We start from the raw sequence: 143422 nt of genomic DNA, 5'->3' as shown, positions 1-143422 counted from the left end.
TATTATAAGAGATTCTGAAATACAGTAGATTTAAGCTTGTGTTGCTGCAAATAAACTGTTTATATGACAGTTTAAAAGACAAAAGGATACTCAAAAAGAAATTCCAACAAAAAGACAGACAAGAAATGCCAATAAGAGATGAAATAAAATGTAATTTCAGGCGGACTTAAAGCAGAAAGAAAGAAAGGAGGAAAAAAAAAGAAGAAATACAGCAGAAAAACAACAGTTCTTTAAGCAATCATGAGAAAAAAAGAATTGTTTATCAGAGTTAAAGTTAATTTATTGTTTAGAAGTGAAGGCAGGATCTCTATTTATACTGGCGAACCCAGTGTCATGACAGTGTCATGAGTGGATCAGAAGGAGTCTGAATTCAGACTCAATCATTGCAGTTTATTTACAAATAGAAAATTCTTTATGTTGTCAGGTGAAGACCTTATAATAACTGAGGGAAACTGTCAACATTTAGACAGCCACCTATGCGCAAGCACTTAGCAACAATGGAAAGAAAAAAACTCCTTTTTGACAGGAAGAAACCTCCAGCAGGCTCATGGAGCTCCATGCCTGTGGCCATTACAATTTGGGGTGAGGGGTGGGAGACGGGACAAAGATGAGATAATGAAGTGAGCCAGAGATTAATATTAAGTAATGATTAAATGCTGTCACGGCGGGGATCGCCAGTGCGGACCCAAAAGCAGACACGGGAGAAATGAACTGGTGTTTAAACAAAAAGGCCGCCTTCATTCCGGCTGATACAAAAAACAGAAAAACAAGGCAAGGCGAAACTAAACTGAAACCTAAAGTAACTGTGAAAACCATGACAAGAGACAAGAACATGAAACTAAACAGGAACAGAATAATGCAACTATGAAATAAGCCAAACCTGAGCATGAACAGTGGGAAGTGAAAACTCTGTAACTTGATGTAACCTGACATGAAGACAAACAGACGACCCAACAAAGATCAGAGGGAAGACAGAGAACATAAATACACAGAAGGGTAATCAGGAAACACCTGGGGAGATACAGGTGGCACAATGATCATGAAGCCAAAGGGGAAAGTACAACTAAACACACTGAACATGGAAGCACCAGACCTTTCAAAATAAAACAGGAAACATGGAGAGACATGAACTAACACGCAAGCCTGACACGAGAGACAGAGAGAGGGAGCGAGAGAGGGAGAGGGACAGAGGAGAGAGACACAAACAGAAAAGGACTCATAAACAAGGAGACATAGGTGAAACTGTCATGGTCCTGGGCCATGTGGGCCCAGTATTCTTAGTTTCTTGTATTTTTGTATTTCGTTCCTTATTTAGGTCATGTTTCCTGAGTTGTCCTGTTATGTTGTTCCTTATTTGACTTCCCCTTGTGACTTTTACCCCCTGTGTGCCCCTCTATGTATCTGTGAGCCCTCATCTCCCCTCCTTGTGTTTCATTCCATGTTTCCCCAGCCCACTATGCCCGTGCTCTCTCTCTCCTCCTGTTTGCACCTGTGTACTTCCTGTTTTACTTTGACAGTCTCCCGTCAGTGTTGTTTACTCCTGCCATGTCTTGTTATGTTTATCTGTGTCAGCTGTGTTCCCATGTGTGGCCACTTCCCCTGATCATCCCTCTTGTGTATTTAGTCTGTGTGTTTCATGTAGTCTGTGTCGCGTCGTCTGTGTTCTCACCCCCATGTTTTCACGATCAGTCTTTTTGTGATCATCTTCGTCTCAGAGTTCTCTTAGTTTGTCACAGTATTAGTTTTCCCAGTTTAGTTATAGTTTAGCCACGCTATCCCTGCTGTGTTTGTATTCCTGGTCTTCAGTCATATTAAAGGCTCGCTTTCTGTTAAACTCACTCCCGTCTACTCACTTGTGTACGCTCCTGGGTCCATTACACACACCACCGCACGGCCTGCCTCTGCAGAACGTGACAGAAACATAAACTAGACTAAAACTCAACTAAATCCTAACTAATAATAACAACACAAGAACTTAACATATTTCCAATATAATATAAGAAATCAAAAATACAAAATAAACTCAAAATGCTGGATCACAGAGCACCTAACACCTAATAAATGCAGAGTGGTGTATGAACACATAAAGCGTTATTGTTACGTTCATTCACCTTTTTGATTTAAGTGTTTCTTCATCACTGCGGGAGTCATTTGAATTTCTTGGTTTGGTTACAGGAATTCTGCAGAGGGAGAAAAAATGGGTAAGTGAGGGTCTGGAAGGATTTGGAACAAGTCTAACAGTGAGTGAAGAGAATGCTTACTTGGCAGCAAGGAAGATAGAAGTTTGGGGAGGGTATCTTCACAGGTAGGCAGGTTCAGAGTGTGAGTGAGCAATGGTGGAGAGTGGGTGGGCAGGTGACTAGTACACTTATGAGTTACAGAAATCTTGGAAACAGGACTGGCAGCAGCAGACATGAAACAGAGCAGGAATCCAAGCATTCAAAAGTGTACTCATTAGAATCCAGCCTTCAAACACTCTCAGCTTGATTATGTTAATTCACAGCAGGTGCAATAGAATAGGCCCACACAGTAATCCACCCAACGGCGGAGCCACAGGTCCACCTGAAACTTAGGTTTACTGAAAAAAGACATAAATCAATAGCAAACTACAACCCAGCCTGCCTCAGCCATGGCACCCAGGTATTGCAGGTAATGTGGCCTTTAAAGTAGGATAGCAATGCTAATGAAACAAATGAGCCAGCAGCACACAGGGGAGACTCAACAGATGCTATGACAATGACAGAAGGGGAGGAGAGGAATATTTACAGATATCAGGGTAAAAGGAAACAAGGCAAACGAGACTACTGAGGACAGTGAAGACAAGAAGAAGACGGAAGTAAAACTAAGCATGAGACACAAGAGACAAAAAAATCCATCCATCTATCCATCCATCCAGTTTTTCCCCTTCCAAAAAAAATCTACAAAACGAAAAACAGGAAGAAAGAAAAGACCCCTAAACAGGGAACTGAAGTTGATTGGATGGGAAAGACATATTGGAAAGAGACAAAAAACACTGAGGGAATAAATAAACACTGATGTGAAACTGAAATTAGAACTAAGAATTAACAGCTCAAATGACTAAGGAACTGTATGAAAATCACAACATAAATATAGAAGACGAACAATAACGCTCCAGAACCTCAAAACCTTGGACCCAAGACCCAGGACCATGACGAGAAGCAATGTGGGTTTGCTGTTGGCAAAATGAAGAGTGTTTTGGCGGTTTAATGTTGAGTGAGTATGTATGGTAGAACTGAAAACAACAGCATTCATGTGGTGATTTCACTGCGCTTCAGTTGAATTACATTTATCCAGGTTACTCGTACAGTTTTACTGACGTGTGTTTTTTGTCTTATAACAAACGGGTTTCTGGTAATCTGATAAAGAAGCTGTTTACATTTTAAAGTGTTTCCTTGTTAGTGGTGCAGAATAAATGCTGTTGGCTTACTGTTGCAGGGCTTGTAGCCACACCACTCCCTGACACACATATCATAATGTATTATATTGTATGATTAGAGTCCTGTATGGTTGTTAACCTGGTAACCAGTTTAATGCAATGTGTTTATTTGAAGCATTCTGGTGCTTTCTATCCATCCTCCAGGCACCTGTCATTTCTGAATCTGGTCACCTTTAACTAATCACATTTACTGCTGTTAGCTCTTTGCTTTTTATGTCACTTGCTGTTTTCATGCAGCTGTAGCACCAGTTTGTTAACTTTGATTCTCCTTCCCTTTGGTGTAACACCAGAACTCCGACAGCCCACCAGCTACTGTCAGTCAATCAGACATCCCACGTGCACATGTGACCTCTGGAGGACTCACACATTCACTGACTGACAGCTCAGTAATTTTACCAGTCAAGCTGCTTAGCTGCTTGCTTTTTTCCCCTATTTCCCTCAGCTGTTAGAATTAATAGGCAGTACATTTATATTTATACTTTATAATAAGAATCTTCTCTCTCCTGTAAGGGGCATTTTTTGAGAAGAGGTGCCCTCAAACGACTTTTTTTCTTTGTGCCAGAACATTTTAAGCAATTTGTGATTCATGCATCACAGGTTCTCCAGGATGTGCTTGAACCGTGTTCAACACAAGTATTTAAAATAATTTTCAAACTCCTGCAGCAGTGTGGAGGTCCTGAAAGCTTTGATTTTCCTCTGTTCAGACAAGCTTTTTAGTCTGAATAATGTTCAAACAGAGACTCGTCGGCTGTTGTTTCCTTTCAGCAGCTGTGAGCAGCGTTCAGCCGCAGGATGAAGAGCGGAAAATGAAGGTCAGACATCTAATTGATGTTTTAATTAACTTATTAACCATGCAGCTCTTTGTAATTCCAAAAGGACGACTTTGACTGCATGACAACAACGTTGGAGTGAACAGAAGCAGCAGCAGCAACAGCAGCCGGGGTGAGGCTGAACCACATACTGAGCAAAAACCATTTGTGATGCTTGGTAGTAACAGTGAAGTTAATAATGAAAAGGTGACACTTGCTTGTTGGGTTAGTAAAGGATATACTGTGTTCTATATGAAATGCATAAAATCTTCTTTGGCAACCCTTTTATTGTTAAATATAAACACACTACAAAGCTATGTTAATATACTGCACTGTTTATGTTGAGATGTCGAGGTCATTAAAGGTACAAGTGCTCTGCTGCATGCATAGTGCTGACTATATGTTTTTTAACACTTGCTTTAAAGTACCATGTCTGTATTTTGCTGCAATTTATTATGAAGTACATTAGTTAACCCAGAGGCTTCATTATGCCTCACTGGGAAGAAATGTAAGTGTTTCAACGCAACAAAATACTGACAGATGGGCAAAATAAGCCCTATAAGTGGCAAAAAATGACAAAAATAGTATGAAACTGAATCAAATTGTGCAGAAGTTACCATGTGCAGACAAATACAGAACTGTGGTGACAGTCTGTCCCTGACAGACTGTCACAGAGTAACTGTGTGGAGGGTCAAGTTCCAAAACCAAAAAGGGAGAGAAAAGAATCCCTTCATAAGTAGGCGTACACACAGTTTCTAAAGGCAGGTGGGGAACTAGACACAGCTGAACAGTTGAAAACAGTCACAGCAGAATAAAGACCAAAGGAAACACATACAGACATAAATATTGGCAATTAACTAACTTAAGTACTAAGTACAAGCGACCAAGACATAAACACAAAAACAAGCGAGAGAGGAACAGAGGGGACCGCACTGAGGGAACACAAATTACTCAAAGAAGGAAACAATGCTAAATACAAATCAATAATGAGGGCTCGGATGTTCATCTAAGCAGGCATCCAGAGCTCAATAAAAAACTACACATTAAAAAGAACAATAAAACCACTATAAAACTGAAGAATAACAGTGGAAACATGAACCAAAACACGGGTTTGCAAAACAGCTCATTAACAGGAAATCCAGGGGGGAAAAACTCACTTTGAGAATGATAAGCTCCAAATAGGAATCCAAAACTTATAAATATATATACTGGGACATGCCACTGGATGGAGCTGTTTCTTAGGGGGTACCCCTGAAAGCGCAAGGGATGATGGGGATCTACAGAGACATTCACGGAAGTGCTAGCTTGCATTGCTGTAACGTGGGCGTGCAATGCCATGTTTTCGCTGTGTGGTCTGTTTAAGCACGAAGTGTGGAACAGTTAAGACACCAGGTGTTGCTATGACCGACTTCGCTGTTCATCTTATAGGAATCTGTATTCCGTTTTTCTGCTGGATTAAGACACTGTATGTATTTGAGTTCACACCTGTATTATAATATCTCTGTGTGTAAGAAAAATTTACTGTTGTTAACTGTTTAATTTTGGCTCTGTATTTTAGCAGGAGAAGCCACTACAGTTATTTTTGCACTGCTAAGTTTGTTTGGTTTCTAGATGGGTTTACATCAGTCACGAATTGACACCCTGAAAAGTTGGGATAATAACCTGAAGTAGCAGTGGGTTACCAGTGCACAAAGCTGTTACTGGATGAGAACTGTCTGTACAACTTTTATTTCCTTATTTTTATAACCTTTTTATTTTCTTCTGAACACTTACTTTATAATTCAAATTAAAAGAACCCCAAAGATAATCTGTGTTCAACGTGGTTTGGTTTTAGGGAAAGGTTCAAGTTTGGCCTGATTAGCCTCTGAACAGCCATCAGGTCACAAAACTGTTTAGGAGTAGGGGTGAGGGTAGGTTAGATTAGCATCTACCACATTTCTATGTCATTTCTTATATTTGGGAATATCAAAGTGCAGTCTCCAAAATCTAATGTGATGATAGCTGCGGTTTGCCATTCTTGTTTAGCATTTGCCTGAAATGCAATCCTAACCGTAAGTGGGACACTGATGGATTCAAAGTCATTACGATTCTTCAAGGAATGAGTATTTCCTTCATCAAGTTGTTTCCCATAAATCTCTCTCCCTCACCTGTGGTAGGTTACTGCATAACTGGCATCACATTAGAAAAGTCCAATTAATCATTCAAATCAGTAGCATTTCTGGGCAGCAACGTTTAACCATCTAGTGGTCCCTAGCACCCGTGTAAACAAAAAATATCCACCCCAGCAACACCGTGCTCACCCTGATGCCGTCTGGCAAGTGGCACGTATCTATAACTGCTGTACCAACACACTTTGGAACAGTCAGGTTTGCCTCAGGTTGCAGGGCTACATATCTAATCCTCCACACTTCATGGAAAATACTTGTTATTCATGACTAAATTATACATTCTTTTTTAGCAGCATAGAGGGAACTATAGCTGCAGCACTGTTGGTCAAGCTTGTGTTGCATAATAATAAATTACCTTGAATGTTTGATGTTGTCCGGTAAGCTTGCTATATAAACCATAAGTGTTTAAAATCAGAGTGAGTGGGAAGTCTTTTCTATCTTTTCCAATGTAAGGAATCCACAGAGCTCTTTGAAAAAACATTTTTATCAACTCACTGAAAGTGATTTTTGAAAGAAAATAGCACTGGCATTTAGGATGATCTAGATATTACTAAAAGACCTCAAGCAAAAACTTCACCCATTGAACCCGTTGCCATAACAACCTTTATTACCTCATCCAAAACCCTAGAGAGTGGTAGCACGTGCGCACACACACACACACGCGCACGAAGCCTGTATGTGCACAATTTCATTATCATTCGCATGCTCACGCTCCATCAGTGACATCCGTCCCATTTCTCAGGCACCAGCACCACATCAGTGTTTGAATGTTGCAGAATCCATCATCCAATCAGCTCTGCTGGCCCAGGAAAGATCGGAGCAGCTCTACAGAGAGCCAAATGATGCCATCGCAATGAAAATGACTGCAGTTTATCTAGCGAGTGCTCATGAGATAGTCTTTAATGAATAGCTGTGAATGGAGTAAAACAGCCAACAGCTATGACCTCTGGTTTTACTTACAGTGAAGCTGATGTGGTCGATGACATAATAGCATTCTGCTTGTTTCTGCTAAATGTTAGCCATTTCTGAATACTAATAAAACAATAATTAAGAAGCAAAATTAACAATTAAAAAACAAACTAATAATTTCTGTTAGTTTAAAACAGAAATTGTGAAACATGCTACTTCAGCAGGTTGCGATGGTTAATGGCAACTGCTTGTTGGATTTCTGAGACGACAGTTTGTGCCTAAGGAGCTTATCCTTGTGATCAAATTCAGTGGTCACATAATGGGATAAAATGAGTGGATAGGTAGATTCAAAGTCAGAACAATCAACTCGGCCCTAAAAAGTCATCAAAAAGATAAACTTCTACTACACACAGAGTTTCACAATAGTCTCATTCATTCAAAAACTGTCAGTCCAGTGCAGGTTCAGGAATGATATATCTCCAGTCCATGCTAAATCACTGTTTTGTTTTGTTTTTTAAACAGTTAACCAATAAGTAGTAGTAATAAACCAATGTGACCCATAATAAAAGCCTAAAACATGGGTTTGAGGTGATCACGACAGTGGTATCAGCTTTCTCTGTTAAGCTGGGCTTTCTGCTTCTGGCTCTGTGCACGTTCACATAAAAGGGAAGGTGATGTTTAAAAGATGTTTAATTAACTCTGAGTTCATTGACTTTGGTTTGGCAGCTCTGAGTTTTCAGTTCTGGAACAGGTGATCAGAGTAAGTTTAATCAACTCTGAGTATGTTCCTCTTGATAACATGTGTGAGTAGCAAAAGAAAGTCATCATCAATTGAAGCCAATACCACAAATCAATATAATGCATAGCAACCACTTTATATGTGTGTAAACATATATGTATATATATATATATATATATATATATATATATATATATATATATATATATACACGGAATACTAGAAGAGCATATGGGAGAAGGACACAACCCATAACGGCAATGCTCAGTGGCTAGTGGATCTGAGGGCAGACCACAGCAACCTCCCTGAACATGGTCCAGTAACCATCACAGTGGCAGACATCCAAGAAAGGGTCTCCAGTATGAAGAGTTGGACAGCTCTAGGCCCCGACATGGTTCATGCCTACTGGCTGAAGAAGCTGACTGCACTCCATGAGTACCTGGCAGCACAAATGAACCAGCTGCTAGTTGATGAGAGACACCCAGAATGGCTAACCGAAGGCTGGACAGTCCTGATCCTCAAGGATCCCAAGAAGGGACCAGTCCCATCCAACTACCGGCCAATAACCTGCCTCAGTACCACATGGAAGCTCCTGTCAGGCATTATAGCAGCTAAGATGAACCCACACATGGGTCATGAGTGGGGCACAGAAAGGGATTGGGAAGAATACCAGAGGCGCAAAACACCAACTACTGGTAGACCAACCAGTCGCCCGAGACTGCAAGACTAGGCTGACCAGCCTGTGCACTGCCTGGATTGATTACAAGAAGGCCTATGACTCAATGCCCCACAGCTGGATACTGGAATGCTTAGAATTGTACAAGATCAATGGGACATTAAGAGCCTTCATCAGGAACTCAATGGGGATGTGGCGTACAACACTAGAGGCGAACTTCAAGCCCATAGCACAAGTCCCCATCAAGTGTGTCAAATCCCCACACCACCAGGCTATACAGCAATGACATCAGAATGTCGTTCGGACTGGAGAAGTGTAGTCAGATGATAACAAAGAGAGGGCAGAATGTCAGAACTGAGGGGATTGAACTACCAGAAAGCAACATTGCAGACATAGAGGACAGCTACAAGTACCTGGGGATCCCACAGGCAAATGGAAACCACAAAGAAGCCGCTAGGAAAGCTGCAACCACTAAGTACCTGCAGAGAGTCAGGTAAGTCCTGAGGAGTCAGCTGAACGGTAAGAACAAGATCCGGGCTATCAACACCTACGCCCTGCCCGGGATAATAAACTGGCCAAAGGGGAGATAAAAGCCACTGACATCAAGACCAGGAAGCTCCTGACCATGCATGAAGGGTTTCATCCATACAGCACCCTGAGGCTGTATGCTAAGTAGAAGGAAGGACTGGTGAGTGTCAGCACCACAGTCAAGGATGAGACAACAGACATCCACAAATGCATCAGGAAGATGGCCCCAACTGACAGCGTGCTCAGTAAATACCTCAGGCAGCAGAAACCCAAGAAAGAGGAGGAACCATCATGGAGGGACAGGCCCCTGCACGGTATGTACCACCGGCAGATAGAGGAGGTGGCTGACATCCAGAAATCCTACGAGTGGTTGGACAAAGTTGGACTGAAAGACAGCACAGAGGCACTAATCATGGCAGCACAGGAACAAGCTCTGAGCACAAGATCCATAGAGGCTGGAGTCTGGAGTAAGACCTCAGGTGCAGGCTGTGTAAAGATGCCCCTGAGACAATCCTGCACATAACAGCAGGGTGTAAGATGCTAGCTGGCAGGGCATGCATGGAACACCATAACCAAGTGGCCGGCATAGTGCACAGGAACATCTGTGCCGAGTATGGCCTGGAAGTCCCAAGGTCAAAATGGGAGATGCCCCCAAGGGTGGTGGAGAATGACCAAGCTAAGATGCTGTGGGACTTCCAGATACAGACGGACAAAATGGTGGTGGCCAACCAACCAGACATATTGGTGGTAGACAAGCAGAAGAAGACGGCCGTAGTGATCGATGTAGCGGTTCCGAATGACAGCAACATCAGGAAGAAGGAACACGAGAAATACCAACGGCTCAGAGAAGAGCTCAAGAATTTGTATTTCAGCTGTTTCACATTCAGCTGAAATACACAGCAGTCTTCTGAGTCTTTAATAAATGTGAAGTTTTATCAGTAATGGTAAATGTATTAAAAGAAAGGACTCAGGATTTATAGAGCTAGCTTATATATATTTGGCTTAATTTTATCTGGAAGAGTGAATTGTTTTGAATAAGGAAGACTCGCAGCAGTTGCTTTTAAAAAAGTGACTTTTAAATTGATCCAAATGTATGAGAGACACAAGTCTTTAAGTTATTTCAGCCTCATCATCCCATCATCTCCAAGATCCAGCTGTGACAAATATTTTCCATCAGTGTGATCGACAACAACGCAACACAACAAATGACTGATTAGTAATAGTGTGTTGTTGTCTAAAGCTTTATATAGTTTTATATAGATTACTTAACTCTATTTCTGGAACAGAAAATCTATGTTTCCTTCATCTCTGGCTTAACAAAATCTGAACTGTTAGCTAAACCTGCTTCCTGAAATAGGTCCCAGAAATTCAAAGTGCATGAAATGAAGTGACAAATTAAATTCATAATAGCCAACACACCAGCAGAGAACACAGATGAACAACAATAGATATTGAGATAAAGACCGAGGGGGAAACAGTGCTATTTATACACCGATGGGTAAATCAGGAAATTGGATGCAAGAAGGTAATGAGACACAGGTGAAGATATTCAACCATCATCATTTCCAAAAATGTCCTTTTCTCTACCTCCAGAATTTAGGGCTACAGTGATTGCATATGATGACCTGAGCTCAGAAGGTTAAAGCATCCATGGCTGTGCTCAGATGGTAGGAAATGTTCATGAGAGCTTCTCTTGACTTCATAAAAATAAACTTTTTGGCAATAAGAGTGAGCTGGTGGATGCAGGAAGCTAAAAGAGTTTGATCCGCAGGGTGCTGGGGTCAGCCTTAAGGACAGGGTATTAAGTTCAGATATCCTTATTGCCTTCTTCCACACCCTGAAATTGCCTGTTCAGTGACCCAAACCAGAAGGGCCCAGAGTTGTGCTCTTTGATGGCTGTGAAAACACAACGGACCCAATCAGAGGTTTGTAAGAATGAGCAATTTTTGTGCCACAGAGAGAAAAATAGGAAAGGAAAAATGTTCCATGGAAAGTATGAGATGGGGAAGCCACACAGGTTGCTGTATATCAGTTTATAGAAATAAGACCTCTGAAATCGATTAATTTTTTTATAAAGATGATTAATGTGAAGGTGACTCTGTTCCTAGAAACCACACACTGAGCAGGACTACCTGCCTCAGCTCACCACTACTGTTAAGAAACTGATTAGGTATGAATAATTGAGTGATAACCCCGTTACTTAAGTAGATTTGTGTCTTTTCACCACATTTTCATTCCCGAAGCATCAGACTCTGCTGTCTCACCCACAGGGTCCCCTTTGGCGTCTCTATAGCAGCGCACTGGGTTTGCAATCAAACCCGACATTAAACCACCTGCAGCAATATCAGACACTTTGAGCTCTGACATTCCCACTGGGAGGATTTGGTTTCTGGAACTGTAAATTCCACTTTCAGGGGTTTCCTTTGATTATGCCATCAATTCTACTCAAGACAAAAACACAGGCCTGTGACAGGGTTATACTACGGTCACCAGGTGCAAATATTTCAACTGAAATTATAATAGTTTAAAGAAATAAACAATATGTGGAGTCCCCAGTGTTACAGTGGCACCACTCGGCACTTTATTATAACATTAAACAACAACAATGTATTAAGAATCAATAAAAGTGTAAAATGTAGACTAAATCCAACAGGAAGCTCACCTGATATAAGATTATAAGATATAAGATTATCCTGGGACATATAAGGAAATATTTTTGGTTAATTCACCAGAGAGACCCTGCATTAGAAGGTCTCGTGTTTTATCATTCACATCCCGATTGTGCAATCATGCATTCAGACATCAATAACAGTGCAGCAGATAACTGAAAAAAAATCTTTCAAAAAGTGGATACAAGTGCCAAAATTTGCAACAGAATGAGTTAAAAAATAAATCTTATGCACCACCTCTGGTAGTTGTATCCACTTCTGAGAGACTTACTTGTAATGTTAACTCATCTGCTGCACAGTTCAGCTAAGGAAGAGTTATCGGTTAACATTTTAGACAGCTAAACAAATATCAGAAAGCACACAATATGTTCCTCTGCAGTTTGGATTAGAGTCATACTGAAAGCTAAAGGCACAGCTGTTGTATTTCTCATAATAAAAAAATAACATAGTGATAAAAATGTGTTACAGATTCACTCTTAGAAGTGAGAAAGCAGTAAGAAGGAGAGGCCTGAATGAAATGAATGAAATAATTTTTAAAGGTAAGCAGTGCTCATTTAAAGCTGACGTGTGTTGTCTAAATTCTTGGTAGATCTGTTAAAGCTCCACAAAAGAGCAGCACAGTGGTAAAAATTATCTAGTTATTTCATGTTTGTTTAGTTTTTATAAAGTTTTATCCAAATTTTATCTTAATACTGAACAATGCATGCAAGCTAAACTGCAGTTTTGTGGTAGAGTTTGCAGTGATGGACGATGTTAGAGTGCTGCAGGGCAGCCTGTGGTCTCCATGCAGCTGACTAATAAAATCCTAGCAGAGCAGAAACTCCTTGAACATGCTGTAGCACACAGCAAGCCAGAGTATTTGTCAGATAAATTCATTAAAAATACTCCAGAAGGCACCAACGGCACAAACACCATCCAGAGGTCCAGTTCAGGGACTCCAATTAGTTGAGGTGAAGCCTAGCAGACAGCTACAGCCGTGTCAGTCACAGAGGCTACACACCAGACTTTGTGCACTGACAAAATCCAAATGGGTGAATATAAAAAAACATCCCCCATACAGCTGTTATGAAGACCAACACCAGTTTTTGTATCAGGCTCTAAACTTGTTTATTTTGCTGTAAAGTTGGACTTTTCAACATGGAAGTCTGGGGACTGATTCACTGCCTCAAGTGGGCGTCAGAGGATCTGCAGATTTTTGGTTTTCAGCTCTTGAGGTTGTTCTTTGATCTCACCTACAACCAGTGTTGGGTAAGTTACTTTAAATTAGTAACTTAGTTACATTACTAGTTACTTCTATCAAAAGTAACTCAGTTACTTCAAGTTACTCGTTACTTTCAGAGTAACTAGTTACTAGGGAAAGTAACTGTTATATTTCCACTGTAGTGTCAATACACTATTAGAGCTTATGCCGAGTCAGACTGCACATACAACAGTTTGTTTACAAGTTGACTTCTTCTTTATTGGGATCACACAGAAGTAACACACACACATAACTGGGCGTGGTGCCCCCTACTGGCGATGGCTTGCATGGAACACAATAATTCTTGGTTCATACATAACATCTCCTCCCCACTAAGCTATGCGACCGTGGCACCACCCGCAGAAACATTTCCCATAACCAAAGTAGCACCTTTTTTTTTTTTATATTACAACATTCATGAAAACTGGAACTAATGTTGCTTTCTGTATGAATTTCTTTTTAGTTGAGAATAATGTCTCTGAACGCCAACACTCTCACTGAACTACTTAATACGCTCACCCATCACAATAACGAGCGGGTGGCTTGGTGACTCTCACTGGGTAACGTCTTACAGGCTCTGTAACCTGTGTACAGTCAGTCGGTGATGATTTAAGAGACTGGGGTGTATCTGGAGGTACGGTGGTCCCCATAACTTGTTCAACAGTCTCTTCCTGCAGAGTTGTACAAGGGTAAAGCATGGTGTCACTACCACTCTGGGCTGGTGACATCTGAGAGCTTGTCGGAGGATCCACTGTGACCTGCTGAGATACTGACTCAGGTCGTGTCAGCATCTGATCCACATGACGTTTCCACACCCCTTGGGCTCCCACATTCACCTTGTATGACACTGGCCCAGTCTTCTCCAGTACGACACCGTGCGTCCACTTGTCCTCTCCCTTCCTATAATCGCGCACCAGGACAGGCTCGCCAACAGTGAACCGTCTGTCCCTGGAGTGTTGCTGTCGGCATTGTTGTTGCGCATCCTGTGACCGACGCACAGCTCCGGCCACACTGGGCTTCAAAAAATCCAGTCGAGAGCGCAGCTTGCGTCCAATGAACAATATAGCTGGCGTTTCTCTAGTTGTTGCATGCGGAGTGTTGCGATATGTCAAGAGGAACGTGTCAAGGCGTTGTTGCACAGGTGCTGTACCCCTGGAGGCTTTCAGTGCATGCTTGAATGTCTGCACAAAACGCTCAGCCAAACCATTAGTGGCAGGATGGTACGGCGCGGAGCGGATGTGTTTGACTCATTAGCTTTCAGGAACACGCTGAATTCCTCAGAACAGAACTGCGGTCCGTTATCACTCACCAGGACGTGGGGAATGCCATGGCGACTAAAGAGACCCCGTAGCACTTGTATGGTTTTACCAGCTGTGGTGCTATCCATAATATGCACTGCAGGCCACTTGGAATGTGCATCTACCACCACCAGGTACATGTGACTTTCAAATGGACCCGCAAAATCCACATGGATCCGTTCCCATGGACAGGAAGGCCACAGCCAAGGGTGTAAAGGCGCTAACCCAGGCTCTTTTTGCACACGCTGACAAGAGTGGCAGGCTTTAGCTTGAAGCTCAATTTGAGAATCAATGCCAGGCCACCAAACATAGCTGCGAGCTAAGCTCTTCATCCTCACCATCCCTGGATGTGCAGTGTGGAGCTCTTTCAGTACATGAGAGCGCAGCTTAGGTGGCACAACCACCCTCAAGCCCCACATGAGGCATCCCTGCTGTATTGTGAGTTCATGTCTGCGCATCAGATAGGGTGACAGCTCTTGATCTGTGTCCTTTGTTGCTGGAAAACGTCCAGTTATTACCATTTCCAGCACACGAGACAAAGTGACATCAGACAAAGTGTCACGTCTGATCTCGGCGACACTGACTGGTAATGTGTCCAGCTGAGATGCGTAGAATACCTCAACTGCTCCCTGTTTCTCTTTCTGTGCAAGGGGCAGAGGTAAACGTGACAGACCGTCAGCATTGGCATGATGTGCCCCCTTCCGATACTGTAAGGTGAAATTATGTGCTGACAGAATGAGCGCCCAACGCTGCATTCGCGCAGCTGCCATTGATGGTGTACCTTTTACTGGACTCAGAATTGAGGTCAGTGGGCGATGATCAGTGAGCAAGGTGAACTTGTTACCATGGAGATACTGGTGAAACTTGCGCACTCCAAAAACAATTGCCAACGCCTCCCTCTCGATCTGAGCATAGTTTCGTTCAGCTTTGCTGAGGGTTCGTGAAGCATAAGCAATTGGCCGTTCTTGGCATGACATGTGAGAGCACGGCTCCAACGCCATATGGTGAAGCGTCACATGCCAAACGGAGAGGCAGTTCAGGATTGTAGTGGGTGAGTATTTTTGGTGAGGCCAGACGTTCTTTAGCTTTCTGGAAAGCTGACTCGCAGGCTGATGTCCACTGCCATTTCTTCTCTTTACTGAGTAGCTCATTCAGCGGTTTCAGGACTGTAGCTAAATCAGGTATGAAACGTCCATAATAGTTGAGCATTCCCAGAAAAGAACGTAACTGGCTGACATCAGCTGGTGCTGGAGCTTCCATAACGGCACGCACCTTTTCTGGTGATTTGTGTAACCCTGCCGCATCAATTATGTGGCCCAGGTATTCCACCGATTCTTGGAAAAACAGGCACTTCTCCTGTTTGAGACGCAGGCCATAGTCCTCCAGCCTGCCCAAAACTGCCTTAAGGGATCTCAGGTGTGTCTCTTTATCTGGACCACTGACGAGGATGTCATCCAGATAACAATGGGTGTATGGTAGGCCGAGAAGCACTTGATCCATAGCCTTCTGAAACAATGCAGGTGAAGACGCCACTCCAAAAGGCAAGCGATTGAAACGGAACAGCCCTTTTTGTGTCGAAATAGTCAGCAGCTTCTTAGACTCCTCTTCTACCTCCATCTGTAAGTAGGCATTTGCTAAGTCTAGCTTACTGAAATGCTGACCTCCTGCTAGAGAAGCAAACAGGTCCTCAATGCGTGGAAGTGGGTACTTATCCACACAGAGCTGCGAATTAAGAGTGACCTTGAAATCACCACAGAGTCTCACTGAGCCATCCTTCTTGTTGACAGGGACCACGGGCGTAGCCCAATCACTATGCTCCACTGGTGTGATCACCCCAAGCTCAGTCAGGCGTTTCAGTTCTGCCTCCACCCGAGGGCGGAGAGCATAAGGCACGTTACGTGATGGACAGAATTTGGGGACACTATCAGGCCTAAGAGTCAATCTGGCTTTAATTCCTTTCATTGTGCCCAGCTCCTTAGAGAAAACGGCAGAGTGTTTCTTTAGCACAGCCTCCAGATTGTCATTTCCGCTTTGCTCTCTGGCATGGACCATCTTTAAGTCTTTCCAGTTCAGCTTAATCACTCTCAGCCACTCCCTACCAAACAGTGGTGGAGCATCCACCTTTACCACGTACAAGGGTAGAGTTGCACGCTGCTTATTCAGTTCAACTTGCACCTTGATGACCCCTTCTGGTGCCAGCGGCTCCCCAGTGTACGTTTTCAGCATGATGTCAGTGGGTTGCAGCGGCAACTGACTCAGCATACTTTTATATTGTTCCCATGGGATCAAAGACACAGCAGCCCCTGTATCCAGCTCCATCTCCATTTTCTTCCCGTTAACTACAGGCATTAGGGAGATACGTGAATATTTCTCTTTTTGTGACAAAGAATACAGCTCCAACTCACTATCAGTGTCGGGTCTGGTTCCTTCACTTTCACTCTCCTCTGCAGCAACATGATGAATTCTCCTCTTTTTGTCCTTTGCTCTGTTTTTAACTGCATTGCCTTTCAGCTCAGGTTTCCCCTCTTTCCTGTTCCAATCTTGGCTGCTTCTGGCTCTACCTTTGCACATGCGTTTCGTGTGGCCCTTCCTTCCACACTGGTGACAGTCACTGTCTTTGTACCAGCAGTCATCATCAGTATGATTCATTTTCCCGCAGCGGCGGCATTTTTCACCTCTTTGTGACAGCACTGCATTCACTTTAAGGGAACCACTCAACTGCTGCACTTCACGTGTTGCTGTCTCTGCCGACACAGCATAATCAACTGCTTTGCGAAACGTGAGATCCTTTTCAGTCAAAAGACGCTTCTGCACAGTTTCACACTTTAATCCACACACAAATCTGTCTCGTAGAGCATCTTCCAGATACGCACCAAACTCGCAATGTTCTGACAGTCTTTTCAGCACCGCCACATACTGTGCGACCGTTTCTTCTTCCCCCTGATTCCTCTTGTGGAACCGGAACCTTTCAGCTATTACCAGCGGTTTGGGAGCAAAATGAGCTTGCAAAACACCCACAATATTGTCATACTGCATTGTCCCAGGCTTGCTTGGCGCCACTAGATTACGCAGCAGACTGTACGTCTTGGGACCCATCACACTCAGCAGCACCGGGACCCGTTTCTCAGGCTGAATGTCATTAGCAAGGGTGTAATGCTCAAAACGTTCAATATACGTCGCCCATTGCTCACCAGCATCATCAAAAGGGTCCATCTGTCCAATCATTCCAGCCATGATGTATCCGCTGTCCACAGCCAACACTGTCGTTTTTGACTCGTCGGCGAAAAGCAGCTAGCAGCTAGCTCCGATGCTAATTCACCACGCGATCGTCCGTTTTCCGTCCGAACTCGGCCACGCAGTCAGTTCATGCTCAGGGCCCTATTTCAGGAAGCCGGTTTAGAAAACTCAGAGTGAAAAACGATACTCAGGGTTGAGTAACCCCGAACTGTCCAACTCGGAATATTCGGTTTCAGAAAGGCTGATAACAATTAGTTCAGTCAACGCGGAGTTGCTTTAACCCCAAGTTAAACGCGCGCACGAGGATACATAAAGCCCTGATTAGTGGAGCACAGATTAAGCGAGTCACCATGGAGACGGAGGGAAAGAAGGCGCGGTCAATGTATTTTACAGCGCTTGAGGCCGAAATTCTGATGGCAGCATATGCCGATAACATACAAATTTTGCGGAAAAAAAGTAACACAGCCTCAGCTGCAAAAGAAAGGGTGCATGCATGGCAAAACATAGCCGACAGAGTCAATGCGTGAGTGTTAATTTAAACATTGATCTAGGGATTTCCACCCATTTAACACGTTATTTTATTATATTTTATTTTATATGTTATACATTTTATTTTGTGATGTGACGTGAGCGCAGGTGCAACCCAACAGGCCCCAAACGTTCCTGGCAGCAAGTAAAAATGAAATATAGAAATATAGTCCAAACAGGTAAGGTGTAATTGTATTATGAGCCATAGTGCTTGGTCTGTTTGTCCGATGTAAATCAATTGCAGTTAGAGGCTACATTAATTTCCCCTCTGTAAGCACTTATTGAAATTATCTGAGCACATTACAAGTACATATTTGCTTACTCTGTATGCTCAAATGTGACCCGTTATAGCCAACAGAAAAAAAGCGGAGGCCCGAAAAACAGGTGGGGGTCCTCCACCACCACCACTCACAGAGCCTGGCCACTTGGCTTCCACATTTGTGATAATGTTGGCAGCATCACATATGATCTTCACAGTGCAGAGAACACAAATTAGCATCCATTACTAATAATGAACTAATTTGTTAGTTTGAAATGCTACAGGGAACTATGTACCTGTACATTAATGCTGTGGAAAGACTTCCTGTTCACATAGTCTCCTTCATTTACTGAAGGAGCAATGATTGGAATGTGAGTGCCATCTATACAGCCAATCACGCCTGGGAACCGTGAAAATAAATGTAAAATTTAAGTAGTAGTTCAAGTATCACCACATCATGAATTAAGTTTCGTTCATCCTGATACCTGCAATTTTGTGGCATCCTTCTTTGATAAATCCTGTGGGTCTATGACCGGGGAACACCACAGACGAGTACAGGAGACGTTTCAGTGCAACTGTAACATTCCTGACTGCCCGACAGACGGTAGCCTTGGAAACGTGCTCAGCGTCACCAATATTATACAGAAAGCTCCCGTTTGCAAAAAACCGAAGTGCGATACAAATAATATGTACAGAACTGAGAGAATGTCGGCGATGTGTCACATGAGCAATATTAGGCCTGAGGATGTTATTCAAATAAATTATAGATTGTGCTGAAAAACGGTAACGTTCACACAGGAAATCATCAGGAAATGATAAAATGTCCAAACGCGCTCTAATCACTCTCTCCCGGCGGAGAGCTCTGCGGAGAATTTGGGCTTCAACATCTACTGGCTCTTCAAGGAAGGGACACGCCATGTCTGACACTTCCTACAGTCAGGTTTCCGACAAAGAGGCGGAGAACGTCAGGGTTAGTTGAAGTAAACCTGCTAGGGGGCAGGTTAGCTTCACGGAGTGTGTCGTCATAGTAACTCACTCAGAATTAATCTAAACTCGCTTTGTGAAACCGAAAACCCAGAGTTTTCGTTAACTCAGGGTATACTTACTCAGAGTTTGCACTAAACCGGCTTCCTGAAATAGGGCCCAGTAGACAGCCAAGTCTTCCAGACGTCACAACTCGTCGCCAATTTATGTTATATTTCCACTGTAGTGTCAATACACTATTAGAGCTTATGCCGAGTCAGACTGCACATACAACAGTTTGTTTACAAGTTGACTTCTTCTTTATTGGGATCACACAGAAGTAACACACACACATAACTGGGCGTGGTGCCCCCTACTGGCGACGGCTTGCATAGCACACAATAAATCTTGGTTCATACATAACAGTAACTTTGGTTTTACTCAGAATTCTCTTGTTAATGTGTTGCTTCCATAACTGGATACCCAGCAAGATTGCCAGTCTTCTAGCTTGCTTACTTGCCACAAGTGCACTGTGCCACCTACCAATAGAAAGGAAAAAAATAATGTGCATATTTCCCCGAGAGAAATCCCACGCCTGATTCTATCCTGGCCTGCTTTTTACATCCAACACAAAAACTGCAGTCGTGGTGCTTTCGATTGTACTCAGAACTCGGAAATTCTGCCTTCTGAATAGGAAGATGTAGGTAACACCAGACTGCAGATGAGCTGCATACAGGGCTGGACTGGGACAAAAAAATCGTCCCGGGCATTTTGACTAGAGACTGGCCCACCATTATAGGAAAGATCATAAAGCCTTTGAATGAAAATAAACACTGTTGTGACAGTGATGTACACTGTTCTGATGCGCCAGAATGTTCTGTTCTGATGTATCAATCTATCAATTGTTTGTTGTAAGACTCAGATAATTATTGTTTTAAAAGCTAGACATTTTAAATGAGAATAAGAAAGTATTTCCTTGTGCCCCCCTTTCCCTTTTAATTCCCTACATGGACCCCTGGCAACACTTTGCTAGACCCGCCCCTGCACAGTTACCAGCTGTCAGCTACTTAGAAAACGATCCTGGTGTTATTTTTCTCTCAGAAACAGTTCATAACTTCTCTTCAACTCATTCATGTTAACTAAAAGGTAAACCTGTTTCTCCATCACAGCTCTGATGATTCAGTAAGGACATCTCCTGGTTTCATCTTCATGTTTCCCTCTCACCACATATTCAAACCGATATCATGACCAGCAGGTTTACAGCTGTGGCTCCAGCAAACATCAGCTGATACTAGAAATTAATATTAAATAAATTCTAACAACAGCTGATCAAGCTTAAACGTGCTGCTGTTGTTTACCGCAACATCCGCTGGTTTCCTGTTTCTGGCGCAAAGTGGGCGATAAATAAACAAGAGAGAAAAGCTGATCAGCTGATCATTGATCAGTTTCATGATTGAAGTAGAAACTGGAGAGGCAGGGTGAGAGGATGAGAGAAGAAGAGGCAGCTGTGCAGCGTAAACACAGAATAACTCCAGCTTTGTGTCTTTTTCATTGTAGCTGAAGCCCGGGACAAACTGCATTCCTCTTCACCTCAATACGAAACGCGTAATATTTTCTCTGAATACCAGACGATTCTGTTTTTTATGGGACGGTTGGCAACTCTAATAATTAACCTTATGAACAAAATAAAGTTCAACATCAGTAACATAGCACCCACCCAGCTGTATAGAAACTCCGTCATGCTAGCTAGTGTAACCCAGTGTTAATTTGGTTATCTGATATTGTGTGATATTTAGTATATATCTATATATCTATATTGGGTGTTCAGTTATAAAATGTTTTTCAATGATTTTGAGGGTTTTTTTTATTGCTATTGGTTTGCGGCTGTTTTACGACAGTCGACTGTGGTAGTACATCCTAGCGGGAGGGGCTATGAGCTCACGTGGCTTGTAGCTGTGCCAGAGAACAAACTTGGGTGTAGTGATGTGTCGGTCGCGAACGAAATGGCTCTTAGAGCCGGCTCTTTGGCGTGAACGACGCGAGCCGGCTCAGTGTTTTTTTTTGTTTTTCTTTCTCTCACCCTCTCTCTTGCACTTTTTTCCGCTTCACTCTGCACGCGAGCCTTGTGCTTTGCGCTGGGCAGAGGGGGGAGGGGCGGTAGTTACACTGGCAGTAGCAGAGGAACAGAGCAGGAGGGAGAGAGAGAGAAAGAGAGGCAGGGACAACAATGTCACATTAGAAAGGTATAGTAATCATCCACAACTATATTCAGTTGCAGATGATAAAGGATTCAGGAAGTTTATTCATGCAGGTCCATATGACAGAGAATATGCATCTTCTTTTTATTTTCATATTTTAATTTATATTTAATTGTATTGTGGTTTGCGGTATTTTGTGTTGTTTCAGTTTAAATTTGTTTAAAAGGAAAAAGCTGAAAATTTAAATAGTTAAAAGTTGAAATGTGAATAGTTGGTTTTTGTATTATATGATTTATTTATTACATTTTATGTGGCGTGAATAAATAAAAGTATATTTATGGTGGCCCCTACAGACAAAGCACATAAAAACTCCAAAACACGTAAAAACTCAAAACACGCACAAAATACAACAGAAGTGCTCCAGGATGCTGGGCGCAGTGTTGAGCTTTTGTTACCTGGTGGCTACACAAGCCAGCAAGTACCAACGACCGGATTTGGTGTGTGGTAGTAACAGGTAAATGAACATTTTTTAAAATTATTTGAATATATATGAGTGCTTGTGTATAAATACACAAACAATACACACATGCTTTCAATTGTGTAATTTAAGTGATCTAGGTGATCTAGGTCAGCGGTCCACAACCTTTTTTGCGCCACGGACCGGTTTACGCCCGACAATATTTTCACGGACCGGCCTTTAAGGTGTCGCGGATAAATACAACAAAATTAAACTAGTACCGGTACCGAAAAAAGAAGATTTATTCATAACACACGTGAAAAGACCCAGGAAAACCGAGTTAATGATAAAAACGTAAACAAAATAACGCTGAAAACCGATAAAAACCCTGAAAACCATACATTTCACACCTGAGCCTCAACACTCACGGCCCGGTACCAAACGACTCACGGACCGATACCTTTCCGAGGCCCGGAGGTTGGGGACCGCTGATCTAGGTAGCTCTGTTTTGGAAGTTCAGTTCATGCTAGAAAAGTGTTTTGGAGTTTGTACGTGCTTTGTCTCTAGGGGCCACCGCATATATTTATATATAAACATATATAAATAAAACCACTTCTTTTTTTTTACATTAGTAATTCCTTTTGTGCATAATTTTATATTATTGTTAATAATAAAATAATTAAAGCAACAAAACAACCTGAAGAGCCGGTTCGGAGCCGAAAGAGCCGGCTCTTTTTAGTGAGCCGAGCTGAAAGAGCCGGTTCTCTAAAAAGAGCCGGAAATCCCATCACTACTTGGGTGAGCTAGCGGGGAATATCTCCTTCTGCAGTAGCCTAAAAAAAAGACTATTGTTCGTTCCCCTGCCAGGTAAAAATCTGTTTCGTATGTATATTATATTATTCCATGTGTTATCATGTGTTTGCTATGATGTGATGTGTAGTAATGGTTATTAAGGTGCTAATCGGGGATAAGCTATCAAGCTCGACAATTAGCCGCCATGCTAAGCGGACATTGGTAGCCAAGTTCGTATGTCACTGTGGGGTTATGAGCTCACGTGGCTTGTAGCTGGGCCAGAGAGCAAGCTTGGGTGAGCTAGCGGGGAATATCTCCTTCTGCAGTAGCCTAAAAAAAAGACTATTGTTCGTTCTCCTGCCAGACGCCTCGCTGCTGTGCTGCCTTACTGCTGTGCTGTCTCGCTGGTGCCATTAAAGGATCGGTGGCTGCCATCCATTCATCCATCCGGACCTTGATTATTTGGACCGAAGTACTCACACACACGCCCGCACTCAGTGCCATACACTCTCTTTATTTTGCTGGCCAGCTAACACCATTGTTTTTTTTTCTTTTTGCATTCACAAAGACTATCCAAAGACATTTTGGTTATTGTCAAATAGACACTCTCTGATTACTGACTGAGGAGGTTGTGGTGTTACAACTAGAGATGGCACGATACCACTTTTTTATGTCCGATACCGATATCATAAATTTGGATATCTGCCGATACCGATATGAATCCGATATAGTGTTTTTTAATCAACAAAACTGTTTTTTAAATATATTGCTGCATTTTGTATAAGTTCATACTCAAGTTTAAAACAACAACTACACTAAAGCTATTCTGTTATACCTGTATGCAAAAAAAAAAATATTTCATAGTTCAGCAATACTGATCAATCTAATAAACTTAAACCTAGGGCTGCTCGATTATGGCAAAAATGATAATCACGATTATTTTCACTGAAATTGAGATCACGATTATTTGACGATATTTATTTAACCCTTTAAGACCTACTATAGAACCAAGTCCACCAGAGCTTATATTATTTTTTTACATGCTGTAGTGCCATTTGTGGGAGCATTTCAAGTTGCTATACATCAATACAACTGTTATAGCCCATATTTTAATAATATGTATGCATTAAGTCCATAGTAATTACATAAATTGCAAAAAAGTGCAATAAACTACAAAAAAAATTGAAAATCGCTTTTGTTTTGTTTACATATGTTTCTACTTGGAGAAATTTAAGAGGTTTATCCCTCAAAACTTTAAATACAATAAAGTTGCAAAAAATAGTTTACAACAACAGGAAATTTATTTTGAGTGTCTTCATAGTTTTATTTTGGAGATACAGCAATTTTTATATACTGCAGGAAAAACAAAAAACAATCCTATGATGCAAATTTGCAAAGAAAACAGCATGTGCATCATTTCACTGTGGGAAGTGTTACGAACAGCTGATAGGAACGGCAAAACGTGTTTCTGGAATATTATGTTTTTGTTCCTGCAAGCGCTTTTTATGCAATTTTTGCAAAGCTATATGTGGAACGAAACCGTGACCGAGGACAAGCTGATGGCATCAGATGTAAGTACAACTCCTCCGGTTTCATATGCAAAACAAATTATTGCGCTAGCTTACACGGTTCAGGTTCTACAGGGATTTAACAATAGTTACGCAAAACGGAGCATGCAGCTCTGACCGGCTTTAAAGGGTTAACAATGACTTTAAAAAAATAATATAAAATAGTGTGCAACACCACAACTCTCTTTTCAACCAACGGCAGTCACTCTCCAAATAACTTCTGCTTAGCTTTCCGAGCTTCCCTCGGGTCCTCTTAATCAGCGGTCTCCAACCTTTTTTGCGCCACGGACCGGTTTATGCCCGACAATATTTTCACGGACCGGCCTTTAAGGTGTCGCGGATAAATGAGGGAGGGGCTAATAATCGGCTCAGTCATTTTTAATGATCGTTGAAAGCCCAGATCGTAATCGTGATTAAAATTCGATTAATTGAGCAGCCCTACTTAAACCTACACCATCCTCCCTATTCTGGTATTTTAAAGAGTACTTAGCATAAATATTAAGCAACCTAACTAATAGGGTTCCAACTCCCAGCAACAACAAAAATAAATAAATAAAAAATAGGGAACCACCCCTCACGCTCCACCTCATGATGCTTAATCGACGTACTCAACCTTAATTTGATGCAGTGTGAAAAAAAATGCACAGAAATCAATTATTTTTCAAGAAATATTAAATAGATTCAACATCTTTCTTCAACAAAATTGCAGACTGCACAGATGGTACCGTCCCAAAGGAAAAAGTACTATAGCTTACTAGAGTATATTAGACTTAATAGTTACTATATACAGTAATTGACTTCTATTTATTTTACATCAAATTAAAACTTTGGGTGTCAGATAATTATTTATTAAAAGCTAGACATTTTAAATGAGAATAAGAAAGAAAAGTATGTCTTTGTGCCCCCTTTTCCCTGTTAATGCCCTATCGGCCCCCCTGGCTAAACTTTGCTAGATCCGCCCCTGCACAGTTACCAGCGTCAGCTACGTAGAAAAGGATCCTGGAGTAGAAAGTAATATTAAATACATTCTAACAATAGCTGATCAAGCTTAAACGTGCTGCTGTTGTTCAGCCGCTGGTTTCCTCTTTCTGGTGCAAAGTGGGCCAAAAGCAAACTAGAGACACAGACTCACGACAGAAAAGCCGATCAGCTGATCGTTAAGCAGTTTCATGATTGAAGTAGCAGCAGGAGAGGCAGTCGCTTGTTAAGCTTAACGCAGGAATGCTTTACAAACATTCAGAGATGGACTTACACACTTGCTTTACTTCTCTCGGGATAACTTTGTCGGAGATGAAATGCCGGGTTGCTAGCGAAGCTCCAAATGCTATCCAGACCACCGACAGGTCCCGCATGCCACAGCTGCTCTATCATGTGATGCATACTGCTCCGACGTGCTAACGTTCTGAGGTGAGTTACGGCGTGTTGCAAGTTTTGTGAGGTGCTTTCGTGATATTTATCGGATCGGATTACATTTTTTATTTTTCTCCGATATCCGATCCAGTAATTTAGGTCAGTATCGGACCGATACCGATACGTAATATCGGATCGGTCCATCTCTAGTTACAACCCCAGGACTGAGAAAAAGACTCTTTACATAATATATTCACTTGTCTCCTGGTTAGGAGAAGTGGCTATTGATGGAAATATTTTTTTTCTTCTTCTTGTCTTTGTTTACATTGTATCCCATGGAAGTTTTAAGTTGTTCAGGTTGAAACATTTGCACTTAGAGTCGGTTAAGTTTCCTTTGATGTATCAGTGTCAAGCTGATGTTTAAGAGGGTAAGTTAAGGACAGATGTGCTCCAGTCCATCAATCCTTTAAAGTGCTGGACACCGATGGTAAATTGCCATCAGACCCTAAATAAATGGTCCTCTGCTGTTATCCATATTGCTTCACTCATTCTTTGGTGAGTAGACGTGTTGGTTACACTAGCACGCAGTACAAAAAAGTCAGCATAATGAAAATAAACTCCACCTAAACTTGGTTCATATCTGACCCAGATGGACTGCAGGTTATAACTTCTTACCTGAAGTTCAGTTCACCTGACACTCTCGGACCAGCGGCCGCTTCGGGTCTCTCCTCTTGCCTCCCTTTTCCTTCATCCACCTGCTGGCCTCCACCACTTGCTAATGTTATTGAATCTGTGGAAGCTCCGCGATAGCCACCACACGAAGTAACGAATAACGCGTTCCTGGTTTTGGCATAATAACTAGTTACCGTGCTCGTTACCACAATAATAACGTAGTTACTGTAACGCGTTACTTAATAACGCGTTAGTCCCAACACTGCCTACGACATTCATATTAAACACATTCAGGTCCTACGTGTATATTCTGATGTTGACAGTTTTTGAAATGTTTACCAAAAAAATGACACAAGAACACAAGGCTACACACAATTTTCCTACAAATGCTTTCCATCAGAGTGTTTTGAAAGATGCTGTAATCACAAGAAAAGTTACTATATAATTGCTAACATTTCCAGACGTCTGCAGACAGCCTTTTATCTACTGTCTGTGCACTGCCTTCTCCCAGAGAGCGGCTATCAGAAACCAAAAGTGAACTCGTCACTGTTTGATCGCAGTGACACTGATCATATGATAATTATTTGTGTACTCAGCTGGTCATGTCATTACGCAGCAGCACTACACTCTCCTGTGTGTCTTCTTTATGTATTCAGTTTGTTTCTTGGTTTTGATGTTTTCTCATTATTTTCAGGCTTGTTTTAAAGGTTGCGGTGTTTGTTAGAAAAATTCCTCCAACATTCATCCGCCGTCTGCTGTCTTTAGGAGCTGCATTTCTTCTCGGAAAGCTTTAATCATCTGTTTCACTGAACCAAACGCAGGTTAACCGAGTTCCTTTAACCCTTTAAGACCTACCATAGAACCAAGTCCGCCAGAGCTTATATTATATTTTTACATGCTGTGGAGCCATTTTTGGGAGCATTTCAAGTTGCTATACATCAATACAACCATTATAGCCCAGATTTTAATAATATGTATTCATTAAGTGCATAGTAATTACATAAATTGCAAAAAAGTGCAATAAACTACAAAAAAATTGAAAATCGTTTTTGATTTTTTAACATATATTTGTAGTTAGAGAAATTTAAAACTGTAAATACAAAAAAGTTGCACAAAATAGTTTCCTACCACAGGAAATTTATTTTGAGTGTCTTCATAGTTTTATTTTTGAAATACACCAATTTTTATACACTGCAGGAAAAACGAAAATAAATATTATACTGCAAATTTGCAAAAAAGCAGCATATGCATCAAAATAAACTATTTCCAGCAGTGCAATATGAGTCCTAAGCATCCCAGAAACGACACAGAAAGTCATAAAGTCAAAGATAACTTTTAAAAAGAGCAGTATAGGCCCTGAGGCCCTGATCGCAAAAAAGACTACATTTCCGCGAAAATGACGTCACTTCCGGTTTCGGGCAGGTAATGGCGGAAATGCAAAAGTTCGCGCTGACGTCTATTCCAACGTAGGAAGTGTTTTGAACAGCTGATCAGATCGGTAAAGCGTGTTTCTGGAATATTGTGTTTTTGTTCCTGCAAGCGCTTTTTATGCAGTTTTTGCAAAGCTTTATGTGGAAGGAAACCGTGACCTAGGACAAGCTGATGGCATCAGATGTAAGTACAACTCCTCCGGTTTCATATGCAAAAAAAATGTTTGCGCTAGCTTACGTGGTTGCAGTGCTACTGGGATTTAAAAATAGTTACACATAACAGAGCGTTCCCGCTCCGATCGGCTCTAAAGGGTTAAGTCAACTTACATGACATTAATGCACATCTCTTCTGCCACATTTTTTAAAGTGCTAAGTGTGATTTAGAAAGAGGAAAGAGGACCCAGCTTTAGGTGTAAATCAACTGTAGGTGGTGCAGGGGTGACAGAGGACACAGGAAACACCAGCTCAAAGAACTATATTTCCCAATGACAGATTGGGAAATGAGGAAGACTGCAGAGAGGATTCATCGATGTGGTGAAGGAGGGCATGCAGAGGGTCAGTGTGACGGAAGAGGATGCTAAGGACGGAGTGACATGGAGCAGCTGAAGGAAGAGGAGGATGGTTCTGAATCATCGTCACTGGCATTTTGCCCACCATTGTGTTGTCTTTTGGAGTGAAACCATATTCTGATAAGACACGAGGGTAGTTAGCGAGCTGCATCCATAAATCTGATGGATGCAAACATACAGATGTGTATGCTAATAACTGCTTAGTAACTGACTAATAAAATCCTGGAATTTTGCTCACTGAGATGGGAGGACAGATTATATCTGATTATTTTTATTCATATATATATTTTTACATTATTAAGCTGTGATTTGGTATTAAGTTCCTGGTGTTTTCTGTCACAATGCATCATGCACATTTTGCCGCTATGGAATACTTCACATTTTATGAATGCAAATATGATATTAAATTCATGCCAAAGCAGCCAGTCTGACTGGCTGAAGACAACAGCTTAAGCCCCCACTAACCTCCACTTCCTCCTCCTTCTGTATGTGTCCCAGGGTCAGGCTGTCTATTTCAGTATGAAAGTCCTGTTGGTGGCCTGCTGACCCTGGAGGTTCTGCTGCCTCAGAGATACCAACCCTGAAATTAACAACCTGCCCTCTTCCTCCCTCCCCTCCTCCTCTCTCACCCCTCACACTTGTTTTTAATCACTCCTTCTTTCTGTTCTTGCTCATTGTTCTTCCTCCTCCACTTCCTTCTCCTTTTAATTCTCTTTATTATTATATTTCTTTTCCTCTGTCTTGTCCAAACCTTCTCACTCCCTCTTTTTTCGTCCTTCATCACTTTTTCTCATCGACCTCCTGGCTTTTGTTCTCCTTTGCCCCTGCAGATGATTCATCCTTAAGCACAAACACGATTGAGTGTCTTTAAACATGGAGCTGTTTGTTGTCTGCAACTGCAAATTTAGCTTGAGATAAAGTGAAGAGTTTCTGTTTTTAATGTGCAAGTCACCAGGATCACAGCCGTGCTTTTCTTGAACCTCTGTAGTGTTGATGGTAATATAAGGAGGGATTTTTTTCACTCTTAGCTCTCAGCACCAAGGCAAACCTAAGTGTTGGCAAGCATGTCAAACACTGATCATGATGTTCATGGCAGGACACCACAGGGGAAGCAACTGCCAGCCCAGGCCGAAGTTTGCCAAAGAGCAGCCTGACACTTCACGGATTAATGAAGTTAAGGCTGAATTATCTGGAACAAACAAGCAGCACTTCTACATACATACACATTCAGAGAGCTGGAGCCCAGAAGCTTTCACAAATACAGACATAAAATAAGATATGCTAAGATGTACTTTAGTCCCAAACATTTGGAAATTAATGTGTCAAATCAACCAAAATACAAAAATAGCCTAAATAAAGTCAAATTGCTCAAAAAAATAAATTTAAATATTTCTGTAAGGTAAAACTAACAAAAAATGAACAAAAAATACAATTAAATGTATTTTTTTAATTATTGAAAGTAAAATAAAAATGATAAAATAATAATAATAAAACTTAAACATCACTGCAGATATTGTGGTGTGAGTTTCATTATGGGGATGTGCTGAAACAAATGTTAGAGAAATTCTGCAGCTGCATGTCCAGTAAGTGAAGCAGAGGGTGGTCAACAGCCATTAATAATCTGTAGCCAGTCACTACAGCCAGATGGAGAAAGCCAAACGGGGTGTTTATCAATCGAACTGGATACAAGCAGCAACAGCATGCGCAGAGTTCCCCTTACGAATCCACATGGATGCATTCCAGATCAACTCAATATTCAAGCCACAGAAACATTGCTTCATATTAACATGTCTGGGATTACACCACCTTTCAGTCACAGTGCAATCCACCCAAAAAGTCCGAAGCCTAGTACAGTCGTGCTGCAGTCCAGTCTCCGTTAGAGACATCAAATTGCACTCACTCTGGGATTTAATAAGCTCACAGAGCTCGTATCTTATTGTCCAAACACCTCACATTCCCCATGATGAGAGTTTAGATTTCCTCCACTTAGCTCCACCTCTAAAACTCCACTGTCTCTGTCTCCACTGTAGTTCCACCAGGATTTCAGGCCTCACTCATATCAGGTATCAGGTGCTGGGAAGAGGCTGTGAATTTGCCTGATAGCTTGGTTGAAGAAGTTTTTGCAGAATCTCAGAGTGCATTTGGCATTGTAATGCATCATGCACATTTATGCCGCTATGGCATACTTCACAGTATGCCATAGCGGCATTGCAAACAATCTGTGTGCAGGAAGGGTGTGGTACTGCATGGTGGCAGCATGTCTGTGCACAGGCAAAGAGAGACGTAGGTGCTCAGAAGGCTTCCACTTCCAGAGTTCCACTGGAGAAGGTGGTGAGGATTAGTGACAGAGGTCTAGCTTTCTTTAGTCTTTACAGGAAGTGGAGCCACAATTGTGACTCCTTCGCAACAGAGCTTGAGTTGGTGGACCAGGCGAGCTTGTTAGTGATGTGTACACCAAGGAATGCAGTGTTTCTGAATCTCTGCTGTTCACAGTATAACGAACACAAAAAAATGTTTACCTATAGATTTTGGTTTCAGGTTTCTCTCACGTGAACTTGAAGAAGTTTCAAAAGTCTGTCTCGGGCACAGCAGATCTCCTACACCTACATCACCCCATCCTTTCTGTCACACCAACCCTCTGCATATCCTCCTTCACTACATCCATGAATCTCCAGCCTGGCAGCTTCATCTACAACATCCTCTGTCTAAGATATCCACTCTCCCTCCTCTGCACATGTCCAAACCATCTCAGCCTCGCCAGTTTACATCACAAAAACAAAAAGCAGACCCATGCACATCACAAGGCATGGTGTTGTCTTGCCATTATGCATAAGCTGTCTTTTGCTTGAGTTCATTGATGTATTGGACACAGCAATATCAGCTGACAAATGTTATCAGTCCTGTTATAGAGACCCTACAAAGACCACCTTAAGAGGTCAGAAGAGTAGAGGTGCCCATTTATCAGCCTGGAGGCCCACGCTCATTCTCTTTTTGTCATGATGTCTTGGTTTTGTGTTGTTTTTTTGTTTAGTATACTATAATACCAAAAGTATTCACTCAACTATCCAAATCACTGAATTCAGCTCCATGGCCACAACTGTATAAAATCAATCAGACTGCTTCTACAAACGATGAATCAGACAGGAGACTGCGAGACAGACCTGCTCGTCCAACATCAGTGTCTGACCTCACAAACATGCTTCTGGAAAAATGGTCACATATTCCTATAAACACACTCCTTCCCAGAGGAATTGAAACTGTTACAGCGGCAAAGGGTGTGCTGACATCATAGTCAAGTCTGTGGGTTGAAAATGTTATGTCACTCGAATTCATTTGTGTGGAAATGCAGATGAACGTACTTTTGGAAATATTGTTTTATTGAGTCTTTTATTGTTACTGTAGTGATGACTTCCACGTTTAGTGAAAGTGGTTTTGCTTTATTGTGTTTTTATTTTGTTCTAGTCTCCACTGTGTTTCCCTGTCACTGCTTCCTTTTGTCTCGTTTCTGTGTTTCTGCCTCTGTTCCTCTGTCTCTGTGTCGTTACCAGTAAGAGTCGTCTTGTGTCTGATTGTTTCCATCTCTATCTCATCCCAAACCTGTTTCAAATCCACAGTTACTCCTCTAGTCCAACCACAGTTAGTCCTCTAGTCCAACCAACCCAACCAGATGGGGTTGGAAGGCAGAAAAGAGGAGACCATTAGCAACAAGCAGAACAAAACAAACCACAGGAGCCAGTAACTAAAGCATTCTGGTATTTAGTAGTGACAAAATGTGGGGAGTGAAAAAGAAGGGAGTGAAGATTCAAAAGATCTTATCACTTCAGGGGACTTTACATGACTTACCTTAGCGACCAAACTGACACAAACCTGACTCTAACCTCTAAATTAATCCTAAACCCAGTCTAAATCCCCTAAAATCAAATGATTTGCACTGACAGGTTTTGCATTTTCTCTGCATTATGACAGTTTCAGGTGACAGCCACTGCCCCCAACACCTCTAATACCCACAGAGAAGCTGTGGGAGTTGAATTGCACTTCACTTTTTTCAGCTCAGCCTAGTGGACCAAAACTCATCATCCCTGACATCATTCCTGTCTGGCCTCGCTCGCTCTCTGTCTTTCCACCTCCATCCGTTCTACTCCAACCAATCAGTGACACAGAGACAGAGGTCACTGTCTGTGTGCATGTGTGTGTGTGTGTGTGTGTGTGTGTGTGTGTGTGTGTGTGTGTGTGTGCCAAAAAGCCAGAGTCATTATTTAAACTGTTGGATCTGAACTGAAGTCTGAATTTCCTCACGCATCTGAAAATGAATCACATGTGTCCAGGTTAGAGTTCAGAGGTGTCCCCTCACACTTTCTGTGTCAGTCTTTAATAAATAATTGACTCATTTATCGATTCAGAAGATATTTCACTGTTATACATCCTGCTTGTTGCCGATGTCCTACCTCGCTGCGTTTCTACTTCTGCTTTCTCTTTAGTTAGACTCTCATTTTTTCACTTTCATTTTTTTTAACTATTTTTTCACCAAAACTCATTTAATCACAGAGGGTCTAATCTTTTGTGGATTCTCATAAATATATTTTATTAGTTTGTTATTTTTTATGCAAGGACCTTCATTGCTCTCTTGCTCAGGGTGACGCTTACCTTTCTGTAGAAAAGTCACAACGCATGACCTGAAGCTAAATGTGGACCTACAATCAAATCCAGCTTTAGCAGATTTACTGCTATATTGTGAGTTCATCATGCTTTTACTTTTCTTCAAGATCGAGTGTTAAAATAAGAATCCAAAGTTGTCTGATATTGATATTAAGCCACTGTACAGGCCCCATGTTAATACCAGCATCCATGTTTTAGACCTAATGTCTCCTCTACTGCCCAGTGGATTTATAGAAATCAGTTTAGACATTTACTGCATATCCTTGATTAAATTCATCTTTCATTTTTGGGGTGGTCTGAAAAGTGAACCTGTAACTCCTTGAAATGGTCAGCAGCGGGTGCTCGTCTGATTACAAAACAACAATAAATAAACAAGTAATGATATTTATTATCTTTTGGTTTCGGTTGCACTAATCAACCATCAAAAGTTAGGAGTTTAGTTTAACCAGTAGGTACGTTTAGTTTTAAGCCTGTTTGATGTTAGTCAGAATGTCATGGTCCAACGTTTGGAGTTTGTTGTGGACTCATGATTCTTTCTGCTGCATTTAAGAATTGAAAGAAAGTGTTAGCTCAGTATTGTTTAGATTTTCCCTGGTGCATCTGAGGTTATTTCTAGTTTCTGTTTTTTTGTTATTCCTAGTCTCATGTCTGTGTCTTGCCATCATTGTTTCCTTTGTAGGCAGCCTTGTATCTGTGTGTTTTGTCGTTCTTTCTGTCTCGCCTGTCTGTTTTCTCTTTCATGTCTCCCATCGCAAACTGGTCCAGACCAAATCATTATGCGTTCCCAGGCCTTGAAGTCCTGCGATTGCTCCTGACAGCAAACCTGACATGAAATGAAATACAGATGCTAATCAAACTAGTTTTGTAGCATTAACATTAGCTCACCTCAAATTTCTCATATAATTATGGCCATGTCCATGTGTTCACACAGTCTGCTTGATAATCATGCAAGAGCAGGAAGATAAAGGAGAAAGAGGTCAAAACTACAAAAACCAAGTAGGTTTTGCTTTTGAAATTTAAGTGCATTGGTTTTTTGTAATTTTCTAACAAATCTTATTATGATCTTGCCTGCCCTTGTTGTGAGTCATCATGAAACCAGGTAAAAATGTACAGAGTAAATCATGCCTAAAAGTGACTCCCCAGGGAATATTAAATAAAGCTGAGGATAATTATTTGAAAGTAATACAGAATGCCCAGAACCCCCACTGCATTATAATCCAGTATATCTGTGACTGCCACCTGGTGCCTCATTCTTCTATTTTCTTTACATTTTCACTATAATTCGATACTTAAAATTTAAGAGCTGTTACTGCTTTGCTTCTCTTACTATAAAAAAAAGAGCAGCATGACTTTGATGTTAACTTGAATCCATGGTAACTGTATTTCATAAACCACCAATATTTGGCACCCCAGAGGTGTGCCAAATATTGGCACACCTCTGGGGTTTCCATCTATCCAGAATAGATGGAAACACAGGTGTTTCCATCTATTCTGGATAATTAAGTCTGCCCTCAGTTTAAAGCAGAGTGAGCATGTGCAGAGACGTCAGGAACTAAAAGAAAAGACCCACCCTATTTATGGCCAAAGTTAGGAGAAAAAAAAACAAGGAGCCAGTCTATGGACCCCTACACGCTTCTAATTGGTTACATTAGGCAATGCAACTGGAGACTTCTGACTACATTTGTGTGTGGGTGCCTTTAGAAATGTCGTAACACAGTACGGGCGATGCTTCAATCAGTTAGAAGCATTAAGGTGTGAGAATATTTTCAAATAGTTTGCGAGTCTGATTACTCTCAAGTCTTATGAAACCAAGACAAACGATCAGTTTAAAGAATAGCTCAGATGTTCAGCAGGGACTCCCACACACTAAATCTCTCTCTGGATGAGGATTAAATACAAACACATGGACAGGTTTTAGTCGTAGCCAGTATTTGTTTTAGAAACTTTCAGTGTTTGCTTCATCTGTGATTAACAGGACTGTTGGCTCAGTAACCAATCGCAGTCCAGCCTGAAGTGATTGCTGGAAATGTCCTAATTCAGGAAGATAATGGATGAAGGTAAATCAGCTCCATTATTCTCTGTAACGCAATATCTCAGCGTGATTTATCGCTGTCTTTAACCAAGCTCAGAAATTACCATAGGACATCTGTTTTTTTTTTACATTTCTTTTAGTTAATGTGCCCAAATCCACACAAAAAGTTAACTGGAGATCAAACTGTCTTTGAATGCCATCCACGTTTCCATTCAGGATGGGTGTGCGAAGAATCGCACAACAAAAGGAGCCAGTTGAGGTGCTTTAGACATCTGACTAGTATACTTCCTGGGTGCCTCCAAGGTGAGGTGTTTTGACTTTGAATCTGGACCTTGATAAACAAAATGGATGGATTTTTACTTCCAAGCTAGAGTGCTAAGCAGTACATGGAAATCACCATTGTCTATGTTAATTAAATGGGACAGTCTTGTTAAAGTCATAAGAAAGGGGTAGGTAGTAACTGGACTGTTAAAACAAGCTGTTCTCAAGATTTTATCGGACACTTTTGGAAATTATAAAACAAGACCAGATGTTTTGCCACCACTGGTTGATCATTTTAATTAGATCAAAGTGGCAGACTGAACTGTCAACAGGCTTACACCCCCATTCATAGAGCAATCTGCTAGCAAGGCTAAAAATATACAGCTCATACACCTTTCAACAGCAACCTCATTACGTGTGACCTTAAGAGTTGATGAAGATTGTCTGGATGTGCTATTGAGTGAGTGAGTGCTCCAATTGATCCAGGGATATTGAGGACCTAATGACAGAGTGCTTTTCAATATATTTTACATTAAAAAAAGCTTCATCTCTTTGACCTTGTGAAACCGGATGGACGGCATCATATCATCATAATACTCTAATTGAACCACAAAAAGCAGAGTACAGAAAATTAGCAGCAAACTGATGACCCAGTTAAATAATAAGTACTTGAGTCTCTTTATTTTTATCCATCTATCCATCCATCCATTCCTTTTCCTTCCCTTATCAGTCCAAATTAAGTCTTATATATTAATTTTGGGATTACAGCCAAAAACTATAAAAAGAACTGGATTCATAACTTTAGTCAGGTCATCGGAGACTTGCTGGATCTTAAGAGAGATCATTATTGCAGTGAACAGCAATTCTAACTTTTTCCCCTTACCTTCTTCCACATTGGGGTATTTGGGATGATTACCTCTAAATTATGCATGCATACTGTGTTTTTAACTGACTATACTTGGTGTTGTGTGTACAGGCAAAAAATATGATGAGATTAATTAAATTAGAAAGAAATGTAATACATCAACAGCTTAACAGGAGAAGTGTTTTCTTCAGTGCAGTGCTGGGAAAAATTGTAGAACTTCACAGCTGTGTTAAGATCCCTCTAACATTGTTGTTTACACCTTTTTCAGCTGCTCCTGGGCTTCTCTCTAGCTCTCTCCCTCTCTTTCTCTCTTACTGATAGATCCATTCTCGTCTCTCTCCATGTGCAGATGAATTGATCCAACTGCTGTCACTTGGCCTGTTGATTAATTGCACTCTTTACCCGTGTTTCAGGTTTGAGATGAGACATTGAGAGAGGGGAGCAAGCGAGGGTGTTTTGATGAAGAACAGCCTGAAAACACTAAGTGCAGCGAGAGAATTGAGAAAGTTGGTGCGATAAATGGAGTTCAGGAACTCCATTATGACTGTGATTACAGCTCTGTATGATAAAATGCATCAGAATAGAGCTAGCACAGAGACAGGCAGCTGCTGTTCTTTCAGTAACACAGGGTCATTAGACACTCGAGAGAAAGAGCAACGCCACTCATGAAAAATACACAATAAAGAGAAATTGATGCAAGTGCAATTGTGATGACGAATTAGACATATTAAAGGTTCTCGTGTTTAGGTGCAGTACTTGCTCATAGTTAGTGTTCCTGCTGGCCCAGATCCTAAAAGTGAGACTGTATGTATGAGCCTGTCATGACTCATATGTCACATGTGTTGTACTTCAACTTGGGCCTCAGTGGCATGGGCCTTCACAAGCCACTGGCAGGTTATCGACTGCCAGGAGAAAAATGTCTTTCCCAACCATTTGGCTAGTGCTGGAGGTTTGCTGTGTCACCAGGTTAAATCAATTGCAAAGGGGTGCCAAACCACAAAAATCTTTGCAATTGCTCTGATTGCTAGCCGATTGGCATGGTTGTCCATAGTTTATATGATGTCTGCAAATACTTGTTAACTATTAGCTGGGCAGCAGTAAACCTTGAAAAATTGTGACAATGGAAACTAAAACTAATCACCTTCAAAGTCAAAGTTTTCTTACTGCTGCACCCAACCCATTTTAAAAAACATAACTATTATTTTGAAGGCAAACATTCTCTATATCCAGTTATTGTTGAACTTCAGACTCTCTGGATTGTGTAACCATGAACCCAGCCTTTTGTTTTATGTAACCCATTATTTGTTGCACATTTGGATCTTCATATCTGAACCTGGAGAGTCACAGCATTTTCAGCTGAGCTTTTTCAACAATAAGAAGGAGATTCAGCAGCAACTGTGAAAATTTTAGACCAGCACAGACATCATCATGAGGAGTGTGTTTGTTTTCTTGCTTTTAATGACTGTGGCAAGCGTTAAATCTTCGAGCGCTGTGACTGGGCCCATAAGCTGAAGGCAAGCAGGATGGACGGCTATTGTGGTGTCAGCCTGGCTGACTGTGAGTACCAGCCTTTTAATTTAAGAACAAGCAAGATGACATGACGCTTAATGTCTAAGTCACCAGTGACCCATATGGTAGAGTCCTTTCTACCAGTGGAATGGTATGGCTAATGTATGGTTCATATCTACCCATTTATATGGGTATTTGGCACAAGTAATTGGAGATTATAAGGCCAACCATGTAAGAGAGCTGGTTTAAAAGCAAAAATCTTTTTTGTTTTTGAAACTATGCTTGTTTAGGCGGGTAAATGCAACCATAGGTCTATCCCGGAGTGGTTCTCTGGTACCAGTAAGATCACAGTTCATGTCATCTGTGGTGCTGGTTGTCATGAAGTCAGCTTGAAAGAAAATACAACAGCAACTATTTCTAAGTTTCTGATAAGACCCTAAAGAGAAATGTCTCACTTTTGCAATCCAAGTTTGCTTATTTAGATTAAATGCTTCATCAATCCTTACATGCTTCTCACAGCTTTCTCCTCTCTTAACCATTAACTTTGATGCCAGCTCTTTCCTTTTTTTTATTCTCAGTTGAATTTCTATTCTACTGCTTTTCACAGAGTTAACATCAGAGTTATAGATATATATCAGAGCTCAGGTAGAGGCAGGAGTCATACAGAGGAAGGTTGCTTCATTACACATTACTCCACTCTGTAAACTTGCAGTCTGTGTTACAGCTGACCTGTATGGCGTGCAGAATAATACACAGTAAAGGTCAAATCCAGAGCCATCCACATACTGAACTTTCATAGTAACTGTGTCACTGTCACGACCTGCGGGGTCGGCAAGGCACTGATCAGCAATCTCTCTCCCCCTCCCCTGTTTTGCCGGGGCGGAACTCATGGCGGGTTCACGCCCTCGGCCCACGCCCTCCCGGATCATGCACACCTGGGCCTCATCAGACCAGCTGGTATATCAGAAGGAGGAGATCAGCTGTTCAACGCTGGATTGTTGTGAAGACTCCTGTCAGTACACGTCGAGCCCTAGTTTCCCACACTTCCGCCTCAGAAAGTAACACTTGTCTCTCTGTTCTAGATTCCCCGGACTCGTCCCCGTGTTTCCCCGTGTGGAGCGTGTAAGAGGTGGCTGGTCACTAGCGGAGAGAGGATGGCGTGAGCGTGTGTGTGATCCCTTTGTTTTCCCTGGAGCCCTGGAAACCGTCCTCGCACATCTTGTATATAGCACTGTCCTCGCACTGCCTGTAAATACACTTGGTGAAGATTTTTGTGAATAAACTGTCTCTGTTACAACACACTCCGGAGTCCTGCGAGTGGATCCTCAGAGCAACCCGTGACAGTCACGTACATAAATGCACAAATTGCTCTTTTTTTCCTGTATGCTATACATTGCTATGAGTGTGTGTGTGAGAGAGAGAGACCGAGTACGTGAGTTGGGGTGGCTGGTTCTTGCTTTTGGCATCTGTGTGATCTGAGATGGTGACCCTGACCCTTTATTTTGGAACAATGAATAGTTTTTGATAGGGCTGGGTATCGTCACTGATTTCTAGAATCGATTCGATTCCGATTCACAAGGTCCTGAATCGATTTGATCCACGATTCGATTCAATTCGATTTGAATCTGGGAAATTTTGCCTCAGACAGTCAGAAATATTATAATTCAGATCAGTACATTTACATATTTTTGTATCTATAAAAAGGAAGCTGACACTTTCCAGACTTTATCAAAGGTGTGAGCATCACAGCAGATGTCTTTGTGTCAAAGTAGCTGAAGATAAAACACAGAAAAGCATGAAGGTGGTTTTCCTGGCCTGGGATTTTATAAAAATATTCTGCAGCACATCAAAAACGAAAGAAAACCATTAATCAACATATGAACGTTAACTCTGAAGTTACAGAGGTTTTATTAGAGACACAGCTGAGCGTTTTGCATTTTGTATAATTTTAAAAAGTTTAAATTTGTTCAGAAGCCTATTGAATGGCAGAAATTAGGTTTTCTTTTTGGAAGTGAGTAAAAGGAAAAAAAAACATCGGCCGACAGCGCTGTAAACACCATAGGCTTGTGCGTAACAAGCAAGCGAATAATGCAGAAAACAGATTTCGGGGATAGACAGGAAACTGTTCTTGAAGTACACTGAGAAAGAGAGAGAGAGAGAGAGAGAGAGAGCTGTGCATGAAGTGTGATTTTATTGTGGTGGAAGCAAAACAGCAAAAGTCAGAGGGAGTCCATGACGATGTTTATGTGAAGCTTAGTTTGGATCTTCTTTTGCTGCTGGTTCGGTCAATATTGTTTGGAGAGAGATAAAACTAACAGCTTTATAATCAGCGCAAAAAGGGCGTAAACACAAAGCGTGGACCCGCCGAAACATCAGAATCAGCGAGCTGTCGGCTTTCAGCCCCGACCGTGTCCGTGCCGTCGGGTGAGAAAGCCACATCTCACCGATTCTGATCCGCGGTCCGTGCTTTGTGTTTACGTCTTTGTGCAGAAGCCGTGTACCTGCTCTCATTTACTGTTTAAAATGTTTGGTGGTTCTCAAAATTTTGAGACGTTTCACCTGAGATTCTGGAATTTTGGGCAAAATACATTTATATAAAAAAATCGATTCAGGATTTTAATGAATCAATATCACGTTATCCAAGCCAGAATCGATTTTAATCGATGAATCGATTATTAAAACCCACCCCTAGTTTTTGATGTATGTCAGCTAAGAATGTGTTTAAAACAAATGTTACATACTCTGATTGTCTATGCTTAGGGTTATTCACAGATGAAAAAAAAAGAAATCAGAGGGTTAAAATATGACAAGAAGGGACCCTAACCAAGTGTCAGTATTTGAAAAGTGGTTAGTTGAGGACAGTGTTGGGAAAGTTACTTTTAAAATGTATTTCATTACAGAATACAGAATACATGCCCCAAAATGTATTTTGTAACGTATTCCGTTGTGTTACTCAATGAGAGTAACGTATTCTGAACTCTTTGGATTACTTAATATATTATCATGCTTTTTACAACTACATGATTGTACTATTGCTGTGTGATTTATTACTATTACTGAAGATCCGCGACTCCGAACTGTAGTAAAGGGACCTCTGACTAATACGTCAGTTTTACTTTGTTGTCTGGGTCAACTTTGCTAGCGAGACACAGAGAGAGGTGTTGAAAGGCTGCTCCAACGTAAATTATTGTTTTGGAGGAAAACACGAACACAGCGTACAGTCGAGTCTTAATAGCTTAATAGCTTACTTACAAGCTATTACTGGGCTCGTCAGGCACTCTTCTTGGCTGCAGTGGTTATTATTATATTTACATGCTTCCAGCTCCCATTTCTGCTCGATGACAGCTCGTACTTTTCCACTCTCCTTTTTCTCCCTCCTCACGCTCACAGACACATAACGGGTATGGCGGTCCGTTCTCCCTGCAGCACGGACTACACTGCCCATGAGGTTACATTCTTTAGGGCGATGCCTGTAACACTCTGCCTATTAGCTCAGCACAACAACAACAACAAAAAGGCGCTCTCTCACCCAGGAAGCACAGTCGCAGAGAGAGTGCGTCATCTTGTAACCATGGCAACTGTAACGCTGCCGCCTGGAACAACAGAACATAGCTATCAAACAGAACCCAAACAGGCCTGACCCGTGACAATATGAAACAGGAAAATACCGCCGTGTAATCCATTTATTCCAACAAAGTAACTGTATTCTAAATACCACCTTTTTAAACGGTAACTGTAACAGAATACAGTTACTCATATTTTGTATTTTAAATACGTAACGGCGGTACATGTATTCCGTTACTCCCCAACACTGGTTGAGGATGTGTGGGTTGACACTTAAAATTTAGCTTTCGGGGATCTGCACGTCCATCTCTTCTTTTCAGTCTGCAAGGATTAGCCTGACCAGTCAAACTATAACACAAAGGCAACAACTGTAATTCTGATGGATCCACTGACTTCAGCATCTTTCATATAATTAGCCGCTAGTGGTGAAATGACCACAGCATTCATTCAGCAAATGGATGCAACATCGACGGCAACGGTCAGTGATGAAACTCGATTTATTCAGTTAAACAAACTGAGGTTTTCATTGGACTGAATTTTTGGTCTGGACTTAGGGTTGCCTGGCACAATCGCTGACAGAGCCAGGATCTCAGATCCTATTTGTCTGAATATGATGTTTGAGCAACACATACAAACAGGACACTATCATCTACAGGCACGTGCTGGGGGGGGGGGGGGGGGGGGGCAGTAGGGGCTTGAGCACCAGCCCCAAGTTTCCTTTTCTGGGGTTTGATCAACATATTCCATAAAAAATGCTGGCACCATGATACGTATGGAATGCCAGGACTGCCATAATGAATTAATTAAATACACCATTAAATAATTAATTAAATGTGTCAATAATTTATTAAAATTGGAATTAATTAATTAAATAAATAGTTATGACACATGTAATTAATTAATTATTGACACATTTAATTAATCATTTATGTATTTCACATTTTAATTAATTATTGACACATTTAATTAATTAATTATTGACACATTTAATTAATCATTTATGTATTTCACATTTTAATTAATTATTGACACATTTAATTAATTATTGACACATTTAATTAATTATTTAATGATATATTTATTTATTTCATTTTGGCAGTCCTGGCGCCTGGCTCTCATCATGAAATAATTTTATCTGTCAGCCTCACCCATCAAACTCAGGGGGCGGGGTTAACGCTGCCCATGCAGCTTCTCTAACATTTGATTGGTTGCCGTGCAAAGTAAGTCAAAACAGGTCGATCCTAGATAATCGATTGCTTGTGTAGACTTGGGGCAGCCAGGTATCCCAGAATGCAGATCAAATCACAGGCAGCAATGGTGGTGGTGTAGTTTTAAAATACCCCGTTTTTCTGTCACCAGCTACACTTTTAACAGTGTTTTAGCTGCAAATGTCGCGACGTATGTCTGGTCAGGTTGTCAACATAGAACATGTTTGCAAAAGTGCTCAGATGTTTTCAGAGATTTCACTAGCTCTGCTAACAATTAGCATGCAGAGTGCACCGAGGGGGTTACGTTAACCGGTTTGTTTACATATTCCACTCTCCGTGTTCCACATGTTGCATTCGCAGATTCTCATTTTCACCGAACGATCGTCTCTTTCCGCCTGGTCTTGTGTCTCTGTGCTTCTGTAACATAAAGAACGAGCTGACATTTTTCTCACGAAACCAGCGATCAGCTCAACAGACCCTCAGTTTACCAGCATGCATCCTCCTCCTCATCTGTCAGCTGTTTAACACCTGCTGCTAATTCAAGAAACACGCCTACGTTACCTGATGATAGTCACAGTTTAACTGGGCAGCCGGTGCTCGATATAAAGCAATGTCAGCGCAATTTTCTGCACAAGATAAGTAAATATAGTGTTTTCCCCGAGCGCAGAGCTGCTGGAGCTTGTTTCCTTACAGAGCACTTTATAGGCGAACCAGATTCATCAGCGGCTGATGTCCAATCACCTGCACACAGCTTTGAAACCTCAGCTGAGTTTTAGCTCTCAGTGGTTAAACGCTGGACTTCATTCACTCAGGTTCTGTCTGTCGGGTCACGTTTACTTCGCTGTTTTATTCACAACTGAGCAAATCGGTTTGGCTGAGGTTAAAGTTACGTTTCATAACTGCATAGTTTCACAGACGTTTAATGGTTCACTGGCACATGTGTTAGACTGAACTATTCGCTTTTCTTTATCTGGTGTGTTTTGGATTTAACTGTGAATTTTGAGATTAAACTGACTTTTAAAATGTTTTTATACAAAGAGGAAAGAGAAGGCGCATTTCCACCGAGAGGAGCAGAGTTTGCAAAAGCATGTTCATCATGAAGTCTGCAACCTGGACAGAAATATTATATCATCTGTTTTTTAATAGTTATTCAACTGTATTCTAAGCACCAGCTGTCTGTTAGAATGTGATTTTTTTTTCTCTCTGTTGGCAGAGGTATAAAAAATGCGCAGGAAAATCTGACGTGCATGGCGAACTTCACCGACGATATTTAGGGAGGAATAAACACACATCAAACATAAATGAACCATTTTTTTGCTTTTTCGGTCATGTTATGTTTACCTGTCAAAGGCTTGTTACAAACTATGAAACACATCGTGCAGACTTCTGGATGTTAGAAGAAAAGTAATACTGCTCATGAAGGAGACTAAAGGCAGGAAGGTGTCCTTTAAAACTAAACATGTTAATAGGACCTCCCTATTTATATCATAGTTTATGATATAGCACGTGTATTTCAGTAATAGCCTGCTGATTTCAGTGTAGTGGTGAACAGTCGCACAGCTCACGTAGGCGTTATCTGTGATACTCCTTAACTATAATTTATCCAAGTTAACTTCAGTTAACCATTCAGACAGTTCTTTTGCAATGAAAAACATAAACACCCATGCTGCCGGTAGGTTTTCTCAGTGCCAGCTGTTAACATTATAGCTGCTTATGCAGTAACCATGGTAACCACGGACTCTGAGCGGCTGGATCGACGGAGGTCAGACAACAATTTTACACGTATGATCTTAAAACAGGACACAGCCACTATACGTGCTGGCCTCATATCAAATGTGAAGGCAGACTGAGTCTATGTTTGACGTTTGTTTATATCTAATCTTCCTTTTCAAACATTTAAACAGCAGCGAGTCTGCAGCTGAGGGAATACAAACTCAAATTGTCGGAACAGGTTTGCTCGTTTCTTGGATTCATTTGATGATTTATTAAATGTATAACTGTTATTCTAATCTGCTGCTGAGTCTCTTACACTTTTCTTTATGCTGTATATTTTCACGTCTCTGGAATAGTTGGCAGTTAGATAGTCAGCTGGGAAACTTTGTGTTAACTCATGGAGCTGAGGATATCGTGGATATGCTGACCTCGCTGCGTGGTGTACAGGGCCGTTTACCCTCATGATTAATATTCACAATAAGAATATTAGCCGAACATCATGAAGTCTGTATGTGTTTCATAGTGTCGAACAACCTTTGTACAGTTAAAGCCAGCAGTTACTACATGACGGAAACACCAACGTTATCTCTTTTATGCGTTTATACACAGGTCACGCTGATTACTGAACAAAAACCCAAAGATCAGATGTTAAACAGATTTATTTGCTCTCTCCTCCTTAAACATGTTTTTAATGTTATAATTCAGAATTGGCGACTGAAACACGTAGGACACATAAGAACATCAGGAAATAAAACACCGATAAATATAACCTCAGTAAAAGAAGTCAGCGGGGGTTACTACAGCTGTGTACCGGGGCCTGCGCTTTGTCGGTGGGATTGCTTGCGAGGCGAGCGGGTCTATCCCACGCTTTGCCGTGAGACTGGGCAGACATCTCCAAAATCATCGAAGCACTTTTGCAAAGAGGCTGTATCTTGACAAACCGACCACACATATGAAGATTAAACCACTACATTCTCGGCTAAAAAAAATATTAAAACGGTATTTGGTGACACACAAACAGGGTTTTTCAAAGTTCAGTTCTGTTAGCTTCCACATGCCGGTTGTTGTGTGCTAGAAACAATGGCCACCAGGCCAAAGCAATGGTTTTGACTCGATCAGCGTTAACCCCGCCCCCTGAGTTTGATGGGTGAGGCTGACAGATAAAATTATTTCGAGATGAGAGCCAGGCGCCATGACTGCCAAAATGAAATAAATAAATATATCATTAAATAATTAATTAAATCTGTCAATAATTAATTAAAATGTGAAATACATAAATAATTAATTAAATGTGTCAATAATTAATTAATTACATGTGTCATAACTATTTATTTAATTAATTAATTCCAATTTTAATAAATTATTGCCACATTTAATTAATTCAATTTCAATTTCAATTTCTTTATTTATTTGTCACATGTAGTTATAGCTAGTACAACATACAGTCAAATGTTTTTTCTGGCTAAAAAATACTCCCCCCGACTGTGAGAAACATACTAGAAAAACTTTTACCTAAACTAAGAGAAAAAAAAAAAACAGGAGTAAGAATCATATATAAAAATGTAAAAGTGTATAATATTCTGTATAATATATATTAAAAAAGTGTAACAGGTGTAACAGCCATGTGTTTGTGCTTATAAGTATATCCATAATCGTGCAAAGTATTGCACTGTAATGATTTGAAAAACTATAAAAATATACATATTTACATAAGTACAAATGTATATAATATGATAAGATAAGATAAGGTTCAGGAAAGAAGAAAGTAAAGTGCGAATTATGTACTATGTGTGAGATTGTTCAGCCTATGTGCCCCTTCAAACATCTCTGCACGGCCCTGATCATCGACAAAATGTCCCCATCTTTCTCTGCAGCAGATGGAATCATTACAACTGTTTCTCCTTTTAAGGAAACACATTGAAATTAATAATGTTAAACTCAGTTAAAATCTCTACTTTCACTGTTTATTATTTCAAAGATTGAAGAGAGATTTTGATAATTTTCTGTTTTTGTGGTCATTTTAAGGAGCTGATAGATGAATTTAAAATCACTGGTTGAATGTTTAAGGCTACTTTAGGCTTATTGAATCAAACATGATGTTTGTTTGAGGAAAATGTGGTCTCATGTGTTGCAAAAACAAACGGAAAATCGTTCCACAACTCTGGAATCTATCTCAACTTGACCAATATGCTTTGTTTGTCCAGCTGTATTTTTTAAGAATAAATCCACCATTGCTTGCTTTTCCACTTTCACCTAACCGTTCCCTTGTGGGTATTTGGGTGCTCTTATCTAGTTAGACCTTTTTTTAAATACACTTTTCAGAGCTTTGGGATCCTTCTCAGCTGGATCGATATGCTTTGTTTGTCAAGCTCTATTTTTTAACCATATACCCACCATTGCTTGCTTTTCTACTTTGATGCAACCCTTCCCTTATGCTGTCCTTTGGGGACCTCTTATCTGAGCCTGGAAATCAACACCATTTGCAACTAAGCATTTTTGGCTATAAAAAGGGAAGCAGCAGCAGTTGTGGACACATTCGGACAAGGAAAAATACCATCATGAGGAGTCTGTTGGTTTTGCTCTTCTTGGCTGTGGCCAACGCCAAAATCTTCGAGCGCTGTGAATGGGCCCGCACGCTCAAGGCTAATGGCATGGACGGCTACTATGGAATCAGCCTTGCCGACTGTGAGTACCAGCATGTCAGCTTAGGAAAATGCAAGATCATTCTTAACTTGTACATTGTTACCAATGCCATGTTAAGGGTAAGGTCATGGTTACCCATATGTGGAATTTTCACCTACTTGCTTTTTAATAATATTGGTGCGCAGAGAGTCCAACTTACCGATCTATCTTCCAATTTGTGTAACCTTAGTTTTTAAAATCTGTCAAGAATGTGATTCTGACCAAGCATTGATATATGAAAAACAGGTCAATTTTAGTTTACCTGACACTTAGCTTTCAAGTTGTCTATACCTCCAGCTCTTTTTTTCTGTCTGCAGGGGTTTGCCTCACCCGATGGGAGTCAAACTATAACACCATGGCCAAAAACACCAACAATGACGGATCCACCGACTTTGGCATCTTTCAAATTAACAGCTACTGGTGGTGCAATGACTACATCATCAACTCGCATAACGGATGCAACATGAACTGCAGTGGTCAGTCATGAGCCTCAATAGGTTTTTAGCTCAGGTCCTCTTGCTGTCTGAGTGATGGCAATCTTTAACCTTGTGAGGTGTTAGTCATCATAGGTCCTAACACTTACCTTATACTTTAAAGAAAAGCTAAATAAATTATTTTGGGGGGAATCAGAATAGTTTCTGATGGGTGTTTCCTGACTGCCAAGGATTAGGAGAACTTGGGAAATTTAATAAAACAAATATTACATTTTCTGCTTGTCTGCATGAGTTAAAGTTGAAAGGGTTTAGGGTTGGGGACCCCATCAATGATGACTTAGACCTAGGGCTGGTCATCACTGATTTCTATAACTGATTAAATTCCAATTCGCAAGGTCCTGATTCGATTCAATCCCCAATTCGATTCAGTTTTGACTCAGTCAGAAATATTATAATTATGATCATTTATCAGTACATATCCATATTGTATATCTATGTATAAAAACAAAGCTGACACTTGTTAGACTTCATTAGAGGTGTAAGCATCACACCAGATGATATCTGAGCATAAAACACAGAAAAACATGAAGAAGATTTTCCTGGCCTGGCTTCTTATAGCAGATAAACCTTAAAAATATTCTGCAACTGATCAAAAACTAAAGAAAACCATGAATAAACATATGAACATTACCTGATGATGCCGAAATGAAGCAGAACAAAGTTACAGAGGTTTTATTAGAGACACAGCTAAGCATTTTGCAATTTGACATAGTTTGTAAAAGTTTAAATTTATTCTATATTGAACATCATACCGGTTTGTAATAAGCGACTCATGCAGAAAGTAGAGCTTTTTGATGGTAAATGGTTTCTGAGTACACTGAGAGAGAGAGATTTTTATCATGGTGGAAGCAAAACAGCCAAAGTAAGAGGGGATTAATGACAATGTTTTTCAAACATGAAGCGTAGTTTTGATCTTCTTTTGCTGTTGGTTCAGTGAATTTTGGTCAGAGAGTGACGAAACCTGAAGCTGCAGAATCTGTGAGATGTCAGCTTTCAGCACCCAATGGGGTGTCTGCGTACGTGCCATCGGGTGAACGATCCACACTTTGTGCTTACATCTTTGTGCGCAATCATTTTACCTGTTCTCATTGCCTGTTTTAGCCGTTTGGCAGCTGTTGAAACAGTTTGCTGAGCTTCAACCTAAGATTCTGACATTTCTGGAAAAATACATTTATATTTAAAAATCGATTCAGGATTTAATGAATCAATATTGCATTATTCGAACTAAAATAAACCCACCCCTACATAGACCTCAGTTTATAAGTTGCGTATCTGGTAGTTTTAAACATATTCTCCTTAAATGTGATGCTTTAAAGATCAGGAGGCAGTCAAGACCCAAACAGAACCAAAACTCCAATGGGATGCTCTGTGTATGCTGGCTACAGAAGTAGACACTTTTGTATACCCTCTATCCCTCCAAAAAAACGCTCTTACTTCTCAAATACTTACCTCTGTGCATGGGAAATTACTCTTAGTAAAAAGCAGCATGTTAAGTGCAACATTGGTACTGTCCATGATTGGTCCTTTCTGTCACTTGTATCTGCCTCTATCCTTATAGCAGCAGATACAGGTGGTTATAAACTGCTGCACAGGAGATAAAAAATGTTTACGTTAATACTCTATTGGTCTGCGAATACTGGTCTTAAGACCACTTTTGCTTTGTGTTAATTTTTATTTTAGATTTGAAGTTTACTACTGCTGTTGGAACAGCTGAGGGCTACAGGCTTTTGCCCTGATTTCTTCAACATTGCTTTTACAAGAACAATAACATCGCAATTAAATTAAAATGAGAAGAGTGTACACTTTTCAGAACAGTTTTGCATTCAAGCTAGTTCAACATTGGTTAATTCTTAAATTCTTGACACAGATTATTAGTTATTTAGGTTGAGAATGTAAATGAAACTGTACATGGACATTTCTAAGTTTGGGGTACTCTCCTTAATGGCAGACCAGTGCAGCATTCACAATACTGCAAGAAACTGCTTCAAACCACCTAAAATCCTGTCTCATTATGTCCTAAGTTGACTAAATTTTAATATTGTCATTTGACTCACTTTTTTCTCAGTTTCAGCAATGCCAGCTACAATTTTGATGTTTTACACTTTTGATTTTTACGTTGCTGTCCTTTTTTCCCCATTTTTGGTCACAGCGTTTTTGAGCGATAATGTCAATGCAGCAATCACCTGTGCCAAACGTGTCGTGCGGGATCCTCAAGGCATCAGTGCCTGGTAAGAACGAATCACATAACTGGCAAAAAGTTTCTGACTGACTGACCTCTTACTTGGTTAATCATACTTTTGTCTGGTTTCAGGTATGGCTGGCAATATAACTGTGAGGGTCGTGACCTCAGCTCCTATGTGAGTGGATGTGGTGTTTAGTCAGCCCACGGCAACAGGAGGGTCTCGTTCACATAATAAGATGTCCCCGTCTTCTTCTGTTTCAGTAATTTTTCAAATTAATAAACTGAATTAAAATCACAGCTTTCATTCTTTTCATCTACCTTTTTTAGGATTTAACCCTGAAAGTTATCATCAGTCATGACCCCAACCCTAAAGCATTCAATTGAAATATATAATAATCACGGCGGGATACGCCGGTGTGTTTTGCTGAACGGACCGAAGAGCAGACACTGAGAGAGAAGTTGCAGGTGAAACAAAAAGCGAGCCTTTATTCGGCTGGTGGCAGTTGATTAAGCATGAAAACTATGACACACTATCAAAACACTATGACAGACTATAGTGGGGATAACAGACGACCTGACAATGACATACAGAAAACAGAGGACATAAATCCACACAGGAGGTGATCAGGGGAAGTGGGAACACATGGGGAAACAGCTGGCTGACATGAACCTAATGACAGGACAGGGGAAGTGAAACTAAATACAATGAACAAAGAACACAAGATTCCTTCAAAATAAAACAGGAAACATGGAGAAAAATACAATCATCAATAAAATAAAACTAAAATACACACAACACTGGGCCGCAGACCCAGTACCATGACAATAATATTGTATTAGATTGTTCTTCCAAGTCCGAAAATCAGAGAAAAAGAAAATAACATAATTAGTATTATTATTATTATTATTACTGGAATAAATAAAAATGATTTAGATATTACAATTCTGCTTTCTCAGGTGGGTAGGATTATCACCAGTGATGACTCATTGATTTCTGTCCATGTTTTAGCTACAACTGGAGACCTGTTCATGACACTAACAAGTGAAGAGGTTTGATGGGTGTCTGTTACTTTCTTTGTTCTCTGACTTCCAGGCATGGGAGAGCTTGACAAATGTAATAATATTCTAATATTTAACCTCCTAGGACCTGGCGTCCACATATGTGGACATCACATTTTGGGTTATTTAGACCAAAATACTCAATTTTGCTCTACAAGGGCCTGATATCCTTTTACGAGGACATTATACTACTACAGTTCTATTGAAATTTTAAACGAATATCCTCACATGTGGCTCTTATTTTTCTTAAAAACAAAAATAAGGTAAAAAAAAGATCTGGTAATTCTTTGTTTTTACATTCATATGCCCCAATATGCCCAAATATCAAAGAGAAATTAAAAATGTATGCCGTGGAAGAGTTCGGGTCTTAGGAAGTTAAAGCACACAGTAGTGTTGGTGTCGATACCAATGACGACTAAGATCTCAAAGGGCTAAAGCTGTTATACTCTATGATTCTCTATTCAGAGCAACTTCTTATATACTGGTAGTTTTGACCCTTTTCTCCCTAACTGTGATGCTCTCAGCAGGTTTTGGAGACCCAAACAGAATGTAACCTATGTACAAGAGAATTTACTTTTAATTTATAATTGTATGTTTTAGTACAACATCTGCCACTTTTACCTGCAGTATGCTGCTTATATATGGATAAATATGGTGACATACTTGTGAGTGACAGCAGGATGGATAATTGCATTAATGATGCTGGGCACTGATTGGTGGGTAATTCCTGTGAATAGGGGTGTCAAAACTATGGTCTGACAGCCACAGCCTGATAGATGGTCTAACCTGGCAATCTAAAGGAGCTGGCAAGCTCATTTACACATACAGCCAAGCTAGACTTGGCTGCATGTGTAAATTGCAAAGAAGGATTTCAGGCTTCTAGACCTTGTTGATAGAACAATTGGAGATTATGTATCGGAATTTCAGGAGCAGGACCACGTGTCACGGGTTGCCAGGGCAAGCCGTGTGTGAATTATTTAGGACCCAAGAAGCGGCAGCTCTGGTGCAAGTGAGTTTATTAAACAAATGTAGATACAAACAGAAATGACGAGGGTGAACATGAAACTAAGAAAACCTAAACTGGGAAAAACTAACCAGAAATAGAGATGCAGGGAGGCGCAGGGAACTACACAGGATGACGGACAAAGATGCAGACAAACCAGCACCGAGGACAAGGGAACACACACTATAAATACACACACGAGCAATCAGGGGATGGGAAACAGGAGGGAAACACACCTGGGAGACATCACAGCTGACGAGGCAGGGGAAACGTAAACAGAACGCACTGACATCAGACACAGACCTTCAAAGTAAAACAGGAAACGCATGCACATAATGACACAGACTCAGAGACGCAGACTAAACACAGAGACCTTACTACACTAAAGGGGATACACAAGCAGGGATGACACCAAACAGAGGGAACACAACTAAACCCTGGGAAACCCAAAACAACAGTCATAATACATAAAACTATTAAAAGTAAAAGTACACAACCAAAAACACTGGGTCACAGACCCAGGACCATGACACCACGCCTCCAAACATGCTCCTTCCGGTTGTCATCTATATAGGTTCCCCCACTTCTGCAAGCTGTTCATTCTCTTTACGTGCCCCGCCCTCCCTCCCTCCTTGTTCTCAATTCTTTAACTTCTTCACTCCTATTTAGTACACGGGGATCTGCCAGGGAGCTGTTGCCAGTCCCCTTCGAGGCCTTCCCCAAACCACAGCTCAATTCATTCACCTTTACCTACTAAAACGCTGTCAAACCTAAAATGAGGACGAGGTGAAATTTTTCATCCTGAAAGTTTTGCCGATGACCTGGTTAAGACAGGATTGTGTCATTAACAGAGGTTGTTAAAATTTCACCCAAAAATAAAGCCTGAAGTGTAATCAGTATTAAAAGCATTTTTACTGATAGGTCTTAACTTATACTGATCCAATCCACTGGGGAATACAATAGGATTTATCTGGCCGATGAAGTAAAATTAATTTCATTTTTCTGCCATACAGAGTGTCTTAGCCGTCTAATCTTGGCTAGTTGAGCAGTGTTAACCCTGTGAACTCTGTGAAGCCATCACTGGTAATGACACCAATTCTATCTATCCATTCATTCATTCACTTCTGCTTATCCTTTTCAGGTTCGCGGGGGGTGCTGGAGCCTATACCAGCTGTCATAGGGCGAGAGGCGGGGTACACCCTGGACAGGTCGCCAGTCTGTCGTAGGGCTAACACACAGAGACAGACAACCATTCGCGCTCACATTCACTCCCGCATTCACACCTATGGGCAATTTGGATTAATCGATTAACCTATCCCCACAAACTGCATGTCTTTGGACAGTGGGAGGAAGCCGGAGTACCCGGAGGGAACCCACACAGAAAGACCCCGGCCTGGAAATTGAACTCAGGACCTTCTTGCTGTGCGGCAACAGTGATGACACCATTTCTAACCCTATGTTTTTGGAGAAATATGTAACTGGAGTTAGAGTTGGGATTTTTTGATAATAAAAAATGCAGGTCATGTGATCATTATTAGTTTCCCTCTGATTGCCAAGACTTCTCATAACAGAGAGAACAGAGGGTTATCACCACAGTTAACTGAGCTCATGTTTCCTGTTGTACTAGCTTAAGCTATGTAACTTCATTCTAATTATTAATTACTGAATGACTACTGTTTACCAAAACTTCATGTCCTGTACTGGGGACATAAATATGTGTGTTAGTGTTCTTGATTCATTTTATCTTATCTCAAATATCTTGGTTTCTGCATAAAAATGCAGATGTTGACCTCTGTTATTTCCCCAGTGTCCAGGTAAGGGTAGGAATATAGCTCAACCTGTAAATGGACAGTTATCAAATTAAGTTCAGCTCACCATTAGCAGTTTATATGGATTCATTTACAGCAGGGCTGCCCAATCCCGGTCCTCGAGAGCTACTATCCTGCAGCTTTTAGATGCATCCCTACTCCAACACAGCTGAATCAAATGGTTTGATCTCTTCAGCATGCCATCATGTTTGGCAAAGGCCTGATAACAAGCCATTCATTTGATTCAGGTGTGTGGGAACAAGGATGCATCTAAAAGCTGCAGGACGGTAGCTCTCGAGGACCGGGATTGGGCACCCCTGATTTACAGCATCTTCCCTTATTTTTATACTTGTTGTTCTCTCATCTGTACTTTTGAAATTCCTGTCACACTTAACTCTTCCCCAAAGCATCGACCACACATGATGTTCGATTTGGGCAGCAGCCCTTTTATTTGCCCCACACAAACACACTGAGGTTTTGCTTGTTCAGCCTGGGACACAGACACTACCCTGGTGGCTCGTTGCTCCCTTCTGTGTCTCTGCTCCTCACTGTCAACATCAAACACAACTCAACGCACTGCGTCACCCTTCCTCTGCAGCAGGCCACAGACCATGCCCCCGCCATAATTCCCTTCATTTTTTTCTTTGTTTGGACAAAGTGCTTTTGAGAGATGTCAACATGGCAATAAACTGTGCCAAGCAAGTTGTTAGGGATCCTCTAGGCATCAGAGCCTGGTAAGAATGGATCATATGATCATCTGATGTGATGTGATGGTGCTGCTTCACCAGACTGATGATCCTTGTGTCTGGTTCCAGGTTGGATGACGTGATAACTTTGAGGGTCATGATCTCACAAAGTATTTGGCTGGATGTGGTCTTTAACCAGCACATAGAAACAGGAGGGTGTCATCAACATAATAAAATGCCCCTGTCTTCCTCTGAAGCATTTGGGCTGTTTCTGTCATGAATCGCCGTGCGGCAGGCAGGAGTAGGACCCAAAATGCAGGACTCACAGGCACGAGGGAATGAACTCAAAACTCAGCTTTATTCGCTGGCAGAACAAATATACAAACTAAACTAAACTGGGAAACCACAAACTAAGAACTCACAGAGAGACACAGGGAGATCCACACACGGCATGAGGGACGACGTCACACTGAACAGAGGGAGACGCAGACAGAAATACACAGAGGGTTAACGAGGGAAGTGGGAACACACGGGGAACACAGGTGACACTGATAATCATAACGAGACAGGGCGGGGTGAACTGAACACTGACGGGAGAGGTGAAACAGGAAGTACAGGAGGAGAGAGAGCACGAGTAGAACACCAACGTAACAGGCAGGGGAGACATGGAATAAAACATAAGGAGAGACGAGGGCTCACAGATACACAGAGGGGCACACAGGGAGACATGAAGGGCAAGGGATCAAAACTAGAAGCCATAGAATAAATCACACACAAGTACAATAATACGAAAATCACAAAGAACTAAAAACGCTGGGTCAGGAGACCCAGGACCGTGACAGTACCCCCCCCTCAAGGGCTGGCTCCAGACAGCCCAAACACAGAAAAACAAAACCAAACAGAAAACAACCCAGGGCGGGCGGCGGGGGCCCAGGACGGAGGGCTCGGAACAGAAAACAAAAGAGCACAGCAAACACCGGAGCCCAAGAAAATAACTCAAACACAGAGCAGTTCAGGAGGCCGGCCGTGCGCAAGGCAACGGCGGAGACGTGGAAACAGTTCAGGAGGCCGGCCGTGCGCAAGGCAACGGCGGCGGTGAAGGAGACGACGGAGCAGTTCAGGAGGCCGACCGCGCGGGAGGCGGCGGCGACGATGACAGCGCTGGTCCGGGGGCCGACCGTGCGGAAGGCGACGGTGGCCACCCAGGAGAAGAGGGTCCGGGGGCCGGCCGTGCGGAAGGCGACGGCGGCCACTCAGGCGATGACGGTGCAGTTCAGGGGGCCGGCCGCGCGGAAGGCAGCGGCGGCGGCTCTCCAGCGTCAGGCGTACTGGCCGAGGCCCGGTGGGCACAGGACCAGTCAAGGCTGAGGAGGCTGCAGCAGACGAAGGCTCTGAGGAGGCTGCAGCAGGCGAGGTCGCAGAGGCTGAGGCCGGGCCAGGCGAGGTCACAGAGGCTGAGGCCGGGCCAGGCGAGGTCGCAGAGGCTGAGGCCGGGCCAGGCGAGGTCGCAGAGGCTGAGGCCGGGCCAGGCGAGGTTGCAGATGGCGGCTGGACGGGCCCCTCGGACCCTCCAGCGGAGACAGGAGGCTGAACGGGCCCCTCGGACCCTCCAGCGGAGACAGGAGGCTGAACGGGCCCCTCGGACCCTCCAGCGGAGACCAAAACAACGCCAACAGGCATGAAGTCCTTCGGCCGACATGAGGACAACTGGCGCTGCACTGAGCACTGACTCTGCCCAGGCAATGCGAACATGGTGCAGTTCTTAGGGGGCTGCTTAAACTTCAGGGGTCCAGAATCAGCTGGTGACTGAGACCTAGCCTCTGGGGAAGCCCTGGAGTGGCAAACTGTGCCAACGGCGGCTAAACCATGGAAAGTACCCTGAGTAGAAATCCAGTTACCTCTCTGCATGGAGTGAATGAGCAAAACTGGCGACACAGGAGACTGAGCGGAGAGTGGCTGCTGGGCAGCTAACTGAGTTACTGGAGACACGGGTGAGAGCGGGAGCTGAGCTGCTGGAGACACGGGGACCTGAGCTGCTGGACACACGGGGACCTGAGCTGCTGGACACACGGGGACCTGAGCTGCTGGACACACGGGGACCTGAGCTGCTGGACACACGGGGACCTGAGCTGCTAACGGTGGAGAAGTAAATGACTGCACAGGGGACTGAACTGATGTCTGTAGTAACGGTGGTGGTGAGAGTGGAGTAGGTGGTGGAGTTAATGACTTCACAGGGGAATGAACTAGAGGTAGTGACGGTTGTGGTGCTGGTGGTTGAGTGGGTGACTGTGCTAAAGGAGACTGCACTGGGGACACTGGAGACTGCACTGGGGACACTGGAGACTGCACTGGGGACACTGGAGACTGCACTGGGGAAAGCAGAGCTGCAGGTGACTGCGCTAGAGACCGCAGTGATGGTTGTGGTGGAAGAGAAACAGGTGGTAGTGTGGATGATGGAGCTAAGGGCGACTGAGTGGCAGACCGAACTGATGACTGAAGCGATGGTAGAGGTGAAAATGGAGCTTGTGGTGGAGTTAATGGCTGAGCTAGCGGGGACACAGGAGACTGAACTGAGGGTGGCGGCGAGGGAGCTAACTGAGCTGCGGGTGGCGGCGAGGGAGCTAACTGAGCTGCGGGTGGCGGCGAGGGAGCTAACTGAGCTGCGGGTGGCGGCGAGGGAGCTAACTGAGCTACGGGTGGCGGCGAGGGAGCTAACTGAGCTGGAAGTAGCAGCGAGGGAGCCGACGGAGCTTCTGACAGCACAGAAGGTGAATTAGAAGGCCGAATGTCCGGCTGTGGGGTGGCGCGTCGGCGGCGTGAATGCCGTTTCTTTTTTGATGATGGCTCTGACGGGCCGAGCGGCTCCACATCCGGCCCTTCAGGCAGGTGGGTAGTAGCAGCTGGGGGATGAAGGTGGAGCTCGTTGCGGATTAAATCCTGTTCGAGTGGGTGGAGCGCACTGAGTAGCCAGGGAAGCCCAGAGAACAAGCGCTGTAGTCTGGTTTCCACAGCACGGCGAAATTCCTTCCCCTCATGTTCGAGCCACAGATGCAGGAGTCTTTCCACGGAGTAGATTATGTCCAGACGCAGTTCTTCTGGTGGGTTGAGTGCTGCTGGGTCCATATCTGGTGACGTCGTACTGTCATGAATCGCCGTGCGGCAGGCAGGAGTAGGACCCAAAATGCAGGACTCACAGGCACGAGGGAATGAACTCAAAACTCAGCTTTATTCGCTGGCAGAACAAATATACAAACTAAACTAAACTGGGAAACCACAAACTAAGAACTCACAGAGAGACACAGGGAGATCCACACACGGCATGAGGGACGACGTCACACTGAACAGAGGGAGACGCAGACAGAAATACACAGAGGGTTAACGAGGGAAGTGGGAACACACGGGGAACACAGGTGACACTGATAATCATAACGAGACAGGGCGGGGTGAACTGAACACTGACGGGAGAGGTGAAACAGGAAGTACAGGAGGAGAGAGAGCACGAGTAGAACACCAACGTAACAGGCAGGGGAGACATGGAATAAAACATAAGGAGAGACGAGGGCTCACAGATACACAGAGGGGCACACAGGGAGACATGAAGGGCAAGGGATCAAAACTAGAAGCCATAGAATAAATCACACACAAGTACAATAATACGAAAATCACAAAGAACTAAAAACGCTGGGTCAGGAGACCCAGGACCGTGACAGTTTCTGTGTTTTTGAGCTAACTGGAGTGAAACACACTGAGATACTCAAACTAATAAACTGAATTAAAATCTTGATTTTCAGTTTGTGTTATTTATCGTTTCTAAAATATAACCCTCGATGTCATCATTAATTCATCATCAATTAAAATATGTCATTTTTCATCCCTCCATCTTTGACATTTATCCAGTTCAGGGTGACAGTGGGGCTGGGGTCTATCCCACCTCCCAAAGGGCAGAGTACACCTTGGACAGTTCTCCAATCTGTTGCAGTGCCAATACAGAGAGACCATTCACCTCTGTGGGTAAGAGAGAAGCCACACAGACACAGAGAGAGTATGCAAACTGCACAAAGAATAGCCACAGAGTGGATCTGAACCTAGAACTGTCTCGGTCATGGGTCGGTGACCTAGTGTTTTGAGTTTTGTACTTTTACATTTGATTTTATCATGGTTTATGACTGTTTGTGTTTTGGTTTCTGTCCTAGTATTTCTAGCTCCCTAGTTCTGTAGTACTTCCTGAGTTCTAGTTCTTAGGTTTTGTTATTTGGTTTCTCGGTGTTAACTCTGTGTCTTTCTGTCCCACATTTCAGGTCTCTATATTCTGTCTCCCGAGTCTCTGTTAAGTTTACATGTCTAGTGTTCAGTCTGTGTTTCCTGTTTTACTTTGAAGGTCTGTGTCTCATGTCAGTGTTTCTAGTTTGCTTCCTTTGTCTCATCCTGCCTAATTACTCCCAGCTGTGCTCTCCTTTTGTGTCTCATTGCCCTTGTTATCCCTCAGTGTATTTAAGCCCTGTGTTTCTCTTTGTCAGTGTTGTGTTCTCCCTCATGCTGTGTGTTCCCTTGTGTGCTGCTCTGTGATGTTTAATTTATATTTTCCCAGTCTAGTTTAGTTTTGTATCATTTCCTTGAGTCAGTAAATAAAGCTGTATTTTGAGTTTATTCCCGTGTGTTGTGAGTCCTGCATTTTAGGTCCAATCTCCTGCCTGCCACACAGCAATCCTTGACAAGAACCTTCTTGTTATGAGGTGACAGTGCTAACCACCCTGTGTATGTAATTTTTGTTGTATTAAATTATCCAAGTCTTTAGAGTCAGAGTTCCAAGAAAATAATCCTTCAACTGAATTTTTTTTCAAAAAGTTCATTTTCCTTTTCTCCAAACACTTTGGGTTATCACCAGTATGAAAGCCTGTTTCCACCACTTAAAAAAAAAAAAAAAGAATTTTGAAATTTCGAGTTAGCGCTGCCAATCAGTAATCTACGTGAATGACGACGTCATTTCCTTGTTACCCCGGAGCTGAAGCCCTCAGCTACAAATGCTACAGCTAAGCTACCGGTATTACAGCCAGTCATGAACGTACAAATTGCTGAATAATTTCAACATGGCTTCACCAATGCTGAAATCCTTGTGTTATTAGCTGAATCACATGGTGTTACTATCAGCAAACGTACTCTCGAAATCTCCAATTTGTTGCGATGCAGTTTACAGTGAGTGTTCCTCTGCGCCATATCCTTCCTAACAAGAAAATGATGTCATTCACATAGATTACTGATTGGCAGAGCTAACTCGAAATTTCGAGTTACTTTTCTCAAAATTTCGAGTTAATAAGTTGAAATTTTGAGTTATGGATACTTTTTTTCTAGTGGCTTAAACGGGCCTCCATACACCAATGATGACTTAATGATTTCTTTTTTAATTCTTTACATTATTTTTCACTGTTTGAGCTATAACTGGGTAACTACATAAATGCTTGTTATTTTTTGAGAAATATCTGGAAATTAGAATAAAATTTGACTTACATTTGGACTGAAATGTGGCAACTTCAAGTTGTATCCATTATTGTGTTCAATTTTAAAAGCATTTTATATTTTAGTCTTTTTTTAGTGCAATATTATATTCATGGTATGATTCATATGGTCCTGTGGTGTAAAATCAATAATAAAGCTTTGTATGCTTTGTTTCTGCCATTAATTAGAACTGCTTTAAAAAAAAAAAAACTTCCTCAAACATCAGTTTGTCTCACTCTGATTGATCTGCTTTGTTTGTCTGTCTGGAATTTGTAACCATGAACCCACCATTGCTTGCTATTTGCTTTTGCGTGACTCATGCTCAGGTCCTCTTATCTGAACCTAGACAGTTACAACTCAGAAAACTCAGCAACAGCTCTGGACAAATTCAGACCAGCAGAGACACCATGATGAAAAGTCTATTCTTTTTGCTCTTGGTGGCTGTAGCGAACGCTAAACGCTTCCAGCGCTGTGAATGGGCCCACAAGTTGAAGGATAGTGGAATGGACGGCTACCGCGATGTCAGTCTGGCTGACTGTGAGTATGACCTGTCAGATTGCCTGGTCTCACACACAAGAGCTAAATGACTTCACATGTGAATCCCATGCTAGGCACTTTACGATCAGCTTGTTATGATACACACACTATGTGTGTGTGAATGGGTGGATGACTGGATGTGTAAAGCGCTTTGGGGTCCTTAGGGACTAGTAAAGGGCTATACAAATACAGGCCATTTTTACCATACTTGTTACAGCTTGTTACTTTACGTTACGTTCAGTCTGTTGCAAAAACACATCATTTGTTCCCATTTCTTTGGTCGAATTTACAAAAATGCCAGAAATGACCCAATTAGACAGGCATAAAGAAGTGAAAACAAGTCTTATGGATCAGTGTTAATGTAGCTGACCATTAATTTCCATCACAGTTTTCCTCAACAAACTTTTTTCCTAAAAAAATAAATAAAACAATAACTAAATATAAACAAACGAAGGAGGACAAAAACTGTGATGAAATGTACTGACACTTTTGTCAATGAATGAAAATGAGATTAAAAAAAATCTTGGAGATGTTAAATCTTGGAGATATTAAGCAGAACTAATTAAGTTGCATAGAAGTGTGGGACAAGCTTGGAAGTGATCCAATCAGAAGCTATTTCCTTGTGCAGCAAGGTTAGACCAGTGACAGTTTAAAAGTATATTCGTTGGGTTAGACGTGAACGATTGAACTGCCCCTGGAAATGGAGCGGGTTTGGAACGGGCATCCGTAAAACATGGTAGAGGCTTTGTCATGTTTGATGGTACTTTTCTGCATTCATGATTCCATCCATGTTGACAAACTCTCCAACACCACTGAGTTTAATCTGCCATTAAATACCATCTGGAAGAACTCTGATTGGTAAGGCTTCAGTTTTCAGCATGATAATAATCCCAAAAAAACTGCCATTGCACTGAAAGTGTACCTAGTTAGAAAAAAACACAGTGGAACACTATTAGTTTGGTCTTCAAATATGATAAAAATGTGATTCTGATGAGAAAAGTGGATAAATGAGAAAGTGTTGGTTTTAATACCTGACGTTTAGATTTCAGGAGTCCATGTCTCCTGTTTTGTCTGCAGGGGTTTGCCTGACCAAATGGGAGTCAGACTACGACACCATGAAGACGCACCACAACAACGATGGATCCACTGATTTTGGCATCTTTCAGATTAATAATCGCTGGTGGTGCAATGACAAAATCATGTCTTTCAGAAATGGATGCCAAATCAATTGCAAGGGTCAGTGATGAGCCAGGTCTTGTTGTGATCTGAATGATACCAAGGTTTAGGATTGGTTCATGGCATGAGGGGTTGTTAGAACTTCATCCAAGCAAAGAACCTAAAGATCTGCATAAAAAGCATTATTACTGAGAAAATCACATCTTCTATCAGTTATTATGCAAAGGTTATACTGGTCCAGCCCACTAGAGATAAAATTTAAGTTTTTCTTTGTACGTCACTGTTTTCCAAGCTTATACAATAAAACGTGTGTCAAAGTGGATGGATTAATACCTTTTCTCCTGTGTTGTACTTGTTTTACCTCAATCACCACATCTTAATTGCCATCATGTATTTACTTTTTTTAATCACAGACCTTTTAAGTGATGATGTCACCGTGGCAATCAACTGCGCCAAACGTGTTGTTACAGACCCCCAAGGCATCGCAGCCTGGTAAGAATGAATGATGTGATTCTAAAAACTGATGGTCCTGCTTTTTCTGGATAGACAGTCATTTGTGAAAGGATTAACTGCGTGTCTGGTTTCAGGTATGGATGGCGTAATCACTGTCAAGGTCGTGATCTCACACCCTATTTGGATGGATGCGGTCTTTAATCAACACATAGAAACAGGAGGGTGTCATCGGCATAATAAAATGTCCCCATTATCTTCTAAAACATTCAAACTGTTTCCATATTTGATTTTAAAGAAGTAAAATCTACTTAGTTACTAAAACCAATAAATTCAGTTTAAATCTTGACTTTCAGTTTGTGTGGCTTACCATTAGAAGATTGGAACTATGTTTTGTTTTGTTTTTTACATTTCATTGTTCTCCTAACTCTTTACAATTAGGTTGTCTTATTCTAGGCTAGTAACACAGACTGGAAAATTAGCCTTATGAAAACTTAAGTACAGTAGCTTCAGTAGCTTGAATCATTAATCATTCTCTATCTGAGTCTCAGTCTCTCGCATTGTTGTGGAGAAATTTTGGCCCTCTCTTCTTCACAACAGTGCTTCAGTTTATTTAGTTTGTGGGTATTCGTTTATGCACTTAAGGTCCCGCCTTTGAATCAGGTTGGACTTTATCCTGGGCAGTGTAACATGTCAATTCTTTTCTTTTTCAGTCATTCTGTTATAGACTGGGTCAGAGGAGTTCCTGGTTAATTCCATGACTGTAAGTTGTCCTTGTACTGTGGCTGCAAAACAACCCCAAATCGTTACTCTTGTATCACCTTAATTCACGCTTTGTATTAAGTGTTTGCGCCGATGTGCTGTGTTTGGTTTTCATCAAATGTGGTATTATGCAATATGGCCAAACATCTCCACATCTAATCTGTCAAAAGAGCATTGTTCCAAAAGTCTCATAGATGGTTCACATGCAGCTTGGCAAGCCTAAGTAGTGCTGCCATGTTCTTTTTAGAGAGAATGGGCTTTTTGCACTGTCTGACCATGGGATGAATTTAGTGGGGTGTCTAGTACTGGGGATGCTACAGACCAGCAATGTGCAAAAACTTTTGCTTTGACAGAGGTGCTCACAAGAGTCTTGTTTAAGGCCACAAAGCATGTTGGGAAATTCTGTGAAATTTGTGTCCAGAAACACAAATCGTTAGATTAACTGTTGAGACTATTTCACACACTGTTGGGTGAGAAGCAGTTGCACCCTGGATGGGTTGGTGGACTGTAGCAGAGCATGTGCTTAAGCAGCACCTATCAGCTAAAATCTTTAATAAACAACAACAGTTTTTTAAAGATGTTTCCCATGGAAAAGATATATATAAATCTTGTAAAGTTTGTATCTGTCTTGTGTGAAACTTGTATGAAAAGCATACAAGAGTGAAAACAGATATAAGATCCCTAGAAAAATCATATAAATGAAACTTGTATGTTTTGGATACTTACTAAAACAATGTATGAAAGTGGGCACTTTCATGAGTAAATCATATAAGCCTTATATGATTCACTATATGAAGTAGGCCACATCTGATGCATCTGATAAGTTTTTTATATTTCTTTTCCATATGGGAAACAATTAGTGGATTTGATTATTTGGACCTTGCTCAATATGATGGTTCAAAATCAGATTTCACAAACCTATAGTGGAATACTTTCTTCTTTTCCGTCTACAGTCTGCAGATGCAGTCAGTAGCGATTTTTGATACGGGCGACACAGGCGGTTGCCCGGGGCGGCATCGTGGTGGGGGCGGCATCACGGGCATCGGCAGAAAAAAAAATTGCTCGTACTCATGCTGCCCCGACGTCATGCCAGCGCATACTAGGGATGGCATAGGCACCGATCAGTTTTCTATCGCTCATTTGCTGGGAGTAAGGGCGCCCTAGTTTGCGAGGTGCGCCTGCTGCTTGCGGCACAGAGAGGAGAGGGCGGGGCGGCGGGGGATTCTCTGGCTGGCTGGAGCAGCGTCTAATAACCAACTCGCAAAATAAAACAAAATAAAAACAAAACAACAAACACGAAAACACCAGACATTATGATACAGACTTATAATTTGTACCAATGTTTTTCCGAAATTTTATACGTGAAAAGTGAGCACGAGAGCCCTCGGTGCGCCTGCTTGCTGGTGAAGTCAAAGTAAACTTTATTCTCATCTATGCTACATACAGTCCAGTATAGGGCTTTGGAGCGTGATGTCACGGGAGGGAGGCCACGCCCCCTCTCGCCATGACAGTAGGCCAGACAAAACACACGGAAGCATCAGCTATGGTTCGTACGCACTGTGTTGTCGGTTGCAACGGTAGATCACACGATAGGGAAGGCAAGAAGCTGGAAAATGGGCTCTCTTTTCATTGTTTCCCCTCCTGGAGGCAACGGGAGGGATCTCATGTATCCGATAATACTAAACGAAGACGTCAGGCTTGGATTGCAGCGGTCAGACGAGCGGATATCAAGTTCTCTGCCATCCCCAAACGAGAGCAATTGCCCACCTGAGAATTCATGTTGAGCGAGTAATAGGTAGTTTGCGTAACAAATTCAAAATGCTACACACTACAATGCCAATCCGATTACTCACATCATGTGAGAGTGAAGACAGCACTGATTGATAAGATTGTTAAGGTGTGCTGTGTTTTGGTGAATATGTGCCCCAGTGTGGTTGTCAAACCAGGGCCAAATGAAACTTGCTCTTGTTGAATATTCATAAAACTGCTGTGTTGCATGTACAGTTCATTGTAAAGAATTGTACTTTCTATAAAGTGGTTTCAATGAAACAGAAAGAAAAGTATGTTTATTTTTTTTAAATTCAAGATCTATTCACATGTACTTAGCAAGTACATACACATGAAATGCAAACTATTTACATGGCAACACACAGCTGGCATCAATCATGAATCGTTCATCTAGAGCAAATTTTGGGGCAGCTGCTGAGGAGAAGTCAATGTTATGTGCAACCTCTGGCTGTATCTTGGTCATATGGTGAACGTACTCACAACGTGGAGGCTTAAAAACGGCCAAATCTTGTACCCAACAGTTTGTGAATCAGATGTGCGCCTCCAGGGATTTATAATTACGAAAATGATTTCCCCTATGCGCTGACTCCACAGACAAGGTACGCGAAGATATCGGGATAGGACAACGGTGGTAGGCTGTCTGGGTTTCTACTCCACTGCCTTATTTCATACGGGTCCACATTACCGATGCACGCTATTTTTTCCACGTACCGTCTCTTGGCGTCTGGGCGCAATCGGTCACGATACAGCCCTTTGTCTTTTGCGCTGACTTTAAGCATGGTTTTGGCAGTACAGCTTCCAACACTGTGTTTGTTTTGATTTGTTGCCTTCTGACATGGCACATCCCATCCCACAATGCACTACGGCATGACGTCAACTCCAAAGCCCTATATAGAGAGACGAGACGACGAGGCTCCAGTTACAGCAGTGCAAGTAAACAAACAATAAATATAAGAAGAGTAAGAAAATAAATATACACTTTAGGACCAGGGGTAAAGGGATCAGAGGGACTGTTCACCCAGGGCGCCAAACAGGCTAGGAAACTGCCACTGGATGCAGTCTTGCCATTTCAACCAATCTGCTTTTCAAAAGTTTTTTTAAAGTTGCAGTAAAAGTCATTGAAAAGATGAATCCCTAACAAGAAAATAGCAGTTTCACAGTGCTGAAGACTAAACCCAGAGTATTTTAAACATGTGACAGCCAGTTAGCATGTATTGAAAACACATTGGCTTCACTCATTTCAGAAATGCTTGGCTAACAAATACACATGACACTGAATTTATCATGTTGTTTATGTCAAAGCTCTGTAGCGGAAGGAGATTTAGGCACCTTGAGAAGACTAGTGTTGTGATTGGGCACTATGCAAACAAAACTGAATTGAACTGAATTGGAATGGATGGATAATTGAAAACCATAATAGGCCAAAAGACTTTTGAAATTGTTTTAATGCACTCTGCTGCTGCTCATTTGCTTTCCCATAAAGTACACTTAGGCTGTGTGTGTTGTGATGGAAACAATCAGATGTGACATCCAGAAATAACCAGAACAAACGCCGACTGCACAAACACGCACACACAAGCTTGTGTTTGTATTGATATAATGGATTCTCTAACCCCTAACCCTATATCCTTAAAGCCGCTCTCATGAATATTCATACATTAAAAACACAAACAATTAATTTGTGTATGTGAAAGGGGTCGCTCGTGGTGACAAATACCCTGATAATTATGCTCTGCAGCTCTCCTCGGCACTGGAGCCTTTTTCTTCTGCTTGTTATTAATTTTATCTTTTTGTTGCTTTAATTCCAGAGGAAACAGCTGGTTAAAGACTGAAAATGCTGATGAACCCACTGCACGCTCATAGATTCAGTTTTATGTTCAGATTCATGAAATATGCAACATGAAAGCTGCAACTTCTCTCCTGTTTATCTTACACTTCTGACTGTTAACATGCAAGAGGAGGAGGGTGACATTTTAAAAACAGGACACAATCGAGTACTTTTATCCGCAAACTGTGCAGAATGCTTTTTTTTCCATACATCCATCCATGTATTTTCTTCCACTTATCCGGGGCTGGGTCGCGGGAGCAGCAGCCTAACCAGGGAAGCCCAGACCTCTCTCTCCCCCAGCAACTTCCTCCAGCTTGTCTGGGAGAACAACAAGGCGTTCCCAGGCCGGCCGAGAGATATAATCTCTCCAGCATGTCCTGGATCTGCTCCGGGGTCTCCTCCCACCGGGACATGCCTGGAACACCTCACCCAGAGGCATCGTTATCAGATGCCTGAACCACCTCAACTGGCTCCTTTCGGTGTGGAGGAGCAGCAGCTCTTTTCTGGCCAAACTCCTCGTCCTTTGAAGGAAGCCCATTTCCGCCACTTGTATCCACAATCTCGTTCTTTCAGTCACTACCCACAGCTCATGACCACAGGTGAGGGTAGGGATGCAGAATGACCAATAAATTGAGAGCTTTGCTTATACACTCAGCTCTCTCTTCAACGCGATGGACCGGTATAGCGTCCGCATCACTGCAGCCGCAGCATCAATCTGTCGATTTCCCGCTCCCTTCTCCCATCACTCATAAACAAGACCCCGAGATAGTTGAACTTCTCCACTTGGGGCAGGAATTCGTTCCTGACCTGGAGTGTGCACTCCACCCTTTTTCCGGCTGAGGACCATGGCCTCAGATTTGGAAGTGCTAATTCTCATTCCTATCGCTTCACACTCGGCTGTAAACTGCTCCAGTGCAAGCTGGAGGCCATTACCTGATGAAGCCAACAGAACCACAACTTCCACAAAAAGATGAGATGAGATTCTGAGACAAGAAAGTGACAGCCTTCTGCCACCTGGCTACGCCTAGAAATTCTGTCCATAAAAATTACCAACAGAATCGATGACAAAGGTAACTCCAAACTCCTCCCACACCAGGGTTTTTCCGTCAGCCACTGCCTGAGCCGCGTTCCGCTTGGTCTGTCAGTACCTATCAGCTGCCTCCGAAGTCCCACAGGCTAACCAAGCCCGATAGGGCTCCTTCTTCAACCTGGTAGCTCCCTTCAACTTTGGTGTCCACCATTTGGTTCAGGGGTTATCACCACAACAGGCACCAACCACCTTGCGGCTGCAGCTCAGTGCAACGGCTTTGGCAATGGAGGTGCTGAACATGGTTCATTCAGACTCAATGGCCCCAGTCTCCCTCGGAATGGTGTTAAAGCTCTGCCGAGGGTCTGCATTGAAGATCTCGTGAACCAGGGCCTCTGCCAGGCGTTCCCAGTGCACAGTCACTTTCCAAGTCTGTCCTGCATCTTCCCCCGCTACCTGATCCTGACAGCTCAGTCGCTCTCTTTACACAAGTGTCCAGAAGATATGGCCGCAGGTCTGGCGATACGATTAGAAAATTGATCACTGACCTGCGGCCAGGAATGTCCTAGTGCCACGTGCACTTATGGACTCTCTTATGTTCAAACATGGTATTTGTTATGGACAAACTGTGGTTTGCACAGAAGTCCAACAACAAAACACTGTGGACTTCAGATCCTGGAGGACGTTCCTCCCAATCACGCCCCTCCAGGTCTCACTGTCGTTGCCCACATAAGCATAGAAGTCTCCCAGTAGGATAACAGAGTGTCCAGGTGGAGCACTCTCAAGCACTCCACCCAGGGACTCCAAGAAGACTGGGTACTCTGACCCACCACTTGATGCATAAGCGCAGACGACAGTCAGGACCCGTTCCCCAACCCAAAGGCGCAGGGAACAAAACTCTCGTCCACCAGGAAAAACCCCAACAGGCAGCAAGCCGAGGGAATACTAGGATACCCACTCCCGCCACCTCTCACCAAGGGCAAAGAGTTCATCATTAAGTATTTGCTCTACATTGATTCCATGTATTCAAAGTGAAGATTTTCCACTTTTAAAGAGTAAAAATTTCATATTTGTTATCTGGAAAGGTCAGTGATGGTTTGAATCATTTTGAGGCTCTCACCAGAGACCAGAGTACCTTTATGGAACAGATATTTATACTACTAGGATGTGCTGTAGGTATGAACATGAGACCGGACATTTACAGCACACAGCATTTCCCTCTCAAACATAAAAAAAGCTTAACACATCCTCTTTGGATGTGTTAAGCTTTTTCTATTTATGATATGAAGTTTTCATGCTCTCATATTCTTCAAGAGCCCCCTCAAAGACAGAGACTTTTCACAACCTCTCACTGTGCTGTAAGCATCTCTGACTGAAGTGTTCTTGTGCCTGAATAGAAGCAAAGGTCTGCAGCTAGCTTCCTACACATGTAGGAAGCTTTCACAGCAGCAGCACAGTAATGCTCATGGTTTTAAAGTGGCATGCTCACGGTTGTAAAGTTTGAGCATAAATCCAGATTTATCACCTGAAATCATCATTACTGGTGCTGCTTCCTGCCTCCAGTCAAACCTCAGCTGCTGTTTTCTCATGCGGAGCACGGACGGAGCTGCTGTTACAGGATGGAAGCAGGAATCCCTGAACGAGGCAGAGGGAGAGAGGAGCATCTGGCACAGAAGCAGGATTTTAAATGTGTGGTTGCAGTGATCAGAAACCGGCATCATGGAGCCATTAGCAGATGCAAATGAGGCCAGAACTGGCAGGCTGGTTTGTCTCACTCTGTCTTTAACACACAAACACCACGAACACCAATACAATCACACACAGACTCCAACATCTGGACTGGGAGCAGTTTGTGCCAAATGTCTGACAGAACAAACTACCCGCTGATTACTTAACTTTTCTTTGAGCTCCAACAATGACTTCTCATCCCAGGTTTTTCCTCATAATTTATTTGCAGGAGCCTCCTGGCGGCTGTACCTTGATTTATCTGCCACAGCAATAAGCACCAAGAGATAAAGGCCCCAGATCTGCTAACTCCTTACTGTGAAATTAGAGGGATGGCACTAAAATCTACTTGTATAGGTTTACGCCGTCGGTATACACTGAAAACCGCATACAGCTAAAGTGAAATAAAAAAATTTTAAAAATCAGATTCCACATTGTTAATTCAGTAGTTGATATAAATCCCTTTGGCAGCAATTACAGCTTTCAGTCTTCTTGGGAACGTCTCTGCTGGCTTTGCACAGCGGGATTTACAGAGGTTTATCCCATCCTTCTTTGCAGATCCTTTCAGAGAAGGAGATTTTCATGTGAGACCAGGTGTGTGACCATTCAGGCAAAACAAATGTTTAGATGCTAGGCGAAAATACCACTACATATCAAGAAGGGGGAGGTCTGCACAGTGTTATTAACTATAAACCTTCTTCAGCTCCCTTCAATTTCTGATATCTGACCTATTTAGCCTCATTTTGGGGAAACAGCCTCCATGCTCAGAGAAAAACAAAAAGACAAACATAACTCTGAATATAATTATTTATTCCAGTCCAGTCCAGAAAATGTACACATATGTTCTCAGAAGTATAAAATTTATCTTTAAATAAGTAATTGTTCTATTTCATATAATTGTAAATTCTCATTATTTCATTAAAACCCCTGAAGCTGACATATGACACCACAAAGGAACCAAAATCATAAAAGAGCAAAAAATGAAAGTTAGTAGAGTTAGCAAAAGCCATCCAGCAGTTTGCAACCTGACTTTGGGTCTTTATGAAGGACTTGCTCTTAAGTACATTCTGTTTTGTTTTTTGTTTTTTTTTATCTACTTTATATTAAAAAGAAAAACTGCAATAAAAGAAATGCTTGTTGTAAAGTTTGCACAGAGAGAGGATTAAAGGCTTTGGTTGCTTCAAGCTGGTTCAGGCTCCACTTATTGCTACTGTAGCCTCCGATGTCAGAGGCATTGTTGCTGGTATTGTGTCATTATTGCTGTGGTTGTTGCTCCCACTGTTGCTACTGTGACTCTGGAAAAAAAAATGTTTCCAGATGTTTAGAAATGTCAAGTGCAAAAAAGGCTCCACAACAGGAAGGTTGAAGCGATCATCCACGGAAACAATGGATCAGAACGGGTGACGTTTGGGCTGTGGGAGGTCTGGTTTTTGGTTTGTTGTCTGGATTAAGATGAAGGCGGTGATAACCCTGAGGCTGGTAAACAGAGGAACTCTAGAGAGACACAAAGAAAGAAGAGGAGTTACTATGACAGTTCACGTCTGAGTTTGAAAGATCTTTAAAAGATGGGCTGTTCTGTAAAACAACCTTCAAGTTCAGTTCCTATTTGCTTAAATTAAACTGTAAAAACAAAAAAAAATTAGCACTTCATAAATTCAAGAAGCATTTGGGTTCAAATTAACTCTACCCCAGCCCTACAGCATGCTTGACCTTAAGTGGGCCAGGCCCTTTCTGTTAGGTGCTTTTCTGCCTGAAATAGAGATGATTAGATCATTAGTCTATATGTCATGTTATATGTCTAATATCTTTCTTTTAAATCACACATTTTATAACCTGTAGTGAGCAATGCTCAATCAGTGAACTGACCGATGTGCCTCATTAAATGTTTATGTGAGAGTGACCAGAGACCAGAAGCCTGGATTACATGAAAAAAAGTTACCACTATTGTACTAGCCTGTTTCTGTGACTGGGGCTTTAATGTTTGTTCAGCTAACACAAAGAAAACCCAGCTTTGTTGAATGTGTTGATCAGCACACTCACTGATCCTGAGATTAAAACCTTTGGATCGTGTGTTTCTTAACCTACATTTTTACTTGTGGTTACATGAGATAAGCCTATTTTAGTTTCTATGATAATCAGGCCTCCTTTGTCCATCTTTTTGCATGACAAGACAATGCTCTTGGGAAAAGTGAAGATATTTTAAATCTTGGAATGAATGTTTGAGTTTGGTAGGGATTATTTAGAAAAACTGTCCTAAAAAATATTTACCGGTAAAAAGCTGCCACTTGTGTGTAGGCATTAATGAAGTGCAAGCAAGCACTGATATCTTCCCAACAAATAGATTGTGAGGCTCTGTGGAGACCTCTGAATAAAACTCTGCCTCCCACTTCCTTCTCTATAAACCCCAAATTGACTCATTAAGTTCATCTTAATAAAATCCCCCAAACTAACTGCCGTGTGTCTCCCTCCTCCTGCAGAATAATAAACATTCGCCTCTGTACACATTGAAATATCCAATTAATGCACTGAGCTTCCATGTTAATCATTAACTCCTCCATTAACCCCACCCCGCCTTCTCCTCCTCCTCCTTGGTACAATAACGAGGAGGGTGGAGCTACAATTAGGACAACTAGGACCCTTTTGCTTGTACAGAAAACATTTTAATAATATATCAAACATCAGAGTGAAGCGTTCGCTCAGCAGGAGAGAAGAGGTGATATCACACACATCATATGTTCTACTCCTGCTCCTCCTCCTCAGCCTCCCCGTCTTCCTCAGCCTAACAAAGACGTTTGACCACACTGCTGACCACTAAGTTTCCAATTTTCCCAATGTGCCATTGTGAATCCCCATTTTTTAAATACAGAACAAAATCCATTTTTATTCTCATCCTTGAGCTTTCAAATGTCTAATTAAGCCATTGTTAATCCATCATTGTGGCATTTTCAAATCCTTCCTCCTTCATTTCATTTCCATTTTCCATCATAAATCTCTTTTGAATCAATCATCCTGCCGCTTTGAACCCCTATTGATGCTTTCACTTTGCCACTTTGAGCTCTAACTTTAGTCATCCCTGTTAATTACCATCCTGAATTATTTATTTGCCATTGTAGTCGCCCTCTGTACCTTCTGTTTTAAATATTTAATTGTGCCATTTGATTCCCTCCTTCACGCAATTTGTCATTCATTGAGGCTTGTTTGAGTCCTCCCTTGTTTATATACGGAATCACCCCGTTCTTTCAGTTCTCAGCCCTATACTGGTCTCACTATTCCATTTAAGCTTACTTTTCCATTTAATTTAATTATTAATTTGATTACAGATGATTACATTTTTCTCTATTTGAACTCGTAATATGCCATTTGGAATCCCACCTTCTTCCCATTTTAGATGTTTCTATTGTATTGAATCCAATTTCTTTCTCCAGTTGGTATTTTCTTTTCACTGTGCAATTTACAATCTTTGTTTTTTAACGATTTTGAATCAGCTGTTTTATGACGAGCCTACTTAAAAAGGTTAATTGTGCCATTCAGAATCATTCCTTCATCTCACTTTGAGTCAATCCATCTGAAGTACTCAACCTCTGTATTTGTATTTTTATTGTGCTGTTTTGAATCCCTATTTTGTATTTCTTTTCAACACTAGTTTATATGTTGACGAATCCTTCATTAGCTTACTTTGAATGTCTCGTCATGACATTTATAATCCCCTCACCTCTTTTTTGATAGGTGTAGTACTGAATTTGCAAACTGTACTCTCTTGCTGCACTCGTTTTAACTCCTCAGTTTGACTCCTGTAACTGTAACTGAGTCTGTAGCCTGTAGTCTCTTACTGCATCTAATCTCCTCCTTTAAATGGTTTTAAATTTTAAACAATCCCATCTCTAATTTTATGTTTTTAATTTTTTGATTACACCATTTTTTTTATTCTTAACTATCCTTTTTTATCCTTCGTTAGCCTAATTTAAATTCAAACTGTACTATTAACCTATGCAGTCCAGTAGGCATTTTTATTTCTATTCATTTACTGAACCATACTTAATCCCAACATCTTTAAATTTTTAATAATTTTGTTATTTCACCTTCCCCTTTCTTCCATTTTTAAATCTTTCTTTCTGAATCACTAGCATCTAAATAGTTTTTGAATCGATGGGTATTCCAAGATGAAATTGGCTTGCTTTAAATCTGTCTTTATACCATTTAGAATCCCTCCTTGAAACTGTTATCCATGTTGCTGTAGTACTGAATATACAAAATCTCATCTGCATTAAAGCTGCATTATTTTGTTGTTGTTTTTTATTGTCATTTATCTTTTTAGTCTTTTTTTCATCCCCAGTTTCTACTTTTGAATCATTGATTACATGATGACAAATCCATTGAATCACCTAGCAACTCATTCAGACTGCCTCCTTAATTCTGATTTTGGTTCACTTTACCTGTAACTGAACCTACAACCCCACAGTTAAACATTTATTTTTAGACCCTTCCTGTGCCATTGTGCATCCTTCAGATTTGCTAGTGTTTGCCAAATCCAGACTTAATGATGAACTCTTTGTTGTGCTGTGTTAGTGTTTCTTTGTTTTACTGTTTCAGTATTAATGCATGTGAATGTTTTCTTCCTTCACTGTTTCCATGTTTCGGTCTGATAATCCTCAGCTCACTCTTAATTACTCCCTAATAATTAGAAAATCCTGATAATCTGCTGCTTAATCGAGGCAATTCAGCTAACTGACAGCACACGGGCACACACACTCAGCAGTTATCAGCCTCATGAATGACTTTGAAGCAGATAATTCTCTGTGTCTCAACATGCACTAATTACCAGCAGCTGAAAAATGCTGCAGGAGTCTGAATCAGCTCCTCTGGAAATTACAAGATACACAGCTAATATTCACACACACACACACACACACACACACACACACACACACACACACACACACACACACACACACACACACACAGAGAGAGAGAGAGAGAGATGCTGGTGTGTGTTTGTATCAGTCACAGTCTTTCCTCAGTCAGCAGTGTGAATCTTTAGTCTCGATCAGATAAAAACGGCAGTCTGCTCATTTTAAAGGAACAGTTCAATGTTTAGAGAAATCCTCTTCCTTCGTGTCTTCCCCACAATCACACGAGGAGATGGATATCAGCTTTATGTCTGTGGAAGACCTCTGAGTGGAGAAAGGTGGTGCTGAAAAGGAAGCTCTTTTTGGCTCATATTTGCTCAGAAATGGGATTGAAAGGTCGAAATCAGGATGATAATCGCACATTAATAACACAATTTGACAAATTACACTTCAGCTTAAAAGACATTTTTAAAAAATTTAATATAAATATACCAGCTGATGAACATGCATGGTTCTGCAGTTATGTAAAACTTTGATTACAGTCCTACATCAAAACTCAAAATCAAGGCAGTTGACAGACTGCATCATTGGTAGGTGTTTCAGCCACTGTTTACTTTTTTTAAACACCCAAATGAAAAAGTTTTTAACAGAAAAAAACTGTAAAGCCAAAACAAATCTATGACATTTTAAAGGTAACATTTTCTAATGCCTAAAAATGTGCCAGCATGAAGCTAAAATGGACACAGGCCTAATTCAAACCTCAACAAGTGCAGAAATGCCAATGAGAAATGTTTCACCTCACACAGAAACTCTTACACTCTTAAAAGCAGTACACAAAAAGCCCACAAGGCATGAAAAACCAGCGCCGCTTTTCAGTCTTTTCAGGCTATGGACAATAGCTCCTAATGCAATGAGACTGACCTGTTAATATTTGGCCAAATTTGGCTAACAGCTGATCATTGAGCTTAAACATAGAAGCAAGAAGCTATGACCACTGACCAAAGGTTTATTAGCTTTAAAAGGATTGTAGAATAAAGAGTGAGTTAAACCTAAACCCATCTGTTTGCAAAAAAACTGCTTCTTTATTTTGTCACCATCTTTAAATTTCCTGCAGACTAACAGCAGACACCCTCTTTCTCTCTTCGTAGCAGAGATGCCAGAATGCAGGAGAGGGTCTAAAGTGGGCCTCTTCCCACCTGTATTTACTATAATTACTTTTTAAGGCTTTTTAAGGTTTTTTTGTCAATTTCAATTATTCATATAAAATATACATCTCCACCTAAATCATTCACATTACAATAGATTAAACCACACAGTAATGTTTTTCCTGCACATAAATGATTTTGTGTGGTACCAGTACTAACATAACTCACATCAACACTTCTGGTAATGAAAACTGATGCATTCAAAGAAAAGAATACAGCACCGTTAGACGTGTTTGCCCCCATCGTTCATGGCAGCAGTATTGTAATGTGTTATTGCCACCTAGTGTAGCATGTTTCTGAGTAAGCGCAGAATATAAAGGGTCGCATAAAAGATAGAGAATGGCAGAAGCCAACTCAGCCAGAAAACCAACATAAATAAATTAGCAGGATGCTACAAATAAGAGTCAGAGCAGCAGGAAGCAAAGCAAACAATGTGAGAATTCGACAAAGATTTAAAAGGGTTGTTTCAACAGCTCCGAAGCAGAAACACACACATACACACAAAGAGAGAGAGAGAAGCTGCCCACTGCCCCCTCTCTCTGGTCCAGCTATAAAAACCCATTAGTAATCACTCCTCGACTCTCAGTGGCTCTTTTCGCCCAAACGACTTCCATCCAGCCAATCTGCATAAATCTGCATTAATGGACAATTTTCCCTCCACAGAAAACAAATGTGCTTTAAAAAAAGCCTCCTTATCTGTCAGCTTTTAGAGGAAGCATCAGCACACACACTCACACAAAGACACACACACATATACGTAACTGCAGCCTCTATTAACAACAGATAAAACCCAACAGACATATCATGACACGCTTACAAAAGCAATATAACACGAGTGCCGGACAGAAGAGTGCCATGATGCTGATGCTTCAGCTGCTGAATCCTCCCACAGACCGTACGGGAAACATGCATACGGCCACGGGAACTCCACTCCAGCTTTACGCCCTTCGCCATGTTGGTTTGTTTTCTGGAGCCAGAGGAGCCGTTAGAAGGTCAAGTGCTACATTAATGGAAGATGCTAGGAACCTTTGGTTAGTAAGGTGACATTTACAGTTTAGACACATGGACTGCAGTACTGGACTTTTCTAGAGGTGCAGGTGAAAACATGGTGTCAGGTTGGACTTTAGCCGGTCTTTAACCTGCAGCTCCCTCGCAGAAACGTGTGATGTTGGACTGCACCAGTGCAATAATAATCCAGTTAAGAACAGTCTGCAGGGATCGTGAATGTAGATGCCCTGTCATCACCCACTGGCCTCTGAAGTATGGCTCTGAAGCCACGAGTTGAGCGTTTTCACTGTCACCACATTTGTGCTTTAAAACTAATATAAACGAATATAACGGATGAGTTGTAAAAAAAAAAAAAGGTAAATGGCCTGTATTTATATAGCGCTTTACTAGTCCCTAAGGACCCCAAAGCGCTTTACATATCCAGTCATCCACACATTCACACACTGGTTGTGGTCATATCCTCCTCATGTGTTTATGACCCAGAACGACTGAGTCCATAAACTCACCAGGAAAGTGTTTAGAGGTCAAATGCGAGATCAGATATACTCAAAGCATAATCTTGAGATAAACAGCATAAAGCAAGACTGTCTGTATTTTGAATATGTTTTACAAGGCCAGCAGGCACCAACAGTTCAAACATGTTCATTAGTCCAAACTAACTGAGGTGACACCTGCCTCCAACACCAGCAACCAACAGTCAATCAAAGCGGAAACATCCCAAACTTTAAGTAGTGGTTCAGGTGGGAGAGAGGGCCATCGACCAATCGGAAGGTTGATGGAATGATTCCCGCTCATGCAGTCCTTGTGTTGAAGCATCCTTGGTATCAGTAAGATACTGATGCCGAGGGCTCAAACTGAGTAGAAAGGCACTGTATAAGTACCGGTCCATTTGATGTACAGAGCAGAAATATGACACAGAGACTCAAACAGGCTGTAACCATTGACACCTCACATCTGTAGCCAGCCTCAAGTGGACATGAAGGAACTGCAGGTTAATTTTTATGCTCCAGAGGTTGCACCCCACATGATCAACTCGTTTAACTCATTTGCTCTTTAGCACCACCCTCAGGACAAACTGCACTTGAGTTTTACCGACTGACTCAAGAAATCACACCAACGTTTAACCAGCCAGGTCTGTTCTCCTCGAGTTTTCTTTGTGGGTAAAACCCCTTCGAGGTCTGAAACTCTGCAGCAAAAACCTTTTCATTCTGAAAACAGCCTCTGGTCTGCTGCGCCGTCCCGTTGCCACGGCGACCTTGACCTGGATAAGCAGCCGGAAAATGGGCGAGATGATGGATGGCTGTGTGAACTTCTGAAAGTAAATGTTTTTTAATCTGGATTTGTTTACGGGCTCCGCAGAGTGAAACATAGGCAATAACCAAACAAACTGTAATACAACACACACATTAGCCACCGAAACACACACACACGCACACAACCCCACAGCCCATCAATCACACACACAGACACACTGCTGCGCTGCTACATAGCTGAGTTTCAATCAGACGCTGAGAATCTCATCAGCATTCACAACAAGTCTCACCAAACACACACACACACACACACACACACACACACACACACACACACACACACACACACACACACACACACACACACACATACATAAGGTTCTGCATCATTCAAGACATTTAAAGGTTATATATTATTCTATTTATTCCTTGTTCCTGTTTGATTCATGTTGTTTGCTTTGTTTGCTTTTTGATCCTAGGGGTTTGTTTGCCAGGCAGATCATGTGACTTTTATTTGCCTATCTTGCATCACAGAGTGAGATAACTTTAAAAAGTCTCTAACACTTCTTCACGTGGCCACCAGAGGTTATTAAAACTTAACTACACACTGTAACAAGCTGCTCACAGCAGTGACCTGTGACACTGCTTAAAAATCACTCCACAGAAACTTTATTTCCTGTCTTTCACAGATATTTCACCTCCGGCTCTCCTATTCTGGAAAGCACGTTGAGTTACCATGACTACCGGTTAACGTCATCTGTCCAGTCCTATCGGCAGCTCATGTGCACATTGGAGACGACGTCTTTAACCCGTTCATACTCATTTCCCCCACATCTCACCTGTCTTGTCTTCAGGCCTTCTTCCCCTCGAGCAGCTCTCGGGTGTTTTCGGCGGCCCGCGCCAAACTGTCAGCCATCAGTGCCTTCTCCAGACTCCTCCTGGCCTGGTACACTTTCATTTCCTGCTCCCTGCACGCACGCACGCGCACACACACACACACACACACACACACACACACACACACACACACACACACACACACACACACACACACACACGTCTTTTTCTATTAAGATGTCTTTACTATTACTCGTAGTCCACAGTCTGCTGGTTTCTCCTGACAGTTTTAATTTCATATAAAGACCATTTTTATAAAATACAAACCTTAAGCAACTTTATTAATCAGAGCAAATGTATCAAAGCCTGCAGACTAATCCTGCACCTCAAGCACTAAATCTTAATACAACGATGATGAACAGAAAACATAAATCATAGAAAGTGACACCTACATTAAAAATGAATAAAATTAGAGTACACAGTTCTGATTTTGTGTGTCCAGTCCTACTGGCTGATTGGATGCATGTATCAGCCTACAAGAATTGGTCGCGTCCATCACAGTGTTTTTGTTTTTGTTTTGTTTTTTCATTTTTTTTGCTATTTCAATAGTTTCATCTTAACCTTGTATTTTGTGTCATGACTGGATATTACAGATGCACATAGCTTTTGGGTATGGAAACTCGAATTATTTTGCCTCAAATATGCATCCTTTTTATCAGCCAGCAGGGGGCGACTCACAGAGCTGCAGCTGTGTAGAAAATGGCTACAGGTTCACTTGATTTATGAGTACTGCAAGCACTTTCCTGCTGAGTTTATGGCCTCAGTCGCTAGGTCAAGTCTTACTGGACATGACACCAAGTTCATTTTGTAAATTGTGGTCCCTGGTGTGGTGTGCTCACATTAAACACGAAGCAGTTACACTCAAAGTCTATGCAGAAAACTGTAGGACTTCTAGTGAAAAACTGAAAGTAAGTCTGTTCCAGTTGTCGGATATTTAAAAGATGCAACGTGCTTCTAAGTTTATGTGCTTGGTTATGCATTATTCATACTGAATAAAATGCTTTATCCACTTTCTACATTTTGATCACTCTGGTTCAAAAACAAGAATTATCCAGGACACTTATCCAGAATACTCACTGGTTGTTGTGTTATTATCCAATGATCTTCACTGAAGAAGACAAACTGAGGACATATTTATCACTTTTATATAAAAATACTGTTGTAATTAAATGTATTTGTGCATGTAAACACCAGACTGTAAAACCCATTCTGATGTAATCAAAATGAAGACATTATGTCGCACATGGTCACGGTGATGAATTTCTGGCTGTCCACATACTTTTGCAGATGAATTCTACTCTTGATTGAGCCATTAATCAGACTGAGTTTAAAATTCAAAGTTACTTTAAAGCAAACGTGTAAGCTTTTCTCTCTGTGCTGAACCATCCTTTACAGAACACAGACTCAGCCTCATGTGTACATCTGAGACTGAATCTGGATCAAGAAAGAAAACACAGTCAAGTCAATCGAAAGATGCTTTTCATGGGATAAATAAGACTCTTAATTAAAAACGGAGATAAAAAAAAAAAAATAGAAATTGTGTCAAACAGCGGGAGAAAGATATGAATAAGCTACCCAAAATGAAAACGTGAGATTTCAAAAACAGAGCTGTGTTGGCCTGATGTGCCACAGGAGGAAGAGGTGGTGGAAAGATGAGGAAGAGGAGGGAGAGGAAAGGAATGAGAGCAATTTAAGATGACAAGCACATTCAACTGGAGAGAGAGAGAGAGAGAGAGAGAGAGAGAGAGAGAGAGAGAGAGAGGGAGAAGGAAAGAGAGAAAGAGGAGGTAAGAGGGAGAGAATGGGAAATTAATGGAGGGGAGAGATAAGGAAAGGAATACGAGGAGGAGGGATGGAGGAAAACAGAGGAGGAGGAGGGGTGGAAATGGGATGAAAGATGAAGGTGGGAAAACAAAGGAAGAGGGGGATGAAACATGGGAAGGATGACGCCGATAAAGTAAGAAAGAATGAAACAGTAAAGAAAGGAGAAGTGGATGGAAGAAAAACATCAAGAAATATAAGAAAGGATTACAAGGGGAAAAGGAAAGGAGCACAGAAAAAATAAATGAAAACAAAATAAGATTAGGAAGGAATGAATGGAAAAGAACGAAGGGAAAGGGAGTAAAAGAGGTGAGAAGAAAATAGGAAGAAAAAGGGGGAGGAGAGAAGATGGGAGGGAAGGATCTCGTGAGGTATTCGAGTGATTCTGCTGTAATGGCTTTGGCCAGCTGTTCTCCCCAGTGTTTTCCACTGGACACACATACACACACACACACATATATATATATATATATATATATATATATATATATATATATACAGCCAGATGTGTGTCCCCACAGTGCCTCCTGCTGTCAGCATGTATTAATTGCATTCGTGCTTTATAGGGACCCTGGTCTGGCAACACAGACAGCAGGAGCAACAGGATGATACTGGAGAATCAGCTGCTTCACTTTTCAGATAAATTAGACTATATCAAGCCCACAGGCATTCAAAGCAAATAGGAAGTAGGAGCCCTGATGTCCTTATAAATCAAGAAATCCTGGTGTCCTATCTATGGTTTTGTGTAGGATAAATATGTACTGAGCACTCAGTTAGCATTAGCCAAGAAGCTAACTAGAAAGAAAACACATCCAGAAGAGTGTTTTATATAAACAAAAACACTTTTTTCTCCCATATTACAAAGCTGTGACATCACAACTACATGACTGGTCAGTTGTTGTTGTTGATCTTGGACCAACATTATTATGATGATGAGCAACAAACCCAGCACAGGGATATGGGGCGATCGTGGCTCAAGAGTTGGGAGTTCGCCTTGTAATCGGAAGGTTGCCGGTTCGAACCAGGCTTGGACAGTCTCGGTCGTTGTGTCCTTGGGCAAGACACTTCACCCGTTGCCTACTGGTGGTGGTCAGAGGGCCCGGTGGCGCCAGTGTCCGGCAGCCTCGCCTCTGTCAGTGCGCCCCAGGGTGGCTGTGGCTACAATGTAGCTGCCATCACCTGTGTGTGAATGTGTGTGTGAATGGGTGGATGACTGGATATGTAAAGCGCTTTGGGGTCCTTAGGGACTAGTAAGGCGCTATATAAATACAGGCCATTTACCATTTACCATATCACACCGTTCAGAAATCCAGCTCAGCGCCTCAAAATAGCTGAGTTGACAGACACCTAGCAAACAGCTAGCTGACAGCTACAGCCGCCTGTGTTGCTAACTTATCCAGACTAATGAATTTCTAAACACCACCATGTATATAGTTGTGGGAGTACAAACAAAGCTGTAGAGATCAAACCACTTTTCGTATCAGGCTGTAACCTTCTACCTACATCTTTGGAGTCAACCTGAAGTGGCCATTAAACAGGCTGTAGCTTTTGGCACGTAGAGGAAGAACCACATACTTCCTGGGAATCATAGTAATAATGGAGGTAATCATGACCTGTAGCTAAAATGCCAATGTCTTCAACCTCCCATATGCAGGTCATTCAGAGCAGATAAGAACAGGCTTTGAACATTTTTGGCTCAAAACTTATTTAGCAGTTTGATATTAAATTGAATCACATGTTTCATGTTAATTTCCCAATGTGGCCTCCCCCCCCCACCCCACCCCCCTTCGACTCCCTTCATGCTTCATTTCTCCTCATCTCTCCTTGTCTGTCTCCTATCTCATCACCTTCTCATCCTCCCCTCTCACTACAACTGATTACTCCCCCTACCCAGCATGCATCAGTCATCAACCCTCATCTGTCTCATCCTGGAAGGCGACAGAAATCGTTTTGTGATTTATCAGAGGCTAGAAGGAATGAGAATTTACATTTTTCCATGTCTAACACACAAAACGCAGCTATGCTCATCAAACGCCATAACCGTCTAACAGAGAAAACGCATCACATAATTGTATTCAATCTCACTGGTTAGCTCATACAGTATTAGCCTACTCACCAAGCATTACTGTACTGATACAGTGGATCCAGAAAATATTCTAGAAAAATGATATGCTTTTCAAGCAATCTACAATTAATGAGACATTAAGTGGAAACAGCTGCTTTTCACTTTAATAACTCTTCAGATGTGTCCATAACTGACTGAACACCTGGAGAATCTGCCAAAAACATTGATCAGGCCTATACTGTAGAGAGAGCACACCTGTATCTTCTCAAAGAGCATTAAAAGTAAACTGGGATAAACATCCACTTCACGTTCCAGATAAACAATGTCAAGCCCACGAGCATTTAAAATCATTAAAAAACAATAGAGACTAAATAAATAAATCGGAATCTTTGTTGTCCTGGCTTAAATAAAATTATAAGTACACTAATATTAATACACTGGAGCTTAAACCTGCTTAAACTGGTTTGTGGACATCTCCACCACATGTGCTGAAAGTTGGGATATTTGGACAGGAGATTAGCTGTTAGCTAACACTAGCAGACACAAAGTCACAGACATCTGTTTATTTGTTCAGTATTAGTAATAGACTCGTACAATACTAGAATTTCACTCACCAAAACTGGAGCACAAACTTCTTAGATAGTCTGAAACACGTACTTATAAGACCCACTAATTCCCTTAAAAATGCTTCAAAACATAACAGCACAAACACAGTCGACAGGTCCAGGAAAACAGTCAAAACAGCACATGAACAACTGAAGAATAAGTCTGGTGACCTTGGGAGGCTCGGACAAACCTCAGAACTACCGGAGTGAGATCTGAGGTTGCTCCAGTTCCACTGGAGCTTGAATAGTTATGTCAGGACGAATTGGAAAAAACTGACAAATTCAGGCTTCCAAAGCTTGCCTGAAGAGACACAAAGCTGTAACTACAAAAAAATCCCGTTTTCTCTTTGTTACGCTATCCCTTAAAGTGTGCAAAAAGTAAAGAGGAGTTTCTAAATCTACAAAACCCGCAGAACGTCAACGCCTTATGTCCATCAAAGGACGATGCTTACAAGCTGAATGGACGCAATCTGTTTAAAACTGGTGATGACAACATCTCTTAAGACGAATTTAGCTGCAGATGCAGGAAAGCCCACTTTGAGGCTCCAGTGAGAAAAAGTGACAATCCATTAGGGGTAAAACCAAGAATTAACGAGGTTTAAGTAAGGCTAGCATGAGTCCATGACTGTTGCACATAGACTCTTAGGTTGGAACTCACATGGCGTTAACGTTAGAAGCTTATAGTCTGCATCTTTATCCTACAATAAGGATCTGTAGCTACTGTCATATTTTGAAATATTTTATTCTGAGTGTATTCTGAGCTTTCTGCTGAGCTGTGTGTGATTTGTCACTTCTGTGTGTGATTCAACTGAGGGCACAATTAGCATTTGAAATACTGATAAATGATAAAAGACGGTCTAAAGAGTCATAAATGTCAGTTATGCAGCCACAATAAGCTGCTGGTCATGCTGAGCCGAATGAGAGCGAAGCAGAAAAATCTGACTGCACTAAATAGAGAAAAGAAGAAAAAAACCTTTTTTTAAATTACAGCTTTTCCATTTGTAAGAGGGGAAACATAGTAATAAAAAGAGTGAATCACATAAATCAGCACAAAAGTTACTAGAGAATTTTTAAGAGCACTTGCAGCAATTAAAATTTCTGCAAATATTCACACAAGTACAAAGGTTCAAGGATAACATTTTTTTTTTCAAGTTTTAGTAAATAGAAGTGCAGAATAAATCGCCACTAAAAACAGCTTCATCATTCAGGAGGAAAACCTGCTCAAACACACTGAAGGTGAAGATGAATACAACTTCTCTGAGTCACTGAGTGACAAAAACAAGAAAAGCAGGACTCCTGATTCTTAAACGCAATAATAAAGATCACTTATTTTGGACCAGATGAACAGAACAAGGTCACCAATGTCTTCTTGGATGTTAACCGGCTAAAGAAACATCACCTTTACATATAAATGCAGTGAAAGAGTTAAAGGTGAAAGTCTTTCTTTTGAGTCTATTACGAAGACCTTTACTCAGCTCAGCCATTCTCCAATTCATGTTTACCCACTCAGCTATTTTCTGTTGATCTGAGGTCTGAACCGTACACAGCCATCCAATCTAAAATCGTGTTAGACGCGGTGTCCCAGTTACACCTCAGCGCTGCGTTAAATATGCAAACACGTCTCTTTGCCTTGCTTTCACACATCTGACATTTTATTTGGTTGTGAAACTGTCTGATCACTCAAGCGCACAGACTACCCTATCAGCTGACAACTTTTTAAATATGTTTTTAAAAAAAACATGTTTATATCATTTATGTTACTGGGTCATGGTGCACCGACTTGCACAAGCCTCAGGATAGTCAGTGCTTAATGTTTACACCAGCTTTTGTGTCAATGGCCTTTTTGTACTGATGACCACGAGACGATGAATAAAAACTAATTCACGAGGACAAAAACTATGATGTATGAAATAATAACAACGTGAAAATATTCTGGACAGATGACGAGATCCACTCAGAACTAATTAAGTTGTGCAGAAAAGCAGCACGAGTTTGGAAGCGATCCAATCAGAAGTAATCTGCTTGTGCAGGAATGTGAGACGCACCCATTTGATCCACCCGCTGACAAGTTAAGCTAACTGCCAGGATCCCTGTTTCACCCTGAATGTGATAAAAAGGAGACATTTTGCATTTGATGTCAATTAAAGAGATGCTTTGTGAACCATGTGGAGGAACTCGTTGGTACAGCAGTAAAAGAAGGTCTGGATTTAAATCTGCTGGTTGTCTGAGAAGTTCACCAAGCTGCTCAGATGTCCTTTTGCTTTTAAACCAACTTTATACGTAAATGGATGATTTGATTTAACCCCCTCAGATCTAAGTCATCATGGAAAGCATTTATGCTTATACATTGAGGATATGATTTTTATTGTCTCACTGATGAATCCATAAAGTGCAGCAAAAAAATAGGCAGAAATACACAGGAGCAATTGCTGGTACCGAACAGGTTAATCACCGCAGTTGTTCTACTGAAGTGTACGTCAGGTTAGACCGTGGGTTAGGTCACAGGGCTTCAGAGGACTTTGTGGTTACAACGTAGCTGTGGCACAGAATTTCCACTGAAGCATAAATCCTCTGTTTCTCTAACATGTATGTCTTTTTTCTATTGTTCTCCCAACTCACACCAACCAGGAAAGATCATGATTCTCCCTGACACACATCAAAAACTCCTCACTTTTTCCCAAAAAGGTCAGTTTTCCCAACAAAATCTAAGGTTGAGTTCAGATTTGGATGTGAGGATTTACACTTCAGAGGGTTAAAAGCAAACGACTGGCAGGTCAGATTATGCCCAGAAAACAGGGTCCATGGATATTTGCTGCTTCGAGGTTAGTTTATCTGTTGAATTAACTGCGAATTCAGCTTTTCTCCTTTCAATTTTAAACAAATCTCAGCATTGTTTAGTTGTCTGGATGCAATGTCTTTAAGATCTTTTCAACAGGTTGCTCAAGAGATATGCGAAAGGAGCTTGAACATTCGGAGTAGAGACACTGCTCCTAGGTGTTGAAAGGAGCCAACACAGATGGTTCAGGCAGCTGATCACAATGCCTCCTAGATATCTGCCTTTGGAGGTTTTCTGGGCATACCCAGATGAGAGTAGAGCCCCCCCCAGGGACAGAACCTGAACTTGCTGGAAAGGGTTTAAATATCTAATCTGGCCGGGGAGCACCTCATCTCCCCAAATGGGAACTGAAAAGCTCTGCTGGAGAAGCATGTCTGGAATATTCTTCTGAAAGCCGACATAAGAAAAGTGGAGGAAAATAAACGGACGATACAAGAAGCATGCCAAATTTACTATTTGTTAAAAGGTCTGGCTTGCAGTATTTCCACCGAAGCACAGACAGCTACCACTGCATTACTTTGATACTGAAGAAAACTTTTAAACAAGCCCCGGAGCTCTTAGCATGTTTGTGTATGTTTGTTTGCAGTGGACTTCAAAGATAATGATCTCCTTGGAAAGTGTAAGTCACACTGTGTATCATGTCTTTGTACTCTGATTAGTTGTGACTCACAAGAAGCACTAATTACAACTAAAAATGCAGCAACAGGACACTCAAAGCTTTAAAGTACCATAATTGCCTTCTTAAGCTGTGTGTATCTGTGTGTGTGTGTTGATTGTATCTTTCACCTCTCAATATGAAAATCCCTGTTCCAAATTAATCTTTAGAGCTGGGTTCACAGAGAGCTGGCACAAACATTAGCATTTTAGCACGGCTTCAAGTGCTCATGTCAGAGGGAGAAGCATGCACTTCTCCCTCTTTGGTTACAATCAGCCGAATGCCTTGTAGTGACTGAGAGCTGAGGGGGGACAAAGACTGTTTGAGGACTGTGGGTCTTACCGGATGTGCTCGTCGGTGACGGTGAAGGCCTTGCAGAGCGGCTGGGACGTGTTGAGCCAGATTGCCGGATTCTTCTCAGCCGCTACAGACGTCTGTCCCGTAATCGGAGCTGAGCTCATGTGCAGAGCGCTGGCGATGGCCGACAGCAGGGTGTCGTCACTCGCATCTGGACCGACACCTGTCCAATGAGAGAATGAGATCAAGAGATGTGTCAGAGGTCAAGACAGGCTGAAGGACTGGATTCAAGCTGTTGTTGGAGACCTACTCTGCAATCCTTTGGGCAGGTCCATGGTACGCAGGACCTGCTCTGTGACGTCTGATGACCGCAGACCTTTCAACCTCTTCTCCCAAAACAGCTGCAGACAGACAGACAGACAGCTGTTTATCTGATCATCTCACTGGTTTTTGATTAGTTTTGCTTGTTCATTTTCAAGACATTTTCAAATATAATACTTTAAACTCTTAATGTCCATCAGGCCTCATGAAATTGTTCAGGGTAAGGGTTAGAATCAGAAATTCCTGTTTGAAATGCTCAAATGGAAATCTTAGATGAACTACAAAGCAAAGGTAAATCTTTAAAAGATCTTCTAGATTCTCTATATTTGACTCAGCATGCAGCTGAAATCCAACCTAACCCTAAAGGCCATCGCACGCTGGGCGGGTTGTGAAAAAGTGGCGCTGAGTTCATTCAATTATCAAGAGAATTTCCTGGTTTGATCCAGGAGTCGAAGCTGCATGACAGCATATTTTTGGATGTCAGTGGGATCGTTTGAGCTGTTGTTGGCAGAGTTGGGATCATATCTGATGAGGCAGAGAAATCGGTTCAGTAAGCTGACTGACCCAGAGCAGAATCTAACTGTGTGGCAGAGGTAAAATAGTATTATTTACTATTTACATATCACTGTATATTCAGTGCTGCTGCATATTTTGAGCTACAAGCACAAATGCAAAGATCTGAGTGGCCAGATCAGTTTATTCAAATAACAAATTTAAGAAAATCTGCACACCTGAGTCAATGACAAGTGCATAGAAGGAAAGAAATCTGAGAAATATAGCCTAAACTCCACAGACCATCCTGCTTACCAGATCTGTTTATTCACATCTAAAAACTCAAGCCAGCCCAAAAGCATTAATGCTGCACATTCATTCAGAGACTAAGTATATTGAGCTTGGAAAGAAAAGCGTCTGGACTTCTTTAAGTTACTTGAAGACGTTTCACCTCTCATCCGAGAAGCTTCTTTAGTTCTAAGGTCAAATTGTGGAAAGTCCCCGATTTAAGCCGTATGGGAGTGTCCCCCTAGAGGGTCATGAACCCCCTGTTGATCCTCTATCTAATCACATTTGTTAAGGTGTGAAAGCGGGTGTGGGTCACATTCAGCCGATGTTTCGGGTGAACTCACTGTGAAACCTGGCCCCACCCTATCATGTGATTTCCTGAGGTCAGATGGCCCAGGATGTGAGTGGGCGTTAAGGCGCCTGGAAATGGATCTCAAAACTGGATTATAGATGGCAGAGAGTTGGTGTCGTAAACCACCACCTCTGTTCAAAGATGGTCGTTCACAGTGGACATAGATGGCTTCTTTCACTCCTCTTTCAAACCATCACTCACACATTAATGTTAGCCTCATGGTTTAAGGTTTTAAACAGGGCTGGATGTAGATGGGTCAGCAGGGACCTGGAGGAGGTTAACAGGATAATGGAACCAGGTTCCTTTCCTGCTGCTCTGCTTTAACTGGACAGAGTTAAAAGACAACAGTACTGTTGTTAAAAACTTTTATAGTGAAGAGTTCCAACAAGGAAAAAATTCGATACTGAGGGGTAAGTTGGACTCTAGCTCTAAAGATGTTGCAGGCAGTCTGATGGATGCTAACCTCTTACTGTTCAGTGGCAGAAAAAGAGCTCATTTTCATCTAGTCTGTGAACCCAAATGAATGTCTTAGAATAGAAGAACTGTGGGGCTTAAATGCATATTTTATCACCTTTCATTAACAGTATCATTCTACCCAACATATTTCTCTCCCTCCAATCATCATTCAGTCCTCCGTGTGCTGCTTTTCCCATGATGCTTCAGCACCCTCTAGTGGTTCCAGCTGTCATTACACTCTTCTCCTCACAGCCGTCTCTTATGTAAGAGCCTGACCTCGCCCTCCTGAATTACCTGTATGTGTATTTGTGTGTGTGTGTTTCAGCGTCTCACCTGTTTGGGCTGCTCGATCGCTCGCTGCAGGTCTGTCTTCACCTTGTTTCCGGGGTGACTCGTAACCTTGGTAACGGGCTGTTTAAAGATGGAGGCCGTCTGTCTGATGGGCAGAGCTGTGTTCAGGTCTGGTTTCCCTCCCTGCATAAGACAGACACGAATCTGAATGTTGGTGTTTGGTTTCTTTTGCTCCCTGACTTCCCTCCCACCTTCTTGTCCTTCCTCCCTTTTATCCTTCTTTTACTTTAGCTTTCTCCTGTTCTTTTCTTCCTTACAGGTCACATTTACCTTCCTATACATGAGGCAGAAATATTAAACCTGTGGTTGTTTCTGTGAGTGTTTGATGTAAGCTTAAAGGGTTAACTCTAAGCTGAGACAACAACAGGAAGTGCGTGTTTGTGTGTCTCTGTGCCCATAAGTAATGAAGTGTGAAGAGCAGCAGTACAGGGTTGCGAACCGTGTCCATACAGCACACACACAAACACATACATGCTGAAATTAACACTGAGGATGTGTAGATTATCCGTTTAGCAAGTAAATCTTGCTATGGCTCGCCTCTCTCCGCAGGCGCTATTTTTTTCACCCTACTCCACCTCTGATTGGTCCACACTTTATCCACTTAAACAACCATACACAGTCTATGTTTGATTACAGTCAGTGATCACAGTAAATGTTGAATGGATTGATACTTATAAAGCACTTTTTACTCTAACTGAGCACAATGTGTTTTTGCCCAGACACATTTAAAATACATTTCACACCTTCAATCTACAGTCTCTACAGAGGCCGATCTGGAGGATTTATCTAGTCTGAAGCTGTTTCATACATGCACTGCAGCTCTGAACTCTTCTAGCCAAAACCAGACATTCACCGCCAGCGAGTAGGCGTCATCTCCCAGTCATTTCCAGCAGTAGTCATTTCCAGCAGTTAGAAAACTGACTATTTCCTGCTGTGCTTCATGTATGAAAGGACAACTGTGGGAAAAAATCCCACCCTAATTCTCCTTAACTTCTCCACAGTTTACATGTGAACTTACCAGGTCTGTAGTCAAGACCACCTAAGTGGTTCCCCTATTTGTGTGCCGCAGAGAAAAGGCAAAGAGAGCAGATCTAACACCCACAATTTAAAACGCAGATGACCATGGCACATTTTAGATCATAACACTGACAAGATCAACGAGACAAGAAATAAATGAGACAAACAACCGACACCAGTCAGAGCCAAAATGATGATGCAGATTGGTCTTGAAGAAGAGAAGTCATCCAGAGCAAAACAAATCAAAAGCAGCATGTCGATTCTGGGCGAAAACACCCTGAAGGTGGAGACAAGCTCGGGCCGGGCCCAGCGCAAACTACCATTCAGATTATCCTGAACTAGGACGAGTGTTAATCAAGACACCAGAGTGGAAGTAGACAAGTCGACTTTGAATACATATCTCCTTTTTGTGTTTTCAAAGTATTAGAAGAAAATCAACTTTAAAAAGATCCACTGAGGGAGTCCGATGTTTCCTCAAAGCTCTAGAATCCCTGTAGCCCATAAATTCATTAGGATTCATAATTTATGTGTTTGCTTGTAACGTTTGTCTGTTTATGGACTTTTGAAGAAGCCATTACTAGGTTTTGTGCTTTCATCTAAAGCCACCAACATGCTCCCAGTTGTCTTCATTGTTATCATTATGTTGTTATTTATGGGGCTAAAAACCAAGTTTTAACCTCTTATAACATCTAACAACTCCTTTTATTTGGAATTTTCACCCATTTGACATATCCAGATGGAAATCTGTGAGTCCAAACTGCATGTGAGACAGCTGATTGGTTGATTTATGATGTCATTTCACTCTGTTTGGGTTTCCCTCCTCTTGATTTTCTTCTTTTATTTTTACATCATGGTTTAAGAAGCGTCCGTTTAACTGTACCCCACTTACTTCATCCTTAACTACTGACTAACTATTTTAACTAATCATCCACTTCTCCCACTTTCACAATGCCCAAACAAATCTCAGGCAAGATAAGGAGAAGGCTCAAAGACAGTAATTTATGAATAAAGGGGTTATGACCAGCTTTTTCAGTGTGAACATTAGGCTTGTTCTACATTTCCAGAACTAAAAATCCTTACCTGACTTTAAATTTAGCCCTCCCAGGGTTAAGATCTGAGTCTAAATATCCATCAGATGGAGGTAAAAAAAGACTTAAAATATGCAAAAGGGAAAAATAAAGTGACAACAGTGAGCAAACCAAGGAAGCTCAAGGCTGTAAAACCGAGGAGGGCAAAATACATCCGGGTCAATATACCCAGGCTGTCCCTGATAACAGGACTGCTGGGATTACACTTCCATGTGGACGTGCACACAGTCAGCTTTTGAGTCGACATGGATAATTTGGAGCGTAAATGAAGCCTATGAGGTCTAAGACATCATCCAAGTACCCCACCGGTGTATATTTCAGAAAGGATGCAGGCCCTATTCTCCCCCAATACATAGAAATCATGTATTTGAGCATGTGGAGAAACAGGTCTGAGCTTAACCAGGAATCTGATGTTTGTTATGCACATGTGACCAGGTTACTTCCTCTGTTTGAGGAAGTAACCTGGTCACATGTGCATAAAATCACCCTGCTATCAAACAGAATATCATCTCAATCCGCTCTCACTCTCTCTGACTCTCCAATAACATGAGGTTCAGCTGCTGGGTTTTTATCTATGCAAATAAGTCTGTGTGACTCAGGTATATTCACACGATGGATAAACAAGCACAAAGTTCTTGTTACCCTGTGACCTTTCGACCTGTTGCCGGAAGAGTTTTGTTAATCTGATAATCTGTTAAAGCACAATACACACACAGTCACTCCCACACAGGTGTGATCCATCTGGGTTACCTTGGCCATGCTCAGTGGGTCATGTCGGAATCTCTGTTTGTTTTTCTGCAGTTTTCCGGGCATCATCTTGCCCGTGCGAAAGTCAAAGCATGCCAGATCCACTGTATTTCCAAGGTAACGGGACAGCTGGGGCTTACTCCGGAACTTCTTTCCTGAAGGACTGGAGGATAAAATGGAAAGGACGCTATCATTAAAAAGTCATACTTATAACATCATAAAGAGAACCTATACTACATTACCAATGATGAGTGCCTAACATGGCCTGGGGTCAGTGTGTGTACAGGTAATCCCTGTGAGCTGGAAGCTAAGACTTATTCCTTATTCCACTCTTCGCTCAGTATTATGTCAAATAGAGGGGATATACGTAATATAGTCATCTCAGAAAATGAGTACAAACTCCCCTCCCACCTGCGGAGTATTTATTTATTGTTTGTTTGTTTGTTTGTAAGGTAGAGTCAAGGAGAGGAAAGCTGAATTAAAGGGATAAAAAAAATTCAGACAGAACATGAACTGAGAGGCTGTAAACATCTTGATGCATATCCAGGTAAGTAAATCTCCAAAAGGCTGATTCTGTTCATCTGGACGTAGCGTTTTCAGTGGGAGAAACATTTCATCACTCATCCAAGTGACTTCTTCAGTCATTATGCAAATGTACTGTTTATAAGATTGGGGAAACCTGCAGTCAGCTGAGACTGAAGAAGTCACTTGGATGAGTGGTTAAATGTTTCTCCCACTGAAAACGCTACGTCCAGATGAACAGAATCAACTTTTGGAGATGAGAGGCTGTACCATAAATATGGATTATTATGAGCTGTAAATCATGCAAAGCGATGTTTGTAGCTGAGTGAAAAACCCTGTTCCTTTGGTTATAATCCCATTTCCAAACAATCTGAAGTCCTTCATTCTACCGTGAGAAAGCTTATTCACAAGTGGAAAACATTCAAGACAGTCGCCAGTATTGAGTGGACATCCCAGCAAATTCACCTGAAAGTCAAACTGAAAGTGCAAAAAAAACCCCAAGAGCTACATCTCAGACTCCGCAGGCCTCAGTCAGCATGTTAAATGTTAAAGTTCATAACAGCACAATCAGAAAAAAAGAGAACGAGTAGGACTTGTTTGGGATGGGTTGCCAGGAGAGAAGGCTCTTCTCTCTAAAAGAACACAGCAGCACAGTTAAGCTTTGCAAAGCTGCATCTGAACAAACCACCAGACGAGACCAAAGGGGAGCTGGTTGGCCATAGCGCACAACACCATATTTGGAGAAAAGCAAACACAGCATATCAGTACAAACACCTCAGACCAACTGTCAGCACAGCGGCGGAGTGCTGAGGATTTGGGCACCTTACAGTCACTGAGTGGACCATGAACTCCTCTCTATACAAAGGGAATCTAGAGTCAAATGTGTCCATCTATGCGGCTACAGCTTGGCCCCAAACTGGGTCATGCAACAGGCAATGATCCCTAGAACAGCAGCTAATCTATAACTGAATCACTAAAAAGAAAGAAATAGAGGTGCTGCAATGGTCCAGGGAGAATCCTGAACTCAACCTGACTTACATGCTTTAATAGAGGACTTTAAGAGAGCCGTGCATCAATGAATGCCAGCAAACCTCATATACGCATGTGAGTGTGTCCTCAGGGTAATCAAAGGTGTAGAGGTCCAGTGTGTAACAGCACAGACCCATTCATTTAGGTGTCACACAGTGGAAATTTGTATTTGTCTTTTATAATTAATTTATAATAATGTTTTGATTTTAGTGTTTATTTGTGAGTGTAGTTTTTATTTGCATGATTTTATTCTAATGTTTGTATTGCATGTTTTAGTGGTTTTCTAATAACAACAATAATAATAATACATTTTATTTATAAAGACCCTGTCAAGACACCCAAGGGCACTTAACTATAGAATAGAACACATAATAGGACAATGACAAAATGAAGAACAATAAAAACAAAAGCACAGGATAAAATGAACAAACAGTGGGTTGGTATGAATATGCAGCTTTGAACTGATGGGTTTTGAGTTGAGATTTAAACTGGAGGAGAGAACCAATGTTTCTTATATCTGGGGGTAGAGTTCCATAGCCTGGGAGCAGAGCAGCTAAAAGCTCTGCTTCCCATGGTGCTGAGGCGGAAAGGAGGCACAGCAAGCTGGATAGAAAAAGAGGATCGAAGTGAGCAGCCAGAAGAGGTAGTGCTTAACAGATTAGAAATGTGAGGAGCAAGATTATGGACTTGAAGGTGAGCAGAACAAGTTTGTTTTTATCTGGAATTTCACTGGGAGCCAGTGAAACATTGGGGAAACATTGTTTAATCCACTGTGGACTGGCTGGCCATGGGATAAAAGTGGTGGCATCGAGCGACAGACTCCAGTGCACAGTGTAAGCTGGGCTGGGACGTGACGAACCCAGTGGAGGGAAGAGACAGGGACAGGAGGCGTCTCCTCGTCTGCCTAGGAATAAACCTTTTCTGATTATACCTGTACCATCTCGTACCCTGGGTTTCTGGTGCACCAGCTTTAGTGTCTACATAGGCAGCAGCAACAGAAGCAAGAGTTAGTTTTACTCTTCTTCCAGCATTTCACCGAGTGTCTCTAGTGTTAGTCAGGATAATATTATACGGTCTATAACTGAAAGACTCTGTGTTTCCTTATGGCCTGAAATTATTCCGTGTGGGTGTGGAGGGTAAAAAAAGGGTCCTGATAAACATGAGTTTGTGAAACCGGTAGAGGCCTCAGCAGGGCGTTGCTGCTCTTCCAGTAAACTGACCTGTTGTGACTGGTTTTCTTACTGGAAGTGATGAGTCACTTCAAACCAAACTGAAAGTGAGCCTTCAGGATGTGACGGAGCTCAGACGTCTCTGAGCTGCTACAGTGACAGGCCCAAGCTGTGCAGATCAACAGGAAGTAAAGAACAGCCACCGGCTCTGCGGCAAGGCTACGATGCCGCAGAGCTGCACCAGGAGCAACTTCCTCTGCGATCTGACGCAGAATGCTGAGCAAAAAGGAAAAACGTAACAAGCAGCGCTCCAAACTCAACTTTAATCTGCTCTGGAGAAGAGCTGAGGCAGGAGTATTTCTGAGGCAGAGAGACACAGACGCTGAGGTTTTCCTGCCTGAATGCACATTACTGGATAAGAGAAGCGCGGGGGGCAAGAAAAGTGCAGAAACAGTGAAATAGAAGTGACCCTGCATCTCACTCTCAACTGATTTTTTTTTTCATAATTTACTACAACACAGAGATGTTGTGATTAGGGTGCATGGACATGTCCTCCTTCATATGTCAATCACATGCATTTGCAAAATGATGCCTGATTTGTGTGTTTTGTGACCATATGATTCCAGCTAACATGACCTTTAGCTGTGTTCAAAATCATTCTAAAGATCCAAAAATTCTCAAAGGATATCACTAGAATTTAAAGAAACTGCCACCAAATATTCATAACATCAATACATATGCTGGTATTGATATTGGATCAATATTAGCCCAATACGGTCGATACTTGCTTTCTATCCTCTATGTTCCGTATGCAGCAAATAAAGTATTTTATTTAGGAAATGAATATGTAGTATGAAAAATGTCTGACCTTTTCTTATCGACTGTTACATCTTTATTATTTATAGCCTACAGCACATTAAAACAACTGAAGGTGACCCAAAGTGCTTTAGAGACAGACACTTTTATATCCCAGATGTCCAAAAAACATAGTTTGAAAACAAACGAAAAGCTAAAAAGTGTGTTCTGTTTTGTTTTAGTAACTGATTCCGGTGGAAAGTCAGAATAACAGTGATTTAGTGATCAGATACCTTTTATAGCTTAAAAGTAACACTATCAGTATTGGTATTGGCAAGAACAGCCCTGTGTTTACTTGACAATACAGTAAATACAGCGACAGTAAAATTTGCAGTGTCATAGAGCACTGCTAGTAGTAGTAGCAGTAGTAAAAAGCATGATAGAAATACTTTATGCAACACATTTTTGGTAACTCTTTTATGTCCCACTCATTTATGTGTTGTGCTAAAAGAGATATAAACTCAAGCTGAACTGTGGCTGAACTGTACTTTGATGCAATACAAACTTGTACCACAACATGGTGCAATGAGTCATCCATCTATTCTCTTCTGCTTGGTCAATTTGGGATTGCGGGAGGAGCTGGAGCCTATCTCAGTGGGCCTAAGGCGAGAGGCAGGTCACACCCCGGACAGGTCGCCAGTCTGTCGCACGGCACAAGGATTCGTTTTAACTTCTAATTAACCAGGTAAAAGAGTGCACTCTTGCGTCATGGGAAAAAAGCCAGGCCTCTTGAGGTCTGGCCCCTGGTGGTGAAATATTTACATTTGAATAATTACAGAAAATACCTTTAATGTACGCCCTCTTCAAAATAAATCTACACTAATCAGAGCGAACGAAAAACTAACAACGAAACGAAAACAAAATGTAATATACTGAAATTACAAATTAGGAAAAAAAACTGAAGCCTAAGTGACAGGGGAAATGCAGAGATTTGTGCTCTGTAAGATAACACAGAGCCATTGCCTTTAAATGTATGTGATCCTACTCACCCCTAAAGACCCATTTTGAGCCAGGAAAACCCGAGATCACCTACTGATTTCTTCTAAAGCCCCACTTCACCAGCCTCATTCATTTACATTCAAGTCCTCTGATTTTTCAGATCCACTGGTAAAGATCGCTTACATGTCCCAAGGTCACACCTCAAACAAAACGGTGACAGAGCTTTGGCAGGCACTGCTCCATGTTTGTGGAATCAGTTATTACCTGCTGTAAAAGGTGACCTCCATCTCTGCTTTGAAGTCAGGTCAGAATCCACCTTTACTCCCAGACCTCCCCAGCTCACTGCTGGGTGCTGGTGCTTGATAATTCTGTATTCTGTGTCCATTTTTACTTTTTCATGTAATGACATGAGTGTGTATATGAATGTGCATACTTCATACAACACTATGGTCCATGAAAGCTGTGTTTAAATGTGCTTTACACAAAACACAGAAAGTAAAATTCATCTTGCAGTCTATTATTTGAACAGGACACAGTTCCGTCACAGCTGCTGTGCTTGTCTTCAAGGCTATTTAAAAAGCTATTATAGAAAGTTGAAGTGAAACTTCCACAGTCTCTTCCAGCTAACTCAGGCAACAGCAGCACAAATGGCACACCCAGCTTTACGTTTCCCAGCTTTATGAAGCAGACGGTTGGCTGTCTGGGCACAGGGACAGGATCCTCAGTGTTATGGACATTTCCAACAGTAGTTTGCCTCTGACAACATCAGGAGAGAGGCCTAACCCAGCTAGAATGAGTGGTTATCTTACTGTACAGCATTTGGAGATAATAGCTTTACACGATGCCCGCTGGCATCAGTGCAACATGCTGTTCTTTACCCAGCATATGTCAATAAGGGAGTCATGTGGCTGTCAGGAGACGTTGAATAGATGTACAAGTGGCACTGAAGCGAGACACCATGATACATTTTCAGATTCAGACTCTCCTTAAGGTTGATAAAGAAACAGTTACAAAAACAATTTATACATCGACTGTATATCAAAGGTGACCACTATAGCCCCTTTTCCATTAGTTTCTACTCAAATAGACCTGCTCGGCCGGGGTTCCAAGGCGAACCAAGTAGGTACTGAAATGTGATGTCGTCAAACTGCAGGCCAACGATTGGCTAGTCTGTGCCGACACTCAATGAGTTAGGAGAGTGTCTCATTCACTGAAATCAAAAAGGAAATTTGTAATATAAAAAAAGCCCCAGAAAACACAGCAACAATGGAAATGGCTACAAAATGCAACGCCGTGGTCCCAGAGTCCGACAGAAAGTCAACTACTGAGCACCAGGCATATCGTCCACCTTTGTTGTAACATTCATGATGCATACTAATTCCATCAATCTAAATGTAAATGTTTGACAGAAAGCACTTATATAAAAAACAGCATAGATGTATGGGTGTGAATGGGCAAATGAGGGTCCTCAAGTAGAGTAGAAATGTGCTATATAAGAACAGGTCCATTTACCATTTTGGATGACATATTTTGCAGATTCAGTGTTAGAATTTTGTCCACCGCCATTCGGGTTTTTTGGAGCTAGACATGTCAAGGAGTGGAGTGCTAACTTACCAGCTAATGTTAACTTGGTTACACTGTTTGAACCAAACATTTTCAGTGGGAGAAACTTGTTCTTCCAAGTGACTCCAGGCTCAGCATTCTGCAGGTTTCCCCCAGTTTAAAAACGGTACAACTGCATAACGATCTAAACCAGCACCATTGCATAACAATGAGCAGATCAGATCAGTTTCATGCTCATTCATATGCAAATTGTCACAGCAGTTAATCAATGACCACGAGTACTACTCACTGAGAGTTGGAGAATGGCTGCAATCACAGCACTAAACAATACTGAAAGATGTCCTCTTAGATTCCCTCTTTGGCTCAAAGATTGTCATTCCCCTTTTTTTACTTAAGGAGGTCAAGAAGGCAGCTTATGTGAAAAGGTAACGGCCACCTCTGTGAATAGTACTCAGGGCCATTAACGGTCATGACAATTCATTGTTAAGCAATGGTGGTTATGCAAGTGTATTGTTAATAAAGTCAGACTAAATTAATCAACATTCTGGGATTTAGATAGCAGATGCTTACTATTTCTATTTAACTGACTAAAAGCTACAACGTCACTTGTCAAAACTAGAGTTTGTGTGTATGTGTGTGTGGATGGTCTGTCACTACAATTAACCACACAAAAAGACATTTTATTTGTCATTTACTGGCATTAATGGGATCAAAAGAATAAATAGAGAGGTTCAATTTAAAGAGTCAAATGAGCTGACAAACGTGAGGCCTTGAAACCTATATTTAAGCCCTGATAAAACCCAAATGAGTAAGTTCTAAAAACGAAAACTGTGAACACGTTCAAGTCAGACATTTTAATATTGGAGTCTATGGAAATTGACTTACTCTGAAAGTCTGCCTCAGGTGGACTTTAGAGAAACTGCAGGGTTTCTTTTAGTTTTCGTTATTGGTTTCATTTTTGCTCTTATTGCACATTTATGGAGGTATGAGGTGTGTCCACTGTAATCTCAATATCTGGATGAACTTCCCACCAATGTTCAAGCACTTTGGTTTGGCTTGCTTCGGTCATCCAGCTGTTCTTGGCCCCCTGCTGCCACAACTCTGGTCATACAGACATTGTTACATTGTTGTAATGCTGTTATTAAGAATGAATTCTGATTGGCTACTTTGCTACTGTGCACTACATTGTAACTTCTCAGACTGAAGCCGAGCCTCTGGTTGGTCCACTGAGTGTGAACAGAGGTGAGCTCACAAACAGTCCAGAGTCAGCATTGGTACCACAGCCGAACTGCTGACTGATTATCGGTTTGCTGTGTAACCACTGATCGATTAGTGTGATGGGCTACCTGTAGTAGTAGACGTCGCTCTTTCCGGCGCTCAGCCCGGACTTCCTGATCACTTCTTCTTTCTTCCAACCGGGCGGCAGAGCGGGACAGTCCGTCCTCTTTCTCTCCATCATAGCGCGTGTACCGATCCCACGGTTCAGGCTCCTGTCGGATTAATCGATCACTTGGTAAATCCCGGCGTGGACCCCCCAGACGCGCGGCGTGCTGGTGAAAAACCAGCGGAGCGACGTCACGGACGTTACGTTAACGGTGGCTCTCACACTCCCTCCGCCCTGCTTGTTTATGCTGCTTATTTTGGGTCGAACAGAAACAAACACAGTGTTCCGGTTCGGGCTGTTCCGGGTTAAACCGCCTCCAGGTCCGGGTTTACTTCAGTTTACCTCCTGAGAGAAGCAACGGCTCATCCGGGGATCCGATCTGATCTAAAGTGAACTGAACTGAACTGAACTGAACTGGACCAACGGCAGGCTGTGACGTCTGAGATATCACACACACACACACACACACACACACACACACACCGCGATTAAACTCAGACGCGCACGCTCACACGCACAGACACACTCCCCCAGAGATCGTCTTGAGATCAGAACACTCACTCGGTGTTAGTTTAGGTGAAACAGACTCTATCAATCTATAGTCTGAGGTATGAATAAACCTGTAAACGTTTGCATAATAATAATAATAATAATAATAATAATAATAATAATAATAATAAATTATTGTTTTCAAAATAAAATTGAATATTATTTGAAAGTCATAATTTTTTTTTGCAAAAATAGATAAATAAATAAACAACCATGAACTGAATTCGTCATGGAAACATATAACCCAATATTTGCAAGGTCTGATCAACTTAATCGACCATGGCACTATGGGAGTACAATAGACTGCATATTAAAGATGGAGGTAGCCACTGATTTTTGATTCCACATTTTAGACTATAGACATTCACTCCCCAAAAATGAATCACAGACATCTGGAACTGTTTCATGGTCGAGCAGAGAGAGGGGCAGGCATGCAGTGAGTGTTAGAAACTATGAAAAGTGTCACTGCAAACACACTCTGTGCTTTTCAGACTTTACAGTTATCCCATCCTATCGCTCCGTTCTCTACTCTGTGTCCTCTGTCCTCTTTTTTTCTGTCCTCTGGTTGGTCCACTAAGAGGCAAAAAAGTTGGTTATCTACCCTATCCACGTCTTTTGACACCAACCCCGATTGGTGCCAGAACACAATAATCAGATGATTTCTGATGAGTGGTATTTGGCAACAATTAGGGAGGAAGAACTCCTTTTAAGAGGAAAATACCTCTGCTTACACTTGTTTTTTGTCGTGTTGTTTTTTTGTTTGTTTTTTAATTTCCCAGATGGCCTTATATTTTCGTCTATGCGATAAGTTTGTGTCGACATGTTATGCTGGTGCTTTCTGGTGCCTGCAGTTTCAGGGGGAGTGATCCCTCTTTCTGTGTTATTCAACATCCCCACACCTCCTGGCTCACTGACGTCACAAACTCTGGGTTAAAGGGGCCTGCAGCAGAGACAGGAACCCCGGAAAAATACTTGGTCGTCCCAACATGGCTAACCTACAGTTCTCTCTGAGAAAGAAGTGAAAGCGGATTTTTTTGTAAAAACGGTTTTTTACAATGTAACTAAACCAGTAGTGATGAAAAGGAAGACGTGCCCTTCTGCTTATGAAGTTATCACAGGACAGAACAAACAGGGTGTTAAATATGCAGCCTTTTAGTATAAATTAATGGTGCCCCCCGAAATAAATACACAAATAAATAAATAAATAAATTGGTGAATTTCAACAAAATGGTTTTTTTAAACAAAAAATGAGCATGATGTTTTTAAAATGGTTATATGCTAGATGTACTTTAATTAGTCCAGTAAATTAACAACACATTAATAAGTTATCTGAAGGAATTAAGTCCTGCTACCAGTGATATTCGAAAGCTTTATTAGTTTATTATTATTTTTATTACTCTTGTTGTGTCGTGTTAATATTGTCTTTTCAACTCTTGTGTGTGTGTGTGTGTGTGGGTGGGTGGTGGTGGGTAGATTATCACAATTATCTCAATTTAATAATTTAATCCCAACATTAAACTGTATATAATTCCCCCCCCCCCCCCCCCCACACACACACACACACATTTCAGCTCTGTGTGGGAGTCTTGACCGCTGTTTTTCCAGTCTCAACAGTGTCTCCTCTCCTTTCCCTGCTCCCACTAACACCTCCTCAGACACCGTGGCGCACTCAGAGACGGAAGAAGGGGAATAATAATAATTCCGGTGACACCAAATCATTATACTGTCGTCAGTGCAATAATTTCTTACAATTGAATTTTAGAAATAAAACAAGACAATTTTTCTCTCTTTTTTGGGGGCATTCACGTGGACTTGTTTTCATAACTCAACGGAGTTCATCTTTAAATTCGGCATATCTTACACACACAAACGATTATGCGTTCTAATATAATGTAAACTTTATTTGCTCTTTCACTCATGTATACCATGTTTCTGCATCACGATAAGCCACTGATGGCGGTAGTTAAACATATTAATCTGTCTGTAACAGACACCGAAACTTTCTTAAGATCATAACACACCTTAACTGTGTAAACCGTACTTATATATGAAGCATGTGTTTACCGATACTATGATTATTATTAATGACCAGATTCTTTTAACGGAGTTTGGTGGCAGCGTCTGCCGGGTACCGGAAGTGGCTCCGGCTAACTGTGAGCTAGCTTTACCCGGGATCCTTTGAATTTGCAAGCGTCAGTGTACGCAAAAGGGTTGGGCACGGAGTACAGTGAAAAGGAGGCATTTCGGAGTAGAAGTATGAGTGTTTTATATTTGTTTTATTTGATAAAGATTCAGGAAGTTTGAGGAAGTGCCTGGTTAAGATTTCCGTTAACACCCTAGCAGCGCTGCTAAGTTGAACTTTAACATCAGTGAGAAAACTTTTGCGACATTTGTGAGTACGTTGAGCCAGAAACATTTGTGTAGCACGTTATAAACTCTGTATAAACACTAAACTGTTGCTGTACGTATGGGGTTTAAATCTGCCATGTAACGGTCTGTTTAGTTTATTTTTTGTTCGATGTTTTTGGGGTTTTTTGCTGCATAGCTCAGAGCTCGGCTAAAGGCAAGCTAGCAAACAAACGCAGTCTAAAGAAAGCCCTTTACTGTCCCGTTTAAAGCGAAAACCGGCAAAGCTATCACTGACAACAACCTGACACATACTCCGCAAGGTGGTTAGCTTTCTAACGTCTCAAACAGCTGCTTTTGCACAGGTAGCTCCACGCCTACTTGTGGAAGGTTTAAATCACAGCTGGCATGGCTCTGATTGGGCATGTCAGCTGTGAATAAACAAATGCTGATAACAGTTTTAACACCTCTGTAAACATTTTAACCATTATTCCCTCGACGTTTAGCGATTTAAAATGTACTCTTCTTGTTTTTTGACAGCATGGAGTACAGCGGTCCATTGGGCCACTCTCTGTCACCAGAGTCCACGGTGACCTCCCTACTATCCAGTTCAGGTTACCTGAGGAGCAGCCTGCTGCCTCCTCAACACGACACCAGCTTCAGATACAAAGACAGAGTGGGTGGGATTACTTTCCACAGCAGGAATGGACAGAATGAAGAAATCTCCCTTTGTTATTTTATCTGTTTCTGGGTTCTGTTCTGGGTGTTATCAGGAGAGCTTCTCTCCTGACAAATGATGATGTTCTCTTTTTGATTGTGACAGAGTTTAAAATTGTTTCATTTTCCAGTAAAACATTGAGGAAAAACTGGTAAATTCAGAAAAAAATATGTGAATTTGTTTTAAAAGAAAAGAGTAAATTCATGTGAAGTTCATGAGGAAGTGTGTGAGAGGTGTATGAGAGATAACTCAAACATTTATGTGAGAGGGAAAACATTTTTAAAAAGTCTGAAATTTGTTGTTCTTTTCTTATCAAAAACTTTAGTGATGAGGATTTTAAAACAGGAAGCCTACACTACTGTCTGATTGCAGGAGTATGACTCGGCTTCGGCGGCTCTGGACGCTTACATCAAAGACTTTGAGAGGAGTCGTCAGAACCGCGACTCGTCGTTGACTGGAAAGCTGGTTCTGCCACAGAACCTACCCTCCACTCCGTGCAGGCACAGAGTGGGCACGCTCAGAAACAAAGATGGTAGGTCCTGCTGAGGGTCAGGTATCTTATAACGTTGATATATCTTGGTGCTTTTTATGTCTTCTGTGGTTTTATGTTATCTGAGTGATTCATCTACATTGCATTTTTCTCTTTTTGTTTCAGTTCTTAGGGAGCGTTTGACCGAGAGAGAGCTAGACTTCCTGAACCTCCCCGTGAGCCCCCTCCATCACCGCGTTAACTGGGACAGACACTCCATGACAACAGATGAACTGCTGTCCGTCCCTTTCGACGGCTCGATGCCCATCACCCACACCACCGCCTTCATCCAAGGTTTTTACACATTTCATACTCAACCTTTAAACTCTTAAACACGTGTTTGTACATTTTTTAGTTTTCTTTGATCTGTATGATGTCATTAAGAGTAGGGATCTGTGATTTCGTAGAGTCCAAGACTGAAAATGTGGAGCTGGAAGTAAATGCATCCCTCACCATTTTTCTCAGTCTGAAGTTTTTAAATGTGACAATCAAGAATCTGCTCTTATACCAGTTCATTAAAAACATCTACAATGTAGTCTTCATTCATGTCATTAAATCCACCACTTTTACCTAAAAACATCCTGGCATCTGCCTTTAAACGCATAACTTCTGCAGCTCAGACTCTATAATCAACATTAAATAATCCATAGATGATTCAGTAATAACAGAAGTGATGACTTTTGCCTCACTCCTCTCCTCTGCTGGTCCAGACCTCCTGTCCTGGCCTGCAGCCTCCCAGACCTGCCCCTCATCTACCTGTAGACTCCTCCACCATCACTCTCTTCCACCGACGACGTCCAGGAGCTCCAGGTTTGAACTGCTTCCTTTCTCGTTCAGATCGACCAGGCATATTTCCTGGTCGATCTGAGTTACAGGTTATTACTTTCCCCTCCTCCCTAGGTGCAGAGACAGGCCGAGGGCCGCCACTTTTAAACCAGGTGCTCACATCAGCAGTTTTAAGGTGACCCTCACTGTCTTTTCTGGATTATTCTGAGACTGTAGCAGTGTCATAAACACAGTTGCTTCCCCTTTTCAGAGATCAGAGCAGGCCCCGGTATCCTCGTCGCTCCACCTCCCTCACTGGTTCACCAGTAACAAGGCTGACTTGGACTGTTCGGGAATCACCAGTGTGCCCGACCTGAAGTACCCAGCATGGCTCCAGGGGTGTGACCTCAGCGAGCCGCCTGCACAGTCAGATCTGTGGGACGACCACGGTAGCTTCCTCGACTACATATGCACAAACCTTCCAAGATGTCATAGTATTTCATCATCATTTAACAGATTGTGATTATTAATGTTAAAGATAAATCTATTAATAGGTTATTCTTTATTATTTTATATTAAGCAGCCCATCAGTGTGTAGAGTCATAAATATGAGCTTTTAAAACTGATCTAGTGAGGGGAAATGTTGAATTTGATATTGGACTGGGTGGGTGGAGTCTATCCCAGGGAAGTAATTTCACCATTAAACTATGACTATTTTCTGTTTATTTGAAAGGGTCATATTTGTTTTTTCCAGACGTTCTCCCACCTGGATCTCCCAGAACCAGAGCTCCATCCTGGGTAGCAGACCTGGAGAAAGATGAAGATCCTGACCAGACACCTGCAGAGGTGAGAGAAGCAGCTGCAGCGCAACTGTCAGTTGTATGGTCCTGCTGCTCTCGTTGTTCATGAAGACTGTAGAGCTTCTGTGGAACTGTGCTTTCCTCTGGACTCTTTGTGTGTTAAAGAACGCCTTATGATGTGGTCAAGTGCTCTAAATAAACCACATTCTGTCACATGTGTGTCCCAAAGGCAGAAAAAGAGCTTCATCGGTCAGTTGATGAAGTAATAGGTTTTCTCTGTGTGTGCTTAGGTTGGCAGCCAGCAGGCGCTCAGAGACCTGAGGCTTCAGTTTGCTGAACAGATTTCTTTGCTCACTACAGAGAGGAAGAGCTCAGACGTTGTGATGAACATGTACCAAGGTAAAAACACAAGTCTTTGAGTATGTAATGTTAAAAATTCGAGGTGTAAACAAAATAGGTCCGGAATTGTTCTCTGTAAATCACCACAAACATAACTTTCCGATCTCTATTCGTGTGACTTTCAGAAAATATAAATTAAAGTTAAAGTACAGTTAAAGGTTTGCTGCTTTGACGCACAAAAGAGACCCAGTGACCATCACAGAGGCAAATCAGGGTTCCTGCAGGTCATTAAAAAGTTTAAAATCATGTAAAGCAAAGAGTTAAAATGACTGGGCTTCTTTGCTTGGGCTGATGGATAGATGGACTAATAACAGACAATACTCAGCTCTGAAAAACAAACTAATCCTAGAGTCGACGAAAAAAATACATTACATTGGATTATTGCACTGTTGAATATTGTTTAGTCATTCTTTACTCATTGATTGCATATCACGGAAGGCCATAATCACAATGACATCACTAACTGGGTTTGGATTCTGTATTCTGAAGGTGTTATTGCTTCAGATGCCAACATATTGTCTTTAGAGCCTGAAGTCACCACATTTCAGATATCAGTGTATGAGTGCATCACACACACTGACGGAGATGGCTGCTAATTAGTGCCAAGTAACACCCAAATTCAATTCTTCACTCACCTTCACTAGACCCCAGTGTTCTTAGACAATCTGTTCATACAATTAACTGCACAGCAGCCATATTAGATGCTCCAAAAGGCTCCAGCAGCACAAACAGGGTTCAGATGTTCAGGTCAGAGAACTGTTGGGGACTGACTCAATTCTGGAACTTGGGACTAAACAGAGATCTAAAACTAGCAGCTGTACAGAACGTGGTCAAGAGGTACAAGAGAAGATCCTCTTGAACATGAGACTGGCCAAATTCAATTCATATAGTCTTATTTTCTTATTTTTCCCCTTTCAACCACACCTCCTATGACAACCTTTCACTCTTTTAAACTTTTCTCTTTTTTGTTGTTGTTTTTGTTCTTTGCTAAACTTGTTTCTGATGTGTGTTCCCACCTGTCAGACAACAGGATCGAGTCTCTGATCCAGAAGGCGGACCAGGTGTTAAACTCTCTGTCTCGGAGTTCTGGACAAGCAGAGAGTCCTGCAGATCCAGGTAAAACCGGGATTCATTCAAAGGAGCAGGAAGTCTTTTACACTGAATAACACTTATACCAAAGTTTTTGTTGTTGTTGTTTTTTAAAGCACAGCTGTGTCTGGTTCTCGTTGTGACTGTTTAAGCAGACTTTAACTTATTACCAACAAGCTGGAAATGAAGCAGGTATCCGATCAGTTCTTTGTTTCTGTTGTTGTCAGTGAGTCCTGTGAAAACTGAGGAGCTGCTGCACCATTCTCCCTCACACTGTCCTCTGTGAGTAAGACTCATTTACACTTCTGGTGTGTTATGATCTGCTGCAACTCCACGCAGACTCATATATGTGGTGGCATTTTAACCCTGCAGAGACTCAGCAACAGGAGGCTGCACAGAGGAGCTGACTGACAGGGGAGCAGAGGTAGGTTTACTGTCATGTTCTACAATGTCAGCTAATTGTGTGATTTTCATTTATTCTCGTCTCCTGAGTGATGCCCAGATGTGAAACACATTAACCTTTCAGGTCAGTGGACAAGGCCTCCTACTGCAGTGAGCCTGTTTGACTCACTACAGTAGTTTTTCTTTGTATTCACATTAGACTGGTTGAATTTAAAGGCTTTTTAGGCAATATTAGTTTTTTCTTTTTAAACACAATAATTTACCTATTAAATATACGTTTAGCACTGGGGGTCTTATAAAGTAAATTCTGAATTTCTGTTTTGGATGGGTTGTAAATATTTTTCGTCACATAACTATGAGAACTTATTCATATTCCATCATTGGCACAATTTGTGTCTCTAAATATGTGATTTTTTTCTACCAAATGAAACTGTAATATTTCAAAAGTTGTGGCCCTTCTCATGTAAAAAGTAGTTGTGTTGATTGCTTCGGTTTTATTGTAATAACTTGAGCTAACTTGTGTAATTTTGTAATAAACAAGTATCACATAATCTGTATACAGTATTAGCTTGTGCTCATTGTGTCCCACTGTTATTCAGTTGATTCGCTGGTGTGATCATACATGTGTTGCAGAATGTTTGTGATAGCCTATTGGGTTTTTACAAACCAGATCAGCCCAGTTGTCAGGTTTTTTTTTCCTAAGGCTGAACAAATGAGTGCTAGTCAACTCAGTTGAAGGCCTTCTCTACATCTACTGGCAAAACAGTTGTTTCTGAAGCTAGTGTTGTTTGTAATATCCCCCTTTTGTTTGTGCTCTCCCAGGATTTGAGTCATGAAAACAGCATCTGGAAGCAGCCTGGTCCGGTGGAGGCTCTGAAACAGATGCTGTTCAGACTGCAGGCTGTGGAGGCGGAGCTTCAGCGACAACAGCAGCCACCAGCAGCTCTGACTCTCTCAGAGTGGCTGCTGACATCAGCAACACAGGTACAAGGAGCCAGGCTGGCTTGATACAGATCTTTAGAAAAAGTGGATAATAAAATGCTAATCTGTGTCTGAGTTTAACGTTTAAGGAAACAAGATTTAAATTATTAAGAGTCTGTTTGTGTTGCAGTGGTCTGTTGGTAACGCAGAGCTGCAGGAGCTGCAAGAGCTTCAGAGTTTTCCTGGTAGACCATCACTAGAGAGGTAACTGACTCCGATCAAGTTATTTATCCCTTTAGAAAGAATGTGGAGACTGGACTGATAACCTGTGCTTACAGTTTAAAGACAACTGCATCAAAGACACCACTTTTGCTTCAGGCAAAAATTAAAAGCATTATTTTACTCAAAACGTCACTAGAAACTATGTCAAGAAATCAAATGCCATCCTGTCTTGTAAGGCAAAGGGGGGTCCACACAGGAAACAACTAGCAATGATGTGGCAGCCAGCAACTAGAAACTCAGTGACATTTAGTAACTCATAGTGAGTATGGGCCGAATAACCACTGGTGATGCAAAGCAATACTACTACTACTGATGATGATGATGATGATGATCATGATAATAATAATAATAAATTAAAATGTATTTTTGAAAACTCCAAGATAAGTCCTTTTGTTCTACTTTCAGATTTTAGATAAAAGACAGTCAGCTTCTGGGTGTGAATCCTGCGTTTTTCCGATGGCCAGCAGGGGGCAACATCTATGGCTGTTGAAACAAGTCAGAGTCTGTAGAAGTCTATGAGAAAGTGACCCAACATCTTACTTGACCTGTTACCTTAAGCTGGGCAAACACTGTGGGATTTTGCGTTATTCAGCTCCTGCTCAAACTGCACGACTGACTCGCAGGGGTTAGAAGTTCGTAGGTCACGTTGCAGGGTCTCTATGCTCTATGCTCTGATGCGACCTGAGTGCTTACACTGTGCGTCCATAATTTGAAGGTTATAACAGAAAATCTGTCGCTCACTCTCCCTCTCTGTCTTTCACTCACACAGACACGCACACCACCACCGTCAACTTTGCTAAATTGCTAATGAAAAACATTGATAAGGCAGCTGGGATTGATCAGCAATGTCCATCCAATTATTTTCACGGTTGTTGTGGTCGTGATAATTTTGTGAGGCCACATCGAAAAGGCTCGGATGAGCTTTCCAAAGTTCTACAAGTTGTGCCTCCATCGCTTGTGTCCAGATCACACGCTGCACTGCTGTGCTACTCTGTCTTTTCACTTTCATTTCTGTGTTTGTGCGTGCGCAGTGTGAGAGGCTGCTGTGACACCCTCACGACGGCCGACAGGATTTCAAACAGGTTTGATTTTCTTACGACCAAGCGATTGATTATTTGGGAGCTGGTCGTGAGGTGTTAATCGCTTCTGTTACCCCACGTATACTACACGATGCACGACACACGATGAAGGCGAAACTCGGGCCGATCCCCAAAACGGTTGCACGACTGAAAAATCGGCTCAAAATGAGCCAAAAATCGCACCGTGTCTGCCCAGCATTAGTAAACACTTTCACGATGAGTTTATGGTCTCTGTTGCTAGTTTAAAGTCTTACTGAGTCAAATGTGATTATTAGGGCTGTGTGATATGACCAAAATCTCATATCCCGATATAAGACATCTATCATTCCGATAACGATATAAATCACAAAAATGTAACATTTTCTGTAAATTCTGTGAATCTCGGGCAGCTCGACTTGCATGAAGTGTTTTCAGCTGGGCGTCATGTACCTGGAGTTATGACTTTTAGCCGATGCATGAATTTATACATTTTTAGACATAAGTTGTAACGGCCGCGTTTTCTTTGTGAGTATTTATTACACGGCGTGCTGCGGGGAAAAGCCTGTTCTAACGTTTGAGTCTAAGGTTTATTTTTTAGCACCTGGCGGCTCTTTTTTGCTTCTCATCCGTAAACACTCCATACTCTTTCACGGGATTTAGTTTATTTTGAAAAGTCTCAACAGGATCTTGAGCTTTATTGTGGAAAGGTTAATATGCAAAACAAACAAGCGGATGGCGGAGCCACGCCATTGTTTTACCGTCGTGGTTGCTAACGACAACGTGTAAAAACAGTCGCTTGTCCGTCCGTAGTGTGGTTATATTAAATATAAGGGAAAGAGAGAACTTTAACAAATTAATGTAACCACTACAATGACCATCAAAACGATGAAAAAATATTGCCGTAAACATTATATTTTTCCGCAATATGAAACGATAGACGTTTTTATATCGTCACCCGATATATATCGTTATATCGAACAGCCCTAGTGATTATTACATTTGAAGTAAAAGAAGGATCATAAAACAGGATGTAAGTTAGTGACTGACAAGTCATCCGGTGTCCTTCAGAGCCCTCAGTTCTCATGTTGGCATTCAGAAAGCTGAGGTGGTGGTGGCTCACAGTCCCGAGAAACAGAGTCCTCATCCATGGAGAACACACCTGCACTTTCATTCCCATAGGGTCTCCTCTTCCTCTTCCTCATCCTCACCCTCTTCTTCTAAGCCCAATAGTTCAAAAACAAGATTTCAAAAACTTGGGTGACATTAAACGCATCTTCATCCACCACCACAGTATGTACATCAGTTTGACTCCAGTTTAGGGTGAGTAAAGCATGCATGTTTTTCCTCCTCAGAGCTCTGCATCATCTGAACCGCCTGAAGATGCTGGTGGAAGAACCCAGACAGAAACACAGAGCGACAGAGGAAGAGAAGGACGACGACGAGGGGCGCTACTCGTCCTCATCTGTCGACAGACTGGTCTGTTCTCAGCAGGAACCCTCCAGAAACTGAACATTCAAAGGAAGCTCGCTGTGCCAAAAGCCTCAATAGTATCTGCACTGTGTTTGTGTATTTTTTTTATAAGAAAGTGCAATTTTTTAAACACTAATACAACTCAGTTTAAACTATACCCTAAACCTTTAGAGTCAGGAAGTTTCCTGGACTGTTCTCTTTCTCAGACTCTGAGGAAGAGTCAGAACACAGCGATAATTTAAAAGAAGAGAAGAAAACGTGAAGGACAGACTCCGAGACGAGAAAAACATGCCACATCTTTTATATTTTGAATGTGTCTCAGGGGTTTGTGAATGCAACAGTATGGATGGATGGGCTTGATGCTTGTTGGTGCACAGACCATTTTGTATTGATGGGTTTCATTCTGTTTGTAGACAGACTGTTGGTGCCATAAAGATTTACACACACTCATTCCTGTTGAAAATGAAGAGGTTACCGGGCAGTGTTCAGCCAGAGGGAAGAAAGATCATCAGTGCTGTTGTCAGTGATAGCTTTTCAGTTCCTTGTAGGTAAAACTACAATAAATTGCTTTTGCTGTAGAAAAGATGTACACGTGGAAGCACAACGTGTACTACTGTGACAATCCAGTCCGATTTTCTGAAGACTCAAGACTCGTGGATTGAAAATTGAAGTATTGAGCCATGGGTTGGGGGGACCAGGGTGTTCAGATGTCTATCTTTATCTGGGACTGCACAGCATTTTTTATCAGGGAACGTTAAAAGTCACCAAAATTAACAACCTTTGCTGATTTTGTCGAATATCATAGAAACTAACAAAAAAAGAAGCAGAAAGATTTGAAGAAATGTTTTTTGTCTCTTTTGCTTGAGTTGTTGTTTTTTTGTTGGGTTTTTTTTGCAGAGGGAGGAAAAAGTTTGTGACACGGTAAATGTGTGTCGTAACTGAATAAAAATTACAATTGTCAGATATGGCTTTTTTTTTAAAAAGGATGCCAATTTGTAGCTCCACCCAAATGGAAACCCAAAAACTGTTAGCAGACAGAAGAAGAGCTGGGAAAAAAGCATAAATGAAGACTGTCACATGAGACCATGAGACTTACTCTCTCTATATATATATACATGCTAAATGATACTCTGATAACATTCAATTGATTGTATTTGTAAGTCAGATAAAGACCATTTCACTCAGAGTTGTTCTTCATACATCTTCAGGTTACCATAAGTAGATTTGTTCTGCAGCTGTGAGTCATCCGTCCTCACATGCACACTCAATACAGCCATAACAGACAAAAAATGTACATAATACAAAAAAAAAAAAAAAAGATCAGCACATTTGAATCTGACAGTAAAACTAGGGGACGATCATTTAGAAAATTATCATTTTTCAACTAAAGGATGAAACCATCAGGAAAGACGCAAAGGTCAGAGCAGGAAGTATTTTTATTCACCTCGGGGTGAAGAAGACACTTGATGTTAAATGTTTAATGTGTGCTTCTAGCTGCTTGTCTTTGCACAGCTCTCATTAAACATGTTTTGGTTTACAACCTCCATGGTGTCACTTCTTTGATTAATACAACTAAAAGTTCACGTCAATCTCAGATATCGATCACTACTCAATCAGAAATCTTATGTTACGACCAGATGTTAACCCTCCCATCACTCCCTGCCGAGATCACAGTCTCCCCCTTGTGGTCAAAGGTCACACTCTGCACACTGTCCCTGTGGCCCTCCAAGCTGCTCACACTGCCAGAGTCTACCTCCACCAGTTTCACCAAACCGTCGCTGCTGGCAACCGCCAGCATCTTCCCTGAGTGGTTAAACGCCACTTGGTTGGCACTAAGCGGCCCGGTGTCTCCAGCGGCCATCGGCGATGTGGGTTTTCTCATGTCCCACGTGTTGACGATGCCAGAAGAGTCACAGGAGGCCACCATGCTGGTCGCTGAGCTGAAGGCAGCATGGTTGCAGGGGTGATAATGTCCAAGAAAGGTGGTGGTGCAGACACCTAGCCTGGCATCCCACAGGGCGATGGTTTTGTCAGCGGAACAGGTGAGGAGGAGGTTGGAGGAAGGTAGGAAGCAGACGCTGTTGACGGAGGCGGTGTGTTGGCGCAGTGTGAGGCGACAGCGCTGGCTGTTCAGGTCCCACAGCTTGGCGGTTCTGTCAGCAGAGCAGGAGGCCAGGAAGTGACCACATGAGTGAAAGGAGCATGCCCAGGTGGGCTGGGCATGGCCAGAGAGCATCAGTACACAGCAGCCACGAGAGAAGTCCCAGAGCCGCACCTGCAGGAAGAAGTACACATCTGTAACCAATGAGGTGGGTTTATTCTGTGTTGTCATCAGGACCAACTTACTGTCATGTCTCCGCTGGTTGTCGCTAATTTTGATCCATCAGGGTGAAAGCTACAACCGGACAGCCAATCAGAGTGACCCTCACCAGTCAGCAGCATCTCACCCACCTGGCAACACAGTAGGTGACATCACACGTCAGTGCATCATCCAATCAGAGTGACCCTCACATGTCACCTCCCCACCTCCTCTTAGAGCTTTCACCTCCTCTCACCTTTTCTCTTTCTTCTGGGAGAACCCACAATCTCCAGGTGCTGTCATCACTGGCCGAGACAAGGATCAGTTTTCTTGGATGCAGGTCGATGCAGCTGATTGGCTGCTGATGCGCTCTTATAGAGCATGCAAGGCTGAAAGATGCGAAGCTTTTGTGAGAGTTCATTTGTTCCAGGTAGGCCCTTGGGAGCCCACTGCAGGGGGGGAACTCCGAGTCCTTCAGGTGTGCAGTGGTCTTTGCTGGTGGTTTCTCCTTCCTCCTCTCCTCCTTCACCTGCGCTGGTGTAGGGTCTGTGGTGCTTTGCAGTCTCTCTCTGTGGAAGCTGAGGAGCATCTTCTGCCTGACAGCTGTTTGGTATTTCTCCTCCAGCTGCCTGAGCACGGGGTCGTACGACTGCAGATGTTTCTTCAGTTGTTTGAAGTCCTCTGTGAGCCTCCTTTTGTCCTCGGAGACTCGCCGGTGCTGCAGCCGGTGAAAGTCCCGCTCCCTCTGTATCCTCACTAGGCTCGCTCCTGCACCCAGCACCTCCTCCCTGAGCAGCTCCGTCTCTGCGCGCACCGCCTCCAGCTCGCTCTGGAGGAGGCGTCGGTGTGTGAGAGCATCGGGGATGAAGTAGACCCCCGGGGCCGCCGTGGCTACGGTGTTCAGGGTGTCTGTGAGGCGCCTGAGCGCCGAGCCGTACCACTCCACCTCGAAGCGGCTCAGAGTCCGCGTCAGGCCGGCTCTGCGCAAGAAGTTCCTCAGGAAGTCGTCCACCGCCTCGGGGATGTTAGACAGAGTTTGCGCTTGTGGCGGTTCAGAATTTCTCTTGGGAGCTGCTGAGGAGGAGAGAGCCTCCTCAGACTTCTCCTCCTCTTCGTCCTCCTCAGCACTGCTCCTCTCCTCCACTTCCTCCGCTCCTCGTCTTGTGTCTGACATTTTCTCCCCTTCGCCTCGGAGCTTATTGTTTACGCGTTGCTATGGTATTAGCTCTGCGTTGCTTAGCGTGTTACCACGGTAACCGCGTGACCCCCTGCGTATGCGTTTGCTTAATAGGTTTTGTGGTTATTAAAATGCATACATATTTTACATTTTAAATGTTTTTAATTATTTGTTTTCATGCTTTCGTTTTTATTTCCTGTTTTACCTTCAAGTGTTCTCCCTCTCTCTCTCTCTCTCTCTCTCTCTCTCTCTCTCTATCTATATATTTTTAAAATATATATATTTTTAAATATTGTAAAATATTGATTATACAAATATTACTTTCTCATCATAACGGTGTACATTTAAGAGGAAAAAAATGTAACTTACAGAGGTTATAAAGAAAAAGTCCTAAATTTTCACTTTAAAGTCATACGTTTGTAGTAATTTTCGGATATTAAAGACACATATATACAAGACGAAATAACTGTGATTTTATTTTTCAGTTGCTTTTAACACTTTTAACAGCTGTCTTTTTACTCCAGCACGTACACCACTTTTAACTACTAGAAGGGGTGAGATTTAGAGAGGAAAACACACACAAAAATGCTACATTCTTTGTAACATTTTTGCAGGTAACAGCTGGTATATCCGGCACAGGTGTATTGAGACGTGCTGACCGATAGAGGGCGCGCAGGATGCGCAGTGTGTGGCTGCGTTATACGTTAGCTCATCACATGACTGTCAGGAGGAAAAATAGAGCAGGAAGAGAGTTTTCTTTCTCTTTGTTGTTGTAAACATTTAGTTTTCACAATAAGACGGAAGAGCAGCTTTGTGCTCTGAAGATTCATGGATCTAAAAAAGTGCAATTCTGTTTCTGGGTGGTGACGGTTCACTTTCATGGTGCTGAAACCAAAGAAAAGACCAAGCCAAACTTCGCCTTAAATTTGCTTCATTTAAAATTATCTGGATTCTCCTCCGAGGTACGTAAATGTTAAGACGTGATTTTATGATTTATTATGTTATAGCATAATGAATGTTAATTCTGCCTGCATTTGGCCTGTTTAATGTGAGAGATTTTGTGTAATAGTGATTGTAACGTGTTCCAGTCGATTGTTCTGGTGGCACACTTGATGCTAAAATGAAGCTAACTGCAGTTCCTGTGTCTCTTCAGATTTACAATAATACATTTTCTGAAATCAGTCAATGTTGACATCGTTTGATGTTTGCTGGGATGGATTGTGAATCTGAGTTTAAACTTACATTTGCCGTGTGTACCAATTAAAGAGATTTTCAAATAGAGTCTGGCCGAAGTGTTTTTAGCAACAAAAAGCGGTGGAGGAAATCCAAATAAAACGGTTACATTTACAAAAATGATACTTTATATTCTGCTTCAGACTTTTAAGGATCTAAAGTACACTTTCTTTTTTCTTTTTTATAACTGTCGACGTCCCGCTGTGGATGCATAACGGTGATCTAATGTTGTTTTAAGTTAGCGGTCAGTGCATGAAGAGGAAGTGTTTTAGGTGAATTATTGCTAATGGAGTGAACGCTACTGAAGTTTAAAAAGAAATTGAGCAATATTACCTTTTACCTTCTTCATCCTTTAGTTGAGAAAAGTGACATTAAGTGGGTTAGATTGTCATGTTAATATTGTGATGTCAGTGTTTTGAAGTCTGTTAAATAATCGCTGACATACAGTAACTAAATACATTTACTCAAGTAGCTCTGCCTGTTTCACAGCTCAAAATAATCCTTTTTTAATTTTACTGTCTACTGTTTCATGTCACTTGTCTCAAACAACCTGCTTTAGCTCCTCCTACTTTAAGCCACCTTTCTTCTGATTGGCTGTCTTCTGTAAACAGAAATTCTGTGGCGAGATGACTAGAAATAAGGAAAATAGGTCCGCTTAATCTACTAAAATGTGTAGGAACTTTATACTGAGTAGCGGTGAAAAAGAGAACATTCTGTCTGCTTAAAATAATGTGCGGAAACTTTAAGGTGGTCTGAATCCTTTCTTCATCTACCTTATTTCTAAACATTTTCATGCAGTGATGTTTATAGACTTTTATTCTGAAGAAAATGTATCTGCACACTTAGTAACCTCAGTATTAGCAGAGGTTGTAAACTAATGTACCAAAAATAGCCCCCTTCAGGCACCCCCCCCCCTGCAAAAAAAAAAAAAAAGAAATCCCTGTGCACCTGTGCAGGTGCATGATCAGTTTCCTGGCTGGCTGACAGGCCACAAATGGTTCCTTCCTCTCACCCTCAGCACTGGAGCTCCATAAAATTATGTGCCGAGAGCAGGACTGTTCTCAAATAATAATGCATCTGCCCACTGGTATGAAATCAACCACCTTTCACCTGGTATAAGGAGAGCAACTTTGAGCTGAACTCAGGAAACCGAGGGGACCATGAAAAAACAGCAGAGTATTATTCTACCCTCTCAGTATAAATCAGGCCTAGGTAGAGAAAGTGGATAACTTCAAGTAACACCCTGCTGAAGAAATCCCATCAAGGCTTCTACAACCTCATGCGATTAAAGTACTTCAAACTCCTGCTCAGGGCGCTTAGGAATCTCTGCACTTCTGGGAAGGGTGCATCATTCCCTGGGCATGACCACTTATCCATCAGGAGGGTAGTTGATTCAGCTGAGAGAAGAGGATGTGTACTTCAGATGATGCAGATCTAGAGCCGGGAGGATCGCGGGAGATTCTTCCAGCCACCCTAACAGCTGACTGCCATTGGGGAGACACTACTGTGTGCTGTTTATATGCTGCCAGCACAGAAACAATATGGAGAAGCTTTGATCTTCATGCCATCAGACTGCTAAAGCCCACACCACCCACTACCTACACATTACTCAGCTACTCGGTGAGATCAATGGTTTGAATGTCTGTCAGCTAATATTAAAAGAAAAAGTTGATTGGAATTCTTGTGTTTATGTCTTCTTCTTTATTTGTGTACAGCCAGAGTGCTGGATATTATACTTGTATAAATGTGTATGTAAGAAATAATCTTAAAACCTGAAGTTAAATGTCTCTGTCTTTATACTTTCAAAGAACCAAATGACTACAGTAGACACAAACTGAATAATCATAATAAACGCTGACTTGTTCCCTGTAGGGTCAGAGGTCACCATGGGCTCTGCAGTGGAAAGGACAGATGAGCATGTGAGGGAGTATCTGATCTACCGTGGCTTCACCAACACTCTGAAACATCTGGACAACGACATAAAAGCTGACAAGGAGAAAGGCTTCAGGGTATGGCTGGCAGAAACGTTGTTTGATGTATTTCTGTTTCCTCACAGCCTCACAGTAAAATAGTCACATCATCTGGAAGTTGGAGAAAGGAGCTTGCAATGGTGTGAAGGGTTAACGAAAAAAGCTGCTATTTCAGGTTTTTGAAGACGTTTCTTCTTTCAGCAGAAAAAGGACACTGAATAACTTTTCATTATTTTTGTGCTGTGCAGGTGGATAAAATCATCGATCAGCTGCAGCAGTTTGTCCAGAGCTTTGACCTGGCTGGTCTGAAGGAATATTGGCTCTACCTGGATAAACGTCTGTTCAGCAGACTCGAGGATGTTTACAGATCCACCGTCAACAAGCTGAGGATCAGCCTGTACAGATACTACATCATCAACACCGTGCAGGTATCACCTCATGGAGAAATCAGACATCCTGCTGCGTGTTTCTGAAACAAAGATTTAAAAATCTATCTCGTCCTTCCAGAAAGGAAACCTGGAGAAGACTCAGGAGTTTTTCCAGAAGCAGGCGTCAGAGCTGCAGGGTCAGGCTGAGTGGCGTGATTGGTTCATCCTGCCATTTATCTCCTCCCCTGAGCAGAACTCCGCCTTCTGTCAGTACTTCTCCCGCCAGTGGTCTGACACCTTCCTGGTTTCACTGCATAACTTCCTGTCGGTGCTCTTCCAGTGTATGCATATCCTTGAGTTTGAAACACACAGCCAGCCTTAATATTCAACATGCTCTGACAATTTAGAGGCGGCCGCACTGATCTGCTGGAATTCAGTTTTCAGTCCTTAACTTGTTTCCCACCTCAGCCTGTCCTCCTCAGCTTCGATGCTGAAGTCCAGAAGATGACCTGCCTGATGGAGGAGAACGAACAGCTCCGTCAGCTGGTGAGAGAGTGCATTTCATTTTAAATTAAATCAATTTTGCATGAATAATGCAAATGTAGATTTGTTCAAAAAAGCTACAACTGATCCTGTCGTTTACTTTTAATCACCCGCCATGCAAATTAAGTCTCATTATTTAGCTTAAAAATTAATTTCAATGGGTTTCCAAAAGTTCTGTTTACTAATTAAAATCAAATCAAATCCTATTAATTCTCACTGTATTAATCCCATGATTTGGCCACCACTCCGTGCCACTTTATTAGGTACACCGTACTCCATTGAACCCCCTTTTGCCTTCAGAATCACTTAAATTCTTCATGGAATATTTGACAAATGTCCTCTGTTAGGTGGATATCAAGTGACTGTGGAGGCCATTTAGTATAGTGAACTCATTGTCCTGTTAAAGAAATCAGTTTGAGATGATTTGAACTTTGGAACATAGCAAATTGTCCCAAAACATCAATTGTAAAATGTTACATTGTGCTTGCGGAAATGGTTGACAGCAATGCTCAGGTAGGCTGTGACATTTAGTTGTTACTCATTGGGCCAAAAGTGTGCCTAGAAAATAATCTCCACACCTTCCTATCGGCTTGATGTAGCTGAGGCACTGACCTAAGCAAGACATTTCGATTGAGAAAAGCCACTCAGAGGATATTTTCTACTCTTCATCCCATTCTCTGTAAACCCTAGAGATAGAGGTTGCGTGGGAAAATCGCAGTAGATCAACCTGGCACCACCAACCACGCCACATTCAGAGTCAGTTAAATCCCATTTGTTCCTGATTCCGATGCTTTGTTTGAACTTCTGCCGGTCGTCTTGACCGTGTCTACGTGCTTAATTGCACTGAGTCGCTGCCATGTGATTGGTTTATTCCATTTTTGAACTAACAAAAAGTTGGACACTAGTACTTAAAAACATAGACTAAGTGTAAAAGTTTTTTCATGAAACAAAGTTTTAAAATGTGATGTGCTCCATGCTAAGCTGTAGTCAGGGTAGACGTCTGACCTGTCTGCTGTATCTTCGCCAGCTGTTCGCCCTGCAGACGGAGAGCCGGGATCAGAGGGATAGAGATGAGATGATCCACCACAAGCTGCCGACATACGTCCAGAACATGGACCGACTGGGAGACACTGAGCTGTGAGAGACTAACATCACTGTCTTTACTGATGACTAACCACAGCAAAGATGGCTGCCATTCTGTCCATTTTTAAACACTGCCAACATCATGATGCTTTTAACCATCAATAGTCAGCTCATTTCTAAAATTAATGCCATGCTTTAGTATTTTTATGGAAAAACTGGCGTATTGTGCTTGTATTTATCACTTTGAAACTCTTAATGTGTTTTGTGCTGTGAGTTGCAGATGGCAGCCATCTTAAACCTTAAAATATTAATCAAGATTTTTATCCATTGCAGCTTTGTGGTTTCGTTTGTTTTTATTTTGTTTTCTTAAGTTACATTTTAACACAAAGCACAGAATGAACATGGACTGATGTTAGCATGGTTCAGGCCTAAATGACAACTAAGGTTGTTGCACTTTTTGTGACAGTATTTATTTAATAAATGACGTAACCTCATATTTTCATATTCAGGCACTTTAAATCAAACAAAACTGAGTTATTTTATATTTATCCATATAAAAAAAACTATTTAAAACCATATTTTAGCTAACGTATTGTTGCCAAAAATGCCAAAATATTTATGCTGTTGCAGTATTTAAACTGTGTGCTGTAATGCGGTTGATGTTTCACAATAAACAATTCACCTGATGAATTGTTCCATTGAGCCATTTTTTTTTTTTTTTTTTTTTTTTTTTTTTGTTAAACTTCCAGGCGATCGATAGACCGGGCCAGCAAATACACTTCCCCAATAAACTTTAAAATACTCTAAAAAAATGTGATTGACAGAAGTATCTTTTAAGAAGTTAGTTAAAGCTCCTCATCTGGATCGTTGACGGGGCTTGAATCGATGTTGGACCCGATCTGAAATGGACCCAGAAAAAACCCAAACTCAACACACTTTTTATTTTAATGGATGCTAAGAGGTTAGTTGGCTGATGATGGCTGATGATAAGGCAACCTAACTTTTGCAGTAAGTGTTGTTAGACAATTACACATTCATTATTTCCTCTTCAAATGAATAATTCAATGCATGATGGTGATAAACCACACCCACCAAGTATTATACACAAAAATGGTCTTGACAACAAACACATGGTGACCCATTTGGTTCTGAAGTGGACTGAAGAAGACCTCTAACAAGAAGCCCTTGGATCCATTCATTTTCTTCTGCTTATCCAGTTCAAGGTCGTGGCTGTGCTAAAGCCTGTCCCAGCTGCCATAGTGCCACAGGGCAAGAGGTGGGGTTAACTCTGGAAAGGCAGCCAGACTGTCCCAGGACCAACACAGAGAGACGGACAACAATTCATACTCACATTCATACCTAAGGTTTTTGCATTACCAATTAACCTAATTCCATGCATGTTTTTGGACTCCAGGAGGAAGCCAGAATTCCTGGAGAAAACCCACGCAGATACTGGAAGAACATATAAACTGGAACTCCGCACAGAAAGCCTGCAACCAGATGGTGGATTTGAACCCAGGGCGTTCTTGCTGTGAGGCAGCAGTGCTAACCGGTGAAGCAAAATCCTCGTGGTTCTGAAGTGGATTTATGAAGACTTTTACCAGGGAGCACTGACTTGATTTTCTACTTTTTTGGAGTAACTAAAATACAGTAGACCCAAAAAGATCTTGACCAGAGATCACTGATAACAAAGCCACGATACCCCACTTGATTCTGAGTAACTGAGAAGCCTGGGGACCAATAAAGATCTCTACCAGGAAGCAAAGGAGCCCTGGCAACAAAGACTATGTCTCCCACCTATTCACAGGAAGAAGCAACACATCTTTGGCTGAGGATCTCAGACTGCACATAGGTTTTTGGGCCAACCCCCCCTTCCTCAAAAAAAGCTACTTTCGTCTGTGCCCTTGTCAGAAGAGGTCACCACAGCTCTGCATCTTTGATTTGGCAGTTTTATGTTGGATTCCCTTACTGAAACAAGGGGATTTGTGTCTCAATACACTAAAATCTCACGCACGGTTATGAAGAGAATTAGAAAAATTCTTCAAAATTGAAAAACCAACTGGTAAGCATAGTAGTAAGGGTAGAAAAAAAGAAGTTTTTTAGGCAGTCAAAAGTCTAACCTTATTTTTTACTTACTGAAAATATAAAAGTTTTAATGACCTAAGTATCTTTGATAGTGATTGGTCCATTTATAGAGGTCTCTTTTGGAAAGTCATAGCAAGACTGGACAGAAATGGCCTGTCACACCTTTGTTTTGATATGGTGCAAACAGTGTTGTTGCTTCATAGTGAGAACTGCTCTATAAGTCCAATGAACAGCAACCGGCGAACCAGCAGCACGGTCATTGAAACCCCACGAACTATTGATGCTCATGGGGTCGAAAGGCTTGCTGGCAAAGAGCTACAAATCATTGAAGACCTTGATGCTACTTTTTGTCAGAAAGTGTCAGAACACACATAGTGCAGCTCTACTTGTTGAAAATGGACGTGTATAGCTGTAGACCAGTCAGTTTACACATGTGGACACCTGTCCACCAGCGAATGTTCACCCAACTGGACAAGTGAGCAGTGCAAAAGGATAAATGCCAGATGCATGTTCATCATGTGCTTAAAAAGGAAGAGATGGCAATTATGTGATCAAGACAAGTCGGCATAGCCAGTATGATATCTTGGGTTCTGGTGTTTATTGTGCTCACTTTAACTATCCAAAATTTGTCGCAAAACTCATACCCTTTCATGGCAATGGCATTTGCTGATAGCTGTGGTCTCTTTGCTTGGATTCACTGTAGTAGTATGCTGTTTTAAAACTTCCTTTCTTTTATTCTCTTTGTAGGGACTTAGTGACGAGCCAGCGAGCTGTCAGCACTGCCACCACCCCTACCAGAAACTTCTTCTCAACATTCCTACCACAAGGCAGACGAGCCCCAGGGAAACCAATGCAAGCCATCTCTGGGTCCTCACCAAGCCAGGCAGCAATGGGCAGGAAGGACCCACTGAGTAATCAGGTGAGCACAAGGAATTGCCAAATTCACAGATTTAAAAAAAGACCTTGACTCACAGACTGGATGGTTGTTTTTTTAACAAAATTGGGTTTTTTGCAACTAGTGAGTCAGAGACAGGTCATCTTATGTTCAAAAGCTGATGATTGTATATGGAAAGTGAAAGACCCTTCACTTTAGAAATTTGGTACTTGGGACAGTATACCTTCTTCTGAGTTACCATCTCATCAGGAAGATGATAAAGACTAACAAACCCTAATAAAGAAATGTCTCCAACTAGTTGGACTTTGATGCTAGTTTCTAATGTTGGCCTAGCAGTCTACATAGTCAAATGTATGGGGTATATGGTTGTTGTTATGGGCTATTTGGCAACATGTACAACTGTTGTAAGAGCTTGGATTGTATTGTCAGTAACAAGTCAGACTTGTTCCTGTTGGAACTTAGTTGGGGAGATTTGGACACCTCTTATGTGAGGTGTGTCAGGCACACACAGGAGACTCCCAACACAGATCCAGGACACACCAGAGAGGTCAAGTCTTTTAATTGGCTTGGGAAGATACAAAAAAAGCTGAAGTCAGGAGTAAGGGAGGCCTAGGCATCTTTGCTTATACTACCAATGTGATCTGGACCCAGATTAGTGATAGAAAATGGATAGGAAATGGCAAAGATTCATGATGTACAATGGGCGGTAACCAACCTGTCCAATAAGAGATGTCTGTTAAGGACTCTGCAGCAGACTAAACTTCACACTGATTCAGGATCGAGGCTTGATTGGGTTCATTGGGTGTGTCCATTAGTATAATAAATATTGGGTAATGAATTTGATATTTTAATTATTTTCTACCACAAAGTTTGAAAATCATTCCCTCAGAGAGTAATAGCAAGCTGCACTCGTGTTCCAGTTTTCTACATCTACGGTTGTAATCATTTCCATCTTTTTTAGCCTGTGAAATCTAAAGAAGCAGGCCAAGTTAAGGAGGTGAAGCCAGCATCTACCCAGTCATCAACCAGTGAACCAGTGAGCTCCCAGTCCCAGCTGTCTACAAACCAGTCAGGGAACCAGAATTCGAGACACAAAAGAATCCAAGATCATGAGAAGGAGAGGAAGGAGCTTTTCTCCAAACCACCACCACAGGTATAGTTGCATCCTTTAGATATGCAACAAATGCGATGCCCTTAGTCTTACCTTACCTGTGGAGGTAAAGGTCAGCTATGTTCAAACAGTTTTGCGAGTGGTCAACCTGCACTTTGAATTAGTATGCTGGAAGACAATAATTTTTTGGTCTGGTGAGCCCTTTCATGTGTTATCTTCAGACATCAGAGAAGAAAGGGGAGCTGGGGGAGGTGGAGCCTCCCATTGAGTCCTCAAGTGAACCTACCGATTCCTCAAACAGCAGAAGCTGCGGTGCAAGCCAAGAGGAACCTCCCTTCATTAAACTCAGCCAGGAGGAGTACGGAGAACACCACTCATCCATCATGCACTGCAGGTCTGTCTGTCACAATTCACCCACTTTAAGGATAAAAACAAAAACTCAGCCTTAATTAGTTTTTTTTTCTTTCTGTTGCCCTTCGCTTGTTTTCAAGGGTTGACTGTTCTGGTCGCCGTGTCGCTAGCTTGGATGTTGACGGAGTCATCAAGGTAAACCTGCATTTCATAGTCTTCAAGCTACGGTATTCTAACAGCATATACTGACAGGAAAACTCATGAAAGACTTCTTCCTCTGCCCCTCCTACTCCGCCAGGTGTGGTCGTTCAACCCCATCATGCAGACCAAAGCCACCATCATGTCCAAATCTCCTCTAATGTCTCTGGAGTGGGCCACCAAACCAGACCGACTGGTAGCAGTGTTTACTTTCAGATACATTGATTTTATAAATATTCTGATAAGGTAACATTTTACCATGCACTAGGTCACCAATGATCCACCTAACGTTACGGTTAGGATTTCGTTACTTGTTTTCAGACAGTTGTCTCTAGTGCAATGCATACAGAACAATTGCACTGCCAAAATTAATTTGCAAGACTTAATTTGAAAGGTAAAATCTCTTAGTTCCTTGATATTTGCCTATTTAGCACTAGTCAAAACAAAAACCCAACCCTAAGCCTAAACCCCAAGGTTGCTTGTGACCTAGTTGATACACCAAACACATCTGTCCAACAGTAAAATGTATGTTTGCATGTGTGTGTGATCAGTTGTTATTAGGCAGCGGCGTTGGCACAGTACGGTTGTATGATACGGAAGCCAAGAAGAATCTCTATGAGATGAACATCGACGAGGCTCATCCACGGTAAACCTGCACCCTGGAGCTCCTCACTAACATAATTAGGACCAATTTCTGCCTCTTTGTTGGCTTTGTATTGCATGAAAGTGCCTCCTTGCTGAGACAAAAAAAGTGTCTAAAAGCTGCAGCTCAGGAACTCAGAAGTTTTTATGGAGTGCTAAACTGAAAATCTGATCCAAACGTGGTTATGTTTCAGTATCAGTAATGTTGTTATGTGCCAAAATTAATGTTAACCCATCCGATAGTGATGGAGCTAAAATGGGCGGTGCTCTTTTATTTTATTACATTATAATTACATTACAAATTGAATAGAACTACGTCCATAAACTAGATTTACTGTGTCTTCAACAGTCGAGGTCATCTCCATATGAGAATGTATTTTTCTGCCTTTCAGTATCTTGTCTTTAGCCTGCAGCCCCAGCGGTTCATCATTCGTCTGTTCAGCTGCAGCTCACAGTCGATCTGGAAGTGGCGAGTCTGCTCCTCGACTTCCCATAACGGTGTCTGGTCAGCTGCTGCTATGGGACACCAAGACTGTCAAACAGCAGGTGGTTAACTGATCATTTAGCTAATATGTCTGCACATCAGTCCAAGACCAGGAACAGGAACCACTGGGTTTAAAGAATGTGTATTTAAAACCCCAGCTGTAGCAGAAAACTGGAGCAATATAAACTCCAACTGCACAGACTGAGTCAAGGCGTCCAGTTCAGGTAGCTGACGTGAAGCCTCAGGGAGCTAGCAGCTCAGAGGGCAACCATGTGTTAATCAAAGTGGCCACACCCTTAATTTTAAGCTGCAATGGGGGTCAAAATGGTTTATGTATAAACACATTCATACACAGTAGTGTTATGACCTTTAGAGGCAAAACTGCTTTTTAGCAGGCTGTAAATGTATTTATTTCTCCTGTAAAGCTGGACGTTTTACGCCAAAAAGGTTCTATGGCAGGGGTGGCAAACTCCAGGCCTCGAGAGCCGGTGTCCTGCAGGTTTTAGATGTGTCCTTGATCCATCACAGCTGATTTAAATCGCTAAATTACCTCCCCAACATGTCTTGAAGTTCTCCAGAAGCTCGGTAATTAACTAATCATTTGATTCAGGTGTGTTGACCCAGGGTGTTATCTAAAACCTGCAGGACATTGGCTCTCGAGGCCTGGAGTTTGCTACCCCTGGTCTATGGGACTGATTCACTGCTAGAGTGAGCCTCCAGTGGACATGATTAGAGCTGCAGTTTTTGGCACTTCAGCCCTATAGGTGCTGCTTAAACTGTGTTTGCACATTTTAAACAGGCTACCTGACTGCTCTGGCAAACCTGAAACCTGTTTCCAAGAAAGGTTTGGGTATTAACTCAACTTTTCTTCTGTTATGTGCCTGCCTATGAGCTCCAATTCAGTTTCCTTGACAGTTACAGTTAAACTAGTTAAACTGCTCTTTTTATTTCCTGCCTGTAGCATAATGTTCTGACTTTCTGTCTTTCAGCTCCAGTTCTCTTTGGAGCCAGAACCAGTAGCCATAAACTGCACAGCCTTCAATCACAATGGAAACCTGCTGGTGACTGGAGCCGCTGACGGAGTCATCAGACTGTTTGGTCTGCGTTCATACTCGATTCATCCAAAGATTATTTTCAAGGAGGATTAATCTGTGGCCTCTTTGCTGTCACTTACCAAAACCCAAGTAAGTTAAATACATTTCTGTCCTCTGTCTTCTGTAGATATGCAGCGGTATGAGAGCGCGATGAGCTGGAGAGCTCATGATGGGGAAGTTTACAGTGTGGAGTTCAGCTATGATGAAAATACCGTCTTCAGCATCGGAGAAGATGGCAAGGTGCGTGAAAGCCAGAACTAGTGTAGCTCCGTCTGTTCTCCTTATGTTACTCAGGAAAGTCAAGAAAGTGTGTGTGTGTGTGTGTGTGTGTGTGTGTGTGTGTGTGTGTGTGTGTGTGTGTGCGCATGCAGTTTATCCAGTGGAACATCCATCGCTGTGGGGTTAAGCAGTCGGAGCAGATTTTACCTCAGGACGCCACCGGGCCCTTCGTCCTGTCGGGGTACAGCGGCTACAAACAAGTAAGCAGACCTGCTGGTTAATTTTCAAGACAGCACTTCATTTGATTTCATGACCAAAGCTCGCTAGAAAACATTGAATTCTACAAAGCAAATTAAACTCTGTTCATAAGAAAAAAAATTTTATAGTTCAAAGAAGTAAAATCACCAAAGTAAACAATTTGGGGTGCTTTTTTCTAACTTGGTGATATAATTCTTGTTCAGGTTCAAGTCCCTCGAGGTCGACTCTTCACGTTTGACTCTGAAGGTCAACACGTCCTGACCTGTTCTAGCTCCGGTGGACTCATATACAGAGTGAGTACACCTTCATGTCTGTCTGTAAGTAAGTAAGCAAGCATTCTTTAATGCTTTAAATGTGTTTTGTATTTTAAAAAATTTCCTGGTCCCCTCTCTTCCAGCTGGCCAGTGGGGAGTCAGCTCTGGAGAGGGTGCTGTCACTGGGGGGGCATAAAGCACCAGTGGTGACCGTCGACTGGTGCTCAGCAGTGGACTGCGGCACCTGCCTGACAGCCTCCATGGACGGGAAAATCAAACTGAGCACGCTTCTAGCACAGAAGTCCTGACTGGGGACCTAACGGAGGTCCTCTGTTCTTGTGTATCTGTGCAGAGATGAAAGGAAGACTCGAGGAATGTTTCATGATACAAACAAACCTGTTTTTAAATCAAATTAGGATTAAAATCTCACTGAAGGTTCCACCGTAGAGCTCGTTTCTTTTGTTAAAGCTGTATTTGTTGGTGTTTTCAGGCCTTTGGGGAGAAGAAAAACTCCTCAGCAGTCTCACAGACACTCAGCAGCATTTGAAGTGTTTGAGTCAACAGCACCTCGACCTCTTTCAGGTACTTGAAGTCGTTTCATGGAGAATTGAATACACCTTTCTAAAATGTCTTCAAGAACCTAAACAAGAAGTCCAGTTGCTTTAATCTCAAGACCTTTAGACTGCAATGATCTGGATGAGTGAGAGACGCCACTTGGATTGATTGGAATAAGAAACGTCCAAGTTTTTCTTATACGAGCCAAAATGTTACAAGTAAATATTTGGAGGATCACTCTGGGTTTTTATTCCCTTAACCTAAACCAAATAAATAAAATAATAATAGAATAAAATAAAAAAGGTAATAAAGTAAAAGAAAAAGACCTATCACAAGAGAAACTGTACACTGAATTTGTTTTATCCTGTATTATGTTTGATTTCATTCTTACAGATGTGTAGTGTAAATAACAGAATCATAACAGTTTTGTACTTTTCTTTTCTTTTTGTTTCCAATCAGTAAATTTTCACTTTAGCTTTTTTATTTTGTTTGTTTTGGGCTTTTTTTTAGTTTCAGTGTTGTTTTTATAATGAGGGCAAAGGCATGTGAACTAGCTACATGTACCAAAAACACCACTTTAAAAAGGTGGTGTCTGAATGACTCACAGTGACATCCGAAACGCTCCCAGCCTTCCAAATGTTTGTGTTTACAAATGTGACCTATATGACTGAAGCCTAATTAATCTCTTATTCAGTTTAGATGTAATGAAATGTGACATTTACAGTTGTGGTCATAGGTTTCCACACAGTCATCATGGGAATGAAAGTCATGGTAATTTTGGGCTTTTAATTAATTCTTTTTCTAGGGTGGAATGATTATACAGCATATATCTTTAATGACTTTAAAAACTCATAGGTGTGAATGAGGGAGTGAAACAAATGGATGGATGGACTTTAAAAAACAAGAACTGGGTGCACACATTTGAACTTATCCCAACAGGGTCAAAAGTAAACATACAGACTCAAATATTTACATACACCCCTACTAATATTTGGTAAAATGTGCTTTAGACTAGAAGGTGGCTTACAACTAACGTGAGGAGTGTATTTAAACACCTGACCACACCTATAAATAAAATTAACATTGATGTTAGCCACAGTCACTTCCTGTAGATTTAGATTTTATTTATTTTCATAGATTCATATTATTATTTTATTAGTATACAATTTTCTTTCCCCAGACTATTTTTTTTTATTTAGTGGAAAGTGTTAGGAGTGCTAGGATAATTTCTGCTCAGTTTGCAGGTGTAGCGCCTGCTCTTCGCCGTAGGGGGCGGTGTGTACGAATGCGTGCTGTAGTTATTTTTAGAGAAGAAGCAGAAGCCACAACAATAACACACAGGCATTTTCAGGGACTGAAAATCCTTTAAATGTGACCTTTTCAGCGCGGATTTTCTCAGTGTAACGTTTGCAAACGGTCCGTTTATGTGAAAAGACTCCAAAATAATTCCGCACGAAGATGAATTCAGGCGCCATGTTGCGTGTTTCAGCGAATAAATAGCATGTCGTTAATGCGAGGCTAGCTGCGCCGTTAGCCTGCGTGCACCGAGCCCGGTTCTGCTGTCGCTTTTCCGTTTCATGTCACTACTGTCCGGTACCGCGTGCAGACATGGAGAGTTTGTACAAGCGGAAAATGTTCGCGTCCATGCGGAAAACCAAAGTAGCCGCATCGAAGAAGCGGCAGATCGGTCTGCCCGCCTCCATCCTAGACGACAGTGACGAAGGGTCCTTCTCGTCGTCCTCCTCCTCCGGATCACAGTCCGACTTCCAGAGCTCTCCTGAGGACGACAGCGAGCATGAGGACCGGGACCGGAGCGAGTCCGGGGGGACCTCCAGCGACGACAGCCGCTCTGTCACCCGCAGGAAGCGCTCCTTCCTGAGAGGCGACGACAGCTCTTCGTCGTCTAGCCGCGGCGACGAGGATGAAGAGGACGACGATGACGACGACGATGAGGAAGATGACGACGGAAGTCACACGAAGAGGATGGTCCAGCCGAGGAAGAGGAGCCGGCTGCAGCGGCAGGACGAGTCGGACTCGGACCGCGCGGAGGAGAAGCGGAAAGAGGACGCGGAGAAGGCGAAGAGGAGGCAGAGACACAACAAGCTGTTGGCGCTGTCCCGGAGGATGAAGGCCCGCATCCCGAGCCGGAGGAGGAGCCGCGTGAAGCAGGTACACCTGAGCGCCTGCGTCATACACAGGAGCGCAGGTACTTCTGTAGAAACACGGAAAGACGAGCAAAAAACAAACAGGGCTACCTCTGGGTAAAAGCGCAGGTATATGAGACAAAGTTGAAAGAATTCATGTAAGAGCGGTGTTGTGCCAAAACGTGACCGCCTGCCAAAAACTAATTTCCAATGTTTCCGTGTGTTTTTTATGTGCAACATCTTTACGTATGTTGGTAAATAGACTTCGGTGAACAAGGTTTACAAAGGGGTTATATATAAAATTTTAAAATTACATTTTTTTAAGTATCTTTATAAATCTTTGTTATTGTACTTACATTATAACCAATCCGGTCCTTTTTGTCCACTTAAAATATGTTTACAGATCTATTATTATATTTGTTGCAATATCTGGTCTCCTCTTGGACAGATTACTCTTACAAAAGACATTTTTAATGTCAACGAGATTTTTTTTTTTACTGGATAAATAAAGAATATATAAAAGTCACTGCCAAAAACTGATTGTAGCTTCTGCCTTGTTACAGGAATGTTGTTAGTGGCTCAGGATGACTTGATATCATTCATTGTGGGATTCATTTGACATATATTTAACATATTATAGACCAGCAAGTTATTTATACGAGCAATCACTTTTTTGGCAAATACCGGAAAAAAATTATTTTTTTTGCAGACGATCATTTTTTGGGACAAATGTATTCACATCAAAGAAAAATGTGCTTTCAAAACTTGAACAGGAAAAATCTGCGCGTTAATCTGCAAGACGGAATAAAAGTTTGCTAAAGCTGGCAAATTTACAGTAAACTACAAACATTTGCCAAAAAAAGAGAGAGAAAATATTTTTAAAAATGTGCAAATTTACAACACAACAAAAGGTAGATTTATGAAAAAAAAAAACCTTGGTTCATAAAAAAGCTAGAAAATGTATTTAAATTAAAGGACTGGCAAATTTAAGAGGAAAAAAATCACTTATGTGAAGTGTAAAAAAATGTACAAGATAAAATTATTTATTGTTAATAATAATTAATAACAAATAAATGTTCATTATTAATTTTGTTAGTTTTTAGAATAAAAGTTAAATGGCCAATTTATAAGAAAGAAATTACAGAATTTGTACAACAATTAGTAAATGTATTTACGTTAACAAAAACTGGCAAGTCTAATGAAAAAATTCACAAGAGAAAACAAACAGATTTATGAGAAAAAAGGGGTCAAAGTTCCAGGAGAAAATTAGCAAATTTATAATAACCTTAGAATGAATAAAAGTTGAGAAAGAAAATGCAAACAACAAAAAGAAACATGCATTTTACTGAAAAGAAAACTGAGAAGGTTGCAAAGAACACTAATTTATACTAATGGATTGGCTCATTTCCAATAGATTTCCAAGTTTATAAGAATATATTGCACTTCATACCCAATAAACCTTTATACCTCTGTGTGATGAGTAAAATGGGTTTTATTTAAATTGTTTAAGGGCACAGGAGACAAGGAAGAGTCTAAAAAAGCAGAGGATGAGGCAGATGGTGATGGAGATGGAGGAGGTGAAGAAGAAGAGGACGGAAAGAAAGAAGTGTCACGGGGAGACAAAGGAGGAAAAGAGAAAGAGGAGGAGGAAGAAGAAGAGGAGGAGGAGGAGGAGGAGGAGAAGTAAGCCTGAGAGAAATAATAGCATTTAAAAATGATGCAAAAGTGTTTATCTGTACAGGACTCATGGTTATGTTGTTGCTGTGACAACGAACACTTGTAACAAGCAACAAAAAGAAGAAAAGAGGAGGTGGACAGCGTCTCTGACCCCAGTGTGAGGTACTTTTTTGCTTTAGATTGAAAATATAAACATTTGCTGATCTGCTGAGCGCTCAGTTTTATTTACATGCTGCAGATGTTTCCATGTTAATCCGCCAACAGCTGGAGGCTCCAAGCACTGCTGACCTGTATGACGTCACAAGCAAAACCATATAATGGTTAAGTTGGATTCAACCAGGTGGCCTGCACTATCAGCGTGACTTACGATTAGAGCAACATCTTTATTATAATTTATTAGCTTTTTTTTGGTTCATTGTTGTAACACTAAAAGGTTTTATCTGGGAGTGGTAGTCACAGCCTTCCTGCAGCTGTCCATCTGAAACTCACAGCCCACCAGTGAAAGGAGCAAAAACAAGTCGCCAGCATTGAATTGTCTGTGGAAAAGTTTATTTTGGTTGTATTCGGGCCATTGAAAGAAAAAAAATGAAAGGGCCTAGTTACGTGATGTAAAATTCAGGAAAAAAACAAACAAATTTACAATAAAAACAGCAATAACACATAAGAAGTGTTAATAGAAAACCGCACTTATTTGCAATCAGACAACAAATTACAAGCTTATTTTCACTGAAATGAGTCCTGGAGTAATGCACAGGCCACTACATGCAGCTGGCTGTGAGGTGTGTGTAACACGTGATTAAAATAAAAACCAAAAACGTACATATTCAATATACACTTTGCTCGCATGAAATTAGCTTTCTTATAAGATGGTTTTTTTTTGTTTGTTTTTTCCTTTTGAACTAAAAAAAAATCAGCTTTTTTCTGGCCCACGTTTGGCCCTCTTGTCGCTCAGTTCTGGCATTTGGCAATCACCAGATGTGGCCCAGAAGTCATAAACACAGCTGGCAGCTGGCACAGGTGGACCTCGGCAGCCACTGAGTCACAGGCACACATCTGGGTTATATTTTGCATATTTGAACCAGCAGATGTTTTGCTACTTTAGCCTTAAAAAATACAGAAATGTGCTCATATCCTGTTGTTTTAGTCAGAGCTCTGCTTGCAAGTCCAACAAAAAGCCAGTAAGCGGTTCTCGAGTTCAGCTAGATGAAATTTGTGGCAGCAGATCAGCTGGTGAAGCTAAAACGAGAGCGAAAGCTTTCCTGGATGTCAAGCACAGAAGCTGCTTTCTTTCCTGCAAAAGGGAAGAGCTGCTTAGTGGGCGGGGCTTCCACATCACATCACTGAGTGTAATCGTTGCATTATGACTGCGTGTGATCTTTAAGACAGAAGCCGACTGAATCTCCCAGAAGGCACTGCTGTGAGTCTTTATTGAATTCTTGATGGCAGTGTTGTGAATATGCAAAAAAACTCTGATTTCACGACCCCGGAGGATTCTGAGTATTGCAGTATTTAGAGACATTCAGTAACCGACAGCACTCTGACTCGTTTCTGTTGCACTTTCCTTCTTTTTCTTTCATTTTTTTTTCCTGAAGTTGAGTTTGATTGTTTGCCAATCTTTTCTAAGTAAGTGTGAAGGCCTCGCAGACAGATTTATTTATTTATTTTTCTTGTACAGCAGCTTTTTAATCTGTTGCTTTATCTTTGAAAAAATATTTACATATTTTGATAGTTTTGTCCGTCTGCTATCTCCAGCCGTCTCTGTTTCTGTTATTACATTGTCAGCTAAATACCTTTGAATGTTGAACCACACAAGATTTTTGAAGACTTCCTGCAAGTTCACTTTGCTGACATAATAATATCGTTATACTTACTTCCTGGTACACTTGCAGTATAGTGGTTGCCCATAATAAATCACAGATAAAACCAAATTATTTGTCAGTAACTGCATTAAAAATGCCTGCATAGGTTCTCAGTTGTGCAGGTCATGGTAGTCTTGAGTGCTTAAAAATAAAGTAGTTGACAGTAGGGCTGCAGGATTTTGCATAAAATGAGAATCACGATTCTCTCACGATTTTCTTTTCCAGTATAAATATTTATTGCACTTATTAGCTGCACATCAACTTCGTAACAGTTGAGACTGAACATAAAAACAATAAATAAACATAAAAACAACAAATGTCTCAGGTTTTGTTGTTGCCGCAAAATGTTGTACTGCTTGAAATTCCGTCTCCACTGTTGCTCGACACTGCGTGTATAGAGCAGGTAGTGCAACAATAGAAAAACAGTTGCGGGACGGCACTGTGTAGCGTTTGTCTAGGGTGTTGATCATTTTCCTAAATCCCTCGTTTTGCACAGTGTTGATGGGAGCCATATCTTTGGTCAGGTGATAAGTGATAGCCTCCGTAATTTCTTTGTGCCTGCGGGAGTTCGACGTGTATAGGGAAGCGCTGTATAAGGTTCCCGTTATTGATGTTTGGGTGGTTGACCGGGACGGATTTTCTCCTGTCACTTTCTCGTCATCCCTGACGTGCTCTCCGTTGTTTTTTTCCCTGCTAATTTTAGCATCACACGGCACAGCTTCTGTATCACGTGGTATAAGGCTCCGCCCTTGTCATTTGTTGAGCAGGAAGAGTGAGCGCTTGTTTTCATGCAGATTACGTCCCGGATCAAAATGCGGTACAATCGTCGCCGTCTTTTTTTTTTTTTTTTTTTTAAATCGTTGTCATTTGGAAATGAGATCGCACATAAGTATGAATCGAGATCGCGATTTTCTAACGATTAATCGTGTAGCCCTAGTTGACAGTACTTGTCTTAGACAGGTGCCACCTTTTGGACTCAGTGACGGTAATGACACATGCCATTTCTCATAATTTGAACTGGAAAAGCCTCCTGGATGAAAAATGAAATGGCTAAAGAAACCTAAAGAAGTCCTGTTGCCCTTTTTTAACCACTCAAATCTGCTTTAAAAAAAGCTCCAGTTAGCTAGGTGATGGTTGTGCATTTGTTATGAAGGTTGAAAAACTCGACAGATACTGAAACAGTTTTCTTGTATCAGACTCCAAAACATGTTTATTTCTACTGTAAAATTGGGCATTTAACATGAGAGATGGGGGAGATTAACTTGCTTTTGAAGCCTCAAGTGGACATTAGAGGAACTGCAATTTTGGCATTTGAGCACTCGCTTCCTGGAGTTACCAGGGGGTCATCACTTGGTATGTCATCATGAATGTTTAAGTTGGCACTCTGTTGTTGTTGTTGTTAGATTACCAGTGTTTAAAAGGCCCAAATATATGAGCTCGTTGTGATGTAAGAAGTCAATGAGGTTGTTCTTATGCTACTTTCTGGTACATCTGGAATTCTTTGATAAATCTCACATACATCTTCTGATGATCGATTAGGCTTATCATCATATTTGTGTGCTAAACTGCCAATTATCAGTTTGGCAGAACTTACTGCATTTAAATCAGAAGTATTATGCGATATTCAGTGGCAGCTGTTTAAACCCAAACAACTTTCAAATGACCAAGACTGGTTGTGATGACATGTTACCTGTACCTCTCAGTGGTCACTTGTTGCTGTGTATTTACTATTTTAAGACTGGTACACTCAACTTTATGGTAGCTTTTTGCCATACAATTCAACACTAAGTAATTAGTAACATGTGCTTAGTCATAGTCATCAAACAGGCTTTTGGCATCACCTTATGATGGTAGGGGTGCATTATAAAAGTTGTGTAAAATACTTTTTTTTTTTCCTTCCTTTTCTTACAATTTCTCTTAGAGCTGACAGTTGAAAAGTCATGACCTTTAATTTTTAGTGTCCTTGTTTAAAATAGGCTTTTTTGGGCTTTTTGACAGATAGCACATGGTGCTCGTCCAGGATTTTAACCTGTAGTCCAACAGCTACTGGATCACTCCGGTGACCTGTTGATATGTTTGTGCATTGTTTAAAGAAACGTGACGACTGTGGCAGTGAATTTCATACAACTGACAGGAAGTATGGACAGAACTATCAAAATAAGATTCTAACTGTGTAAAATAAAGTAAAACTTCTTTGATTTTTGACTATGTTTGATCTGAAATTATGGACATTTCTCCATCACTAAATTTTGTTTGCAAAAATCAAATGATCCCACCTGGTTCATTTTTTTTGGTGGGGGGTTCCTGTACATAGAAATGTGGGTGAATTATCCCAAAACTATTTTGTATTTTTCTATTTATTTCTTCCTTTGTAAAGTCTTCTAAAGGCCACAGGCATGTGCGAAAACAAAAATGGACAAATGATGAGAAATTTCTCTTTCCATCCTTCTTCTTAAATCCTTGCTTCTCCTGTTTGTAAAGCTGCATTCATGTGCAATCGTAATAATAGGAAAAAACACATGATGTGTCTGAACCTCAGCAGCCTCCGTCAAAGTTGGTGAGAAACTCTGAATGTTTTTAAGTTGAGTTTCCAGCTGCTAAAGTTGAACCCACAGACTGTTTGAGAGCCTTGTGACTCTTGTTTCTTTTGAGATAAGGACTCAGTATGGTATACAGTGTAGTGATAATACACACACATTATAGGTACTTATCAGTGCTGTGTATTTACCTGTTTCCAGTGTATTCCTGGTCTTTTGTTGCTGTATAAAGCTCTTTAGACCAACTCACGGTGTTGAAAATACCTGTTTTAATAATAAAGTTTCTTCTTTTTTGACCAAGAGATTATGTGTTGAAAGTCTTTATTTATCTAACACATAATGCATGAATCTACAGGTCTGTGCTATGAAATAAAACATTACGTCTTATGGTAATTTCTGCAATAATAAATAAAAGAGGACAAATGCACTATCCTATATTTGTGAAATTCTTTTGTTACAGCAGTTAAAATAATAATGAAAAATTATAATACAAAATTGATATTTAATTTGGTAAAATGTACTTAAATTGTGTTTTTTCTAATATTTTATAGTCCTTCACATTTATTCTATACTGAACAGAAAATAATTGAAATTAGCACTTTGTGTCAGCTTCTTTTATTTCAAAATGTGCTAGTGAAATAAAAAGACTTGATTTGATTTTAAATGTAGTATTTAAATTAAGGCTCATAAAAAATAGATAGATAGATAGATGTAAATATAATTTATCTACCTACCTACCTATCTATCTAGTTAATTTTTTAGGGTATGAGTCCTTTTCTGCCACTTTTCAGTTTGGGGGTCCCACAGGGCTCAGTTTTAGGGCCTTTGCTTTTTGCATTATACTTGCAGCCCTTGGGTACCATCCTTAGAAGGCATGGAATAGCCTTCCACTGCTATGCTGACGACTGCCAGATTTATTTGCCTCTGGAACAGAAAGATGCCTCCTCCATTCAACCACTTTTGACATGTCTAGATGATATTAAAACTTGGATGGCCCAAAATTTTCTAAGACTAAATTCAAGCAAAACTGAGGTGATTGTGTTTGGTCCTAGTGGACCTTGTTACCCCTCCACTATTGATTTGGGACCCCTGGCAGAGTATTTTAAACCTGTTGTCACTAACTTGGGTTTTAAGATGGATAGTGATTTTAAATTGAACACTCAAATTAGGGCTACTGTCAAGTCCACTTTTTATCACCTAAGGTGATTGGCAAAGCTAAGACCTATTTTATCTCGGCCACATTTTGAAACAGTAATCCATGCTTTTATTTCATCTCGTTTGGATTACTGTAATGCACTGTATTTTGGAGTTAGTCAGTGTCTTCTCTCTCGACTGCAGCTGGACCAAAATGCTGCTGCATGACTTTTAACCAGAACCCATAAGAGAGAGCATATAACTTCTATCCTGGCTTCACTCCACTGGCTGCCTGTTCATTGTAAAATTTTAATGTTTGTTTTTATATCTTTAAATGGTCTTGCCCCAACTTATCTCTGTGAGCTTCTTCGTGCTTATTCCCCTCCTAGGTCTCTCAGGTCAGCTGACAAGCTGCTCCTGGAGGTACCCAGGTTTAAGAGGAAGCTCAGAGGGAGCAGGGCCTTCTCTATTGTTGCTCCAAACCTCTGGAACAATTTGCCTCAGCACATAAGAGAGGCTCTATCATTGTCCACCTTTAAAGCCCATCTTAATACGCACTTTCACTCCCTGGCTTATGACACAGTCTGATGCGGACTTTTTGTATGTTTTAGTTTAATTAAATTTGCATTTATTTACTTTTTATTGTTTTTTATTTTTTATTTTCTTACATATACTATTTCACTATTGTAATTTATTATGTCATGTGTTTGTTTTCAGCTGAGAGTTGTTTTCAAAGTGCTATATAAATTGCTTGCTTGCTTGCATATATATGTATGTATGTGTGTATATATGTATGTGTGTATATATGTATGTGTGTATATATGTATGTGTGTATATATGTATGTGTGTGTATATGTATGTGTGTGTATATATATATATGTGTGTGTGTGTATATATATATGTGTGTGTATATATGTGTGTATATATGTGTGTATGTATATATATATGTGTATATATATATATTATATATATATTAGTATTTAAATTAAGGCTCATAAAAAAATAGGGTGCATATATATATATATATAATTGATGTTCTTTATCAAATTTGTCTCCCCCTGGTGGACTTCTTGAGATATTATAGGAAAGTAACGACAGAAAGCTCCACCAATTAGAGGCGGGGATGCCGATCAGGTGACTAATTCTTCGCCGCCATCATTGTTAGTGGCAGTGAAGCTTGTGTGGAGGGTGACAAGAAGCACCAGCGGAGCTTCGTGGAGTTCTGGTCCGGCTGTGAGTGAGTGTTGTCTGGATATTCAGCCATGGTTCAGACGTGCTCAGCGTACGGCTGTAAGAACCGCTACCACAAAGACAAAGAGATTTCTTTCCACAAGTAAGTTAAGTGCCAATGTGTGTCTGTGTGTTTCAGCGAGCTGGGTAGCATTAGCAGTCCTGACATGGTGGTTGAGCAACGTCCACCAGCCTGCGTTCACTAATCTGCCTCATTAAAGATTAACTGCTCTTCCTCAACAGTACGAAACATGTGGAGTAGGACACGGAACATTTTACGTGTTTGCAGGTTTCATTGCTAAAATCCGGCTACATAAAAGTCAACAGATGCTATTTTTATTTGATGAAATCAAATGTTTTTATCAAGTCTAAAGTCACAAGTTTCTCTATAGTGGCTATACCGAGGCACAAAAATTTAGATATTACTAGAACTTTACGGCTATTTCGCTTTTTTGCAAGCCGAAGTTATCAGCACGGAACACATTTACTTATAAAGTCTTGCAGTTATATTCTTAAATATGTTTGACTTTCCGTAAATAAGGGGATAGTGAATTCCTCCAAATTTAACTGGAGTTTGGATTAATGTGTTTATGCTTACTGCCGGGAGTTAATGCGCTTTTCTTTAGTCCCCAACTTTAGTCTCAAAACAAGTAACAGAAAGGGTTAACGCTTCAGTTTTGTTTTGTTTTTTTTGTTCTGTTTTTTACCAAAGACATAAAGTGTACTTTATAAGCAACTTAAACTAATTATTACATTAAACTGATAACAGAAAATAATTCCCAAATCATACAGAAGCGTTTTGACGTTTCTGTGTATTATTATTATCACTTGTTTGCCAGGTTTCCTCTGGCCCGTCCAGATATCTGCTGTAAATGGGTGGCTGCGATGAGGAGAAACAACTTCAAGCCAACAAAGTACAGCAACATCTGCTCCCAGCACTTCACCGAAGACTCCTTCAAGAGGGAGTGCAACAACCGTGTGCTGAAGGAGAGCGCTGTGCCGTCGCTGTTCACCTTCAACCTCAGCATCAAGGTGACCTAACTAAAGCCGGCAGGGCTTTATTTTTCCAGGAGTCTCCCAAGAGTTTCCAGTCACATTTCTTTATTTCAAGATAAGAGCACAGATCTGAGAGACAGCTCAAATTAAGCAGATAGTTTAGGTAAGCTAGATAAGTAGATCAGGTTAACTTCAGTTAGGTAGCAATTAGTTAATTCGTGTTTTTCTCTCTAGCAGTCAGAGTCCCTGGAGGATCCCTTCCCATCTGAGAACCTCTTCCCGCTTTCTCTGCCTCTGACCTCTGAACCAGCGGAGGAGGAGGAGCCTGAGAGCAACCCGCTTGACACCTGCAGCGTCGCGATGACAACGACCTCAACGACGACGGCGGTCTCCTGCGACCACAACTACACGGTAGAGGACTCGGCGCAGCAGAAGAGGCGCATCGAGCTGCTGGAGGAGCAGGTGGAACATCTGAGGAAGAAGCTGAAGACGACGCAGCAGAAGTGTCGGCGGCAGGAGAGGCAGCTCAAGAGGCTGAAGACCGCCCGGGAGGCGGCACCCAGGATGGCCCGTCAGTCGGCGCCGGAGCCGGGCTTCAGTGAGGGATATGTGATTTTGCCGAAACACATCTACCACAGTTTGAAAGGCATGGAGTGAGGCGGAGTGGAGAAGTTTCATCTGCTGCTGAACTGAAGGACACAAATATTCACACATCTTTCTGTTTTTGTCTTTGTTTTCTAGAGCTCGGGCTGCACTTAAATGACTTTTTAAAGCTTTAGGTTTTGGTTTGGTTTCAAGAGCCAACAGCTCTTCATACTTGATGCACACAGACTGATGGTTCTTGTCACTCTGAGGAAAACAAAGCACAGTTATGCCCCCCCCCCCTCTCAGAAAAAAAAAAAGAAAACTGTTGAACTATTCCTTTAAAGAGTGCTTTTTATGTTCTGTCACATATACGAGGTGTTACCACGTAAGCTGAGGTGAGATCGTCATCTCTGGATTTTCTGGAATTTCTCTAGGAGGATCATCCCAGTGAGGAGAGCTGGGTCTGCAGCCACAACTGAGCAGTTTTCATCTGAAGTGCCCACGGTGTCGAAGCTCAAAGGTGAGAGCCGAGGCCGTTATGAACCATGATGTTCAGAGGCATCTGAGGTAGATCGTTAGGAGAATCGATCTGAGCCTTTAGGTTTTGAGTTTTGCAAATGAAAGAGGAAAAAAAGTTGGTAAACCAAATTCATCAGGAAAATAAACCCTTTTTTTGTACTCTTTGATCTGTATGATGTCATAGAGAGATGATATCCTGATATGGTCCTGTTGGGCACAGAAGCAATACCCAGCTAATCAGAAAGAAAGACGGCTCAAAGTCGGAGAGGCTAAAACGCCTCATTTCAGACAGAGGATGAACTGAAAACCCGGTATCAAAAAAAGAGATTATTTTGAACTGTGACTCATGCAAAGCTGCTCTGAGAGTTTATGAATTAAAAACACAATGCTGGAAATGTGCTGGATAGATCCCCATTAAACATTCTGCTGTTTAATATGGAAATACAATTTGACAGTATGAAATTAACTCACTTGAGCTTCTCTGCTTTTGTTTTCAGAGTTTTGTTTTTTACTTAAAGGCTGATTGAAGTACATTTGCTGCAAAAGCAGCTTTACATTTTTCAGTGTTTCTTGAGATGCAAAAACACTGCTTGTTACTGCTGATGTGCAATAAACTGAAGCCATACGAGCAGCTTCTTTGGCTCTTTGTGCTTCCTTCACTGAGGAGGTCATGTGACTGGTTTTGCATGAAATTAGCAGAAGTGAAGCTCGGCCATTGTTGTGTCATCACCAATGAAATTAAAGTGAATAAAAGAAAAACCAGCAGAGATCGTCTTCATGTTCCCATGAAAATATCAGAAAATGAAACGGATCCAAATCTCCTCCTAGATCCAGGGACTCGGTTCATGTTTGGTGTGGAGGGATTTTCCACCTTTGTAGATGTTTGCAGTCATTCCCATGATGGAAGACTACAAGATCCAAACCCAGAATGTGGTGTTCCTGATGTTTGAAAGTCCTACTTTTTTTTTCCAACATGGAAGACTATCTTTACATTGTTACTGTGGGAGATTTTATTTTCTCCCCTGCCCCTGCTTAGCTCGGCGGGTCAGCCCAGCAGACAGCAGGATTGTCCCGACAGCCGTCTTAATGTCTTGCAGTACAAAAAAATCAAACATAGAAACTACAAAACAAACAAATTCAAGCATCCTTTTTAATAATTAGAAAGTGATTTTGACCCAGAATGGATCAGCCTGGTGGGTAAAATGGAAACCTTTCATATGCTCAAATTTGTTTTGAGCAGTCACCTGTTCCACACTGAGATACGAACCATCAAAGTTTAGCAAAGAGTGTTATTTTGAAGTTTTCTCCAGTGAATCAGATCTGCAAATGTGTACACTTGTAGCTGGAAGCTCACACACATGTCAAGGGTGTGAATATCATGGACTTTTAATGATTTCTTTAAATTGTTCATTTTTCAGGCTGGAATGATCATGCAGCATACATTGTTAATGATTAAAAAAAAACTTCAATAAATTGGAACCGCCAATTAAAATTTCAGCTAGATTGGATGAAATTTCTGTGTCCACTAGGTGGCAACACAAGTGTGACCTAATACTGCCACGTAGATTTCTCCAGACTGGACAATGTACAGCTGAGATACACAATATCCTGTCTTGTGGCGAATATTCGAAAGTTGGCATGCTGCCACGACCGCGCCCTTTAACATAAACTCAAAAGCGTTGCAATTTAACATCACCAAAGATCACACTCACTAAAGATCATGTTGCTCTGATGAAATCCCTGTAGAAAAATAAAACCTGACATTTTCTGTTGCCACTAGGTGGCGCTTTAACTATTGCTGACAATGGGCATACCAGGGTGAGACTCTCATCCTGCCTGTGAAGTTTGGGAGAGACTGAAAAACATGTCTTTGAGTTACATCAATTTGGTGCCTTGTGGGGAAACATTAAAATTCACTGCGGCTTTTGACAAAAACTGACAGTTTTCAAAGCACCCAAAGACCAACTCCTTAAGCCTGTCCTGGACAAATTTGAGGTTGCCTGAGTCAGCCACCTTGAAACTGTAGCCCAAAGTGAAGCCCAAAGGTTAAAACGTGACATTTCATCTGTTCCCACTAGGTGGTGCCGTCACTATTTTAAAATATTACAATTGAAATGTGTTCAGGGGCAGAGCTTTATCACATCTGAGAAGTTTGGTCCAGGTTTGGAGCTCAGGCCCTGACCTAAACTTTTAAACTCAATTATTCTTTCTGAATATTTGAGCCATTGTTTATGGACAGAGATGTTACACAATTTTTTAAAGTGTAACTTTCCAGGTTTGTGACCCCAAAGATTTATATTCATACTCAAAATTATATTGACTTAAAACTAAAACTCTTTCTGTAATTTGAGTGATGATGCATTCAAGCAAAAAATAAAATAAAATAAAGGTAACTTTTTTTGTTACAATTAAGTAATTAGCATAAAATTATTATGACTAAACCTAGACTTTCAAGACTGCTGAGTTTTAAATTCCTAAAATCATTGGTCAGTACCAATACAACATTCAACTTTTATTGTGTCCTATAATAATAATAATAATAATAATAATAATAATAAAAAACACAACATAAAAAACTAGTATAAAACTAGTATACGTTTTTCAATGCACATATTAAACAAATATGTAAGACTGCTTTCTTCCATTTGCACAATATCTCTAAAATTAGAAATATCCTGTTTGAGAGTGATACTGAAAAACTAGTTCATGCATTTATTACTTCTAGGCTGGACTACTGTAATTCATTATTATCAGCATGTCCTAAAAACTCCCCGATTCCCATGATGCATTGAGTATTTCTTCTTCAGTCACCTTTCTCACTCACTACGTGTTAATAGACCTCTCTGCACTGAATCATATCTGTTATTAACCTCTGTCTCTCTTCCACAGCATGTCTTTATCATGTCTTCCTTCTCTCACCCCAACCGGTCGCAGCAGATGGCCCCGCCCCTCCCTGAGCCTGGTTCTGCCGGAGGTTTCTTCCTGTGAAAAGGGAGTTTTTCCTTCCCACTGTTGCCACAGTGCTTGCTCATAGGGGGTCATATGATTGTGGGTTTTTTTTTCTCTGTATGTATTATTGTGAGGTCTACCTTACAATATAAAGCTCCTTGAGGCGTCTGTCGTTGTGGTTTGGCGCTATATAAATAAAATTTAATTGAAAAAATTGAACTGGCACACACACACAGAGGGAGGTCTGGGCCTCTTTGCTTAGGCTGCTGCCCCCGCGACCCGGCCTCGGATAAAGCGGATGAAGATGGATGGATGGAAAATTGAACTGAATTTCGTTAATCAATGAAATTCCTCAATTCCTCAATCATGCAGATACTTCACAACCACAGTGTTTTTGTTATTTTTGTTTTTGTTGTTGTTTTGTTCTGTGTTTAATCCTCTCCCCTGCCTTTACCCTAATTATCTTGTATTTATTGTTACCATGAATAGAAATGATAAATAAAATTTTTAGAAAGCCCCAACAAACAATGGCATTCATGCCCACAGTGAGTTTATTTAC

The 143422-nt window shown here is 41.5% G+C and overlaps 8 protein-coding genes across 17 annotated transcripts; 6 read left to right on the top strand and 2 right to left on the bottom strand.

The window, feature by feature from the left end:
* The first annotated feature begins 46843 nt into the window (after window positions 1-46843).
* Window positions 46844-49977, top strand: LOC146570449 (lysozyme C-like). The gene is made up of 4 exons (XM_085278884.1): window positions 46844-47009; window positions 47324-47482; window positions 49650-49728; window positions 49812-49977. The coding sequence occupies exons 1-4, from the start codon at window positions 46883-46885 to the stop codon at window positions 49876-49878; spliced, it is 432 nt and encodes a 143-aa protein (XP_085135010.1). The 5' UTR covers window positions 46844-46882; the 3' UTR covers window positions 49879-49977.
* A 10056-nt stretch (window positions 49978-60033) lies between these two features.
* LOC146570448 (lysozyme C-like) lies at window positions 60034-62243 on the top strand. The gene is made up of 4 exons (XM_085278883.1): window positions 60034-60268; window positions 61346-61504; window positions 61858-61936; window positions 62032-62243. Exons 1-4 carry the CDS (start codon window positions 60139-60141, stop codon window positions 62096-62098), a joined length of 435 nt encoding a protein of 144 aa, XP_085135009.1. The 5' UTR covers window positions 60034-60138; the 3' UTR covers window positions 62099-62243.
* Window positions 62244-69817: 7574 nt separating this feature from the next.
* Window positions 69818-99554, bottom strand: mbd2 (methyl-CpG binding domain protein 2). Its single transcript, XM_085278882.1, has 7 exons — window positions 99049-99554; window positions 91629-91788; window positions 88756-88896; window positions 86824-86914; window positions 86559-86736; window positions 78177-78305; window positions 69818-70518 (listed from the first exon to the last, which is right to left on the bottom strand). The coding sequence occupies exons 1-6, from the start codon at window positions 99159-99161 to the stop codon at window positions 78188-78190; spliced, it is 801 nt and encodes a 266-aa protein (XP_085135008.1). The 5' UTR covers window positions 99162-99554; the 3' UTR covers window positions 69818-70518; window positions 78177-78187.
* A 1631-nt stretch (window positions 99555-101185) lies between these two features.
* Window positions 101186-111375, top strand: lg7h18orf54 (linkage group 7 C18orf54 homolog). 5 transcript variants are annotated; one of them, XM_085278878.1, is made up of 15 exons: window positions 101186-101889; window positions 102522-102657; window positions 103072-103231; window positions 103355-103522; window positions 103939-104038; window positions 104129-104189; window positions 104265-104442; window positions 104748-104839; window positions 105084-105192; window positions 106216-106308; window positions 106509-106563; window positions 106654-106705; window positions 107506-107667; window positions 107795-107868; window positions 110297-111375. In XM_085278878.1, exons 2-15 carry the CDS (start codon window positions 102523-102525, stop codon window positions 110451-110453), a joined length of 1596 nt encoding a protein of 531 aa, XP_085135004.1. In that variant the 5' UTR covers window positions 101186-101889; window position 102522; the 3' UTR covers window positions 110454-111375. The 5 variants fall into 5 exon arrangements, with proteins under 5 accessions (XP_085135004.1, XP_085135007.1, XP_085135005.1 ...); XM_085278881.1 differs by having other exon boundaries at window positions 101888-102027; XM_085278879.1 differs by lacking the exon at window positions 101186-101889 and adding an exon at window positions 101897-102304.
* A 457-nt stretch (window positions 111376-111832) lies between these two features.
* spag16 (sperm associated antigen 16) lies at window positions 111833-113951 on the bottom strand. Its single transcript, XM_085278876.1, has 3 exons — window positions 112970-113951; window positions 112761-112865; window positions 111833-112689 (listed from the first exon to the last, which is right to left on the bottom strand). Exons 1-3 carry the CDS (start codon window positions 113885-113887, stop codon window positions 112042-112044), a joined length of 1671 nt encoding a protein of 556 aa, XP_085135002.1. The 5' UTR covers window positions 113888-113951; the 3' UTR covers window positions 111833-112041.
* Window positions 113952-114555: 604 nt separating this feature from the next.
* Window positions 114556-127716, top strand: wdr91 (WD repeat domain 91). 2 transcript variants are annotated; one of them, XM_085278872.1, is made up of 18 exons: window positions 114556-114852; window positions 116996-117132; window positions 117342-117521; window positions 117601-117808; window positions 117925-118007; window positions 119032-119141; window positions 121920-122091; window positions 123029-123220; window positions 123400-123572; window positions 123670-123724; window positions 123828-123923; window positions 124279-124373; window positions 124762-124915; window positions 125843-125951; window positions 126075-126187; window positions 126319-126426; window positions 126628-126717; window positions 126822-127716. In XM_085278872.1, exons 2-18 carry the CDS (start codon window positions 117010-117012, stop codon window positions 126984-126986), a joined length of 2226 nt encoding a protein of 741 aa, XP_085134998.1. In that variant the 5' UTR covers window positions 114556-114852; window positions 116996-117009; the 3' UTR covers window positions 126987-127716. The 2 variants fall into 2 exon arrangements, with proteins under 2 accessions (XP_085134998.1, XP_085134999.1); XM_085278873.1 differs by lacking the exon at window positions 114556-114852 and adding an exon at window positions 114886-116743.
* A 798-nt stretch (window positions 127717-128514) lies between these two features.
* On the top strand, window positions 128515-135752 carry LOC146570443 (uncharacterized). Of its 2 annotated transcripts, XR_014892998.1 has the most exons (3): window positions 128515-129402; window positions 130888-131216; window positions 131293-135752. XR_014892998.1 is itself a non-coding variant. In XM_085278874.1 (2 exons), exons 1-2 carry the CDS (start codon window positions 128842-128844, stop codon window positions 131062-131064), a joined length of 738 nt encoding a protein of 245 aa, XP_085135000.1. In that variant the 5' UTR covers window positions 128515-128841; the 3' UTR covers window positions 131065-135752. The 2 variants fall into 2 exon arrangements, 1 of the variants encoding a protein (XP_085135000.1); XM_085278874.1 differs by having other exon boundaries at window positions 130888-135752.
* Window positions 135753-137719: 1967 nt separating this feature from the next.
* Window positions 137720-143389, top strand: thap1 (THAP domain containing, apoptosis associated protein 1). 4 transcript variants are annotated; one of them, XR_014892997.1, is made up of 5 exons: window positions 137720-137917; window positions 138654-138846; window positions 139045-139456; window positions 139552-139915; window positions 142804-143389. XR_014892997.1 is itself a non-coding variant. In XM_085278870.1 (4 exons), the coding sequence occupies exons 1-4, from the start codon at window positions 137847-137849 to the stop codon at window positions 139587-139589; spliced, it is 711 nt and encodes a 236-aa protein (XP_085134996.1). In that variant the 5' UTR covers window positions 137720-137846; the 3' UTR covers window positions 139590-143389. The 4 variants fall into 4 exon arrangements, 3 of the variants coding, with proteins under 3 accessions (XP_085134996.1, XP_085134995.1, XP_085134997.1); XM_085278870.1 differs by having other exon boundaries at window positions 139048-139456; window positions 139552-143389; XM_085278869.1 differs by having other exon boundaries at window positions 139552-143389.
* Window positions 143390-143422: the final 33 nt, after the last annotated feature.

The sequence above is a fragment of the Mchenga conophoros genome, linkage group LG7, assembly GCF_057382185.1.
Source record: "Mchenga conophoros isolate Kocher_MC1m ecotype Shallow Benthic linkage group LG7, M_conophoros_male_GT1.1, whole genome shotgun sequence".
NCBI classification, from domain to species: domain Eukaryota; kingdom Metazoa; phylum Chordata; class Actinopteri; order Cichliformes; family Cichlidae; genus Mchenga; species Mchenga conophoros.
This window is presented reverse-complemented; position numbering and strand designations above follow the sequence as displayed.

Coding starts and splice junctions, on each gene's coding strand:
- LOC146570448 (XM_085278883.1), top strand. CDS start 60,139: ATGATGAAAAGTCTATTCTTTTTGCTCTTGGTGGCTGTAGCGAACGCT. Junction 60,269..61,345: donor CGATGTCAGTCTGGCTGACT/GTGAGTATGACC, acceptor TTTTGTCTGCAG/GGGTTTGCCTGACCAAATGG. Junction 61,505..61,857: donor ATGCCAAATCAATTGCAAGG/GTCAGTGATGAG, acceptor TTTTAATCACAG/ACCTTTTAAGTGATGATGTC.
- thap1 (XM_085278869.1), top strand. CDS start 137,847: ATGGTTCAGACGTGCTCAGCGTACGGCTGTAAGAACCGCTACCACAAA. Junction 137,918..138,653: donor AAAGAGATTTCTTTCCACAA/GTAAGTTAAGTG, acceptor CTTGTTTGCCAG/GTTTCCTCTGGCCCGTCCAG. Junction 138,847..139,044: donor CCTTCAACCTCAGCATCAAG/GTGACCTAACTA, acceptor TTTTCTCTCTAG/CAGTCAGAGTCCCTGGAGGA.
- wdr91 (XM_085278872.1), top strand. CDS start 117,010: ATGGGCTCTGCAGTGGAAAGGACAGATGAGCATGTGAGGGAGTATCTG. Junction 117,522..117,600: donor ACATCATCAACACCGTGCAG/GTATCACCTCAT, acceptor TCGTCCTTCCAG/AAAGGAAACCTGGAGAAGAC. Junction 123,221..123,399: donor TCTCCAAACCACCACCACAG/GTATAGTTGCAT, acceptor TGTTATCTTCAG/ACATCAGAGAAGAAAGGGGA.
- LOC146570443 (XM_085278874.1), top strand. CDS start 128,842: ATGGAGAGTTTGTACAAGCGGAAAATGTTCGCGTCCATGCGGAAAACC. Junction 129,403..130,887: donor GGAGGAGCCGCGTGAAGCAG/GTACACCTGAGC, acceptor AAATTGTTTAAG/GGCACAGGAGACAAGGAAGA.
- spag16 (XM_085278876.1), bottom strand. CDS start 113,887: ATGTCAGACACAAGACGAGGAGCGGAGGAAGTGGAGGAGAGGAGCAGT. Junction 112,866..112,969: donor TCCCAGAAGAAAGAGAAAAG/GTGAGAGGAGGT, acceptor CTGTGTTGCCAG/GTGGGTGAGATGCTGCTGAC. Junction 112,690..112,760: donor CAACCAGCGGAGACATGACA/GTAAGTTGGTCC, acceptor TTCTTCCTGCAG/GTGCGGCTCTGGGACTTCTC.
- LOC146570449 (XM_085278884.1), top strand. CDS start 46,883: ATGAGGAGTCTGTTGGTTTTGCTCTTCTTGGCTGTGGCCAACGCCAAA. Junction 47,010..47,323: donor TGGAATCAGCCTTGCCGACT/GTGAGTACCAGC, acceptor TTCTGTCTGCAG/GGGTTTGCCTCACCCGATGG. Junction 49,729..49,811: donor CCTCAAGGCATCAGTGCCTG/GTAAGAACGAAT, acceptor GTCTGGTTTCAG/GTATGGCTGGCAATATAACT.
- mbd2 (XM_085278882.1), bottom strand. CDS start 99,161: ATGATGGAGAGAAAGAGGACGGACTGTCCCGCTCTGCCGCCCGGTTGG. Junction 88,897..91,628: donor ACCCACTGAGCATGGCCAAG/GTAACCCAGATG, acceptor TGTCTTATGCAG/GGAGGGAAACCAGACCTGAA. Junction 78,306..86,558: donor GTCACCGACGAGCACATCCG/GTAAGACCCACA, acceptor GCGTGCGTGCAG/GGAGCAGGAAATGAAAGTGT.
- lg7h18orf54 (XM_085278878.1), top strand. CDS start 102,523: ATGGAGTACAGCGGTCCATTGGGCCACTCTCTGTCACCAGAGTCCACG. Junction 106,706..107,505: donor TGACTGACAGGGGAGCAGAG/GTAGGTTTACTG, acceptor GTGCTCTCCCAG/GATTTGAGTCATGAAAACAG. Junction 107,869..110,296: donor GGTAGACCATCACTAGAGAG/GTAACTGACTCC, acceptor TTTCCTCCTCAG/AGCTCTGCATCATCTGAACC.